Genomic DNA, 144,179 nt, shown 5'->3' with positions numbered 1-144,179 from the left:
TTTAGTAATTCTGTAAGTGTAACCCTTTATTTTCAGACCTCAGAAGTCGGCCCCAACAATGCTCCTGAATTAGAAAGTCAAAGTTGAAAACAACTTTAGATATCCTATCCATTTCTGGAGTTTGACTTGTTCCAAATCCTAAGTTAAAACCCTCCGAGGGGATAGCCATCGTTAAATGACTAGCGAGGCCGACATAAAGACGACAAGCAAGCGCAACATAGGAATCTCACGGTCCAAACCAACAGAAGAGATCGTAGGATATGTTGACACATATCCTTCACCCACTCACTATGAACTACTTCCCCCATTCACTTTGATTTTGACCTCATGACAAACACTTTTTGAAAGAAGCAGTCGAGGTATAGTTGACACGAAGTTTTGCACGGATCTCACGGTGGGAATTTTCTAGGGACGTAAGAATTGAAATCAATATATTGTATATTTTATTTTCCATTGAACAACTTCTCCTCATTCAGCTTGATATTGATTCACGAAACACTTTTCAAATAGAGCAGTCGAGGTATAATCGACATGAAGTACCATATGAACCTCACGATGTGAACATCTTGAGAAGTGAAAATTAAAATCAAAACATCATATTTGATTTTATGGTGAACCACTTCCCCTATTCACCAAAATCTTGATTCATGTAAACACCTTCCGAATGGAGCAGCCGAGGTATAATCGATACAAAGTGAAATATGAATTTCAATCATGAACTCTTAGGGACGTGAGAGCTAAAAATAATCATATCATATATGTTTATTAATCTCCCACTGAAGCGTTCTAGCATATCATATACGTTATTTATTTTCACTGAAGTGTTCTAATAGCATATCATATATGTTATTAAACTCCCACTGAAGTATTCTAAATTTTAAACGAGGTATACATTTCCTTAGGCTTGTTCCGGCTAATTAAACAACCTAAGTCTAGGTATTTATCCAAGTATAACATTTATATTTGGATTTAACTTAAAATGTCTAGGTGATAAACCAGTTTTAAAACCTCAGATCGCTCACGTATTGCTCATAAAATAAGTAAACAACGCTCAATAATTCGACCATAATCCCCAGATAGGAGGTGTTTCGTAAACGGTCAACTTAAATCCCCCCAGCCTTAGACAAGATTATATATGGTTGAGTTTGTAACCCTAGTTTTACAAGTTTAACGACCTATTTTAACTATTAAAACAAGCGGTTAACCTACGTGAGCATGCAGTTGTTCTTTGTTTTGGATTTTAAATGTCTAACCCAATTTTATAACAACTTACAAAATTTTAGATATGCTAAACATCCACAACATACATCAAAGGCATTTAATATTTAATATAACACTTATATTAAATAAAACTAACCCTAAACGTGCATACTATATATTATAACACTTTATAACATACTTTCAATGCATGTAACATATTTCCTATGGTGGGATTTTAAATCTACATGGCATACTTTATGCACATATAAGATTTATTCAATTATAACATACATCAAATGTATAAACAATTAAATTCATACTAATATGGTTTTAGTTTTGACATTTTCAAGCAAACAAAGGCCTAATTACTACAAAATTCAACAAGAATTGGCTCCAAAATGCTTTTGGACTGCTCAAACTGCCCCAAACCGAACCCAAACAGCTTGGACCGAACTAGTATTTATTGAACCAGACCAGCCAAAAACCATTTGAGGCTGAACTGGACAATAACTGAAGAAAACCGGTCGAACCGGCTCAAACTCACTCGCTCGTTCGTCAAACCGAATCAAAACTCGCTGCTCGACAGTTGGCTGGTTCAAACTCGCTGCTCAGTCGATTCAACTCGCTGCTCGATTACTTCAACTTGCTACTCGACGCTCGTTGAAACTTGATCCTCAATGGAATATGAGCAGCATTGCAACGCTCGCTGCCTAGACAGAAGCTCAGCTTCAGTTTTCTGCAACTCGGCCTTCTTCACTTCTTTATTCAATTTCAACTATAATGACTCCAAATAAATTACAAACTCTTGAGTACACATATAAGCTCATCAATCAAGAGCCAATTACAAATTTAACAAAAAAATCAAGGAGAATATAAATGCCAAATCTCAGAAAACCATATCAGTGCATCATTTTCATATATCTCATGAAAAAACACCCACAAGCCAAAATTAAACCAAATTGAATGCTTAAATGATGCTCTGATACCAATTGTTAGAGTTAGAAAACACATAGCGGAAGTAAAACAGATCATTAAATATTCTAATTCATTAATTTTGGCTTTTAAATTAAGCATGCTCATACACTAATAAGAGGGTTTCATAACAACCTTTCAAGAAACATTTGAATCTCGATTCTAGCTGCAAATCTCCTCCAAATCTGCTTGTGAACCACCTCAAGGCCTTCTTTACTATCCTCTCGATGCCTTAGATTGAGTTGTAAAACTCAAAATAAGCTTAGATTAAGGGAATTTGGAGAAGAAGTCACTGCATCACCATGGTAGAAGACCTTTTTCAATTTCAAGTTTTTCCGCAAAAACTTATCAGTTGCATGCCCGAATTCCACTTCAATCTTCTCTATTTATTGCAAGACTATCATGCAAAAAGGATTACTGCATGAATTGTAACTCATGCTTTGGAAATTTTGACTCAAAATAATGGTGGAGAATGTGTGAGCTACTAAGTTGAAAGTGGAGAAATCCCACTTTTGAGATTTTCCATTTTCCATTTTTTCAGTTTTGTTTGATTTTCTCAATTGATTTCCAAAATCAATTTTTAAAAAATGAAATCTTTATTAATTTTACAAAATTAATTCAATAACTAATTTTCTAATAAAATTAATAATAATTAATTAATTAAACAATTTAATTAATTCTAATTAATTCAATATCAAATATTAAATTAATTTAACACTAATTCCACTATCATGAATCCCTATTCATGAATTTAATATTTAAATCATAATTAAACATTAATTGATTCTCCAATTTCATTTAATTCCAAAATTAAACGTGTAATTATATCACATATAATTACTAATTCCCTTAATTCTAATTTGAACGTTTCAAATTAATGTATCACGTTACTCTAAGGCTAATCCATTTGTGAGCTAGTAGGGGGACCTTGTGGACCTACAGATCATGGGCTCCAACAATCCGAGATTAATTGGCTAAACTCTTTACACCAAATTAACCCCCATTCGTTAACTACTAGGTCACTCCACTAAAGCCCAGACTTGCACTCCTCTCACTATAGACATATTTTGTCCAGTCAATATAACCATTATTAGAAAGTTAACCCTTTATAGGTTGTTTGTAATAACGGCTGGGTCAAATAGTTGTTTTACCCCCAAGATTACCTCTTGTTCGTTAAGTCCCATTGATCCTCTAATGAACAATTGGTTTGTGATTCGATCAACAAACCGAGTCCCTCTCGGGCCAATGAGAGGGTGGGACCCCTTGTTCAAGACCCAAAGTCAACACCTAAGGGAATAACCTCTCTACTATCTCTAAAGTGGGTAGGAGTGAATTCCATCTTACATCCTATGTCCCCAGCTATCTACCTGATCTTACCCCTGAAATGGAGGTTTATTGAGTTAGCGTTGTTGAGTCAATCCTTATCTATGCAAATCTAAGGATAATCCTGAATAAACAGAAGTTCATAGTTAGTTAAGGATTAAGGTTAAGTTACCTAGGTCATCGCTTTGAAATAGTCAGTCTTAAACAGTAAACAACGTTATAAAGTAAGAGTGACTTATTTCGTAGTCCGATCTTGTACAAACTCATTGCACAGGAATCCCCCACTCCTCATGTCATGATATATACGAATCAGGATCACTTTGTATGTAGCACTTTACAATTCCTTGTAACAACTACAGAGAGGGCCACATTCAATAGTGTTACCAGAATAAGGCACCTAACCTTATTCATATACTATAGATCATTTTGACTATTTATTTGAACCTGATCCACTTTTACATCTCCACATAAAGTTCAAGTACTCATGTAATAGTCATGGATCTTTTAGTTTATTAGATTTATTTCTAAAATGAAATAAGTCATTCATATATTCTATAACAACTTATTGAATTTTCAGAATAAGTTTTATTGTTTAAAAACCACGAGTTTTACGACATAAAACCCAACATGTAAAACATTTAAGATAATTTCAGTCTTAGAAGGAGCCGAAGTCATTGCTATAGAGAAGGGATTCTCGGTCTTAGAGGGAGTCTAAGACTTCATTCTCAATAAGGATTTCTCCATCTTAGGGAGGACCTAAGATTCGTTAGTGAAGGGAGTTCACTGAGTCACAAGGAAGATAATCAAGCCAAGAGGAGTCTTACATATTATCGGAAGCTGAAGTATTCTACACTAATATTAACACACTTAGGGGGAGCCTAAGTACAATTGAGAGATAGTCTCATATCTAGAGGGAACCTAGGTGACTTGTGAGTTGGGCTCTATGTGAGCCACTATAGTATTTGTTGAATTAAAAATAAGTACTACGTTGTAATTGCTTGACTCTTTAATATTAGTGGATTATCTTTCCTGGGCACTCTGCCCCCGAGACATAGGTGGTTTATCGCCAAACTGGGTTACCAACTTTTGTGTGTCTTTACTTTTTTTCTTGTTGTTAATATTTGGTTGTTACAATGTTTGCAGTGATTTCTGTTTAACATTCGTATTTTGAGTTACAAGTGATCGTGTCGATTTTTCAATTTGTATCAGAGAGGGACACCTTTATCTCAAGTACTTCGACCATGGACGGAATTAAAGAAAGTGGCTCTACACCACTCGTCCCTCTGTTATAGATGGAACAAACTATTCATACTGAAAAGCTCAAATAACTGCCTTTCTGAACGCAATTGATAGCAAAATTTGGAAGGCTACAGTTACTAGTTGGTCTCATCCAACCACCAAACCTAATCATGGAAAGGAAATCTTGAAACCTGAATTGTAGTGGTCTGGAGCTGAAGATGAAGCATCATTAGGGAGTTTTTTAGCATTAAATACCATATTTACTGGTGTTGATCGCAACATAGTCAGATTGACAATATGTGCGTCTCTGCAAAGAAGGTTTAGGATATCTTATCCGTTGCACATGAAGGAACTTCAGAAGTTAAAATGTCTAGGCTACAGTCGTTGAATTTCAAGTTCGAGAATCTTAAAATGCACGATGATGAGTCAAGTACTGAATTTAATGTTTGGTTACTGGACATTACAAATGAGTCGTTTGCTCTGTGAGAGAAAATTTAAAAAGAAAGACTAGTTCGGAAGGTGCTTGCGTCTTTACCTAAAACAAATTGATATGAAAATTACTACTATTGAGGAATCTCAAGACATAACATCTTTGAAAGTGGATGAACTATTTGACTCCTTGCTCACTTTTGAGATGTCTTTAAATGGTAAACCTGAGAAGAAGAACAAGGGAATTACATTGCAAACTTCAGTTGAAGAAGATCATGATGATCATGATAGAAAGTCTGAAGATTCCCTTGTTGAATCTATTTCATTGCTTTTGAAGTGATTCAATCGTGTTCTTCAATGATTTGCAAAGAGGTCTGAGAATTTTAATCCTCAAAGTAATAAACATGGCAGCTCTCTTCCTTCCAAACAATCCAGGAGTCAAGGCAGCAAGAAAAAAGCAGATAAGTAAAATTCTTGTAATATTAAAAAAGAAAATTCCTTCAAATGTAAAGAGTGTGAAGGCTATGATCATTTTCAAACTGAATGTCCTAACTTCCTGAAGAAGCAAAGTAAAAGTTATGTTTTAACCCTATTTGATGATGTGTATGAAGATAGTAGTGACTCAAAAGAGGATGTCAAAGCACTTGTCAGTAACATCTCATCTGACACCTCATCATGTAAGATTTTTGAATATGATGTGTATTTAGAAAATACTAACGACACTGCCAAACAAGTTTCTTTTGATCCTTCTTTTGAAGCTCCCTTTAACAAATGACAAGATGATCTAAAAGTTCTTGTTGCGCAAAAAGAAAGAATTGAGACCTTGATGGCTGACAATGACAAATTTATGTCTATTATTGCAGCTTTGAAGTAAGAACTTACTCAAGTTAGAGCTGAAAAGGATTCGGTTTGTAAAAATTTCAGAATGTTGAACAATGGTACTAAGTCTCTATAGAAAATATTGACAAAGGAAAGATAGATGGTGATAATTCTGGGCTAGGTTTTTTAGAAAGTGAAAGTCAGCGTACTGAACAGTCTCATTTAAAGGGAAGCAAATGAATGAGTTTGTCAGAGTTCATAATCCATAGTCTTATGACTTTATAGGTACATCCTCCAACAATTCAACGTGAGAAGTTAATCGAACTTACAGACCAAGATGGATTTGTCACTTTTGTAGAAGATTGAGCCACAAACGTCCATTTTCCTATTCATTACTGAAAGTATTTCACAAGTCCATAAGCTCAGTCAAGGATCCTCACTTGTCTCGAAATCGATATCAAAGAGAGCCAAAATTAAAAATAGGTTTGGAGAGTGAAGACTGTTAAGAATCAATGCAATGTTGTACTGACATCCCTTAGATCTTCTACAAAAGAAGATTGGTATTTTGATAGTAGAAGTTCTAGACACATGATTAGGGAAAAGTACTACTTGTCTGACCTCAAATCTGTCAGCTCCGAAAGGTCATGTTTGGAGATGGGGCTTCTGGTAGATCATTGGGAAAGGAAAACTTAACTACCCAGGTCTTCCATCTGTGAATGATGTAATGCTTGTTGAAGGGCTCACTACCATCATATTAGCATCAGTCAGCTATGTGATTAAGGTCTGAACGTGAGTTTTACAAAAGACTAGTGTGTTATCAAAGACAATGTTAAAGCTCTTGTTATGATAGTTACGCATTTATCTAATAATTTCTATCTGCAGAATCCTAACAATGCTTCGCAGATTTGTCATCTCTCATGACAAGATGAAGCAAGCATATGGCATAAACCCCTAGGCCACATGAGCATAAAGATGATTCAAAAGGCATTAGCCAAAAATGCTATATCTAGTTTTCCATCTTTACTTTCTTCAACTGGAATTATTTGGTGATTGTCAATTAGGTAAAGAAACTCATATTCCACATAAACAGATATCTCACTCTAGTTCAACACGTATCCTGGAACTTCTCCACCTAGACCTTATGGGTTCTATGCAACCACAAAGTCTAGGAGGTAAATGATATATTTTAGTTGTTGATGACTTCTTCAAATACACTTAGGTACGCTTTCTCCAGGAAAAGTTAGATGCATTTACTGTTTTTCAAGCTATTTGCCTTCAAATACAACATGAGAAATATCTAAATGTGATACGAATTAGGAGTAAACATGGTAGGGAGTTTGAAAATTCTTAATTTGTTGTCTTTTGTAATTCAACTAAGATTTGTCATAAATTTTCTACACCAATCACTCCCTAGCAAAATGGGATTGTGGAAAGGAAAAATCGGACTCTTCAAAAGATGGCTCGAGCAATGTTGCATGCTAAACATTTTCCATTTAACTTTTGGGCAGAAACTCTAAACACAGCATGTCATATTCACAATAGAGTTGTTTTACGGCCAGCTAACTCGAGCAAAATTTATGAAATATAAAAAGGGAGAAAACCATGTTGGGGTTGATGTCCTAATGTCTCGTGTCCTGTAGTTTGTAAACAGTTTGTACGAACGCTTGTATTATTAATATATGATATTTACTTCATATCTTGTATTTTTGCTCGGTTGCTTGTTTTATTTGCTTTACCACAAACCAATAAACATAAAATCCCTGGTTATCTGTATGTGACTCAAGCATGTATGTGGTGACATACAAGTGGATCATATCTTGCGTGATAACCAAAATGCTCTGTATATATGGATATTGGAGGGAAAACCTATCCTGGTAACGCTACGAATGCGGCCCGCTTTGTGGAATGGTCACAAGTGTTGTGACTTATCACAGATAGTTTGATCCTGATCATTCGTGTTGGGGACATACGAGCGAAGGCGTCCTATACAAAGAGTTGTATAAGACATGACCACGAAGTGTTAACGTCTCATTATATAACACCGTTCATGGTAGAGACTTCACTTCACTAGGATGACCATAGGTAACATGACCTCAATCCTGAGTGAGTTGGGAACTCCTACCATTGAAGGCGGTCCTTTGATTTGTATGGGTGCAAGTGGCCAGGTCGCCGATTCAAATTTACCATTTTGGGGTTTCATCTGATTTAGAAGCTGGGAACTCAGCTACACAAGATGGAATTCACTCCTTCCCCAAGGCAGGGGTAAGTAGATAGATAGCTCCCTTAAGGGCTGATTCCGGGGCTTGAACGATGTGGCGCCACACACCTTTTCTTGGCCCGAGAGGTGTTCATATATAGTTGGACTATGTTATATTGTTCATTAGAGGAATCAGTGGTACTTAAGGAGTGAGATGTAACTATATGGGCATAACGATAATTTGGCTCAACTGTACTTACGAGTATCTATGAAGGGTCATCGTACTCATGATTGGTTATATCCGATGAACACATAAATATATCTGTGGTAAGAAGAGTTCAACTGTTGATCTTTAGTGGAATGCCTGACAGTTAACGGATGGTGGATCTCGTGGCTAAAGAGTTTAGTCAGCTATTCACATACCTTTGAAGCTTCAAGCCACAGGTCCATTAGGTTCCCTAGGTACCTTGGATAAAGTCGAGAACCAAAATTTGGATTAATTTGAAATATTCAAATTGACAAGAGGAAGTTCTATTATATATGATATAATTAGACTGGTTAATTATATATGATATAATTAGATAAATGTATGAGATACATTATTTTGGAGGAAATTAGATATAAATATGATTTATATCAAGTAGAGGAGAAAATACTTTAGTAGATATGTGATATCAGACTATAGGTTAAAAATATAATATGATAATATTTATTATTAATTAATTAGTTAATTATATGATAATTAAGCCAATTTTCACGTTTGGGCTTGGGTTAGTGGGCAACGTCGGTTATTGTAACCGATGAGTTAAAATGAAAATGGTTTTCATTTTGATCAGTCGTCCAAAGAATTCTTAAGAGCGCATGCTGGAGAATAGAGAACGATCGCTTAAGAAAAACGAAAGCATATACGATAGTCGCCTCTCCGCCTAAACGATCGTCTACCGTGCGCCTAAACGATCGCACATTATTTCCTACACGATCGGATAGCTTCTCTAAACGATCAAATAGTGTGCCAATTTTACTAAACGATCGTGTACCTTTTCCTAAACAATCGTTCAGTAAATCCTATACGATCATGTAGCTCCTCCTAAATGATAAGTATTTTTTCTATACGATAGCGACTTTTTCCCTCCCACTTGCTTATCACCTACACGATTTGTGTTTCCTCTTTCTTCTACCAAATTCACCAAAGCCCACCCTTTGTGTTTTCACTCCGAGAATACCCGAGGCTCTTTAGTGGTGATGTCGTCCCCGCGGCGATCGTGTTCATGCATTTGTTCATGTTGCTTTTGTTGATGTTGCTGCTGGCCGTTGGTAGATCGTGTGGAGGTTTCCGCTGCGTTGGAGTTCCAAAGTGTGTAGACCATCTTCAACTGGTATGGAACTCTTTCCCTTGATATTTTCTTGTTCTTAGCATGCCGATAATTAAGTTTGTTTGCATAACTGTATGTGTTGAATGTATAATATGTATTTCGGTCACTATGAGATCGGAGCGATCCGAACGTGCTCATGTAACTCTTAGATATTAGATCCTTCAAACCAAATGTTAAATATTTCCATATCTTCAGCAGTACGTGCTACATCTAGGTTGATAGAGAAGCCAGACAAAAATGGGATTGCAAATCAGATGAAGGCATATTTATTGGATATTCCACAAATAGTCGAGCATATCGTGACTACAATAAATGAACTCGTTGTGTGATGGAATCTATTATTGTTGTGATTGATGATATTGCAGATCCATCAAGTTCCTCAACTGTGGAATAAGAAGATTCCAATGTAGTCTCACTTGTCAACATAGATGTCCCTAATATCGCTTCTGACATGTCATTTGACATAAATTCTGAAATCCCCATTGATGATAACGAATCAACTTCTGAAAAGGTTGAAATAAGTAACAAGTAACAAGCATCCATCCAATAGAATTCGTAAAAATCATCCCCCTAGCAACATCATTGGTAATCTTGCAGAAGGCGTGACTATAGGAAGAAAGATAAAAATTGATTATCTAAAGATGATCGTTAATATTTGCTTCACCTCTCCTGTTGAACCAAGAAATGTCAAAAAAGCTCGTGAGAATGAATGTTGGGTTAGTGCTATACAAGAAAAGCTTAAACAATTTGTGAGAAATAATGTCTGGACTCTTGTCCCTCGGCTAGAATCAGTTAATTTTTAACCTATAGTATTTATGAATCTCATTCAAATAAATAATATTTGAATCTTATCCAAATATTTATCTCACATATGTTATATAATTTTAATTATAAATTATATTTATAATTGACTATATATACTATATGTATCTGTTGGGGTTGATGCCCCAAATCTCGTGAGTCCTATAGTTTGTAATTGTAATATACAAACAATTTATTTATTTAATAAAATATGAGATGTTTTATTCGATATTTAATAGCATTAACCTATAGACCAATAAACTAACATCCAAGGTTATCATCTGTAGCTTAAACATGTATGTAGAGACATACAAATAGATCAAGTTTGAGTGATAACCTAAATGGTCTGTAGTAGATGGATAAGGTTGGGTATCTTATCTCATTACGAGTATGGCCCACTTTGTAGATATTTCAATTGTTGCAAAGTGTTACAAATGATCTGATCTTGATCATTCATGTAGAGACATGTAAGTAGGGTATTCTATACAAAGGAGTTTGTATAAGACCGACCACGAAATGACTAGTCTCATTATATAACGCCGTTCATAATAGAGACTTACATTTCGCCAGGATGACCATAAGTGATATTACCTGAATCCTAAGTTAGTTGTAAACTCCTGCCTATGTCAACATAGGCAGGATGACCATAGGTGACATGACCTGAATCCTAAGTTAGTTGTGACATGATCATGTTTGAGTGATAACCCAAATGGTCTGTAGTAGATGGATAAGGTTGAGTACCCTATCTTACTACAAATATCGCCTCCTTTGTAGATGTTACAATTGTTAAAAAGTGCCACAAATGATCTGATCTTGATCATTCATGTAGAGACATGTAAGCGGGGGTATTCAATACAAAGGAGTTTTTATAAGACCGGACCACAAAATCACTAGTCTCATTATATAACGTCGTTCATAATAGAGACTTACATTTCGCCAAGATCACCATAGGTGACATGACCCGAATCCTAAGTTAGTTGTGAACTCCTGCCTATGAAGGCGATCATTTGATTTGTATGGGTGAGAGTGGCCAGATCGCCGACTCAATAAGCCTACCATTTTGGGGATTTGTCTGATTAGGAGTTGGGAACATTATAATATGTGATATAATTAAATTATTTATATATGTGATATAATTAATATAATATATTTAATATATTATAATATAAAGTTTATTTGAGAGGAAATAAATATTTGAATATGATTCAAATATTAATTATATAGATTGGATTCATATAATTAAATTTAGTATAAATGTGATTTACATTAAATACCACAAATGATTGAGAGAATTAAAAAACTATAGCCTATATTATATTTGATACAATATAAAATTATAGGTTATGTGTTATATTTTGATATATCATATAGTTACATACATATAATAAGTTAGTTATTATTATTATTATTATTATTATTATTATTATATATATAATTTAAATTTATTTTAAATTCAAATTCCAAATTAAAGGGAGTAACTCCCCTTAATTCTCTCAATCAACGAAATGGGAGGGGGATTTTGTTTTTTCACGTAGAAGTTTTTCTTTTTCGGTTGTGCCATCTTCTTTTTTACATAGAAGAAAAAACTAAAGAAAGAGAGAAGGCTTCTGTAACTTTTTCTCCCAGAAAAATATTCCGCTCGTTCACAAATTCTCTCCCTCTTCCAAAATTGCAAAGCCCTCTTGCTATTCTCACCTTATCCCAAAGGAGAATACAGAGAATTACCTCTTGGTGGTGGTCATTCTAATTTTTTTGATCGTGATCAATTTGGAGAAGGGAATTTTGTGAAGTTTGTGATCTTCAAAGATATGATTTTTTTCTCCCTCTTTCCTTTTCAATGCATGCGGTAAATTTTAGTATTAATGCATAATTTTTCTGTATGATTTTTGTAAAATTTGTATTTTGTGGAAAATTTGAGAATTTGGTTGATCCCTACTTCCACTACGGAACTTCACAGTTCCTTCAGTATCAATATACATTATATTTTATATTAAGCATATTAATATAATTAATACCTTTAGTTTCCTTGAATAATTTGAACAATTCAAATTATTCCAAAAATAATTATTCCTTATTTTATCTTTAGTGAGCTAGTAAGGGAACCTTATGAACCTATAGATTAGAAACTTCAATGATACAAAATTAATAAATTAAACTATTTAATTAAATTAGTCAATATTCATTAACTGCAAATCACTCCACTAAAGACCCACAATTCCATTCTTCACACTGTAGATATATTTCTATATCCATGAATATAACCAATCGACAGTAAGTCAACCCTTCACAAATTGCTCGTAACTATAGCTGGGTCTAATTACTATTTTACTCTTAGTTACATCTAACTCTTTAAATATCACTGATCCCTCTAATGAACAAACAGTTTATAGTCCAACCATAAACTAATCCCTCTCGGGCTAGTGAGAGGATGAGACCTCACTGTTCAAGACCAGAATCAGCTATTAAGGGAAAAATTCATCTACTTACCCTCAAGATGAGAATAAGTGAATTCTATCATGTGTAGTTATAATCCCAACTCCCTATTCGGACAAATCCCCAAAATGATAGGCTTATTGAGTCGGCAAATCTGGCCATTCTCACCCATACAGATCAAAGGATTGCCCTCATAGGCAAGAGTTCATGACTTACTCAAGATTAAGGTCGAGTTATTTATGGTTATCCTAGTGAAATGTTCGGGGCTATTTTGGGCACTGAGTTAAGATATAATGTCTGGAGTTCATATGTTAGTGTTTGGGGTGCAAAGTTATTTGGTTTGAACTCAGATGTCTGTATTTGAGGTGCCGAGTTGAGTTAATATGTTTAGAGTATCTGGTGCAATTTTTTAAACTCTATATAATCTGCTTTTATGATAACTATTTTTGTCTTAAAACTTTTTTAATCAATAATTCTACCAATCTTTGTGTTGAATAAAATATGGATTGCAATTTTTGTTCTTTTAATTTATAAAGTTTTTCTTTCTTTCTTTTCTTTTCTTTTTTTTTCTTTTTTTTTTTTTTTTTTGGTAGTGAACAACAATTGCCCCACTATATTTCTTGCAGGAATGTAGGTAAATAAAATGAGAAACCAAAGAGAAATCAAAACTTTTGATTCTTAATTTTTATCTAATAATTTCGTCATTATCTTCTTCTTTTTCTTCTTCTTCCTATTGTAGCTCTGTATTTTTACTTTGTTATAATTTTTTTTTATTTAATCTCCCTCATCATCTTAGCAATTAATGGAGTGCCACTACATTTCTTCAATAATTTCACTTTCAGTTCCTCCAAATTTGGAGAATCATCAGATAACAATTTCCAATTTGCCAGAAAATGTTCTAGGAAAAAGTCTACATTTTATGGCTTATTTTTTTTTTGTTATTTGTTGCATATTATTTAACTACATACATAATTTTTCAAATATTATCAATACTCATTTAATATGTGAATTCAATTAAATAAAAATATATTTTAGAAATTTATGTGTATAAATATTATACTTAATATAGACAAAATATTATTGTTTATATAATCAACAACCCTACAACATACTTTAACAGTCATTGGTCTTATAGTAGTCGAAAGTAGTTGTCGAAGTTGATTATTAAAGATGATTTTTGTTGGAGCTTGTAGTTGGAGGTTGTTGTCGAAACCTCAAGTTGGTCACATGAAGGTGCTATTAGAGCTGGTAACCGGAGTTTGTCGTCAGAGGTAGTCTTTGGTGCCCAAAGTTGGTCGTCAAAGTTGGTTGCGTGAAGGTGGTCTTCGAAGTTGATCAACGAAGATGATTTTTGCCGGAGTTTGTAGTCGGAGGTGGTTGTTGAAGCTCAAAGTTGGTCGCATGAAGGTGGTATTGGAACTAGTTGTTGGAGTTTGTAGTCAAAGGTGGTTGTCGGAGCCTATGAAGGTGGTTGTAAGAGTTTGTTGTTGGAGGTGGTTGTTGTAGCCCAAAATTGGTCGTTGTAGTTGGTTGCGTGAAGGTGGTCGTCGGAGTTAGGTCACCGAAGTTGTCATTGGAGGTGGTTGCTGAAGCCCTAAATTGGTCGTCGAAGTTGTCATTAGAGATGCTTATCAGAGCGTGGAGTTGGTTGCTAAAGTGTGGCAGTGATAGTCGTTGACAGTGACCGATGTGTAGAGCCATTGAAAACATTGGGAGAAGAGAGAGTTGGGATGAGCTGGTAAAATATACCAACTTAACACCACTAATATTTAAAGTTGGTGGGCCAAACATTGAGTTCGTATATTATACCAACTCAACTCAACTCATGTTGGTGAGCTAAACATCCCCTTGATCTCTTCAAGTGAAGGCGTTATAAAGAGAGGATAACCATTTTGCGGTCCAATCTTATACATACTCTTTACATAGGATACCTCCACTCACATGTCTCCACATGGACGATTAGGATCACATTGTTTGTTATACTTTAAGAATATTGTAACAATTACAAAGTGGTTCGCATCCGTATTGTCACCAGAATAAGGTACTCAACTTTATCCATATTCAACAGACCATTTAGATAATTACAAAAGCATGACCCATTTGTACATCAACAACATACATGTTTAAGTGACATAAAATAATCTTGGATCTTAGTTTATTGATTTAGGTTAATTCAATCTAAATGTCGAATAAAATAACATCTTATTTTATTAAATAAATAATTTGTGTACAAATAATTTACGAACTACGAAACCCACGAGATTTAGGGCATCAACCCCAACACAAGGAAGTTTAATTGTGTTTTAATTTCAAATTTCCATTTGAATTTGAATTATTAGCAATTGCTTTGTGACATATTTTCTCAAAAAACCGTGGGTTCTTGTCTTGCTCAACCGTCCCTCTTCAAGATTAGTGAGATTTCTTATTATGGGAAGTTCATTCTAATGGTGAGCACCAGACAAGCAACACATACCTCGGACAATAAGATGGTGAGGATAAAATAAAAGGTTAAAAGAAAATTGCATGTTAAGAAGGATGATCCCCCATCAATCACAAACAAATATGGAGTTCAATTTCGAGGATTTCTAGCTTCGCATAAAGAATTTGGGGATCCTCCATCTCTGGCTAAACGAAGTTGTTCTAGTGTCAAACTTACTATTTAGGTGAAAGGGAAGGAAAAGGTTAGTTCCTCAACTCTAACAATGACTGATCTTGTAAGATCCAGGGTAGAAATTTATCCCAATAAAGAAAAATACATTTTGACTTACTCTTCAAGACCCATCCATTAATACATTGTCTTGCCTATAAATCCTAAAGATATTGTCGAATCATCTACTAATGTTCAAACAGAAGTTAGGGTTCCTGAGAGCAGGGTAGTTGCTAATGATAATCCAGCTTCTGTTTCTAGTAATGTTGAGTCAAATTTATTTGAATCCGGTGTGATTGTGGAAGAAAATATCGGTTTTCCTGAATCTACTTTGATAGAAAAAGAAGGTAGTCTTATGGTGGATGAAAACGCCTTAAATGAATTTGTTGATAAAGTAGTCTCTGAAACTATTGTTTCTATATCCACACTTTATATGACTAGTGTTTCTAAAAATGTTGTTGATGATATGAATGTTGAATGATGTGTTCTTAATGAATCTATGCAACCTAGTGCAAAGGGTGTTTATGCTTCTCTTGGGACAATCATTATGACTGAACCAAGAATTCTGAATGATGATCCTGTTGGTGGTACGATGGCTACTAGAAATGACGATAATTTGAATGATGTGGTCTTGTTTGATATTGAACCTGAAACTAGTTAACAGAAATATGAGAAAGCCCCTAACTCTGCAAATGTTTCTGATGAAGATATTGTTGATAATACTCACCTAGCTAAGCTTCACTCAAAGAGAACTGAAGATGTTGAAGGTGATGTTGATGCTTCTCCTGGGACATCATAAAATGTTTCTAAAAAGTCTCCTTCTGAGGAGGATTCCAACTGGGGCTTATGAAACAGCTCTGATAATGAAGACACTGGAAATGTGTTGGAAAACAGAAACAAGCAGCAGAAGAAAATAGGATCATTAAGCATTCTAATTCCATAATTTTGACATTAAAATAAGCATGTTCATAGGGTAATAAGATGGTTTCAAGAAACATATACCTTTAAAGAATTCCTCTTCGATCTAAGCTGCTCCTCACGTATTCTCAGCTCCAAATCTTTAGTAAACCACCAAGAGATCTTCTCTACTATTCTCAGCCTTGAATTTGAGTGGTGGAACTCATAATTGAGCTGAAGTTGTGAAGGAATTGGAGTGGGTTTTTAGGTGAAGAAGAATCCCTGCTGCAGAAACCATTTTCCCGTACATTCCCTTCCATCTTCCTGATTCAGAGAGTTTTATCCTTCCACTTCATACAAGCACTGAAGTGCAGTCCCATTGACACTTCAATAGCATGAGAATAATGGGTTAGGCGCGTTCCTTAAAGAGAAACACCTCCTTACTTCACCTAAATTATGGAAAAATCCACTACTTAAGTTCAAAATTCCAATTTCCATTTTCAATATTTAATTTGAACTAATTCAAAATTAATTAAAATCAAAACTAATATTTCAATTTCTGAAATTGAACTAAAAATGAAAATAATTTTTATTTTTATTAATTAAACAAATTTAATTGATTAAATAGTAATTTGATATAATATATTAAATTAAACACACACCTAATTTTAAATATTATAAACTCTCCAATTTCGTTTAATTTCGATAAATTAAACATTAACTAATTATATCAAATATAATTATACAAATCCTAATTTGAATTTGAACTATGCAAAATCAAACCCTAAATTCAATTGACCATTTCAAATTGAAATTCAATTTAAACACTTCAAATTGATATCATTCCAAATTCATTCAATTTACTAATTCAAGGTGTTCATGATTTATGAGCTTGTAGAGGGACCTTATGGACCTACAGATCATGAGCTCCAACAATTTGAGATTAATTGGCTAAAACATTTTAGACCGAATTAATCAATATTCATTAACTACCGAGTCACACAACTATAGCTCGATAGTTGCACTCTCCTGATTGTAGATATATTTGTGTCCACATGATTTAACCATAATTAGTAAGTCGACCATTCATAGGTTGTTCGTAATAATGGTTGGGTCAAATGTTGTTTTACCCTCAAAATTACATCTTGCTCCTTAAGTTCTACTGATCCTCTAATAAACAATTGGTTTGTGATCCAATCACTAAACTGGATCCCTCTCAAGCCAATGAGAGGGTGCCTTGTAAAAGACCTGAATTCAGCACTTAAGAGAACAACCTTTCTCCTATGCCTCAATTGGGTAGGTGTAAATTCCGTCTTGCACCCTATGTCCTTAGCTATCTACCCGGTCTAACCCCTAAAATGGGAGACTTGTTGAGTCGGCGCTGTGAGCCAACCCTCACCTATGAAAATCTAAGGATAATCCCAAATAAACAGGAGTTCATAGTTAGCTCAGGATTAAGATCGAGTTACCTGGGTCATCTAAGCGAAATAGTCAGTCTTAAATAGTAACAACGTTATAAAGTAAGAGTGACTTATTTCTTGGTCCGGTCTTTCGCAAACTCATTGCATAGGATGCCCCCACTCCTCATGTCAATACATGAACGAATCAGGATCACTTCGTTTGTAACACCTTACAACAAATTGTAACAACTACAGAACAGGCCGCATCCGATAGTATTACCAAAATAAGGCACCCAACCTTATTCATATATTATAGATCATTTAGACTATTTACTCGAACCTGATCCACTCTTATGTCTCCACATAAAGTTCGAGTACTGTCATGGATCTTTTAGTTTATTGGATTTATTTTTAAAACGAAATAAGCAAATCATATATTCAATACAACTTTATTGAATCAAACTTCAATAACAACTTTATTGATTTACGGAATGAGTTTATTGTTTGCAAACCTCGAGTTTTAGGACATAAAACCCAACAAACTTCCACTTGGACTACAACTCCAGTGATAACATGTATATAAATACATTGAGTTTTTTAGTTTTAAAGATAAATACAAAAAACTAGGGCATCACATACCCATGGTTTGCCTTTAGGTATCACACATCCAGAAGGAAATCAGACATGAGGATTTCCATGAGCAACTAAAGGATCGTTCCAAATTTCATTCGATATTGAATATACACAATTACAATACAAGAAATGGAAACTTACAGGTTATGCAACAACTAGAAATTACAGCATGCTGACAGATAATCAAGGGATAGAGTGTCATACCTTTAAACTCTTTCGATCACGAACGCTCGATTAGTCTTCAAGACAAAAATACACGAACGCTTGAACACAACAACTGATACAACACGAGCACAACGAACACGAACTCAATGAACGGCCTCCAAAACTCGAACTCAATCGAGTTGAGTGAGGACACCACCACAATGGTTACCTTGATATTCTCGGTGTGAGAATCCATGAGTTGTGGGCTCTGTATGAACTTGGTTAGAGGAAGAGACTGAAGGGACAACATTGAGCGAGTGGGAGATGAGAAGTGTCTATCGTATAGACAAATACTCAATCGTGTAGAAGATGCAACCTATCATATAGACAATTCCCTACGATCGTTTAACTACGACTAGCAGAGTGAACTATCATATAGTAACACTCCACGATCGTTTAGTCTCTCTATCAGCTATCGTAGTGAAACAATTTCACTTGATAGTCTTTCCGTGAGTTTCTTTCCGAATCAAGTAACTCTAAAAAAAAGGAAAACATGTTTCCTTTTATCTCACGGTTACCATAACCACCAATAACCTTCCACCTATAGTTTTAATATTTCATCACATGAAACATATAAACCATAGTTCTTTTTCTATTTTATGGTACTTAATATAAATCACATTTACATTAATCCTCCACTTGATATATCTCATACATCACACCAATTATATCATATATAATTGAATATCCTCTTGTCAATTTGAACATTTCAAATCAACCCCAAAAACTTATTCTCAACTTGAATCCATTGAGCTACCAAGGGGACCTTATGGACCTGTAGCTTGAAGTTCCAATGGTATGTGAATAAATGACTAAACTCTTTAGTCACGGGATGCACCATCTGTTAGCTGTCAGACACTCCCCTAAAGATCGACAGTTGTACCCTTCTTACTACATATATATTTTGTGTCCATATCAACCAATCAACAGTGCGATAACCCTTCACAAATCGCTCGTAAGTACAGCTGGGCCAATTTACCGTTATGCCCCTATAGTTACATCTAACTCCTTAAGTACCACTGATTCCTCTAATGAAAATAAGTCATAGTTCTACTATGACTGACTCCTCTCTTCCAAAGAGAAGCTGTGACCACTAAGTTTAAGACTCGGAATCAGCCCTTAAATGAGCAATCTATATACTTACCCTTGCTTCAGAAAATGAGTGAATTTCATCTTGTGTAATTGAGTTCCCAGCTCCCAAATCAGACAAATCTTCAAAGGTAGGCTTGTTGAGATGGCAATCTGGCCACTCTCACCCATACTAATCAAAGGACCACCCTCAAAGGCAGGAGTTCCCAAAACACTCAGGATTAAGGTCATGTCACCTATGGTCGTTTAGGTGAGAAGTAAGTCTCAAGTATCAACGGCGTTATATAAAGAGACTAGTCATCTCATGGTCTGGTCTTATACAAACTCTTTGTATAGGACACCCTCACTCGTATGTCTCCACATGAATGGTCAGGATCAACCATCTGTAGTAGTTCACAACACTTGTAAACCTCTACAAAGCAGGCTGTATCCATACTGTCACCAGGATCAGGTATCCCTCCTTAATCCTTGTACTACTGACCTTTTTAGGTTATCATTTAAGGCATAATCCACTTGCATATCTCATATACATGCTTAAGTTTTCATACAATAACCATGGAGCTTTGTTTATTGGATAGGAGTAAATGCAAAATAAAATAACTCTTATTTTATTCATAACAATGTGTACAGTTTACAAACTACAAGACTTTGGGAGAATTCGGACACCAATCCCAACATACCCATCCTTAGGTATCACATACCCATGGGTTTTTCTCCCACTTGCCCTAGGTTCTACAACCCGTAGTCCTAGTCTCACTAGGTGATTCTCAAACACTTTAGTTGAGAAGATCTCTGTAAACATATTAGTATACAGCAGACTTCGATTCAAAATAATATAGGGAATGCATCTTACTTCCACAACTTCTTGTTTCTTGATACTGTCACCAAGACTTGATGACTTAAGTTTCCACTAAACGAAAATGATGGCTAGACTATCATACATTCCTCCTATTACATCGAGGTACCCTCAATGCTTTGAGTAAGATGCATCTGACCTGTCCAAACAACTTTTGTTACAGTGTCAGCTTTAATCAATAACTCTTTATTGATATACACTTTGCTTTTTATGTAAACTAAATAATACATGGTGATCTCCTAAACTTTTCTAAAAAAAAATTAGCATTTTTCAACACAAACATTTGATTTTCTTTTACATGAAAAGTGTACTACTTTTGGATTGCCTACAAATAGACATACCATCTGAATGACATTCCAATAATTAAGGGTTCAACACTAACACATGTGTCGATCTATTGCAAATTTTTGAACTATGTAAACATTTTTTTACATATCATAAACAACTTTTATGAGTTCTCCATATCTCATATGGAGTTTCAGAAACACCTTAAAATGGAATAATGTTTAAAACGATTAAGGAAACTAGGTATAGAGAATTGTCACTAGATTTCATGTTCTATCAAAATAGCCTTGGAAATCTCTAATTCTCTGTTCTCTCTACTTTGATCTAATCAAAGTGGTTTGCTTATTTTACCTAACAAGTTTTAATCATCTTGAACCTTTCAAATGTTCTAAACTTACAACTTAGGTAAATATAATTGTACTTTATAATAACTACTGAAATATTCAAACCCTTTCTTATGCTTTAACATTCACCAGACTATAAAGATTTGAATGTATAAGTTTTTAAGGGTTCTTTGGTTCTTTTAATCATCTTCTCTTCAAGATAAGACACACATAGAGTTAAAGGATTTGCCTTCTAACTTATTTAGATGACTACTTTTAATCGTCTTAATCTCATTAAGACACTATGTGACAATAATCTTAGTTACCAAAGATAAGTACTAAAATACATCTTTTGCCTTATTATTTTTCAGCCGTTTTAAATATCTAAATATTTGAAATGGCCTTGAACTTCGGTTGGTTTTAACATAAGTTTCTTTATAGTTGAATAAATATAAAATATAACTTTTGCTAATGAACATTTCATTTATAACAAAAGATTATATACAGCATGTCCTTTACAAAAGATAAAAAAATGTTTATTACATTAATAAACGTAACCGGATTCATCTTTTGTCAACAACTCCAAAATCTCCCACTGGTCTTTCTGAGATTTTCTCCTATGTTCACAACCTGGAGCATTATCTCATTACAAGCAATCCTCAAGAACTAGTTTCCTTGTTTTGCTTTTTCCGCTTTTTCTCTGCAAGGTATTATGGGCAGCTTCTCTTCCAGTATCTGTCCTCGTTGCAGTAGAAATATTTTTCTTTGTCTGCAGTTTTGGTCTTGCCTTTACGGCTAGTAGAAGTTTTCTTTTTCCCTTTCCTCTTATTCTTCTTCAAAGGAATACTCTTATTCTTAGAAGAAGAAACAACATCAGGCTTTTAAGAGGACGATTCTCTTTTCTCAGCAGCGGCAACATTTACCTCCGCTTCTTGTTCTTTTGTTCTTAAAATGGGTTGAAAAGCCTATAGCTCATTGAGAAGTGTGGTCAAGTTATATTCTATCTTGTTCATTAATGCATTAATGCGAAATTGCAAGAAACTCTTTGGAAGAGACTCTAAAATAAAATTGACATGACTCCTCTCATCTACGAAAGCTCTATTTACCTCTGCCACATTGAAATAGACCATCATGTCTAAGACATATTTTCTAACAGAGGTCCCTTCTTTCATACAACAGTTGTAAACGTATTTGATAGTATCATACCTCAGGGAGAAGGACGGTTGTCCAAACATCCCACGCAGAGACTCCATAATCTCTTTGGAAGTACTCATGCTTTCATGTTTCTTAGCCAAGACATCAGATATGTTGGCAAGAATGTAGACACGGGCTTTCTCATTCACCTTTGTCCATCTATCATATGCATCCCGAACAATTCGATTTGCATTTGAGGTTGGGATGAGAGGACATTCCTTTGTCAAAACGAACTTTAAATCGTCTATCACTAGTATTGTATTCAAACTTGATTTCCATGTAGCATAATTGTCCCCAGTTAATGAATTTGAAGCCAATAATTGTACTAATAAACTAGTCATTCTGAAAATATAAATAAATTATTTGTTAGTGAATTAGTTTTAAATCCATTCATGTTTCAGCAAAGTAATAATGTACCCAAATTTTCATTATTTTTGCAACGATATTATAGTGAGTCAGAATAAGTGCTACTGAGGGGCAGTCAAATACTCATTCACTAATGCAAGACATTCTTGACTAAATACTATCTCCATAATAATTCATATTCTAATAGTCATTTAACTACCATTTTTTTGTCAGAACTTACTAATACTTTAGTAATTCTGTAAGTGTAACCCTCCATTTTCAGACCTCAGAGGTCGGCCCCAATGATGCTACCGAATTGGAAAGTCAAGGTTAGAAAACAACCTAAGAAATCCTATCCATTTCTGGAGTTTGAGTTGTTCTGAATCCTATGTTACAACCCTCGGAGGGGATAGCCGTCGTTAAACAACTAGCAAGGCCAACATAAAGATGACAAGCAGGCACAACATAGGAATCTCATGGTCCAAACAAATGAAAGAGACCACAGGACACGTTGACATATATCCTTCACCCACTTACTATGAACTATTTTCCTCATTCACCTTGATCTTGACCCATACAAACACTTTTCGAATGGAGCAGTCGAGGTATAACTGACACGAAGCATTGTATGGATCTCACGGTATGAACTTTCCAGGGACGTGAGAGTTGAAATCAATATATCATATATTTGATTTTACATTGAACAACTTCTCTTCATGCACCTTGATCTTTATCCCATGCACACACTTTCCGAATGGAGCAGTCGAGGTATAATTGACACGAAGTATTGCACAGATCTCATGGTGTGAACATCTTAGGACATGAGATTTAAAATCAAAACATCACTTTGGATTTTACTATGAACAAATTTTCCTATTCACCTAAACCTTGATTCATGCCAACACTTTCCGAATAGAGCAGTTGAGATATAATCGACACGAAGCGAAACATGAATCTCGATTGTGAACTCTTAGGGATGTGAGAGCTAAAAATAGCATATAGTATATGTTATTAATCTCTCACTGAAGCATTCGAAAAATTCCTACTAAAGTATTCTAATAACATATCATATATGCTATTAAACTCCCACTGAAGTGTCCTAACATTTGTTTGGGTATATCTTTACTTAGGTTTGTTCTGACTAATTAAATAACCTAAGTCTAGGTGTTTATCCAATTATAACGTTTATATTTGGATTATCCTATGATGTTTAGGTGATAAACCAGTTTTAAAACCTCACACCACTCACATATTGCTCATAAATCTGGTTAACAACACTCAATTATTCGACCATAATCCCCAGGTAAGAGGTGTTTCGTAGACCGTCAACTTAAATACCTTCAGCCTAGATAGGATTATATACTGGTTGAGTTTATAACCCAAGTTTTATAAAATAACAACATATTTTAACTATTAAAACAAGTGGTTAACCTACGTGAGTATGCGGCTTATCTTTGTTATGGATTTTAAATGTCTAACCCAATTTTATAACAACTTGTAAAACTTTAGACATGCTAGGTGATAACGGGCAGAAATACACGTTATCATAGTGCTAAGTTATTAAACAATGTTGGATTGCGTTGATGAAAAATGATAAATTGCATCCATTAAGCATAAAATCTATAATATTACAGTCGCGTGCATCAGCGCATTAGAATTATTGATTTTTGTATTTTTTTTTTTTGTTTAGAATATGCGATTAACACATTGTACAGATTGCGATCATAGGAATTCATCGGTCGAGTGCAACTTTACCTCAAGACTTTGCGTTGATCGCGCTCACAAATATTCACCCAAGAAGAATCATCGTAACATGGTGGACGCATCCGAACGAAAGGACAATTAAGATCGATGGGATAGAAAGCTGACAGCAGTCGGGTCCAAATTAAGTTGACAGCCGATAATGGTCAAAAAGTACATCCAGCTTTATCGGTGACAATTATCCGGCGCATCAGTCAGGAATTAAAGTTGTCCCATATGTACAACCAAGAAAGAGAAGCTGCCTTTTACCTTTTGATGCCCTATAAATACCAAGTGCATTCTTCAGAGAATGGGTTAAGCAGTTGATTAGTTCACCATTTTTAGTTCACGCCTCTGTCCATAGTTTTCTTTCACCTTTTTAAGGCGGACGCGAGGAAGAAATTGTGCCGGTAGATCATTCCGGCAAGCTTAGGAGAGCACCGGAAGCTACTAAGACGGAGAGAGGGCCGACTCCTGCGGAAGTGTGAATATCTTTAGTTCAGAATTGAGATTCCAATGTAAAAAGCCTCGGTCAGCAAGGAATTGCTACCAGGCTCTCTACCTTAACTTCCATTAGCATTTTGTACTTAACTTATATATAAGAATGGAATTTCTTTCTCTATATCTATTCACTCTCTGTGATTCAAGCATGAGTAGCAAAATTAGTTGAATGGGTTGAGAAACATTTAGCTAGCACAACGAGGGAATCTTCATTCTTTGTGATTATCTTGTTTATGTATGCTTCATTCGTCTATTAGAGATACTCGGGAGGGTAGTCTAAGGATAGGATCTAGACTTGGGAAGGTCAGGTTAGAATCTAGGTTTGGAAGAATCAGATTAGAACACATAAACGAGAGATAGGTGCTTAGGGATGAACATTATTTATTATCAATGCATTTCATGCATCTTAGCAATAAGATATGATTGTATGCGGTCACCTTGCTTTCATGCATTTTGCATCAACGCATAGGACAAGAGTAGAGACTTAGGAATAAGCTCTATGGACATTTTGCATGCAACACTTGCGTCCTAGATTTAGGAGCATCGCATTTACATTGAAAAATGACTTGCTGTGCATGGTAGTAATATGGTCGCATAGTCTGACGCATTACTTAATAAAGCTAGCTAAAGATCTTCTCAACCCGTTCATCGCATACTCATTGCATCTATCAATGCAACTTTATTTTTCAGATCTACCGCATTTATTTTATTTCTTTTTATCAACACAACAACAAACCAACCACCTTATTTATTTATCTTGTGATTGACCCTGGACTTACCAGGAAACTCAGGGGAATTTACACTTGAATTCCATTGGGGAAACTTGAGTGCACGACGTAACCCATCAACGCATTTCATCCATATTTCCATTCAATAAAATAACGCATCACTAGGCATCCATAACATACATCAAATATCTCATAATATAACACTTATATTAAACATTTGAAACCCTAAACATTCATACTATATATTATAACACGTTATAACATACTTTCAATGCATGTAACATGCTTCCTATGGTGGGATTTTAAATCTACATGGCATACTTTATGCACATACAAGATTTATTTAATTATAACATACATCACATGCATAAATAATTAAATACATACTGATATGGTTTTAGTTTTGGCATTTTCAAGCAAACAAAAGCCTAATTATTATAAAATTCGGCAAAAAACGGCTCCAAAACACTTCTAGATTGCTTAAACCGCCTTGAACTGGACCCAAACCTCTCAAACTGAATCTCCAATGCTCAAAATTGGACTGAACTGGGCAAAAAACCATCGAGTACCATCAAGCATCGAGTATGAGCAAGTATGCCAATGAGCATCGAGTATGTCTTTGAGCATCGAGTATGCCATCGAGCATCGAGTATGAGCATGAAGTATGTCATCGTGCATTGAGCATAACATCGAGCATCAAGTATGCCATCTAGCATCGAGTGTTTTACAAAATACCATCAAGTACCATCAAATATGACATCGAGCACAATCAAGAGCCAATTACAAGAATTACAACATAATTGAAGAAAAAACAATGCCACAACTCAGAAAAACCATATCAGTTCATCATTTTCATACAACTTATAAAAAAACACCCACCAAACCAAAATTAAACCGAATTGAATGCTTAAATGATGCTCTGATACCAATTTTTGGAAAACAAAAACAAGCTGAAGAAGAAAACAGGATCATTAAGCATTCTAATTCCTTAATTTTGACATTAAAATAAGTATGTTCATAGGGTAATAAGATGGTTTCAAGAAACACATACCTTTGAAGAATTCCCCTCCGATACAAGCTGATCCTCACGTATTCTCAGCTCCAAATCTTCAGTGAACCACTAAGAGATCTTCTCTACTATTCTCAGCCTTGAATTTGAGTGGTGGAACTCACAATTGAGTTGAATTTGTGAAGGAATTGGAGTGGGTTTTTAGGTGAAGAAGAATCCCTGCTGCAGAAACCATTTTCCTACAGCATTCCCTTCCATCTTCCTGATTCAGAGAGTTTTATCCTTCCACTTCATCCAAGCACTGAAGTGCAGTCATATTGATACTTCAATTGCATGAAAATAAGGGGCTAGGACCTTAAGGAGAAACACCTCCTTACTCCACCTATATTGTGGAAAAATCCACTTCTTAAGTTCAAAATTCCAATTTCCATTTTCAATGTTTAATTTTAATTAATTCAAAATTAATTAAAATCTAAACTAATATTTCAATTTCTGAGATTGAAATAAAAATGAAAATTAATTTTGATATTTATTAAGTAAACAAATTTAATTAATTAAATAGTAATTTAATATCAAATATTAAATTAATCACACACCTAATTTTAAACATGAATCCTATTCATGTAATTAATATTTAAATCAATATTTAAAAATTATAAACTCTCCAATTTCATTTAATTTTGATAAATTAAACGTTAATTAATTATATAAATATAATTATACAATCCCTAATTTGAATTTGAACTATTCAAATTCAAACCCTAAATTCAATTTGAACACTTCAAATTGATATCATTCCAAATTCATTCAATTTACTAATTCAAGGTATTCATGTTTCATGAGCTAGTAGAGGGACCTTAAGGACCTACAGATCATGAGCTCCAACGATTTGAGAATAATTAACTAAAATTCTTTAGACCGAATTAATAAATATTTGTTAACTACCGAGTCATACCACTATAGCTCGATAGTTGCACTCTCCTCACTGTAGATATATTTGTCTCCACTTGTTTTAACCATAATTAGTAAGTCAACCCTTCATAGGTTGTTCGTAATAACGATTGGGTCAAATGTTGTTCTACCCCCAAAATTACGTCTTGCTCCTTAAGTTCCACTGATCCTCTAATGAACAATTAGTTTGTGATCCAATTACTAAACCGAATCCCTCTCGGGCCAATGAGAAGGTGGGACTCCTTGTTCAAGACCCGGATTCAGCACTTAAGAGAACAACCTTTCTTCTATCCCTTAATTGGGTAGGTGTAAATTCCGTCTTGCACTCTATATCCCCAGCTATCTACCCGGTCTTACCCCTAAAATGGGAGACTTATTGAGTTGGCGTTGTTGAGCCAACCCTCACCTATGCAAATCTAAGGATAATCTCGAATAAACAAGATTTCATAGTTATCTTAGGATTATGATCGAGTTACCTAGGTCATCTAAGCGAAATAGTCAGTCTTAAACAGTAAACAGCGTTATAAAGTAAGAGTGACTTATTTCTTGGTCCGATCTTACTCAAACTCATTGCATAGAACGCCCTCACTCCTCATGTTAATGCATGAACAAATCAGGATCACTTCGTTTGTAGCACTTTACAACAAATTGTAACAACTACAGAGCGGGTCGCATTCGATAGTGTTACAGGAATAAGGCACCCAATCTTATTCATATACTATAGATCATTTAGACTATTTACTCGAACCTGATCCACACTTATGTCTCCACATAAAGTTTAAGTACTCATGTAATAGTCATGGATTTTTTAGTTTATTGGATATATTTCTAAAACGAAATAAGTAATTCATATATTCAATACAACTTTATTGAATTAAACTTCAATAACAACTTTATTGATTTACAGAATGAGTTTATTGTTTGCAAACCACGATTTTTAAGACATAAAATCCAACAAAATGTTCATGTCACTCATGCTACAATAATAAGCAAAGGAAAACAAACTACCAGTTCAAAATGTTTCCCCTGTACCCTTGGATGGAGTTTTTTTCCATATTGAAAAGGTACTGTTTTGTGGAAGTATGTGGTGAAGAGAAACATTATGGATGTAAAGGAGTTGTTGAAGCACACTCAGGAATGTCTTGATCTCATGGAGTTGCTTGTTGTGCAGGTTTAAAAAGGTTTGTGTTGAATTTAGGGCCTTATTATCCCCAACTTATTCGAGAACTTATTTTGAATTTGACCTCAGAATTTGTTGATTCTGCCAGTCCAGATTTCTAGAATGTTCATAATAGATGAGATCTGTTTGTCATATCTTCTGCCTTAATCAACCAGTTACTAAATAGAAATATGCCTGAAAACATGACAGAACAACGTCCATCCTTGAGGAACTTAATTGAGTTAACGGATGGTACCTATTCTTCATGACTTAGAAAGAGACAGTTGCTTACTATCGTGCTAAGAGTGAAGTATGTTATTCTCCATAAGATTGGAATCTCAAACTAGTGTCACTCATCTCATAATTCAAGTCTTTCTATATCTCTTGCTACTTTGATTTACCAAAAGAGGGACTCAAGCTCAATTTAACTATGGAGTGTTTGTTTTGAATTACATAAAGTGCCATATTAGGTTAAAACCCTTTCGTTTACCCATATGTTACCCTCGATTAATCTATGGCCTTTTATTATCTCAGGAAACTGACTTGATTACCTCTACTGAACCTATTTGTTCTCCTTCTAGTCTTTTCTCTATTCATCCCAAGCTCCTGCAAAGTCATCAAATGCCTGACGTTGACACCACAACCATAACTCTACATCTCGATGGCCCCAGCCAAACCTCAATTGAATCTTTGTTTGGCCGTCATATTCTTTACCTGCCATCAAATGAGTCTCGTGACATTGATACCATTATGCAGAAACATCAGGAACATAAGACTAAAATTGATGAAGTGTTGCAAGTGATGCGAGTAGTTTTATCCATAACTAGTGGGGGTTATTCCTCTTAAAGGCAAAATTGATTTTTTTTTTTTTTTTTTTTTTTTAAGCCAGAAAGAAGGAGACAATGGAGGGAGCTGGAGACATAGACCTGGAGGTGTTTGGCTCTAGGTTTGGTAGTCTGGTTGATTGATTATGATTAGGTTGTGTTTGGCTGGTTGAGTGGCTTTGTTTGTTTGTTTTCTGTTATAAAGACTTTTGCACTTTCGATTCTTATTGTTTGATTAGACTTTATTTTTTACAACTCGTTTTGCTGATTGGTCGTTGCATGATTATTCTGCCTTAAAAAATCTCAACCAAAGAGGGAGCTTGTTGGAGATTTTTTTTTATTGGTTCTATATTTTTTTCTAAGGTAGCTTGTGATGATTCTTATTGTTGTCTCAAATGAAGTCTTAACATCTGTCTCAGACAATACTATTTCCTACAGAATATTTTTCTTTTCTAATTTGGAAATTATAGGCGAAATATTTCTCTTTCCTACTTTGGAAGATCTCGGCATATGTTTATTGTTCGATATTTTCCTTATTTATGGCGCAGCTTATTTTGACTAAAGGAATAAAAAATTTTGGAATTTCTTTTCTTAATTGACCACGGTGTTTAAAATGAGAATAATAGCTTTCATTTAGGGCTGCCACATTTAATCATCGTGAGTGAGTGTTTTTATTCTTAGTGGTCGAAGTATGCAACATTGTGTTTTAATCGTTCCTCACTATATTCCGCTATGCAAGTTCATTAACTGATAAGTGTAAAATATTGAAGATCATTTCAGTCTTAGGGGGAGCCTAAGACATTGCTATAGAGAAGGGATTCTCGACCTTAAAGGGAGCCTAAGACTTCATTCTCGAGAAGGATTTCTCCATCTTAGAGAGGACCTAAGATTCGTTAGTGAAGGAGTTAACTGAATCACAAGGAAGACAATCAAGTGGAGAGGAGCCTCACACATTGTCAGAAGTCGAAGTGTTTAATATTAATATTAACACACTTAGAGGGAGCCTAAATACAATTGAAAGGGAATCTCACATCTAGAGCAAGTCTAAGGGACTTGTGAGTTGGGCTCTATGTGAGTCACTGTAGTAGTCGTTCAATTACAGATGAGTATTATGTTGTAATTATTTGACTCTTTAATATTAGTGGATTATCTTTCCTGGGTATTCTGCCCCCTAAACGTAGGTGGTTTATCACTAAAATGGGTTACTAACTCCTATGTGCCTTTACTTGTTTTCCTGTTGTTAGTATTTTGTTGCTACAGTGCTTGTAAGTGCTTTCCATTTAATATTCGTATTTTGAGTGACGAGTCATCCGATCGGTTTTTCAATTGAAGATTGACAATCTTGCCTTAATAGGCAATTGACCTTGTATCCATATATACAACAATTAATTAATGAAATAATCATCTTCTCTGCCTATCTTCCGATTGTTAGTTTTTGTAGTTTACTTATATATATAAACTCTACTATATGTGAGGTTGGGATCAGTCTCAAACTTCAAAATTGATAGTAAAAATTCATGCTAGTTGAGTTATATGTTTGCTTACTAATTGATATCATTTCACCCAATATAAGTTAACAAATAACATCTATCCACATAAAAAGAAACTTGATGTCAATAACATATTATTAAACAAGTCGTAAGCTAAGTCTGAGTTATTGATTGGATGTAATAATAATTTGTCATTTGTCTGAGTATAGTTCAATGGATAAAACATTAACTATCATCTTAAAAAATAATTGTAATTATCCACCTCATAGTTGTTAACCCAAAAGAAGTGGGGGGAATGTTAATAAATATATTATATTTTCATCAATATAATATTTGCCTTTTTTCCTTTAAAAAATGGTTGTTTAAATATTGTACATCTATAAAAATTCATTTTGTCATCATCGACATTATCATCAATATATTTTCACATTTTCATGAATTCAAAAAACAGCACGAGAGTTGAGTCAACTTTTTCAGTATATCGTAAAAAAATCGATGAAACACGAAAAAAAAAAAGTAATAAAATGTCATAATATGAATAATAAACATTATAACTTGTGTTCAAATAACAATCATAGAATATTACTTATTTACTGATTTAAATATTTTTTTTATTTTATGCTTTTATAATTTTGTGTCATCATGACAGAAATCATATCTGGTTGCGAATCCCTTTTCGGCTTGCTAGAGGCGGAAGTAGAGTTATCAAACAAGGGGTTCTCCTTGATGACAACCCCGCCTTGTGGGGACTCCGTCATTTTTCTCAGGATGTTATGCGCGATGAGGGAGCTTTGCTCTTGCTCTTGCATAACTTCCCTTGAGCGACTGTGGGTGACAGGTCCTGTGTAAGAGTTGTTTGTGAAGGAAGCTCTGAATGCAATCTTCTTTGGTGCCATTTGTCTTGTTTAGATGTTGAGATAGAGATGCGAGGTAGAGAGGTCCCATTGGGCGTGCCAATTTGTTTGCACGAGGTTTCCTAAGAAACGTATTTCGTGGAGTTGAACTTAAGTTGGTGTTGGTGTTGGTATTGATTTGATGCTATGTGGTTCGATATCTAGTACTTAATCCTCTGATTCTCTCTCGATTGAATGAATGTGCTTGACTTGAAGAAGAAAAACACCGAACGTTCTTGAAGTAGAAGTTTTGAAAGAGTCTATGTCTTCAAGGATTTTCTGTCTTCTAGTCTTGGGTATCTTTGAATGTAGAATTGCTTACCTCTGCAAATGAGAAGAGCTACTCTATTTATAGGGTTCTCAGGTGGGCTTCATGCATTTGGGTTTAGTTGACCCATGGGTCTGGCTCTTGGGCCCAATTAGTTAGATTTGGGTTTGGTTGATCCATGAGTATGACTCTTGGGCCCAATTAGTTGGATTTTGTTTGATTTGACATCTGGGTCAAATTCAACCTATTTTTGGGTTTAGAGACTTTAATCCAAATAATAATAATATATTAAACTGGACCAAGTTACTTTTATCCAATTCAACGGTCATGATGAAACCGACATCATCGAAATTTGTCTTCAACTTCAATTTGAGACACATGTCAACTCCTAATTGGTCACAAATTTAATATTTTAGAATTTCATCATTAATTTAGTAAACAACGTGACAATTTGTGGTTGGTCCAAAATTTCTCCTTCAACAATGTCATAATATGAATAATAAACATTTTAACTTGTTCAAATAACAATCATAGAATATTACTTATTTACTGATTTAAATATTTTTTTTTTCGATTTGCTTTTATAACTTTTTTAGAAAATATCTATCGTCATTGACATTTTCTTTATATTTTCGTAAAATCGAGGCATCATGATTTTATACCTTTGATGGGATGGGTGATGTAAAGGCATCAAACCTAATCGAGAAAGTTCAAAGTTTTTTATTCAATAAGCGAAAACTTACACACAATACACAAGTGCAAAATCTTAAGCATGCAAAATCCAAGATTAAAAATACATGCAAAAACCAGTTTGAATTTGCACGCAGATTAATCATCTAATTGCCGAAATCAAAATTACTCTTACACAAAATCACACTTCTTGATAATTTCCCTTCTTTTTAGCGAAAAGCCATCCAACCAAAGGAACCAAACTCTTTTTCTTCGACCTTTTAACTGAAGAAGCCGGAGGCGATAACGATGGTTTTTGGGCCAATAATACTTCCTCCTTCTTACTAACGATGATTCGGTCCAATTCAGTAGCAAATTTCACGCTTCTTTTATTCTCCAATATTATACCATTATTATTATTATTATTTGTTTCTTCCCCATTATTATTTTTGCTGCTTTCTTTTTCATTCTCTACGAATTTGAGATCTTCGTCAACCTCGGGATGGATTGTCATGGCTAGTGAAAGCTGATGATGATCGTCGCGGCAGTGCGGTTTTTGGTGTTCTATTGACTTCAGTTTTTCGAGCTCTTGTTTGGTCCGCTCGAGCTCGTCCGTGAGAGATTGAAGGCAGAAGGCTAATACCCCGTTCTCTTCTTTCGCTTTCTCTAGGCTTTCCTTTGTTCCTTCTAGCTCCGCAGTTAAGACACCTACTCTAGTTTGTGATTGTCCTCTTTCTGACATCTGATAAAATAACTAAATTTTACTCTTTTTTTTTAAGAAAGAAATAACTAAATTTTACTAAATCATATGATATGACTGGATTAAATATATAATGTTTAGTGTATGGTATTTTTGTGTTGACGGTTTTTTCGCTCCTAAATTTTCACCTATTTATTAAGAAGTATGTGAATTCTAAGTTATGTACAAGGGTTGATATTGGTTTTCTTTTTTCTTTTTTAATAAGGGGTTCAATTGAAAAACAACAAATTATTAAGGACTAAAGCATATATTTAGCTAATATAACCTTCACAATTTGGATTGTTTCTAATTATAATGAATATATTGATGTCATGCTCGTACACTTGCAAAACTTTATCTCATAAATTTAAGGTTTTTTTCCTTAAATTTTTATGAGAATTAACAATTGATCAACTTTGATTTGTAACGGCTTAGTTTTTTTTTATAATTGGATAATAAACCATATTTTATAATTACATATTGTGTGTGCAGTGTAGTTTTATGTGTCGGCAACTTATCCCCTCATTTTGATGCTAATTTTTATCTTTTTACTTTAGGAACTATTTAATTTTTAAACATTGAGCTTATAAACATATTTTCATCTATAAATTTATTTATTTATTGTGTAATATTTTGAACCACAAAACAAAAATTTTAAAATCAAAATAATAGTATATATATATATATATATATTAGAATCTGATTAAAAAATCAAATGTTTATATTTAAAAAAAAAAAAAAAAAATCTTAGTATGAAATTTAAGAGAAGACAAAGCCTGAATTTAAAAGGAGAAATTAAAATAAAGTTGTTAAGTTATATATTGGTCGGGTATAATTGTATGAATGATGAGTGGGGGAAGAAAGACGAGTTTGAAGTAATAAAAAAGATATATATTACAGAATTCAACTAATTATAATGAATCCAAGTTATACCTTCCTAGTAAAAGTGTAGGAGCTAATTGAGAGCTCTTTTGAAAAACAAGACTAGAGTTGTATATCAATCACTAACAAAGAAAAATGAATCCAAATTATACCACTCTCTTAACTTATTTTTACTCAATTTCAAAGAAAGAAAGAGAACTTACTTTTACCCATAAAAATGACTAACATCAATTATCATCCTTCCTTCCAAAAAATGAAATGAAACTCAACATTTCCATATTGTATATAATTAAAGTACAAAAAAAAAAAAATAATAATAAAAAAATAAAATAAAAAAACTTTCAAGTTTCATTATGATACCAAACAAAATTTTCAAGTTTCATTGTGACATCAAACAAATTTCAGCAATCTAAACTATAACTTATATGGATTGAAATATCATAAAAGTTCAAATTCCCCACCTCCAAAAAATCAGATTAAACAATTAAAAAAAAAAACATAAACACTATTTTTTCTTTTGACAATATGTGGATGAGAGGATTGGACCTTTGTATTCAAAATTAATAATACAAATATTATGTCAATCGAATTATATTCAATTATTTAATTTTCTTAAAAACTAATTCAATGTTTTAATAATAGAATATCGGATGGTCATATAATTTAATTAGTTACCTAACAAAACTAATCTATGAAATATATAGGGAGGTGCAGTCTTTCTCCCCATTTCTCTACCCACAAAAAAAATAATAATAAAAAAATATAAAAAAATAACATTTTCTTAAATATTAAAAAAAAAATTGTTCCATTGCAATTTTTTCATTTATGTTGCAAGGCTGCATAATAATATATAGGTGTGGCCACCCAAATTTTTTCCGTAATAATAAGAGTAGTAGTAAAAAAGAAAAATTATTTCAAATAATAAAACTTTTAAAAATATTTAAAAGATATAACAAACTTTTAAAACTATAATGATAGACGCTCTATCAATGTCTATAAATATCATTGATTGACACTAATAGAACGACTATCATTGATAGTTTTAAAATTTTATGTCATTGATAAACATGAATAAAATCTAGTATCTATCTTGATAATTATAAAATTTTATTATATTTTATAAATATTTTGATTCATTTTTCTATTTTTAAAAATAACCCGAACTATATAATATACATACTTCCTTAATTTTGTTGGCATAAATTTCTCCAACTAGAACTCTCTCTCCAAACAACATGACTGCCTCCTTGACGGACTTGAACGGCGCTCTAGTGTCAATCTCCGCTCTACCCCTCACAATCAGCCGCCCGCCGCCGTCTTCTCCATCCATGATCGCTGCAAGCGCCGCCACTGAAGGCAAACCTCTCCGGGAGGGAAAAATTATCTTAATTATATTATCCGGGTTGGAGAGAATTTGTAAAAAAAATGAGTGTGAAAAGATGGATGGGATAAGTGGGGGTTTTTAAAGGGGTTGGATTGAAGTTTGGAGTACTGGTGGGCTGAAAATGGAGGAGGTTAATGAAATTGATTAGTGAGATGTTCGTTTTGTTTACTTCGCGTCCACTTCACTAGAATTTTGTTGGATTGAAGTTGACAACGGGGTGGTTAACCCATCTTAATTCCGTTAGTTCTAGCGGGTTGTGTCTTAAGATTATGACTGGCCTCCACGCCCACCTTTTCTCGGCCCCACCCACCACGTAATTTTTCTTTTTTTTGTTTTAATTTTCGAAAAAAATACACCTTCATCCTGAATTTTAAGTTTAGTCTTGTATTTAATCTTAATATTTTAAAATGTTAATTATATTTTTAGAATTTTGAGTTTTGAATTTAATTTTTGTTTAGTTGATAAGTTTCAAAATATATTCTATATTTTTATTCTTAAGTTTTAATAATTATTTCTGTATTTAATTTTAATTTTCAATTAACTAATTTAAAATGATTATGATGCGAACAATTTAATAGGGATGAAAATTAATGACTAATTTAATTATTTTAAATTAGTAAATAAACTTTAAAATTAATTATAGAATATGAGTATTCAATGAAATATCATAGTTGAAAGAGTAAATCTTGAAGTCCTATAGTCCAAATTGAAACGGAGTAAAAATGTAATGATTTGAAACAAGTACCAAATATAAATTAAATTCAGGATTCAATAAAAAAAAAATAACATTTTGAAACCGAATGAATGAAAATTAAACCCAATTTTTTAGGTCAATAATTAAATGTATCACAACATTTTTATAGAATTGCAAATTTAACGAAATCTATCAGTGATAGATTTGCTATTAGTGATCGGCTCTAGATACTGGATTTAAACATTGCTAGATTTGTAAATTTTTTGTATTGTGCTATATATGCCAATACTTTGTACATATATTCGCAATTGACCCTATATTAAAAGGGCTAAGAGGAAAAAAATTGATTTACTTTTTTGCGCGTTTTATTCGAGTTATATAAATCCACCCATGTTCAAGCTTCTAATTCTCATAAATTTCATTAAATTTAAAATAAGAGGATAATCAAATTGAAAAAAAAAATTAACGTTTCTTATTACAAAACTAAAAATATAAAAAATATTTTTACATAATTTTTTTAATCAAAAACCTCATTTTATTCAACCACTTGGACAACAAAAAGAGTTTACATCCAATACTATAGAGCAAAACCAAGAAAAATATTAGGAAAATGTTCCTCCCAAACACCCCTATGATCTATTCTTTATTGATTTGGCTACAATAACAGCTAGATTATTACACCTTTGAGGAGCAAAGAGGAATTTAATATACTCAAAATCCCTAATGAACATCAAAATTTTATCAATACAATTGTTGATTTCTCCATCCGCTTCCAGTTTTCCATGATCAAATCAATGATTTGAAGATAATCAGATTTAAATATGATTTGAGGAATACAAAAAGACAAAATCCATCTTAGTCCTTCTCTTATCCCAGTTAGGGGGTGTTTGGCATTAGGGGGTTTGGCATTTGAAGCCAAACCCATGTGTTGCTTGGAATAAAATTCTCGGGAATAAGAGATAAAACTCATGGGTTTGGAATATATTTTTAATGAATGTTGTAGGTCTAGAAAAAATTTTCCTTCAACTTCTACACTTAAAGATTCACAAATAGCGAAATTCAAGGATAATTTCTCTTGATTTATTGTATATTCACATAGAGGTAGGGATGCCACTTTTACACACTAACCCTCATTTAGAGCAAAAGAATAAAGAAGAATAAATGAAAAGAAAAATACAGATGGCACAATCCTAACGGGAGAAAGGGAATAAAATTAAAACAAATTCATAACCGATTATGGTTTTGGCCTAGCTCTCTGGTGAATATTTTTATATCCCTTGTGGCACACTTGATGTGGATTCTTTGTGAGCTGGCAGCATTTGACTCTTTTGACGTGCTCCAGGTTGGCATTGTTTATCTCCCTAATATCCCCCCTCAAACTAGAGGGCAGTTCAAGAACTCCAAGTTTGGATTGAAGGCAGTAGAATTGAGTGTGATTCAACAATTTTGTTAGACACTCCACTATTTGATTGCCCGTGGGAACATATCGTACTTCTGCTACTCCTTTAATAACTTGATCTCGAACGAAGTGGACATTAATTTCAATATGTTTCGTTCAGACATGAAAAACTAGATTGGCAGCAAGTGCCCCGACACTTATGTTATCACACTAGATGATGAGTCTCACGGCAGATTTCTGTTGGGTTTTAGCAAAATATTAGAAATTCAGTTTGTCCCACATCGGTTAAATTGAAGAATGGGGATGAGCTCCAAGCCTATAAAAAGAGCCTATGCATTTAGTTTCAAGTCGTCCCAATTAGAAACACTTTAAGCTTGGGTGTGCTTGCTCTAGTTAAATTCTCTTTATGTATTCTCTAGTTTGAGAGTGGGAAAAGGGTGTGAGTAGTATAAAAGCTTTGAGAGAGTGCTCTTGTAATTGGGATCGGGAGAGAGAATTGTTTTGTGTGATTGTAATAAATTTTCACATAGTGGATTTCTTTCTGATGGGTCGTGGTTTTTCTCCAAATTGGGAGTTCTCCTCATAAATTCTTGTGTTTCCAATTTTATTGCTTTCTTTTAATTTCTTTGTTATTTTTCTGCTTATTCATGCAGTGAAAGTGGGGGGGTTTTCCCAACAAGTGGTATCAGAGCGTCAGATTCGTAGTTTCTTGAATGTCTTAGTATGCTCTATGGTTGCAGCTTTATCTGACCTTCCACATTATAAAATAATTCTTGAAACAGGCTGAGGTGTTTGTGAATAGTGTAAGTTGTTCATTATTTATTGTTTTGCTAGGAAAAGAAGCAGATATGTCAAAATTTATGAGTTTAGTAAAGATTGATGTGAAGAAATTTGATGGAATGATCAACTTCGGCTTGTGGAAAGTGCAAGTCAATGATGTGCTGATAGAAGCTGGGTTACATAAGGCCTTGGACGGAAGACCAAGCTCTGGAGCTTCTAAAGAGTTAAGCAGTGATGGTGGTCAAGGAGAGTCCAACGGTGATTCCAGTAAAGGTTCTAAGACATCCAGCATGAGCGATGAAGATTGGGAGGAGATGGATTTGAGAGCTTCAAGTGCAATCAGGCTAAAAATATTCTTACAAATGTGCATGGAATTACAAAAGCCAAAGAGCTTTGGGAGAAGCTAGAAGTAACGTATCAAGCAAAAAACATCTCAAATCGTTTGTGCCTGAAGGATCAGTTTCACACCTTGCGAATGGTGGAAGGTACAAAAATATCAGATCACCTGGCTATTCTCAATGGCATTGTTTCTGAGATGGAGGCGATGAGAGTGAAGATAGAAAATTAAGATAAGGCACCCCAACTCCTCTGGTCACTTCCTCCTTCTCATGAATACATGAAACCAATTTTAATGTACGAGAAGAAAACTTTAGTTAGCGTTTGTTGAGTTTGCTAGTAAACTTTTGTTTGAGGAAAGAAGACTGAATAGTGAAAGGCGTACTTCACAAGAGGATTCAGTACTAGTAGCCAACAAGTGGATGAAGAAGAAATAGTTCATGCATAAAAAGGATTGTAGGGAATGTGAACAGTCTGGACACATGAAAAAGGATTGTCCTAACAGAGCAAGTTCATCAAAAAGCTCTGAGTCAGATACTAATGTTGTCTCCATCATCACGGAAGATGACAATCTCTTCCATTGAAGCAAGGCAATATTTATCCTCGTGCTGTATCTGTTTTACCATGATAGAGGATGTGATGTTAGCGGTTCCAAAAGTTTTCACATGAGCATTGACTTGGCGGATATGCAAGGTGTGTGGTGGAAGTTATATTGATGTTTGAAGGATTTTCAGGTATTCCATGTGATCTACTTTTTATGGTGGAGTAGGTTATAATTCCATGATATGAGAATTATGGTTGTCAGTGAAAACAATGGATGTTCCATAAGCTGTAGATTCTTCAAATATCTTACTAAGGTGGAATTTGTTTGGTTTTGGAAAAATATTAGAAGTGTAGTTTGTCCCATATCGGTAAAATTGAAGAATGAGGATGGGCTTCAAGCCTATAAATGGAGCCTATACCTCTAGTTTCAAGTCATCCCAGTTAGAAACACTTTAAGCTTAGGTGTGTTAACTCTAGTTAAATTCTCTTTATGTATTTTCTAGTTTGATAATGGGAAAGGGGTGTAAGTAGTATAAAAGTTTTGAGAGAGTGCTCTTGTAATTGGGATCGGGAGAGAGAATTGTTTTGTGCGATTGTAACAATTTTTCACATAGTGGATTTCTTTTTTATGGGTCGTGGTTTTTCTTCAAGTTGGGAGTTCTCCATGTAAATTCTTATGTTTCCAGTTTTATTGCTTTCTTTGAATTTCTCAGTTATTTTTCTACTTATTCGTGGGCGGTTTTTCTCAATACGTGGTATCAGAGTGTTAGGTTCATAGTTTCTTGAATGCCTTAGTATGCTCTGTGGTTGCAACTTTTTCTGACCTTCCACATTAGAAAATAATTCTTGAAACAGGCTGAAGTGTTTATGAATAGTGTGAGTTGTTCACTATATGTTGTTTTGCTAGGAAAAGAAGTAGATCTGTCAAACTTCATGAGTTCGATAATGTTTAATGTGGAGAAATTTGATGGAAGGATCAACTTCGACTTGTGGCAAGTGCAAGTCAAAGATGTGCTAATAAAAACTGGGTTACACAAGACCTTGAAGGGAAGACCAAGCTTTGGTGCTTCTAAAGAGTTAAATGGTGATGGTGGTCCAGGAGAGTCCAGCGGTGGTTCTAGTAAAGTTTCTAAGACATTCAGCATGAGCGATGAAGATTGGGAGGAGATGGATTTGAGAGCTGCAAGTGCAATCAGGCTAAACTTGGCTAAGAATGTTCTTGCAAATGTGCATGGAATTACAACAGCTAAAGAGCTTTGGGAGAAGCTTGAAGCAATGTATCAAGTAAAAAGCATTTCAAATCGGTTGTGCCTGAAAGAGAAGTTTCACACCTTGCGAATGGTGGAAGGTACAAAAATATCAGATCATCTGGCTGTTCTTAATGGCATTGTTTTTTAGCTGGAGGTGATGAGAATGAAGATCGATGATGAAGATAAATCAGTCCAACTCATCTGGTCACTTTCTCTTTCTTATGAATACATGAAACCAATCTTTATATATGTGAAGGAAACTTTAGTGTTTGCTGAGGTTGCTAGTAAACTTATGTCTAAGGAAAGAAGACTGAATAGTGACAGACATACTTCACAAGAGGATTCAGTACTGGTAGCCAACAAGTGGATGAAGAAGAAAAAGTTCATGCATAAAAATGTTTGTTGGGAATGTGGACAGTTTGGACACATGAAAAAGGTTTGTCATAACAGAGCAGTTTCCTAAAAAAAACTCTGAGTCGGATGCTAATGTTGTCTTTGTCATCACGGAAGATGACAATCTCTTCCATTGAAGCAAAGTAATATTCATCCTTGTGGTATATCTGCTTTACCATTATAGAGAATGTGATGTTATCAGTTCCACAAGTTTGCACGCGGGCATTGACTTAGCGGATATGCAAGGTGTGTAGTGGAAGTTATGTCGATGTTTGAAGGACTTCCAGGTGAACAAAGTAGGTGGAAGTTGCATCATAAATATCAGTAAGGTTTATCGACATGTAACGGATAAGGAAAATCTTGGGATGTGGTATTCCATGTGATCTACTTTTTATGGTAGAGTAGGTTATAATTCCATGATATGAGAATTATGGTTGTCAGTGAAGATATTGGATGTTTCAGAAGCTGCAGATTTTTCAAATATCTCGCGAAGGTGGAATTTGTTGGGTTTTGGCAAAATATTAAAAGTGCAGTTTATCCCACATCGGTTAAATTGGAGAATGGGGATGGGCTCCAAGCCATAAAAGGAGCCTATGCCTCTAGTTTCAAGTCGTCCCAGTTAGAAATACTTTAAGCTTGCCTCTGCTAACTCTAGTTAAATTCTTTTTTTGTATTTTCTAGTTTGATAGTGGGAAAAGAGTGTGAGTAGTATAAAAGCTTTGAGAGAGTGCTCTTTTTGTTGGGATCCGGAGAGAGAATTGTTCTGTGTGATTGTAACAAATTTTCACATAGTGGATTTCTTTATGATAGGCCATGGTTTTTCTCCAAGGTTGGGGTTCTCCACGTAAATTCTTGTGTTTCCCGTTTTAATGCTCTACGGTAAAAGTGGGAGGTTTTTCCCAACAATTTCAACCCATTTCACCAAGTAACTATTGAATCCACATGATTTCTGAGGTAGCATGGGCAAGAGCTCTATATTCTGACTCTGTACTGGCTTTTTGTTTCTTGGAGGACCACGATACTAAGTTATTACCCCCAAATGCACAATAGGAAGAAACCGATTTCTTGTCGTCGATGTTGGAGGCCCAATCTACATCTGAATAGACAGAGACATGTAAGTCTGAACTGGGTTGAAATAGACTTCTAAAATTGTTAGTGTCACTTACATAGCGAAGAACATGTTTCGTAGCTTGCCAATGAATGTCAGTCGGGTGTTGTAGAAACCGACTGAATTGATTGATGACATAGGCAATATCAAGGCATATGTGGTTAAGATCCTGCAATTCCCCAATTATACTTTGATAGATGAATGGATCATTGAGTGGTTCACCTTCTGATTTTGAGAATCGTCTGCCTTGAACACAGGAAGAGGTTGTGGGTTTCGCATCAATCCTATTCACTTTGAATAGAAGGTCATACACATATTTAGACTGATTAACCAGAAACCCAGAGGCAAGGTAATGCACTTGGAAGCCTAAGAAGTAGTGAAGCCTTCCTAAATCCTTTAGAGTAAAGTGGTTGTCGAGAGCTATGACTAACCGATTGATTAAGTTGAGACCAATGTTCGTTATTATGACATCATACACATATACAAGTAGGAAGGTTACCAACGTGCTGAAGCGAAATATGAAGAGGGATGTACCTGACCTGGAATGAGTGAAACCCCGATTTATTAAAGCCATTCGTAAAGTGTTGTTCCAAGCCCGTGGAGCTTGTTTTAGTCTGTAGATTGTGATAATGGGCAGAAATGCACAATATTACAGTGCAAAGTTATAAAACAATGCAGGATTGCGATGATAAAAATATACAACATTGCGTCCAAAAGCATTAAGTTCACAACATTGCGATCGCATGCATCCATGGCATTAAAACAGTTAACTTATGTATTTTTGTGCAGAAAATGCGTTGATGCAAGGCGGAAATGCGATCCAAAGAAATTAACGTCCAAGCGCATTAAGAGATTGCGTTAACGCAAGGTTATGCGATCATTTGCGCTCGCAAATATCTGCTCAAGAAGGTTGCCGCATAGAGCCGGCGCATCATGGTGGGCGCATTTAAGTGAAAAGCGTAATAAGTCATGATGGGACAGAAAACTGAAGACGGTCGATTTCGAATTAATTTGACCAGACGTTAACGACCTACTGTAGTAAGTACATTCAACTTTTTGGTGACAAATATTCGGCGCATCAGACTGAGAATTAATGTCATCCCATTAGTGCAATCATAAGAGAGAAGAAGCCTTTCACCCCGAAGCTCTATATATACTGAAAGCCACCTTCAATGAAGGAGTTCGTTCAGTTCGATAATTTTCTCCATAGATTGAAGTAGACTTATTCATAGTTTTATTATACTTAGAAGGCGGAACGAAAGAAGGGAAGAGACGCCAGAAGATCGCTCTAATCAGCTCAAGAGAGAACTCAGGAGGCGTGGAAAAATAGAGAGAGGGCCGACTCTTGCGAGAGCAAGATTATCTTTTTAGCGGAGTAGAGAAGAACGGTGTAAAAGCCTTGGGGAGCAAGAAATTGCTACCAGGCTCTTTATTCTTATTTCACATTATCATTCTGTATTTCGATTATATATCTATAAAATGGAACTTGCTTATCTAAATTTGTTCACTCTCTTTAAAGCACGCATGAGTAGCTAAATCTATCGAATGGGTTGAGAAGTACTTAGCTAACATGACCTAGGATCTTCATTGCATGCGATCATCTTGTCATATGTTGTGCCCAACACCCTTTAGAGCTACTCGAGAGATAGTCTAAGGAAAGAACCTAAGACTTGAGAGAGCTAGGCTAGAATCTAGACTCGAGAGAGCAAGATTTGATCTGCATAAGCAAGAGATAGAGAATTAGAGATAAGCTTTGTTTGTCAACATGCATCGCATTCACCCTAGAGATAGGTTATGGTATTATGCAGTCGCCTTGTATGTGTGTGTGTCCATCATCATCACATAGACAAGAATAGAGACTTATGTGTAAGTCCTATAGACATCATCGCATATATCACATGCGTTCTAAAACTAGAAGCCGTAGCATTTGCGTTGAGAGATGATTTGCTATTGTATGCGTGTAGCATGATCGCAATACGAGGAAGTGTTAGCTAAACCCCTTCTCAACCCGTTCCCTTGCATATTCATCGCATCTTCCATATTATTAACTCTTTTCTCAACTCCGCCGCATACATTTTATACTGTACACAACAAACCAACCAACTCTTTGATTTATTGTTACTGCAAAGTGTTCTAAAAATTACTACCGCATATTGTTTTCCTTAGTCCTTGAGTTTGACCCTGGGCTTACCAAACAACTCAGTAGGGTTTATACTTGGATCTTACTGAGAAAATTTTCATGCTTAATGCATTTTCCACCAACACATTACACTCCATTATTTCCGCATAAAATAACGCATCAAGTTTTTGGCGTCGTTGTCGGGGACTTCAGCAAGACATTATGCTAACGGTAATTTTCTGATTTTCTTTGTAGCTTTCAATCTCTGGCGAATTACGACCCTGAGATTGAAATAACATTCTGACAAAGATTGAGAGATAGCCGCCAACAACAACAATAAGAGAAAGATAACATGGCGGAACAACTTGAAAATGGAACACCAAATGAAAATAATGTCATGGCGAATCCCATCCTATTGGCGACCGAGCGCAATAGGCCCATTCGGGACTATGCGTCGCCCAACCTCTACGATTTCTCCCCAAGAATCATGAGGCTGGCTCTTGACGGATCGAGATTCAAAATGAAGCCGATGATGCTGCAGATGATCCAAACTGTCGGACAGTTTGGTGGAAGGCGTGGCGAGGACCCGCATGCCCACCTCCAGAGTTTCATAGAGATCTGCAACACTTTTGTGTTCCCTAATATCTCCACCGAGGAAGTTCAACTAACTTTATTTCCATTTTCGTTGTGTGACCAGGCACAAAAATGGGCTTATTCTCTCGAACTGGGTGAGATTACCTCATAGGAACAATAGTAGAGAAGTTTATGAAGAAATACTTCCCTTCAATAGAGAATGCCAGAAGAAGGAAGTTGGTAACCAATTTCGAATAGGATATTGAAGAATCGCTCAGCAATGCTTGGGCGAGGTTTAAGAGGCTGGTAAGAGATTGCCTGCATAATGGTTACCAGACTGCTTATAGATGGAGATTTTTTATCATGGATTAAACCCTGTTTTGCAGACCGCTGCCAATGCAGCAGCAGCTAGAGGTCTGCTGGATAAAACTTATGATGAGGCCAAGAATATCCTTGATTGCATTTCTAAAAACCATGAAGATTGGAGAGAAAGTGATCAAAGATTAAGAATCAAGGACAGTGACGCGAACAATGGTGCTATCGCATCCCTTCAGAGTCAAATGACTGCAATGATGAACTTGATACAAGGAATCACAATCAATAGCCCAACAACGCATAGTGGGCAAGTGAACGCAATCAACCAGACGACTACAAGGTGTGCTACTTGCGGTGAAGGACACGCAATGGAGGAATGCCCGCAAAACCCATAGTCAATTTATTTTGTGAAGAATAATCCGTTTTCCAGCACGTATAACCCTGGGTGGAGAAACCATCCAAATTTCGCTTGGAAAAATCAACAGCAAAATTTTCAATCAGTGGTGCAAAAAGAAGGGCCACCCGGATTTTTCCCGCGAACCAACGGTCAACCGAATAATCAAGCCAGCAGTTCGCAGGTGCCGAAATCTTCCACTTTGGAAAGTTTGTTGAAGCAATATATTGAAAAGAACGAAACAGTGCTTCAAAACCAAGCGACGTCTATCCGTAACCTGGAAATACATATAGGCCAGATTGCGGGCGAACACAAGAACAGATGCAAAAAGCCCTGTCGAGTTCAACGGAACTCCCACGCAACCTAGTGGGTACGGGTAAAGAGCAATGTTAAGTTGTGACGTTACGTAGTGGAAAGACTGTGGCGGGGGAGAAGAAGAAGCCTAGTCGGACTGCTCCAATTGCGCTGGAACCAGAGATTGCGTTGACTCGAGAAGAGACTGAAGAAAAAGAGGTGATAGAACCTGAGATTGCATCCACCTCGGAGCCAAAGGAATAGGGGACCGTAAGAATACAGCTGCCACCATTCCCACAGAGACTCAGAAAGAAGAAAAATGATGAGGTACAGTATCAACGCTTCATGAATATGTTAAAACAATTGCATGTTAATATTCCATTCACTGAAGCAATTAAGGAGATGCCCGCATATGCAAAGTTTCTAAAGGATATGGTGACAAAGAAGAGAGGCACTGGTAAGTTCGCCACAGTGGCTTTGACGCAGAGTTCAAAATCTATAATCCCACCAAAAATGCGCGATCCTGGGAGTTTCACTATACCTTGCTCCATTGGAGGATTATACATCGGGCAAGCGCTGTGCAATCTCGAGGCCAGCATTAATTTGATGCCCCTGTCAATTTTCAAGCAGCTGAATATGGGACAACTTGCGCCCACGACGGTGACTCTCCAATTAGCGGATAGATCTCTTGTATATCCAGAAGGAAGGTGAAAGATGTGCTGGTTATAATCGACAAATTTATATTTCCCGTAGACTTCATCATCCTAGACTACGAAGCCGACAAGGATGTGCCCGTCATCCTGAGGCGACCATTTTTATCAACCAGTCGTGCCCAGATTGATGTGCATAAAGAAGAGATCACCTTGAACGTGAATGGACAGAAGCTCAGGTTTGACATTATCCGAGCCATGAAATATCCTAATGAAGAAGACCTTAATGAATTCGATAATGAACAAAGTATGAATGACGAAGAGAAGCCTGATGATGAAAATAAAAATGAGGATGCGAGCACATTCATTGTAGCATGCAATGCGATCACAGAAAAAACAACCAAAGAAGATGAGGTGATCGCATCCCAAGAAGTTAAGCCGGCAGTGAATGAAGAAAGAAAAACAACAAAACCGTCCTTAAAATAACCACCAACAATAGAGCTGAAGACCCTTCCTAACCACCTGAAGTATGCATTTCTAGGGCAGAATGAAAAGCTACCGGTAATCATTTCCCCTGCGCTTAATGAAGACCAAGAAAATGCGTTGTTGAGCATTTTGAGAAAATATGTAAAAGCAATTGGCTGGACGCTCGCAAACATTAGAGGAATCAGCCCCGCATACCAAGAAAATGCACGTTATTACAGCGCAAAGTTATAAAACAATGCAGGATTGCGATGATAAAAATATACAACATTGTGTCCAAAAGTATTAAGTTCACAACATTGCGATCGCATGTGTCCATCGCATTAAAACAGCTAACTTATGTATTTTTGTGCAGAAAATGCGTTGACGCAAGGAGGAAATGTGATCCAAAGAAATTAACGTCCGAGCACATTAAGAGATTGCGTTAACGCAAGGCTATGCGATCATTTATGCTCGCGAATATCTGCTCAAGAAGGTTACCGCATAGACCCGACGCATCATGGTGGGCGCATCTGGGTGAAAAGCATAATAAATCACGATGGGACAGAAAGCTGATGTTGTTCAATTCGAATTAAGTTGACAAGTCGTTAACGACCTACTGTAGCAAGTACACTCAACTTTTCGGTGACAAATATTTGGCGCATCAGACAGAGAATTAATGCCATCCCATCAGTGCAATCATAAGAGAGAAGAAGCCTTTGACCCTGAAGCTCTATAAATACCAAGGCCACCTTTAGTGAAGGAGTTTGTTCAATTTGATAATTTTCTCCATAGATTGAAGTAGCCTTGTTCATAGTTTTCTTATACTTAGAAGGCGGAGCGAGAGAAGAGAATAGACGTCGGAAGATCGCCCTGCTCAGCTCGAGAGAGAACCCAGGAGGCGTGGAAAAAAAGAGAAAGGGCCAACTCTTGCGAGAGCAAGATTATCTTTTGAGCATAGTAGAGAAGTGATGGAACACGAGACATACGCAGCGAAAAAAGGATCTAATTACACTCTAATTACTTTTAATTTAAAGGAAAAAAAACCTGCAATTGAAGGAAAAAACAGTAAATTAAAAATTACCTTTGAAGCTCCCAAAAACCGTTTTTTCTCACTGAATCTCGATCCGAACTCTTCCGGACCACGACTTGAGTTGGCCTACTATCCTCTGGACTCAGAATCGGGTTGTGGGACCCAATGAATGAAGAACCCGAGAGAGAGAAAGAGATGGAAAAGAAGATGGAATTTTGGGTTGGGTTTGGGTTGAAAATTTTTCTCCAAAATTGTGATTTTTCCAGCCCAAATTTTAAAACTAAAATTGGAAAAATGGCCAAAAGTTTTTAATCTAAATTTAAAGCCCATATTTATAGAAAAAAAGCCATGCAAAAATTGCAAGAAACCAATTCATAAAAACCCAACATCTAGAATCCACTATCTAAGTGGGCTTAATGTCTCCACTATAAGCCAACACCTAGCCTACTATTTTGTTAGTGGAATTATCCAACAAAAGTTTGGATTTGCCTACTAACTTTAGTCAAAGGGCAAAATAGTCATTTTGTCAAAGTCAAACTATGACCAAAAAGTCAACATTTTGACTTTTTATGATTTTTTCCGTGTTGACTAATTTTAACCTCCCGAGCATGAATCTGCATTCATTTTCTCAAAATTCAAATCACATTTGAATATAAGGTCGATCAAAGTTTGACTTTTCAAAGTCAAAAGTCAACTCGTTGACTTTTTACATCTTTGACCATTTTCATTATTTTCGAGCTTTCGAATATGAACGTATTGATATTCTTGTATTTAAATCATATTTAAATATTAAAGTTGTATCTCTAAACTGAAAAACCGACCACTATATCACATATACCTGTCAGTTTCTCTGTCTTCACCTAATTCGAACAATTCCATATGAGCTAGTAGGGGAACCTAATGAACCTATAGATCATGGGCTCCAATGATCCAAGATTAGCTGGCTAAACATTTTAGACGGAGCTAATCAACATTCGTTAACTAACGGGTCATTCCACTATAGTCCCGTAGTTGCATTCCTCTCACTATAGATATATTTGTGTCCATTTGATATAACCATGATTAGTAAACTAATCCTTCACAGGTTGTTCGTAATCTCGGCTGGGTCATAAAAATCGTTTTACCCGCAAGACTACATTTTGTTCCTTAAGTTCCACCGATCCTCTAATGAACAATTGGTTTAAGGTCCAACCTATAAACTGAACCCCTCTCAAGTCAAGGAGAGGGTGGGGCCCCTTGTTGAAGACCTGGATTCAATACTAAAGGGAACAACCTATCTACTATCCTTATAACGGGTAGGAGTGAATTCTGTCTTGCACCCTATGTTTCTAGCTATCCACCTGATCTTACCCCTGAAATGGAAGGCTTATTGGGCCAGCAATAATGAGTTGCCCTCACCTATGCAAATCTAAGGATAATTCCGAGTGAACAGGAGTTCATAGTTAGCTCAGGATTAAGATTAAGTTACCTAGGTCATCAATTAACGAAATAGTCAGCTTTATACATAAAACAACATTTAAAACGTAAAAAGTGACTATTTCATGGTTCAGTCTTAAGTAAACTCTTTATATAGGATGCTCCCACTTTCATGTCTTCACATGAACGATTTAGGATCACATCGTTTGTACTAACTACAAAATGGGCCGCATCCAGAATAAGGCACCCAACCTTATTCATATACTATAGACCCTTTTGGCTACATATTTGAATTTGATCCACATTTATGTCACTACATAAAGTTCAAATTACATTAAATAGCCTTAGGACCTTAGTTTATTGGATTCAAGATTACAATTTCAATAACAATTTAATCGAAAATCAAAATAGAATATGTTTATTAATTTACAAACTACAAGTTTTAGGTTATAAAATCCAACAAGAAGAACAGTGTAAAAGCCTTGGGAAGCAAGAAATTGCTACCAGGCTCTTTATTCTTATTCCGCATTATCATTTTGTATTTCGATTATATATCTATAAAATGGAACTTGCTTATCTACATTTGTTCACTCTCTTTAAAGCACGCATGAGTAGCTAAATCTATCGAATGGGTTGAGAAGTACTTAGCTAACATGACCTAGGATCTTCATTGCATGCGATCATCTTGTCATATGTTGTGCCCAACACCCTTTAGAGCTACTCGAGAGAGAGTCTAAGGAAAGAACCTAAGACTTGAGAGAGCTAGGCTAGAATCTAGACTCGAGAGAGCAAGATTTGATCTGCATAAGCAAGAGATAGAGACTTAGAAATAAGCTTTGTTTGTCAACATGCATCGCATGCACCCTAGAGATAGGTTATGGTATTATGCAGTCGCCTTATATGTGTGTGTGTCCATCATCATCGCATAGACAAGAATAGAGACTTATGTGTAAGTCCTATAGACATCATCGCATATATCACATGCGTTCTAAAACTAGAAGCCGTAGCATTTGCGTCGAGAGATGATTTGTTATTGTATGCATGTAGCATGATCGCATAATGCAATCCGAGGAAGTGTTAGCTAAACCCCTTCTCAACCCGTTCCCTTGCATATTCATCGCATCTTCCATATTATTAACTCTTTTCTCAACTCTGCCACATACATTTTATACTGTACACAACAAACCAACCAACTCTTTGATTTATTGTCGCAAAGTGATCTAAAAATTACTACCGCATATTGTTTTCCTTAGTCCCTGAGTTCGACCCTGGGATTAACAGGCAACTCAGTAGGGTTTATACTTGGATCTTACTGAGAAAACTTGCATGCTCGACGCATTTTCCACCAACGCATTCCACTCCATTATTTCATCGCATAAAATAACGCATCAGATTGCCTTCTCCAATTTGCAAACATAGTCTGGATGCTTGTGATCAACATACCCTAGAGGTTGATTCATGTAAACTTCCTCCATAAGTTTGCCATTCAAGAACGCATTTGCAACACTAAGAATGACCGGAATCGTGGATGGCTTGGCCATGGGACTAAATGTGTCAAAGAAATCCACCCCTAGGTGTTAATGAAATCCTTTTGCTACAAGTAGGGCTTTGTATCTCAGTATCGATCCATCCACATTACGCTTAAGATGAAATATCCATTTATTCCCAACAATATTGAAGGGGGGAAAGAGAGGCACCAAACTCCATGTTCGGTTGGACATCGAGGTAGAGTATTCTGAATTCATAGCTTCCTTCCACTGTGGTGTCGCAAGGGCATCTTGGACTCTTGTAGGTTCTGTTAGGGATCAATAGGTCTTTACTTGAGAAATCCGGGCTTTGGGCTTAAACTATACTGGTTTTGCATCTGGTGATCATGGGGTGAGATGGTAAGATTGGTGGAGGCGATGATGTGGAAAGAGTGGTTGTAAACATCGAAGAGAAGGACAATATGTTGTCTTGAGAATTCCCAAAAGAAGGTGGCCTTTCTGTTGGATGTGGGCTAAGATTAAATTGATTTTCCATATTGTGTTCACACATGGTAGGGTCGAGGTGAATATGGGTAATCATAGGGTTCTGGGCTGGGCTATGTAGTGGATTTTGTGTTCAATATGGTGTTGGACTGGGGATTGAGGTTTGGGTTGATCTACGAGTGGAAGTTCGTGTTGGACTATCAGTTGGATCATAGGTCACAGTTAGAGTTTAGATGGAGGGTTCGTTTGGGTTAAGTGGTGGATTTGGGTAAGGAATGTTGTTAATGACGTTTGGAAGTTTAGATTGTTTTTGTCTATTAAGTTGGTGCCTGGGGTTTCAATGGTTTAACTGAATAAACCAGATGCAAAGGGAAATTCATTCTCATTGAATTTGACATGTCGATTTGTGTAAATTTGTCTAGAGGGGCTTAGGCACCAATATCCTTTGTGAAGGGAGTTAGGTCTAATATATACACATTTTTCTGAATGAAATTGGAAATTTTGACTTTGATACGGTCGAAGATACGAAAAACATGACACCCAAACACCCTGAGATTTATAAAATCAAGTTTAGTGCTAAACATTAGCTGAATAGGTGATTTACCTCGTAAAACCAATGTAGGTAGTCCGTTAAATAAGTATGCGGCCACTGAAAATGCATCCCACCAAAAGGATAACAGCATAGAGGCTTGGGCCAAGAGAGTGAGCCCAATCTTAACTAAGTGTGTATGTTTTCGTTCAACCCGTCTGTTTTGTGCAGAAGTGTAGGGACATGATTTTCTAGATATTATTCCCATTGATTCACATATCCGATGAACCTTGTCGTATTCTTCTCCATTATCAGATTGAAGGGCTTTAACCATTGCATTGAACTTTGTTTTAACTAGTGATTAAAGGTAGAAAATGTATCACTTTTCTGTTTGAGAGGATATATCCATAGGCAATGACTATAATCATCCAAGAATGATATATAATATCTATAACCGTTTGTTGAAGTTATCGGAGCTGAACTCCATACATCGGTATCAACTAACTAAAATTTTCTAATTGCACGTGAATTAGAGTGAAGAAATGGTAGGGCATGTGTCTTGCCTAACTAACACGAACCACAAAAATCATATTCTTCATTAGATTTGGAAGGCAATTTACAATATTTAATAATGTATTCTAACGTATTTGACGACAGATAACCTAATCGTCTATAAGATGATTCGACTATGTTAATCCTGATTCCTAATAGAAAAAATGCAGTAGAGTGGTTATTTTTGTATAGGGCCAAACCATCATCTCGAACACCATTCTTCAGTACTTCAACTCCCTTCAATCAATAGAGGCCCTTGTCAAGTTCCCTTCTCAGCAATGTGTTGCTCATAGCCTTGTCTTTTATAAAATAGTAATCATTATGAAACTCAATAAAAATAGCATTATCTTGAGCTAATTTAGACATGATAAGTAAATTTTTTGCTATAGCAGACACAAATAGAACATCATTAAGCACAAATTCATTCTTTCCATCATATAAATAGGCTTTTCCAGTGTGAGTATATGTAATTTTTCACAATTGCCAACAACAACTAATTTTGTACCTCCATACTCAGTTGGGTTGTTGATATTCTTGTAATCAGCCATGAAATGATTAGTAGCCCCATTGTCTGCATACCAGTTAGGATCTCTTATAGTTTCAGGAATGGCCAATAAGGGGTTAGAAGCTTGTGAGCCAGTGAACACAGTAGGATTGTTGTTGTTATTGGACCCAAAAGAGTTGTTGTTGCCTCTGCCTTACCCTGTGTTCTGAGAAAATTCTTTATCAAATCGATGATAGAAAATCAAAGTTGCATGACCATACTTCCCACAGACTTAACAGATTGGTCTATTGTTACTGCCACGTCCCCTTCCACGTCCTTGACCACCACCTTGTCCATTATTGTTGAAGAAGTTGTTGTTGTAACCATTCCTTCTCTGGCCACTTCCCTATTGTCGACTTGTATTAGAACCGGTCTATGGTTTTCCTCCATTGGAGTTTCGACTAAACACTGCATTAACTAAAGGATTTTGTGCAAAATTTTGGTGTACTTTAATAGAGTTCTAATGCTCTAGATGTTTCTCTTAGGAAAGAAGCTCAGACTACATATCAAGCCAAGAAATATTTGATTTACCCAGTATCCCTACCACAACAGGGTCGTATTCTTCATCAAGTTCAAGCAATACTTGAGAGATTAGCGTTCTAGTTGTCACAGAACTCCCAGCCTATGCCAAATTATCATAATGTAACTTCATTAGTTTTAGATACTCACTCATCTTGGAATTACCTTTCCGTGTTTGCTGGAAAACTTGTTGAAGATAATCTTCTTTAGCTTTTGATTGAACACCAAATAACTCTTGAATAGCTTCCCATAATTCCTTTGTACTCTTGAATCCCGTTACTTGGACCACAACATCGAGTGCCACAAAATTTTATAACAAGCTCAACAGAAACTGATTTATTACATTCCACGCTTCATATTGGGGATTCAAACTTCTTTCGACCAACGGGCTTACACTGTCATTACTAACCACTTGAGAGCTAGACGTTCCCCCAGGGGTATCACTTACCAGTTTCGATTTATCAATAGTAGACTTAAGGAACGTGGGAGGACACAACTTCTTTCCAGAGAGGTGACCTTCGAGTCTATAACTTCGAAGGATGGGTAGGGCTAACGTCTTCCATATCATAAAATTGCCTCGCTTGAGCTTTGTGATGGTGAGTTGATTTAGTAGTTGATTCAGCGATGGGGTACTGAACTTTGTTACCTCTGTGGTAGATTAAATTCCGGCGAATGTGGCGTTAGCCATAAGAAGCTATGATACCAACTTAAAGATTCACAGAGAGTGAAACACAGAGATAATTTCTCTTGATTTCTTGTATATTCATAAAGAGGCAGGGATGCCCATTTATACACACTAGCCCTCTTTTAGGGCAAAAGAATAAAGGAGAATAAATGAAAAGAAACATACAGATGGCACAATCCTAAAGAGGGAAATGGAACAAAATCAAAACAATTCATAACCGATTATGGTTTTGGCTCAGCTTTGTGGTGGATATTTTCCTATCTCTTGTGGCACACTTGATGTGGACTCTTTGTGAGTTGGCAGCATTTGACTCTTTGACGTGCTTCAGCTTGGCATTGTCTATCTCCTTAATATCTACCTCTTAGCAATGGTCATCGATGACCATTGGCAATAAACGTTGGCCGACTTCATGATTAACCATCTACAATTGATCGTCTTGACTGTCGACGACCGATCACATTGATCGTCATCGTCAACGAATGAGCATTTAATAGTCAACAATTGATCGTTGTGATCGTTAACAACTTACTGTAGTGACGATCATTGACCAAATGCCATATTTGGCGAATGATTGTCATGATGCTAGTGACCAACCAATCATCTTAATCGTCAGTGACTGTTGATCGCCTTTATCGTTAGTGGGCGATTCCACCGGCACTTGACCATTGTGATCATAGCAACCGATTGTCGTGACTATTAATGACTGATCGTAATAATGGTCAACAACCAAACATCATGATCCTCGATGATCAACCGACTGACTTGACCGTCAATAATCGACCGATCATCATGCCATTGTTAAATGATAGTAGTGATGGTCACTAGGGTTTTGTTTTTGTGTTTTCTCCTCTTTCTTTTTCTTCCTCTCTCTCCCTTTTTTACTCATTTTCACGACTCGAGAACAAGAAATTGATTTTTTCATCTAGGGGCTCTAAATACTAAAGTGTTGCATCGATGGTGATGCTCATGAGTCATCAAATTCTCTTCACCAACCATTGCATATGTACCATCCTAAGTGATGGTCATCGATAATTTTTTTTATTCCTTCTTTCACCACTTTTTCCTTCAGTTTCTAATTTTCTTCTCCTTCTACAATTTTCTGGAAAAAAAAAGCTGACTGATGGATAAAGAATATTATTACATGCAAACCTCAAATGTGAAATTCATTTCATGACTACACGAAAAAAAAGAAGAAGATAATTTAAGAATTTCAAGTAAAACTATCTTTGTTATAAACGAGTTATGATACTAAATTTCAAAATTTATCAAAAGATAAATTTGTTAAAAGCAGATAAATTAGAAATTTAAAATCAAACTGAACTTGCTATAAAACTTAATTTCAAAACCTCATTGCTTTTTTATACTCAAAACTATTTTTTATATAAAAATAACTAAATCATTGTCATTCATGTATTCTTGTCATAGAAATTAATAAACCCAAATTAACTCATTTAAGATTACAAAAGATAAACTAATATAAATTTCATTTTAAAATGAACAAATTATAATTTTCTTTCAAAATTATCACAAAAATTGATGCAAAATACACTAAATGTTATACAGTTCACAAAACAACCATTAAAAAATAAGAGAAAAAATCAAATTAATTACCCAAATCTATGTTTGCACCCCAAACATAGGCCTTTGTAATTCCTATGCTTCAAAACCCCCTCAAATAAGTCCCCATATATTTGATTCCCATGCTTTTAATTCTTAACCTATGTCCCAAATGTCTCTTAAAGTTTTAGCCACAAAAAGAAAATAATTGAATTATCCCAATTAAAAAAAAAATTCCTCGTGAAAAACATAAATAAATAATACACACGACCACTTTAATCGAAAAACATAAATTGAAGGAAATGACAAAATCGATGGGTGCCTTTTTATTTTTTGTAAAAAAAACATAAATAATAAATTTTTTAGTAAAAGTGTGTCGCGCATATGACATATATTTTTAATCCCCAAATTGACCCTGGTATGTTGATTAACAACTTTTTTTTAGTATTGTGTAATTGTTATACCGTGGATAATTCTCGATAAAAATACAGTGTAAATGAGATCGTTGGTTATGAGATTTCAACCTAACAGATTAAAGAGATAAATATGTCGGATTTTTCTCACATTTTTTTAAATTTGAATTGGCGGTTACATATATGTTTTGATTTTGATTTAACCACTTTTCGAAAATATTCAGAATTAATTAATCTTTAATTGTTTATCATCATTTTTATTTTATTTTATAATATATCTTTAGATTTACATTTTTTAATTTTTTATTATTTTAAATTCATATTAAACGGTATTTATCATGATTATGATTTTACTTCATATTTTATACATATTATCATATAACAAACTATATAATTCATTTAAAGTTTTATCATTTTTTGTATTTTTTTAATCATCTTTTATTAATTATCATCTTATTATATTATTTTAATATTATGTATATACTCTCCATTTTATCAATATCCGAAGAGAAGTCTATATTTTATACAAACAAGTAACTATCCATTGTTTCAATCTTTTTATTTTTGCTATGACTTTACGACGAGTAAGGATTATTTTTTACGATAAATGGAATGAAAGTTCACAATATCACGATTATCGTGTTATTGAGACATATTCCATTAGATCATTCATTTCAACAATTTGTTGATTGCATCCAAGGTAAGCTTTTTTCGTCTTCCAATCTATCAGTGTCTCGTTTGACAATTTAATGGTATGGTTCCAACAATTCAAATCTTCTTCAAATTGTTGAAGATAAGGATGTTTTACGGCTTATGTTAGTCTTAATGAATTTCCCCATAATGATTTATGTGTAGTTGTTGACACCGTATTGTCTGATACTTCTGGAAATACAGTGTATTTGAATGGCGAGTTAGTAGGAATAGAGCATTCCGTCCAACAGTTAGATCGGAATACTAAAATAATTGATTTTGCAGCTTTTGAATCCTATCAATCTGAAATTTCCATTAAAGAAGGTTTACTTTTTAGGAGCAAATATGTATTGAAAAAAGTTATTTATTTGCTTGCTCTTAATAATAGTTTTGAACTTATTATGTTTAGATCAAACGTACGTCATTTGATATTTGATGTAAGGATTTGCTTGTGGTCAGTATCTACGTGCATCTGTGTATGAGAAAAGTGGGGTGTGGATGGTCCATAAATTAAAAAATATGCACCAATGTGTTGTCGACATTGTTAAAGATGATCATAGGCAAGCAACATCTTAGATTGTTGTTGAGTGTAGAAAGTCTTTTTTTTAGAATGAAAGACAAGGTTTCATGTCGTCTATGTGATGTTATTAGCTATAAGAAAAGGCATCACGATGTGAATGTAAGTTACGACAAGACTTGGAGAGGTTGTGAAGTTGCTTCAACTTTTATTAGGGGGCATTTGGCATGTAATAAAAGCATTAAGTTGAGTTGAGTTGAGTTGGTAATTATTGTCTGTGTTTGTGGTGCAGGGTTGAATTGAAATTATAATTGTTGCCTGTATTAGGGGTGCTGAGGTGAGTTGAGTTGAGTCATAAATTATGTGTATAGGGTATAGAGTTGAGTTGAATTGAGTTAAGGTATCTGATGCAGTTTTTCGAAATTGATTTTGTCTGGGTTTTTTTTTTCTTATTGTTGATTTTAATTTTCAACTTCTCTATAAAGTATTCATATACTAAACTTATTTTTCATAATTTTTCTAAGACAAAAACATAACAAATTCCTACAAAGTAAACATATATCGAATACAAATCTTGAATTCAATTTTTTAACACTTAATTATCATAAATATTTTTCTCTTACTCTTTACCTTCAATTTTTAACCTTCTAAAAAAAATCATTTTCCAAATTCATTTTTATATGCATTTTCTAAAATATCATCAATATTTTAAATTTTCATATCCAACAACTCGTCCACAATCCATCTTTTTCCTCCTCACACCTCCCACAGTTATCCATGTCTCTCTTCAACCACTGAATAAATCCTCCAAATCGAATCCATTTTCTTCATCCTCGATCACTGTTCTTCATTTTCTCTATAATCACCACTGATTGGATTCATGTTCTTATTCTCTTGCCCCTTTGAACTAACTCTTCCTTTGGTTAGCCATTGATTCATTGCCATGGATTGTATGCATCTAACAAAACAATATACATAAGGAACAACGAAGTTCCGTAGAACAACCAAAGAATTTGAAACTTTCTATTAGAAAACTGGGATCAAAGATTAGTTATACAGTAGGAAAAACAAAAGTATACAGGATTTAATTTTAAGTCAGGGAAAGATTAGTTACACAAACTTCAGAAAAAAAATGCAAAACACCGATTATATTCTAATAGAGAAAAATCCAAACCTATTAAACTTCTATAATCTAAAGCTTCAAAAAGTCTTATATATATAGTAGAAAAAAAAGTTTATCATAGAAAAAGAAGAAAAAATAGCTTATAAATCAAAGCCCTCACCAAAACCAGCATCATAGGCCGCCACATCACCGGTATTCAAAATCACATCGTCAATCAACAAACCACCGAGGAGTCTAACTCTAGATCCCTTTGTCGTCTTTTAGCTACCAGAGTCTTCTTCTTCAACTTCTTGCAAGGATTTCTAGAGATCGAAACGACGATATATACATGCATTGTCAATAAGAGATTAACGTTCTTTATGCCCTTGACCCTCTTGATATTCGTATCTAAAGTTCTCCAGTCCATGGATGAAGAATCAGAAGAATAAAAATTCGAATTGATTCAAAGGAAATCAAAAACAAACAAAAGTTGAAGAGAACCATGAGTTTTGAAAATGAAGGATTCGCTGGAGAAATGGGATGAAGGAGGAAACGAAGAAAAGAGAAGGTGAGAGAAACATACACAAGAGGAGTAAATGAAGCGAATAATTAGGAAAATTGACACAAATAACTGAAGAATCTCATACCGAGAGTTCCATGAGCGGGTTTAGATCGCTCCGATTTTACAATGATCAGAACATAAACGATATACATTCCATATTAACAGTTACGCATATTAAACTCATCAACAACATACTCAAAATACGATAAAACATAGGGAAAAGAGGTTCATACCAAAGGAAGACGGTCTTCGTATATGTGAATCCACAGCAGCAGAAAACTTCCCACCGATCTACCAGCACCCAGCGAGTCTATCGACTGTTACTGCACGATCCGAACGTACACGAACAAGGCCTTAGGGACACCACTACAAGAGAAACCTGGGTATCCTCGACGTCAAAAACCCAAAAAGTGGGATCTGGTGAGTTTGGTAGAGGACGAAGGAAAAGACTTCGTGTAGACCATAAGCACGCGCGAGAAGAACTCTGCTATCGTATAGCGGAGACGCTTATCGTATAGTAGAACTACACGATCGTTTAGGAAAAACAGAACGATCATTTAGGAAAGAGGTATACGATCGTTTAGAGAACACGTGAACTAGACGATCGTTTAGACGAATGAGCTTCTATCGTATAGGCTCTCGCGATCGCTATTTCACGGATTCTTTTTAGGGCGCGGGCGATCAAATGCATGAATGAATTATATCTTCAAAATGAAAACAATTTTCAAACTTTAACCCGCCGGTTACCTTAACCTTCGCGACCCCATCTTCCTACGTTCAAACATAAATTAATTGGTTAATTATTAAATAATTAATCAATTGATTTAATTAATAAATATAATCATATTATATTTATATCCTATATTTTGATATCATATATGTACTATAGTATTTTTCCTCTACTTGATATAAATCATATTTATATCTAATTTCCTCCAAAATAATGTATCTCATTAATTTAGCCAATTATATAATATATAATTAACCAGTCCAATTATATCATATATAATTGAACTTCCTCTTCCAATTTTGAACATTTCAAATTAATCTTAACACTGGTTCTCAACTTTATCAAAGCTACCTAGGTGACTAATGGATTTGTGGCTCGAAGCTCCAACGGTATGTGAATAGCTGACTAAACTCTTTAGCCACGAGATTCATCATCCGTTAATTGTCAGTGATTCCACTAAAGACCAACAGCTGAACTCTTCTTACCACAGATATATTTCTGTGTCCATTGGATATAACCAATCATGAGTACGATGACCCTTCACAGATGCTCGTAAGTACAATTGGGCCAATTTACCGTTTTGCCCTTGTAGTTACATCTCACTCCTTAAGTACCACTGATTCCTCTAATGAATAATACAACATAGTCCAATTATGTGTGAATACCTCTCGGGCCAAGAAAAGGTGTGTGGCACCACATCGTTCAAGCCCCGGATCAGCCCTTAAGGGAGTCATCTATCTACTTACCCATGCCTCGGGGAAGGAGTGAATTCCATCTTGTGTAGTTGAGTTCCCAGCTCCCAAATTAGACGAATCCCCAAAATGGTAGGTTTGAATCGGCGACTTGGCCACTCGAACCCATACAAATCAAAGGATCGCCCTCAATAGCAAGAGTTCCCAACTCACTCAGGATTGAGGTCATGTTACCTATGGTCATCATAGTGAAGTGAAGTCTTTGTCATGAACGATGTTATATAACGAGACATTAACACTTCATGGTCAGGTCTTATACAAACTCTTTGTATAGGATGCCCCCGCTCGCATGTCCCCAACACGAATGATCAGGATCAGACCATCTGTGGCAAGTCACAACACTTGTGACCATTCCACAAAGCGAACCGCGTTCGTAGCATTACCAGGATAAGTTTTCCCTCCTATATCCATATACTACAGACCATTTTGGTTATCACTCAAGACATGATCCACTTGTATATCACCATATATATGCTTGAGTCACATACAGATAACCAGAGATTTTACATTTATTGGTTTGTGGTAAAGCAAAGAAAATAAATAACCAAGCAAAACAACAAGATATGAAGTAAATATCATATATTAACAATCACAGGTGTTAGTATATACTGTTTACAAACTACAGGACACGAGACTTTAGGGCATCAACCCCAACAATAACGAGGTGGAAAAATGGGTGGGTTTAATAACCACCGTTTTTAATTAATGGTAAACCAAACGTTGGGTGGATTTTTTTTTACCCACACAACCCAACCCAACTTGGGGGCCAAACACCCCCTTAGGGGTACTCCAATGTCCTCCTGTGCTATTTTGTCAGCATTCTCAAGTGCATTTATTGAAGAAAAAAAATCCAGGTACTTGGGGTTTTTTTTTTATTTTAAATATAGTGCAATTTATTTGATCTACGTTTTAAGTTGCCAAGATATTCACTTTTAACTTTATTCTTTCTAGGAACATATACAGGAAAAAAATGATGATCAAGGTAGTTTTAAGTACTTTTTTTATGGCTCTCATTGCTTCTTTAGATGTATGGAATTACTATTTACCTATAATGTTAGTCAATGGCGCGTCTATGAAGAGCAAACACTTCGTTACGTTATTGTGTGCTCGCCCTCTTGATGTAATTCTCAAATTGTCCCTTTTTCATCTGTCGTTATTGATTAAGAGAACGATCGATCATGGTCTTGATTTTTCTGTAATCTTAAAGTTGCGTTTGGAGAACCTAATGACCTTGTTATCGTGTCTGATGCTCATGAGAATATAACCATTGGCTTTAGTTTTGTGTATAATTCAGCTAAGCACGACTTATATGCATTCCATTTGTATAAGAATCTAAAAAAGAACCACGAGTCAAGTCTGATTGAGGATTCTTTCCATAGTTGTGCCATAGCATATACACCTTTAGACTTTGAGCATTACATGAGAAAGCTGGATGATCTTTCTCCATCTATTTGGCATGAGTTAGAGGAGGTTGGCAAATCGAAGTGGGCGGTATTTTTTTTTTTCGAAGAAAAAGATATTCATTGATGACAACCAACACATCTGAAAGCATGAATTCATGGTTGAAAGAAGCACAAGAATACCTGTTATTGGTTTTTTAGAATCGATTCGTAGTTTGATTCAAAAATGGTTTTATGAGCATTGTACTCATTGGAGTTTCCAACGTATAGAACTTTCTACATATGCTGAGAATATGATTCGAGTAGCATTGAAAGAGAGTCGTAAAATGAATGTAAGTTTTGTTTTCTTTTTGAAAAAGTATATTTATCATTATTAAGTGTCTAATTTGTAACTTTCATTCATTGTTATATGTTGCTAGAAACAACACATTAATCAGCATGAATTTGGAGTTCATTACGGGAAGGAATAATTTATTGTCAATCTTCTAAACCATACTTGTTCGTGTCAACGATGGGACCTAGATTTAATCCTGTGCTCCCATGCATGCATTGCATTGTCTACTAGGAAGCTTCATCTGTATATGTACACTCATGCTTTCTACCATATTTCAAATTTGGTTATCTTATATAGCAAGATAACATGTCATTGGTAATGTCAAACAATTTACAGATATGCACCAAGTTGGCGATGATCCACTTCTTCCTCCTGAGGTCAAACGTCCTACTGGGAGGCCTAAGAAAAAGAGAATTACTTCTTATTTAGAAAAGAAAGTTAGAGTTTGTCGTAGTAGGTGTGGTGGGAGAGGTCATAATTGTAGGGTTTGCAAGGAACCTTTACGACGTTGAGTCCCACATTAGTAGTTCTTATATAGCTTAATTTTGTTTTTGACTATTTTTTTTAATATTAGTGAAAGTGTTCTTCATTTTTTTTTTTTTGTCGTCTATCATAATGTTCTTTTTATATATATATATCTATACTCAATTCAATTATTTTTACATAATTTCATTGTTTATCATGTTGGACTGCATGTGCTACATTATAGAATTACATTGTATTACATTATATATGTACATATTGGAAAATATATGCAATTATTAATTTTAGTACATGACAAATTTTTAAAATTTTTAATACTGTGTCAAATTATAACTATAATCAATACATATATTTCTTAGTGAGTTCCATGTTTATAAGGTTGAACTGCATGTGTTTTTGTATAGAATTACTCTGTATTTGTTGATATTGGACAATATATGGAATTATTCATTTTGGAATATCATAAACCGTTTAAATGTTCAAAATGTTATTTTTTGAATATTCATATACCTCTCATGCAATTCATAGACATATATGTCTAATTTATGGTATAGGTTTAATATATAGAGGATGTGAGATTTATGTATTTCAATTTTCTCAGATTAAAATTTAGGTGACATTGATGTTAGTATACCGTATAACAACAATGAGTGTACATCGACCTAAAAGTCAAATACGTTGTATATTAAATATTCAGTTGTCACACGTTAGAAGTACAATGTGTTTGATCTTAATATACCTTATAACGGGGATCTTCTTGAAGAAAATTAGACATGAAGATTTCCATGAGCAATGGAATGATTGTTCCAAATTCCATTTGAAATTGAACATAAACAATTACAATCAATAAATAGAAACTAACAGGTCATGCAACAACTAGAAATTACAACATGCTTACACAGAGAGTCAAGGGATAGAGTATGCATACCTTTGAAGACTCATTCTTTAAAATCCCTCTATCACTCCAATGCGTCCAAGAACAACACCTCAGCCCTCGAACACAACGACCGGAACAACGACACAATCAACAGCAACCACACGAACAATGCAAACACACAACAACCACGAACCCAACGAATGGCCTCCAGAACCACGATATCAATCAAGTTGAGTGAGAACACCACCACAATGGTTACCTTGGTATTCTCGATGTGAGAATCCAGGAGTTGTGGGCTCTGTATGATCTTGGTTAGAGGAAGAGACTGAAAGAACAACAATCGTGTAGACGATTGAGCAAGTGGGAGATGACACAGTCTATCGTATACATGAATGCTCAATCGTGTAGAAGATGGCAGCCTATCGTATAGACAATGCCACACGATCGTTTAGTTATGACTAGCTGAAAGAACTATCGTATAGTTTTAGTCCACGATCGTTTAGTCTCTCTACTAACTATTGCTCAGTGAAACAATTTCACTTGATAGCTTTCACCGTGAGTTTCTTTCTGAATCAAGTAACTTTCCAAAATGAGGAAAAATGTTTTTCCTTTTATCTCACGGTTACCATAAACCACCAATAACCTCCCACTTAATTGATTATTAGATAAAAAGAGACAATTATCTAATAATTAATATTATTATAAATATATATGATAACCAATTTACTATATTATATTTATTACATATAGTTTTAATATTTCATCTTATGAAACATATAAACCATAGTTCTTTTTCTATTTTATAGTACTTAATGTAAATCATATTTACATTAATCCTCCACTTGATGTATCTCATATATTATACCAATTATATCATATATAATTGAATTTCCTCTTGTCAATTTGAACATTTCAAATCAACCCCAAGAATTGATTCTCAACTTGAATCCATTGAGCTATCAAAGGGACCTTATGGACCTGTAGCTTGAAGCTCCAACGGTACATGAATAACTGACTAAACTCTTTAGTCATGGGATTCACCATCCATTAACTATCGGGCACTCCACTAAAGACCGACAATTGCACTCTCCTTACTATACAGATATATTTTGTGTCAATATCAACTAATCAACAGTGTGATAACCCTTCACGTATCGCTCTTAAGTATAGTTGGGCCAAGTTACCATTTTGCCCTTGTAGTTATATCTAACTTTTTAAGTACTATTGGTTCCTCTAATGAACATAAGTCATAGTCCTACTATCACTGAGTCCTCTCTTCCAAAGAGAAGTTGTGGCCACTATGTTCAAGACCCGGAATCAGCCCTTAAGGGAGCAATCTATCTACTTACCTCTGCTTCGGGGAATAAGTGAATTTCATCTTGTGTAACTGAGTTTCCAGCTCCCCAATCAGACAAATCCTCAAAAAGATAGGCTTGTTGAGTTGGCAATCAACTACTCTTACCCATACTAATCAAAGGACCGCCCTCAAAAGTAAGAGTTCCCAAAACACTCGGGATTAAGGTCATGTCACCTATGGTCGTTTAGGTGAGATGTAAGTCTTGAGTATCAACTATTGGGATTGGTGTTCTAATTCTCCCGGAGTCTCGTTGTTTTGTAAAGATACACATTGTTCAATGAATAAAATAAGTGTTATTTAATTCTGGCATTTACTCATATCCAATAAACAAAGCTCCTTGATTATCTTATGTGAACTTAAGCATGTATATGTGATATACAAGTGGATCATGCCTTAAGTGATAACCTAAATCGGTCTGTAGTACAAGGATTAAGGTGGGATACCTGATCCTGGTGACACTACGGATACGGCCCGCTTTGTAGAGGTTTGCAAGTGTTGTAAACTACTACAAATGGTAGATCTTGACCATTCATGTGGTGACGTAGTGTGGGGGTGTCCTATACAAATAGTTTGTATAAGACTTGGACCACGAGATGACTAGACTCTATATATAACGTCATTGATACTAGAGACTTGCATCTCACTTAAACGACCATAGGTGACACGACCTCAATCCTGAGTGTTTTGGGAACTCCTGCTTTTGAGGGCAGTCCTTTGATTAGTATGAGTGAGAGTCGCCAAATTGCCAACTCAACATGCCTACCTTTAGGGGACTTGTCTGATCTGGGAGCAGGGAACTCAATCCACAAGATGGAATTCACTCTTTTCTCGAAGCAGGGATAAGTAGAGAGATTGCTCCCTTAAGGGCTGATTCCGGGGCTTGAACATAATGGCCAAGGTTCTCTTTGGAAGAGAAGACTCAGTCATAGTAGGACTATGACTTATATTCATTAGAGGAATCAGTGGTACTTAAGGGGACAAATGTAACTACAGGGGCATAAAGGTTATTAGCCTAGCTGAACTTACGAGCAATCTGTGAAGGGTTGTCGCACTGTTGTTTGGTTAAGATGGACACATAATATATCTGTGGTAAGAAGAGTTCAGCTATCGGTCTTAGTGGAGTGCCTGGCAGTTAACGGATGATGGATCCCATGACTAAAGAGTTTAGTCAGTTATTCACGTACCGTTGGAGCTTCGAGCTACAGGTCCATGAGGTCTCCTTGGTAGCTCAATGGATTCAATCGAGGATCAGTTCTTGGTGTTGATTTGAAATGTTCAAATTGACAAGAGGTATTTTTATTATATATGATATAGTCGGTTTGATGTATGAGATACATCTAGTGGATGATTGATGTAAATGAGATTTACATTAAGTGCCATGGAATAGAAAAAGAACTATGGTTTATATGTTTCATGAGATGAAATATTAAAACTATAGGTTATAAATATAGTATGATAAGTTGGTTATCATTTATGTTTATAATAATATTAATTATTGATAATTAATTATTTGTCTTTTAAATAACCAAAGTAGTGAGTGGTTATTGGATCATGGTAACCGTGAGTTTAAAAGGAAAATGGTTTTCCTATTTTGAACAAGAAGTTTTTACAAACATTGGAAAAAAAGTTTTGAGTTTTCTCTCCGCGAAAAAGAAACTCACGAAATCGTCAAGTAAATTCAGATTTACTAAACAATGGCTGGGCGAGCTAAACGATCGTGCAAAGTAGAGCTAAACGATCGTGCAATAGTTACTAAACGATGGTATAGTTTTACTAGACGATCGTTGGCCCAAGGTAAATGATCGTGTAATGTTTGTAGGCGACAGACCAAGCTAAACGATAGACTAAACGATCACATAGCTTTTGCTAGACGATCGTATAGCTTTATCTAAACGATTGGGCATCGACCTATACGATAGGTCTCCGACATCTCCCACTTGCCCAGTCGTGTACGCGATCATTGTTTCTTCCTTCGCCTGCCTCATATCAAGTCCGAACAGAGCCCACCCTCTGGATTCTCACACCGAGAATACCAAGGTCGACTTGTTGGTGGTGTCAAACTAAACTCAACACCGTCGAGGTTTTCTAGAGGCCGTTCGTTGTTGCGGAGGAGTTCGTGGCCGAGGAAATCGTTGAGGACGAGCGCGAAGTGTTCATGCTGTGTTGCGGTCGTGTAGATCGAGCGCTCGTGGTTGTTGTTGTTCGATCAGAGTCGCGCAATGAAGCGTGGAGACGCATCCTCATATGTGTGTAGAGTTTGATCTCTGTTCATTTGAGTTTATTCATGTTGTAATTTCTCTATATGAATTGTATAACCGTTTGTATTGAAGTCGACTGTGAACATTGTTCATTCATGATTGTAATTTGGAATAGTCTTGTTCCGCTGCTCATGGAAATCTTAGATCTGATTTCCTTCATCAACGATGTTATATAAAGAGACTATTCATCTCGTGATTTGGTCTTATACAAACTCTTTGTATAAGACACCTCCGCTCGCATGTCTCCATACGAATGGTCAAGATCAACCATCTGTAGTAGTTCACAACACTTGTAAACCTCTACAAAGCCGGTCGTATCCGTAGTGTCACCAAGATAAGGTATCTCTCCATTAATCTTTATACTACAGTCTTTTTAGGTTATCACTTAAGGCATGATTCACTTGTATATCTCATATACATGCTTAAGTTTACATACAACAACCATGGAGTTTTGTTTATTGGATATGAGTAAATGCAAAATAAAATAACTCTTATTTTATTCATAATAATGTGTATAATGTTTACAGACTACGAAACTCCGGGAGAATTGGGACACCAATCCCAACACCCATCAAATTTAAACATTCAATATTTCCAAAACATTAAAAAAACATTCACACTTCAGGTCAGGAATAAACCCAAAATAGAAATATCAACCACTCCTCCAACTATTATATCGACTATTACTTTTTGGACTTCCACGTTTGACAATTGCTCTTCCAGCCATTGTATCATTTGTGCCTTGTTGTATATATGGTTTCAGTTTATTAGTTTGCATAATTATTCCGGTTAGAGATTAGAAACATACCTTGTCCTCACTGTTGACGACTATTGGTTATTTGTTTGCTTGTTTTTTTTTCCAGTAATTTCAACAGCCTTCATTCACTCACTGACTCTCATTCTTACTTTAGTTTTTTTCTCATAACTTTTATCCTTCTTCAAATACATTTAAATGGTTGATTATTTTTAAACTTATTATTTAAATAACATTGATAAACAAGTAAAATTGTGTTTCTATTTTCTAATCCTAAAATTATAGGTAAATACACGTAAAACAATTTTATTCGATTTTCCTAAATATTATTTTAAAACACATTATTTTATTTAAGAAAATAATCACATAAATATTGGATTATTTGAAGATCGATCTATGCTCAACGCTTACCTCTTACTTTGAATGTGAGAAATATTGTATAAGATAAGATTACGGTGCATAAAGGGAAAGGAAGACTGTGAAAGGGTTTAGGCTTCTTTAGCTCTGAGAAAGGCTGTGAGAGTGTCAATTTTGTGGAAGTGTTTATATATATGTGAAGCTCGTAAGATCGAAGTCTGTCGTTGACAAGACCGCCGGACGAACGCAAGGCAACGTGAATTGTACGCTTACGCTGTGCGAACTGAAGCTAACGAACCCAAGGTAATGTGAACTGCTATACTTGAACGCAAGACTAAACGCAAGTATGCCAGAACGAGAGGCTACAACTACAACAAATATACGATTGAAGTTTATCTTGTCGTTTTCTCTACTCAAGTGAGGCTTGTAAAAACCCCATTTTCATTTAAAAGATCTGTTTTATTTTATGATTATTTTCTTTTAATTCATTCCTTGTTTAGTGTGATGATAATTAATTGTAAGTGGGATAAGATATTTGTCAATGTATTATGCAACGTGAAATTTATTTGATTAGGGTGTATATGTTGTTTTTGAAATGATTTTGAATCCATCTAAATTTCTATTTTTAAACGTTATTGATATGAGGTTAATTGGGGAGAATTTTGAATTTATACTTATTATTTTCAATTATTTAATTTTTTTTTGCTATTTTAATAATTTTAAAAATTATTTACCATTTTTACAAATTAAATTTTAGATTTTGCTACCTATCTTGTCAACCCGAGTTAATTTAGGGTTTAGCAAAATTTTAGTCTGACAGCATGAACATGAGCACCACCACCTGCTCTACGGATGGGCCAATTTTAGCTAATGGGCCGAGTAGCCCAGTCGGGTCCAGCCCAATCACAAGACTACGAGGAGCGGGTCTCTCTTCCACGTGAAAATTCATTCAGCCATTCGGGAGCGGGAGGGATCGAAGTCTAGTCTACCCGGGAAACAGAAATTCGACTGAAAATTGTAGCCAATTTTGCAGAACAAGATCACTGAACCCTAAGCACCGGAGCGGGAATTGAATTCACTACACAATTCTCGCACTGAAGTCGCTTGATTCCCTCATTTTTTGTTCTACTAGACTATACTAGTCAATGAAGGCGTTTCAAAGCCTGGTACGAGTATGAAGAAGAAGAAGAAGCTGCCGGAACTGCCTAACGCTCTGAATATATAGTCGTTTAACTTTCTACAATCACCTAGCTCTTTCTCTTTGCATTCAGCGTTACTTCAAGGACGCCATGAGTCCCATTCAGAACTTCGAGCAACATTCTCGCCACCTCGTCGAGCCTGAACTTTGTACTCTCTCTTTCTCTCTATCTCTCTGTTCGTGCCCGAACATTTATGCTTTTGCTGCGTCAAGTTCTGAGAAACTAGGTTATTTGAGTTGAAAGTTGTAGTTATTCATCTACTTTATTATGATCTTCCATTTCGAAGTTCGCTTAAATTAAGCTATGGTGTATGCAATGTTCTTAATTTGTACTTCCCCCCCTTTCACTCCTAAGATCGCAGTTTCTGTATTATTGTCACGTTTTCCTTTTGTTTCTCAACGATCAGATTGAGCTATACTTAGTTTCACCTCTACGTTACTTTTTTATTCTGAATTATGTGCCGCGAGCAGGTATTCAGACGAGGCTTCAGATGGCAACAGAGGTTCGAGATAGCTTGGAGATTGCTCACACTCCTGAGTACTTAAATTTTCTGAAATGCTACTTTCGCGCGTTCTCTGTAATCCTACTTAAAATTACAAAGCCTCAATTCACTGACAGTCATGAGCATAAGCTTCGGAACATCGTGGTGGAGATCCTTAATCGGCTTCCACACAGTGAAGTTTTAAGGCCCTTCGTGCAGGACCTGTTGAAGGTTGCCATGCAAGTGCTTACCACAGATAACGAGGAGAACGGCTTAATTTGTATCCGCATAATCTTCGACCTGCTCAGAAATTTTAGACCGACCCTAGAAAATGAAGTGCAGCCATTCCTGGACTTCGTGTGCAAAATTTACCAGAACTTTAAGTTGACTGTAAGCCATTTTTTTGAAAATACGGCTGCTGTTGTTGAAGATACCAAGCCCATGGATGTATCCACCTCATCGGACCAGTCACTGACTTCCGGATGCACGGGGACTGTGCAGCTCAATCCCAGTACCCGCTCATTTAAGATAGTAACGGAGAGTCCACTGGTCGTCATGTTTCTTTTCCAGCTGTATAGTCGGCTTGTCCAAACAAATATCCCTCTCTTGTTGCCTTTGATGGTTTCTGCTATTTCTGTTCCAGGACCTGAAAAGGTTCCTCCCTCTTTGAAGACTCATTTCATTGAACTGAAGGGTGCGCAGGTTAAGGTATGCTGTATGTGGATACTCGTTGTATATATATAATTTTATAGGTTTAAATTTTGGTGAGGAAGGGCGAGACATGATTCCTCCTTGAATGCCTGTAACAACTTTTCTCTTTATTCTCATAGGCTTTACACCCAACCGTCCTTAAATTAGTTGCAATCATAGGACACAACTAAATTTTAGTATGATCCTCTTGTATGTTCGTTACGATTGATTTAGAGAGTCTTCTTTTCTTTCAGTTTTTCCGTTATATTATTCACACAGTTGAATGATATTTCTCTGCTTTGCATGCATATTTGTGTATGCCATGTTAGTAACATCCTCAGGCACTCTTTATGGGTCTGAGGGGGGGAGTATCTCCTCGTTGGCTTTTTTGAGCCCGAGTCGAAATCATCAGGGCCTTTCGTCCTTATGAAGCTTGACAACAATGGATATTACATGTTTTTGATGACTAGATAAAGCGATAAGCATGCTACTGTTAGGGATTCACTCTGTATTGATATTGCATAAAATAATTTTCATTGAGTTGTCTGTCTGTCTTTTACTATGAGCTAAGCTATGAATGCAATTAGTCAATCAGGCAGAATAGAGACCTCTAACCACAGTAGAATCAGGCTGTACATTAACCACAGCAGTCAATCAGGAAGTAAAGTAAGAATGTACTTATTTTATGCCTTTGTGATTGCAGACGGTTTCTTTTTTAACATATCTATTGAGGAGTTCTGCTGATTATATCAGGCCACATGAAGAAAGTATTTGTAAGAGTATTGTGAATTTGCTGGTCACATGTTCAGATTCTGTGTCAATACGGAAGGCGAGAACTTTTGTCCTTTAGTATCCTGGGTTACTTTGCGAACTTAGTCAGTTGGTTGAAAGGAAAATCAGAGAACTAAGCTTAATGTTGATCAATGCAGGAATTATTGGTAGCCCTGAAACATGTTCTTGGAACAGAGTATAAGAGAGGCTTATTTCCACTGATTGATACACTGTTGGAAGAGAAGTAATGTATTTGACCTATGTACATCCCACTGCCGAGCTTTGCTGTTATTTATACTGATACTTTGTTGTCTTATCATTCCACTTTTTCAGGGTACTAGTTGGAACTGGTCGGGCATGCTATGAGACATTAAGACCATTAGCTTATAGTTTACTAGCAGAAATTGTGCATCATGTCAGAGGGGATCTTTCCCTGTCTCAGGTATTTCCATTTGTGCAACTTTTAGTCCTAATGGATGAATGTCTTAAGTTGTCCTACTTGTTTATTTAGTGCTCCTAAAATTTTCTGGCGTTCCTGGAAGTCTACATTAGGATGACAATGCCTATGCACAAGAATTTTCTTGACAGTCTTGACAGTCTTGTCCTGAACCGAAGTTTGAAAACAAGGACATTTATCTTTCTGTTATTTATATTCTTTCCCACTGTATTTTTTTTTTAACAAGAGATAAAACCTTTCATTGATGAAATCAAAAGAGGGACTAATGTTCAATAGATTTAAAACTCGCAAAGGAGAGAGAAATGTAAACAAAGGACAAATCATCAAGTAAAACATAATTGTAGCATAATTTTCTTTTTGGAAGACTTGCAGTTTTCTGTGCCACTCGTTTAAAGGTTGGAATTGGAAAACATAGCTCTTCCCATGGAAGTTTAGAAGTTGCTAAGTTTTTAGTTTAATTTTCTACAGAGCAAAGGATAGATATAGGTCACATTTGTTAAAGCTTCTTTGAGGATTGGCCAGAAGGAGTTGCTTTGGGTTTTCAAAGTCCAATGGGCTTCTGGGAGAAAAATTTGTTCATTTGTTTTCGAGGCTGCTTTTCAACGTTTTCAACTAATATTTGTTTCCATCTATCTTGTTCCCTTCTTGGATTTTCGGGGCCGTCAAATTCTCTTCTGAAGTGAGGTTATAATATGTGTTTAGCATTACTTTTCACATTTTAAATCGAATATTTTGTATCTTTATAATTTACAATGTAAATTGTTCTCTCTCTCTCTCTCTCTCTCTCTTTATGATCTTGTTGTCCCATGTCAACTCAGTTTCTGCAGCACATTGTTATGTTCTATCATCTGATAAATGCTGTGTGATGGCTGCAGCTATCACGGATTATCTACTTGTTCTCAAGCAACATGCATGATGCCTCACTATCACTTAGCATTCATACTACTTGTGCACGGTTGATGCTGAACTTGGTACCTTTACCAACTGTTTTACTTCCAATGTTATGAACCTCTTCCTATTTTCCATTCTTTGGCATGCTTGAATGAAATGAATTTTGGATATAGGTGGAGCCAATCTTTGAGAAGGGTGTTGACCAAACGTCTATGGATGAATCACGAATTCTCTTGGTCTGACATAATCATATGTTTGTTGATTGCATTCTCAATTAGCAAAACTCAATCAGTAAATTCTATGTTTAACATGACAATCGTTGCTTCTATAGGGGCGTATTTTGGACGCTTTTGTTGGGAAATTTAGTACATTCAAGCACACCATTCCTCAGGTACCACATTTGCCTTATATACATACTTCCCCCAACCTGAAAAGCTAAGAATATTTGTTACTCTGCAATTTTTGTTTGAAATATTCTTATTGAGTTTTCCCCCCTCATCTTTACAGTTGTTGGAGGAAGGTGAGGAAGGAAAAGATCGTGCAAACTTGAGGTCCAAGCTTGAGCTCCCTGTGCAGGTTGGTTCTACGCACTAACTTTTTTTCTGTATTTTCTTTTCTTGAATATTCATGGTCATGCTTGTTTTGAGCTCATCTCTATTTTGTAGTATTATTACTGGAGAATGCTCATATTTTTTTATTTTTCCCTTGAGAAAGTAGGGACTTAGTCCTACATAAAATGAAAGTCAATACATACGTATCCTTTTAATAGACTGGTCGATGGAATAGAAGCAGGAGCTGAAAAAGGATATATCTTGATCACTTCTTATGAATCACAATTTAAGCTTATTTTCATGAATCCATTCATTTCTTTCTCTTGAAGTTCCTAAATAATTGTCATATTGGCTCAACTCAAAGGTCCTTGTGTTTCTTTGTAGGGCCTGTTGCATTTACACATTTTTTTTTTGGGTAAGAAACGGAGCTTTCATTGAGAAAAATGAAAAAAAAAAAAATGTACAAGGGCATACAAAAAATAAGTAAAAAAGGCCCATCCATTACCTACAACTAAGGATTCCAATTCAAAAGTATCAAACCAATATCATAATTACAAAAAGGCAAGGTAATAGTTGCCCTTATGGATGCATTAAACCTAACAGCCTCCAGGCCTCCTCCCATGATCTCTCCTCCTCTTTATACATTCTGGGATAAACTAAAAATATTGCAGCTCTAAGATATTAATAAGACTAAATCTTAGTAAATTATTGATTTATGTCCATTATGCAAATAATTAATTAATGCAAATCATAGTCAATGGACTAGATCTTAGCAAATTATTGATTTATTAAAAAAAAAAACCATTAGTAAATCAGTGATTTATGTTTAAAAATGCCATTAAGTGATTGCGTGCATGCTCCTTTGTTATTAGGTTTATTATTGATATACCATATCAATCACAGTGATATTTCACTTTGCTTTCTGTCCATGTTTGTTTGCTTGATATTTTCTTTTAGGTCTATTCCTGATATACCATACCAACGGATTAAAAATTGTATATTAGTGGTATTTTAACTTCAGTTTTCTATCCGTGATTGAGAAGAAGACTGTGTAAAACAGGAATAATGAAAAAGTGAATAAACTACTTTAAAATTTGCTTTATTTGCAAAATCATTAGTGTATCCTATATAAGCAAATATGACATTAATTTGCCTAACCCTTCTTTTTAGGCCTATCAGTTCCTTAATAAACAAATACGTTAAGTGCACCATTGAAGCTTTTTTTTTTTTTTTTTTTGAAATGGAAACAAAACTTTTCATTTATATAATGGAAAACGTCTAATACTCAAAGTACAAGTAACAGAAGAACAAATATACAACGAACCAAAGATTTCTAGGATCAGCAGGTGCACCCGGTTATCTCAACTAGGTTGACACAACCTTAGCACCCTCATCATATCCTTATACAAAAGAATTCCACTTGATAAAACCAAAGAGTAGATGATAAAACAAAAGAGTACATGATTACATAGAAGAGACAAAAGTGTTCCAATTAAGACAAATGTCTTGAATAGAGTAATCCGAATAAAACTTTGATGGGGAACTCCAAGAAGAAGCTAGTAAGCGAGTAGATCCAAGATGATCTGTCCAATCCAAAGTTTTATCATGAAATACTCTCAAATTACGTTCAAACCAAATTTCTAAAATTAGGGCTTTAACTGCATTAGACCAAAGAATTTGAGCTTTAGAAGAGAGGGCCAACTAAAATTTGATGCATGTTTTCCTTAGTAGACTTCCCAAAAACCCAAGATAAATTGAATAAGGAAAGTTTTTTCCACCAGCATTTGGTTGTATATGAACATTCAAACAAAATATGCTGTAAGTTTTCTTCATTTGCTAGACAGCAAATGAAGCTGAAAAGCAGTATTTTTGTTTTAACAATCAATCAAATCATTGTTATGGGGATTGTGGCTAGAACAATCGAACATGTGGACCAGTGGAATGATGGAAGAGAATAATGAAATGAAATAAGGAGCGTGAGAGATAAATGAATGAAAATGACATGGAAGAACTCAGATTCCATATTATCATAATGTGATTGAGTTGAACCAAGTACTACTGTTGGTTTTGGGTAGGGTCTGACTGGTTGTTTTGTGAGAATAGTTGAGGTGTGTACAAGCTGGCTTGAATACTCACCATTACTAAAAACCAAGTAGTAGAATCACATTCAAACAAACTAGAGAGTGGGAGAGACAAGGGTAGTAACTAAATTTCTAGAATTTTCTGGGTGTATTCTTGCCAAGAAGATCTCTAATTACTAATCCCTCCCTCCCTCCCTCCTCTTTCCCCTCTTGATAAGAAATAGAAAACCTTTCATTCCAAAAGATCATGAAGAACAGCATAATGGGCCAATAGGCAAGAAGTCCCTTCTACAAAATTCCCCAGAAAAAGACAAACTTCCAATCTAAATTAACAAGAAAGGAGAAAGGTGGAGTAATCACAAAAGATCTTGTAAGCCTTGCTCAAATGTGATCTTAGCCCATCTTATACTTCTCATACAATTAAATAGTAAGATTTTGCATCTTAACCACCCTTCATCAAGAGGAGGGAGGGAGGGAAGGAGGGGGGGGGGGGGGGTGGGTGGGTAAGAGAAGAATTTCATTCAACAGCTTTCTGTGACTTCTGAAGATTTAAGGAGTTCATGGTTTGGTTTTCAGCCTAAGAGGTCATGTTTGTTATCTTCTTGTTTGTAGTGAAAAATGTTTCAATACATCTTCCCAAAAAATGTAAATTGTATTACGGTTATTAGTGTTAAGTTCATTGGTTAGAAGTGCAGAGAGAAAGTTGTATTCTAATACCCTAATAAATGTCAATTATCTATATAAATGGTTTTGGTTAGATTACTGAGTTAACTTTTATTGTCTACAAACTTTTGGAAATATTATTAGGTTTTAGGATTTACACAGTGCAACATGTTCTTGATTGATATTCCAATATGTCCTTATCTATCCAGTATTCTGCTGTATATTATTGGACCCATTATCTACCATATTCTTGCAGGCAGTTTTAAATTTGCAGGTCCCTGTGGAACATTCTAAGGAAGTCAATGACTGTAAGCATTTGATTAAGACGTTAATCATGGGTAATAATTTCTCTTTTGCAATCATTTTGTTTGAATTAGTATTTGGAATCAGTATGCTGAGAGCTTCTGATTTCTGTGTTCCAAACGTAGCACATTTCCAAAGGATTCTCTTTCTTTTCAAGTGCTGTTATTGGTTGTATTTGCTATTTTTTTATTTCTTCGTTTCTTTGTAATTTGAACATGAATCTCTTTTTATTTTATCAATGAAAAGCCTTATTTCCTTTTCGAAAAATGGTAGCATAGGTAGCATATTTTCTTCACCTGTCATGTTATGCATATTCTCTTATTTGGACCAATTTTTTTGTTGGGCTTTGTTTCTGTTAGGAATGAAGACTATCATTTGGAGTATCACTCATGCACATTTACCCCGATCTCAGGTGTTTCATTAATACTAAATATGATGGTTTCAGTTTGGCTATGTTTTGGTTATGTAATTAATCTGTTGATTTATGGTTAAGGTTTCTCCATCTCAAAATGGAACACATCCACAGATGCTTGTTAACCCATCATCGAATTTGGCAACACCTCAAGCATTCAAAGGGATGAGAGAGGACGAGGTATTATACAATTGATGATTGTTAATGTGTGTGTCTGTGGGTGTTATTTTGTTGGTGTGATTAAAATCTAATCGTAACTTTGGTCTGCATAGGTGTGTAAAGCCTCTGGTGTTCTGAAAAGTGGTGTTCATTGCTTAACACTTTTCAAGGAAAAGGATGAAGAAGTAGAAATGCTTCATCTGTTCTCCCAGATACTTACTGTTATGGAACCTCGAGATCTGATGGATATGTTTTCGTTGTGTATGCCCGAACTTTTCGACTGTATGATCTCCAACGCGCAGCTGGTCCATCTGTTTTCAACATTTTTGCAAACACCTAAAGTATATAGGCCTTTTGCGGATGTTTTGGTTAATTTTCTTGTCAGCAGTAAACTTGATGTTTTGAAGCACCCAGATTCACCAGGAGCAAAATTGGTCTTGCATCTCTTTCGTTTTGTATTTGGTGCTGTTTCTAAAGCACCCTCAGATTTCGAGCGTATTTTACAGCCTCATGTGACTGTCATAATGGAAGTTTGCGTAAAAAGTGCTACTGAAGTTGAAAGACCTCTTGGGTACATGCAGCTTCTTCGTGTGATGTTTCGGGCATTAGCTGGGTGTAAATTTGAGCTTTTACTACGTGATCTGATTTCTTTGCTACAACCTTGCCTTAATATGTTACTGACCATGCTTGATGGTCCAACTGGGGAAGATATGAGGGATCTGTTATTGGAATTATGCCTCACATTGCCTGCACGCTTAAGCTCATTATTGCCTCACCTTCCCCGTTTAATGAAGCCTCTAGTTTTATGTCTTAAAGGAAGTGATGAGTTAGTTGGTCTGGGTTTACGAACCCTTGAGTTCTGGGTTGATAGTTTAAACCCTGATTTCCTAGAACCTAGTATGGCTAACGTGATGTCTGAAGTGATTTTAGCCTTATGGTCTCATTTGAGGCCACCGCCTTATCCTTGGGGTGCAAAAGCATTACAAGTTCTTGGAAAGTTAGGTGGTCGTAATAGACGCTTTCTCAAGGAGCCACTTGCACTAGAATGCAAGGAGAATCCAGAACATGGGCTTCGTTTGATTCTTACCTTTGAGCCCTCTACTCCCTTTTTGGTGCCACTGGATAGATGCATAAATCTTGCTGTATCTGCTGTAATGAATAAAACTGGTGGTGTTGATTCTTTCTACAGAAAACAAGCTTTGAAATTTCTTCGCGTCTGCTTGTCTTCTCAGCTTAATTTGCCTGGAATTGTGGCTGATGATGGCTATACACCCAGACAATTATCAACTTTGCTCATCTCTTCTGTTGATTCCTCTTGGCGGAGATCTGAGACTCCTGAGGCAAAGGTTAGCTTCCATTACACTGTTGCTTCTATACTGTCTAACATGGTGTTCTTTTGTCTTTTGACGCAAAGCATTTTTGTATCTGAGAACTATATCTTAAATATATAAATACGTTATCAATGTGGCAAAGAACCAATACTCTGTGCTAATTTGCATTGACATTTTTGTCTCATTGTATTTTGAGCATTAGTGATGTAAGAAGAGCGGGGTTAATTGGGTAATGTTGTAGACTAATTCCCTTTTTACCCCACTTGTAAAAAAACTCGATAGGAGTCCTCCCCCTTGTATTAAACAATTATTATCACTTCAATAAAAAATGCACAAGATTGATTCTTGGAAGATTATTCTTTGAGACTCTTTAGGCTATATCAATTTGGTATTAGAGCCACTGCCTGGGCCAAAGTTGACTGCCGCTGGTGAAAGATTGGAAACTCTTGGCGACAACATTCACAAGAGGGAGCTTTGAGTATTGTGCTCGTTGCTAAACAATCCACATATATTTGGGGGGACCTTTTAAAATTCAAGTCAAGAAAGAAGAAAATTAAAGAATCATTAAGAATGAATTTTTCCAACCCAAGAAGAACGTTCAAGACTTGAAATTATTCATTTGGTTGTGAAACACGACCAAGAATGGTCGATTCCTATTCGAGAAAATCAAAGAATCGGTTCTATAACTATTATGAGATGGACACATACTTAAGAACCCAACAAAAATGACTATTTCGATCCTATAGCATTGGAAAATGCAAAGAGCAAACTCCAATATTCGTGGATACTCCTCTTTCCCTTCCCTGACCATATCTCCGATGACCATTTCTCCTTTCTCCTTTCCCCTCTTCACCTATCCTGTCTATAGTTTTGGCGAACCTCTCTCTTCTCCGTCCTACTTTCCTTCCCCGACTGTTGCTCCAGTGATAATCTCTCATCTCCGATCAGCAATCACCCACCTTGCTATTTTCATCATCTTTTCACCCATACATTCGGAACTACAAAGTCATGGAAACACCTTTTGAAATCAAAAGCTACAGCATAATCAACAGACACTTCTACATGTGGTCTGTACATTCAAGCTATTCAATTGTAGACTTGGAAAGAGGTCAGATAGTAATGGTATCTTCCCAGACAATGGAATGGCTTGTGGAAAGCCTAAATATGATGCTCAAAGAACCGTTGAAAGATTTTTATTCAGAAAAACAGAACTGACTGTGGTATATCTCGACTTGCTAAATTCTGAGCTAAAGGGGACTGGTTTGTTGAATATGCCTTCTGGCCTTCCTCAGGTGGTAGAAGAAACATTCATATTCCAGCCGGGAGAAACAAACAAGGCTGGTACTCCTTTTCAACACTCAAGAAAACTATGATGCTCTATACTCTAAATCCTCAACTTAACAAAGAAGACCTTGATGAAATTCCAAGAAACAGAGTTCCTACAAGCTCATTTGCAGATGCAGTACGATCAGATAAACCAATAAAGTTGAAGGAAATCAAGGTACATTCCAATTCCTCATCCATTTGGGTCAAAAAGGAGAAAGAAATGTTGAACATGGATTTTAATTCCCTGCTCGTGGTAACAAAATGAATGGAATTTTACTCATGGAGGAAAGTTAAATCCACCCTTGAAGATTATTTTCAAGCATCTGTTTCAATTAATCCCTATTTAGCAGACAACGCATTGATTAAGGTCAACAAGGAAATTGATTCCGATTTTTTAAATGGGAAGTGGTTTGAATATGGTAAATTTCATCTCAAATTAGAACACTGGTCCAGAATGGACCACAACCTGCCAGAAGTTATTTAATGTTATGGGGGGTGGATTTACATCAAGAACTTACCCTTGCCGTTTTGGAAAAAATTAGTCTTTGAAGCTATTGGTCATCAATTGGGTGGTTTAATGGAAATTTCTTAACAAACATTAAATTTTTTGGACTGCACCTCAGCTCTAATTAAAATTCAAAACAATTTATGTGGTTTCATCTCAGCAACCCTATCTATTGAAGATTCAAACTTGGGGAAATTCTTAGTCCATTTTGAAGGCAAGGATTCTCTGGTTGATCAGAGCAAACTTCTTCCCAATAAAAGTATCTTTCTGGAAAGTGACTTTTCAAATACCCTAGATATTTTTCGAATTAAAGCCACCATGGTAGATGAAGGATTCTCGGTGGAAATGTTTGACAGCAAAGCATCAGATGCAATTGAAGCTGAAGAGTTGCATATAGTCATAAACAAGTCTTTTTTCTAGCGAAATTTCATTGGAAAAAGGAATTGGCGGCTTGGTTTCAGAAAAAAACAATACATATCTCGGATATTGGAAAGGTTGCTATAATTAAAGCATTTATTCCCCCATCCACCCTCTCTCTCCTGAGTTTATGAGGAAAGAAGGACAGACATCACTAGACAAAGGAAAAGAGTCTATTCACTCACCCTCTTCTTTTACCAAGGAATGCAATTTTCAAGAAGGAAGTTCAAGGGACATACTTATTCGGCAAACAATTGAAGCAGACTCGGAAATTGAACAGTCACATCCTCATTCAAGTCTGACTCAAGCTCCTTCCTCAAAATCACAAGTACCAAGCTTTTATATGGAAGTGGAAGAACCAGATATCATTCATTCACCCTTAAAACCCGGTTATTAGAAGAGTAAATCCTCAGTTGATTCATTGCTAAATCACTCAACAAATCTGGAATTTTTGGAAGATATTTGTGTTCAATCTTTGGTTCCTCTAAGCGCCCCCCCCCCCAAAAAAAAAAAGACATTCTTCACCAATAATTACTAGCTCAAATTTCAACATTCCAGGATCAGAAGTCTACTTTGTCCATGGAACATTCTCCCAAGCTTACAAGAAGCAAACAACCCATGTTTCAGCCCAAGATTCAGATGATGAATCAATCAATGAGACAAATATCAGTGTAAGTAGTGAAAAACTCGATCAAGATTCCTTAGAAACAACAGTTGAAGAAGAAGGCTCACCTGATCATTTGTGGGAAGCTTATAGAGCTCTCTTCCTTCAACAACATTCCCCATTAAGAGCTACACAAGTTTCTCCTTCTTGAATTCCCTCTCACTTTTCCTCTTTAGTCATTGCGGGTGGCCTTCATGTGTAGGAAATTGCGCCCCCAAGGGAGGTGCCTCAAGCATGAAGATTATATCCTGGAACACCAGGGGTCTCAATGACAAATCCAAACAGATAGCCTTGAAGCACTTCTTCAAAATCAACATCTAAACTTAGTAATGATTCAAGAAACCAAATGTCTGGAGATTGATCAACAGTTAATAAAAGCGATTTGGAGCTCAAATGGAATAGGATGGATCTTGGTGGGAGCTTTTGGCAAATTTGGTGGGTTGCTACTCATGTGGGATGAAAGTAAAATCACTCCTTTGGAATTCCTCAAAGGAGGCTATTCACTTTTAATTAAATTCACAACTATTTGCAAGAATATTTGTTGGGTGACCAATGTCTATGGAGCTGCAGATTACAGAGAGAGAAGATTCCTTTGGCCAGAACTCACTTCCCTATCTTACTATTGTGTTGAACCATGGTGTTTAGGAGGAGACTTCAACATCACTAGATGGGTTCAAGAGGTTTCCTATTGGAAGAGTTACAAGAGGAATGAAGAAATTTGACAAGTTTATAGAAGGGACAGGGCTGCTAGAAATTCTCCTTTCCAATGGCAAATTCACTTGGTCACTAGGTGGAAACTCCAATTCCCATTCTCTTATTGGTAGATTTTGAATTACTAAGGAATGGGATGAACTATTTGATAATTCCAGAGTTAGCAGGAAAGAAAGAATCTTCTTGGACTATTTTCCTCTAATGCTAGAAGCCAGAACTTTCAATTGGGGTTCCTCTCCCTTTCGTTTTGCAACAACTAGGTTGTCCATTGTAGATTGTTCGGAGGCCATTACACATTCCTTAGAAGCTGACCAATCTAGTGGCTGGGTTGGATTCAAAATAAGTTTAAAGTCGTGAAATTTGAAAGAGGTTCTTAAGGCTTGGTTTGCTAATTTTGAAAAGGAAAGGAAGCGTAAGGAGAAAGATTTGCTTTCTGAGTTAGATTTTTTTGACTCGAAGGTTGAAAGAGAAGCTTTGCACCATTTGAGCTAGATATACGTCTTGCTATCAAAGGGGTTCTGATGAATTTGTATTTTCTTGAAGAAAGAAACCTAATTCAAAAAAGTAAATTGGATTGGCTGAAGCTGGGAGATGAGAATACCAACTTTTTTCACAGATTTTTTTCAGCAAAGAGAAGAAGGAACCTGATTACAAAAATTTTATCAAACAGCGGGGAAGTCATACATTCCTTTCGAGATATAGAGTCAGAAATTTTGAGTTTTTTCTCTTCCTTATACCCTAGAATATTTGGCCGTTTTTCCTTCAAAAATCAGATTGAAGCAAGCTTCAGCAGCCCAGAATGCAATTTTAATTGCTCCTTTTAATGATGAGGAAATTAAACATGCCTTAACCGTCCTTGGAAAAAACAAGGCCCCCGGTCCTGATGGATATACAGTTGAATTTTTCCTTAAATATTGGTCTAGTTTTTAGAATGACTTCCGGAAAATGTTTGAGGAATTTCACAAAAATGGGAAGATAAATGCTTGCAACAAGGAAAATTTTATTTACCTCATCCCAAAGAAGGAAGAATCACTTTATGTTAAAGATTTTAGGCCAATAAGCCTAACCACATCCTCTGACAAAATTCTAACCAAAGTCTTTGCTGAGAGAATGAAAAAGGTAATGCTCAGCATTATATCAAACACATAGAGTGCTTTCATTGGGAGAAGACAAATACTATACCCGGTCCTCATTGCCAACGAAGCTGTAGAGGAACATCGAGCAAAGAAGAAGAAGGGTGGGATCCTAAAGCTAGATTTAGAGAAGGCATTTGATCGTGGGATTGGTCATTTCTTGAAAAAATCCATGCTCTAATGGGATTTCATGCAAAATGGGTTGCATAAATAACCCAAAGTTCTCAGTCTCTATTAATGGAAGACCAAGAGGCCCCATTCTTGATACAAGGGGAATTCGCCAAGGGGACCCCTTTATCACCCTTTCTTATTCATCATAGTAAGTGAAGTTCTTAATGCTCTTATTGATAGAACACATGATAGTGGTTTGTTTGAAGGCTTTTTGGTAGGAAAAGACAAGGTTCACTTGTCAATTTTGCAATTTGCGGATGACCCACTATTATTTTGCAAATATGATGAAAACATGCTGGACAAACTTATTCAAACAATTGGTTTCTTTGAATGGTGTTCGGGGCAAAAGGTAAACTAGGATAAATCTGCTTCGTATGGAGTCAACATTGATGAAGATACACTGATTTCAACCTCCACAAGACTCAATTGCAAAGCTGGAAACTACCTTTTACTTACTTAGGATTACCCCTTGGTGGATATTTGAAACAAAAGTCTCTTTGGCAGCCAATTGTGGACAAGATCCACATGAAGCTTGATCGTTGGAAGAGGTACAACCTATCTAGAGGGGGAGGATTAACCTTATGTAATGCTGTCTTGGCAAATTTTCCAACCTATTACATATCCATTTTCCAAATGCCTTGCTCCATAATTTCTGAAATTGAGAGGATAATGAACAATTTTTTCTGGGAAGGTCAGAAGGGTAGCAAAATAAATCATTTGGTTAAATGGGAGAAAGTCTCTAAAGCCTTGGATGATGGTGGCCTCGGAATTGGTAACCTACAGAATAGGAACTTAGCATTATTGTTGAAATGGAATTGGCGCTTTCTAAAAGAACACAACTCATTATGGAGCAAAGTTGTAAAAAGCATTCATGGAGTGGACCCTCATTTTTGGCACAGCTTGGGGAAACATGGCTCGAGTCTAAGGAGCCCTTGGATTAGCATATCCAAGACATGGATCAAGTTTGATTTGTTTGCAACTTTCAAATCGGGAAATGGAACCGACATTTACTTTTGGCTTGACCCATGGTGCCCCAACATTGCTTTCAAAGAAAGCTTCCCTCATTTCTACCGTGTTGCTACAATGCCTAAAGGTAACATTAGTGAACATTGGGACCCGGAAATTTGCTTTTGGAATCTGTTAATTCGTAGTCCTCTAAAGGATGATGAATTCTCAGAATTCCAGCAATTAATGGGCTGTCTGGAAGGCAAAAAATCAACCCAAAGGGTTGATACAAGGGTGTGGTCATTGAATTCGTCGGGGGGATTTTAAGTAAAATCCTTATCAAAGCACTTGAACTCATCTTCCCCTTTGGAAAAAGAGCTTTTTCAGGCCCTCTGGAAGTCTAAAAGCCCAAGAAAAATCAACATTCTGGTTTGGGCTTTAATTTTTGGATCTCTTAATTGCTCTGAAGTGTTGCAACACAAACTTCAATCTCATTATCTTTCACCCACCATCTGACATTTATGCCTAGCAAGTAGGGAAGACTTACAACATGTGTTTTTTTTTTTTTATTGTCCTTATTCAAGAAAATGCTGGAGGAATCTCTTTTCATATTTCAATCTACATTGGGTATTTGGACCGAACATTCACAGTAATGTTTCCCATATTTTGACTGGACTGATCTTGTCTTCTAAGATACAAATTCTTTGGTCAAATGTGGTTAAAGCTTTAGTTTCAGAATTATGGTTTGTACGAAACTAAAGAGTATTCCGCAACAAGGCTACCAAATGGTCAGACGGATTTGGATCAGCCCGCCTATTAGCTTCCTTTTGGTGCTCTCAATCTAAGTTTTTTTTGCTGATTATTCTATCCAAGACATTTGCTTCAACTGGAATGCTTTTATATCTTCTTTGTAAATATTAATAGTCCCTGATTTTGTTTGATAGTTTCATCTTGTAAATGGATATGATGATGGTGCTATGGGGGTGTCAACCTACATGAGATGTCCTGGTGCACTTACTGATCCATTGAGCTCCTAATTATTATTATTTCGAGCTTTGTATTTTGAGCAATAGTTTCTTTTCGTTATATCAATGAAAAGTTTATTTCTGTTTAAAAAAAATATATTCATGGAAAATTGCCCAAACTAACCCAAAACCCAAAAAATTCTATGTAATTGATCTCTTTTTTAGAAACATGTCTTTTGACCTATTGAACCCACTTTACCCTTAGGTTTAAATGAATCACTTCTCACTTCTTTTTGGGTTTCTTCTCATCTTACCAAAACATCATATGATGTAAGAAGAATAGGGGTTAATTGGGTAATTAGACAATATTCTATGTTAATTTCCCTTTTTACTCCCACTTGTAATAAAACTCTATAAATAGGAGCCTTCCCCTCTTGTATGAAACACTTTATCATTCTAATAAAAGATCCACAATCTTGATTATTGGGTAGAATTCTCCTTTTATCTCCTTTAGGAAACACGATCAAGAAAGGTTGATTCAAGAACATCAATGGATGAGTCCTATACCCACGACGAGATTGAAACATGTCCAAAAATCCAACAAAATGACTACTTTGATCTCGTAGCATTGGAGGAAATAAAGAAAACAACAAAAGAAATTCAACGTTCATTGGGGAAAATGACTCAACATATTGGTCGACTATCAATTCATTTGCAAGAGTTCAATAACGGATTGATTTTATATACCGAAGAAAAAACAAAGGAATCACAGTTGGAAAATTTTCAAATAGAAAATTTTGAAGATAAAATCGAAGAAAAACAAGAATTTGAAGATGTTGATTTGGAAATAGTTGTAAGTGAAGAAGAAAAATCCAACGAAGAAGATGGAAAAGAAGTATCGAACACCGAGCAAGAATTGAACAAGAACAGCGGAAATGGATCATCAAACTGTCGAAGAACTTGATCCAAATGATAAAGAAGACACGATTCTTGTACGAGTCTCTTTGGAAGGTGGTTTTTTAGTGATTGGTCATTTGAGTATGGTTTTCAATGATCTTGAAGGAAACTTTTTTTTTTTTTTTTTTTTGGGGTTTATGGCCGATGGAGAAATTCATCTGTTGATGGCAATATTGGATTTTTTGTCTCGAATTTATTACTCTGATCATAAAATTTTTGTTCAAAATGTAGGTTGGTTTGGTCATACTCCGTTGAATAAGTTTATTTCATCCCTTGTTTGCCTCATAATTTTTTTCTTTTTAAAACTCGAGGACGAGTTTTCTTTTTGGAGGGGTAGAATGATGTAAGAAGAATAGGGGTTAATTGGGTAATTAGGTAATATTCTATGTTAATTTCTCCTTTTACTCCACTTGTAATAGAACTCTATAAATAGGAGCCTTCCTCTTTTGTATGAAACACAATATCATTCTAATAAAAGATCCACAATCTTGATTTTTGGAGGATTACTCCCCGAGGCTACTTAGGCTACATCGTCACATACCAAAAATGATCCAAGTTTAAACTTTGTAAAGCCATTTAAAACTAAAGATGCTTTAACATTTTGCTCAATTTGTAAGCATGATTAGAAAGAACGAAAAAAAAAATGTATGAAAATGAGTGGTCATTTAGCTAAAACGGAGTTGTATCAACGAAGATATGACCAACACAAAATTATCGTTTGCACAGGGAAGGTGCGATCGCTGACCTTGGGTGTACAATTTCTAAGTTCTCACTTTACAATTTTGTTTAGGTCATATATTCGTCGATACAACTTCGTTTTAGCTAAATGATCGCTCGTTTCATACGTTTTTTTGTGTTCTTTACATCCATTATTGTAAAAATTGCAAAATCTAACAAAATATTGAATATAAATGACCTTACAACATTTAAACTTAGATAAATTGCAAGGAGAGAACTCAGCCATCACGAACTCGAGGTCAGTGATCGTGCAAATGAGAATTTAACATGATTGGTTGCCGTTTTGGTAATTTCAACCAGAGATAAGGTTAGTAGAAGGCCAAAAGGGTTTTTTTTTCCCTTCTTTTCATTATTACAGGGAGATTTGATAAGACTACTATACAAAGAGTAAATCTACCACCACGAGATCCAAGTAAAACACTTTCGTTTATCCTTTTATTTTTTGAAAAGGAAACAAACCTCTTCATTGAATTAATGTAATGAGACTAATAAAGAGTAAGTCTACCACCACAAGAAGGCCAAAAGAATTGCGTTTTTAAAATCTAGGTCAGATTTCATTTGCACCCCCTATTTTGGGCTATCAATACAAAAATCCTCAAGAAAAACTCATCCTGCTCCAGGCTTAATTTCTAAAGATGTGTTTTTTGAACAAGAAACTAAGCTTTTCTTTTCTTTTTTTTTGGAAACTGAAACGAACTTTTCCCTCATATAATAAAAAGAGCAATAGCTCAAAGTACAAAGAAACATACAATGAGACATCTATATCAAAACGGATCAGTAGGCACACTGGGCCATTTTAACTAGGTTGACACAACCTTTAGTACCTTCAACATATCCACACCAATTAACATCCTAATCAAATAATAGATTTCTTTGACTAATACATCATAAGATTTAATGCGTTCAGATGCTAGTAAACTGGAGATAAAAACATTCCAATTTAAGTGCATGTATTGGATGGAGTAATCTTTGAAGTGTTTGGATTATGAGCACCATGAGGAAGCAAGAAGCCGTGCTGGCCGAAATCTGTTATCCAATCTAAGGCTTTGTTTTAGAAGACTCTTTGGTTGCGTTCGAACCAAAGTTCTGATAGCATAGCTTTAATTGCATTTGACTAGTATTTGAGTTTGGATGATAATGAGGGGTCTCTCAACACTAGGGAAACATTATCACAAAATGAATGGCCAAAGACCCATACCACATTAAAGTACGGAAAAAATTTCTACTAGCAATTTCTAGAGAAGGGACAGTAAAAAACAAGTGTTGAAGATCTTGACTGCTTGCTAAACAAAAGGGACAGCTTGTTGGGGATAAGTAGTGGTCCTGGAACTTTTGCTGGAGAATAGCCCAGCAGTTGAGGGATTTCCATAGAGCTTTGAACAGATTCTTTCCCAGTGGAGCTAAAGTGTTCAGGTATTTTGATAGAGATTTAACAATGTACCCAGATGAGACTAATGAACAGAGCCTATGATCTAAACTTTTCATTGAATAAATAAAAAGAGACTAATGTCCAAAGATGCAAACTCCATTACGGAGGGAAAAAGAACCAAAGGGAACAAAAGAACAACCATTATAGAGACCCGCTAAAGAACAAAAAGTAGTAGAGAAACTCATACAATGAATAAACATTGAAAGAAGAAAACAAAGAAAATTGCACAACACAAAAAGGAGGATCTTAGAAAATTGAGCCAAAGACAACCCCAAAGAATAAAAAAACTCCTGAACAAAGGTGAAAAGAAATAACTGGGGAAACACTGAAAGAACACCAAGGAGAAATGCAGAACCGAGCCCAAAATCATCAAGAGAGAACCTTTGAACCCAAACCTCAAGAAAACCGACAAGAGGAATTGCACGCATCTCAAGATCACAAGTTTCAATAAGAGATGGCAATTTGCCATGCACTGATGCTCTCTTTTTAAGCTCTTTGGGATTTTTCCATCCAAGATATTTATCTGAACTGGGGGCGTTTGTTTTTTCAGCTTAGCTTATTTTTATGTCTTATGTCTTAGAATGTTGTTCTTGATAATATGTTTGTCTCATGTTTTACTTTGGAGCATTATTTTCTTTTCATTAATTCAATGAAAAGTTAGGTTTCCTTTTAAAAATAAAATTTTCAATGCACTGATGAATGGGGAGGTTGAGGGATCACATTTTCACTTTCTTGAAATAATGACACTAATGATACCTGAGTTTTCCATTGAAGCATGCAAAAAATTTGGTGATTTGATGAATAAATCATCAATAGGCAATGAACAACTATGTTGAGACGACTTTCTAATACAAAGAATGTCGAACGGATTTGAAAGGTCTTTTAGATCCATATCCATAGTACTCTTATAGAACATTAAGATAAAGGATAATCAATGAAAGCAATATCCCCAAATCAAATGAAAGAATCTCCCTTTTAGGATCAACGATTTCAATTGGAGTAGTGGTGAAACCACAAAGGTTCTTATGAATTTCAATATAAACGGGAAAAGAGTTATGGATCCTCTTAACCATTGCATTTTTGCTGTGTAGATTGGTGATGGTACGCAAGTGCATGCATCAAGTGATAGTATGGTTAAACGGTCTTGAGGGACTGAGTATCGTCCTCAGGATCAAACATTATAAATTTGTTTAGCTATTTTAGAATCGTGTCAATTTTATCTAAGGAATGGAAATTAAGTGATTGATTTGAATTTTTAAATTAAAAGTAAAGTAAGAAAACAAAGGTTGAACTTCAATGGATAAAAGCTTTCTAGGGTGTCGATTTCATTAATTACTTCATTAAATCATTCATTAAATCATGCAAAGGTTCTACAAAATCTTGTGATATTGAGATTTTTAAATCTAGAATCTTAGCTCCAGTTTATTATTTTTCAACAATAAACATCTTCTACAAATTTACTTGATTACTAATTTTTTGAAACCAAAATAAGAAGCATGACATTAAGCAAAGTCATGAGCAACTTTTATTATCAACCTAACTAATTTCATGAGAGATTCATAATGATTCAATACTATAAGTTCAATTAAACATGCGATCTATCTAATTGAATATTCAACCTAACATGCATCGATGGCCAATCAACACAATATTGATAAACATTCAATTGCAAAATTTCCGTAAAATAACTATGCATCAATTTTAAATCCATAAGAAAATCCATCAACACCCTAGAACTAAAGAGTTTAGTCGCTGATGGTTGATAAATACATACTTCCATACAATTTGACAAGCTAAAAATATAAAGAGAATGAAAGGAATGAAGAACTACTATCGAAGTGTTATGTCGTCGTTGGAATCCTTTAAACACACCTTGGTTTTCACCTCGGGATCTCGAACAACCTCTAAAATAATTTCTCACACTCTCTATTCTCTTTTGTAGCACAAACTCACTTTTAGGGCCCTGAATTTCGTGATTGGAGGTTGCTGAAAAGCCCTAATATTTATAGAGAATTTTCCAAAACTGTTAAAATTTTCCAAAAATAACTCTAGCACTGCGGCGCTCCCTGTGCGTGGCCCTCAGCAGACTTCCTTTAGTTGCACTACCGTGTGGCACTTCTCCTAGTGCTGTAGCGCTCTTGGACAGCCCTGCAGCACTGTGCGCGACGCTGCGCAGACCTCGATTATATGACCTTTTGTGAATCGCGTCGTGCCATGGTGCTTCCCCTTTTTTCATTCTATGAATGTTGCTGAGGTGCACGCCGTAGAGCGTTGCAGCGTTGCCATGTTTTTGGATAACTTGTCATTTTCTCTCTTTCTCTTGGGGGTTTGGTTCTTTTGACTCCCGAATCACGTTTTCTTGCTAAATTCCTGAAAAACACTAGCAAACAACTTCAAATCTAACAAAAAGGCCTCTAAATAAGAGGGAAAGAAAGCACTTTTCAAGTGCTTTTCAATTGGGGAGTGCTTTGTAGTACTTCAAAGTTTTTACGGGACTTTAGGAGTAGTTTTCCTTGTGACAATATGATCTTAGCTGAAGCATTAGTCTCAAGCTTAGAAGTTGTTGTCTATTTTGGTTATATAGCTGTTTTCAAGGGAGATCTGGATAGAAAGAAATAGCAAAGTTTTTTTTTTATGGAGAAGAGAGAGACAGTCAAGTGAAATTTGAGATTGGTTGTGGTTTTATGTCTGCAATTGGCTGTCGCTAAAGAACTTTGTGACTTTCTTTTCTATCTTGGTCAGTAGGAGAGTTTTTCTTATTCCCCTAGTCTTCTTATTGTTGAGGTCTCTGATGGTCATACATTCTCCCTTCTTTAGTACAGATGTGTGTTTTAATTGCATGCTTATGGACATCTACTGATCCTACCCGTTATCACATTTGAAATACAAATGGTGTATGGTTTTAATTTTTGTATATTTCTGGTTATTTATATGTTCATTATGATTGTTAATATTGATGTTGTTTTTCTTCGCCATTCATATTTTTTTTCTTTCGTTTTGTCACGTTAATTGTTCTACCTAGACGGGAATGTATTCCTATAGCCCATTACGCTAATGTCTGCCACTTCTCTAATTAGAAGGATTTTTTTGCAGGCTGATTTGGGCGTGAAGACAAAAACCCAACTTATGGCTGAAAAATCTGTTTTCAAGCTTTTATTGATGACCATTATTGCTGCTGGTTCAGAGGAGGATCTCCATGAACCGAAGGATGATTTTGTGCTTAATGTATGTCGCCATTTTGCTATACTATTCCATATTGATTCTTCTCTAAATAATCCTCCAGTTGCATCTGCGTCACTTGGGAGTACTTTGCTTCCCTCAAATGTTAATGCCAATTCCAGATTAAAAAGCAGTGCCTGTTGTAACCTCAAAGAGTTAGATCCTCTCATTTTTTTGGATGCATTGGTTGAGGTGCTGGCAGATGAAAACAGGCTCCATGCAAAAGCTGCTTTGAATGCTCTAAATTTGTTCTCTGAAATGCTTCTTTTCCTTTGTCGTGGAAAACAAACTGATGTAATGATGACAAGAGGGCCCGGCACACCAATGAGTGTTTCCAGTCCCATGAGCCCTGTATATTCGCCACCTCCAAGTGTCCGTATTCCAGTTTTTGAGCAATTTTTGCCACGGCTTTTGCATTGTTGTTATGGCTGTACTTGGCAAGCCCAAATGGGTGGTGTTATGGGACTTGGTGCTTTAGTTGGGAAGGTTACTGTTGAAACTCTTTGCCATTTTCAAGTAAAAATTGTACGAGGTCTGGTATATGTTCTGAAAAGGCTACCTGTTTATGCTAGTAAGGAGCAAGAGGAGACTAGCCAAGTACTTAATCATGTTCTTCGTGTTGTGAATAATGTTGATGAAGCAAACAGTGAGCCACGCAGACAAAGCTTTCAAGGGGTAGTAGATGTCCTTGCTTCTGAGTTGTTTAATCCCAATTCATCAACTATTGTGAGAAAGAATGTACAGTCGTGCTTAGCTCTTTTGGCCAGTAGGACTGGTAGTGAGGTGTCTGAGTTGCTTGAACCGCTGTATCAACCTTTGCTCCAGCCTCTCTTATTGCGACCACTTCGGTTGAAGACTATCGATCAACAGGTCTTGAATTGCTGCTTGTTATTTAAGTAGTTTACTTTGTTTCTATGTTAACTTGCTCTGATCTACAGGTTGGAACTGTTACAGCCTTGAATTTCTGCTTGGCACTAAGGCCGCCTCTTTTGAAGTTGACTCAGGAGTTGGTTAACTTTCTGCAAGAAGCTTTGCAAATAGCTGAGGCAGATGAAACTGTATGGGTTGTAAAGTTTATGAACCCAAAAATAGCCACATCATTGAACAAGCTCCGAACAGCTTGCATTGAGTTATTATGTACCACCATGGCATGGGCAGATTTTAAAACTCCCAATCATTCTGAATTGCGTGCAAAGATTATCTCAATGTTTTTCAAGTCATTGACATGTCGGACTCCAGAAGTAGTTGCTGTTGCGAAGGAGGGGTTAAGACAGGTTGCCTTTCACTTGTTTTATTGTCAATATGTTCTGTTTTCTGTTATCATTAGAACGTCTAAGTACGTTCGTTAAATACAAGTGAAGTCTAATCTCAATGCTTAAGCAAGAATCCACTTATTCATATCTAGCCTAATGGTGATATGCACAGGGTGAAATAATTTTTTATTTATTTTGCTGAATATGATCAGAAGCAACTGTGGTTATTTGTTTTTGGTTAAATTATACAACATATTTCTGAACTTTGGGGGTAGGTTTCACTTATAATATATTCCTAGAATGTTTCATTTTAACTTTTAAACTTTGAAATTATTTCAAAAAGTACCATTGGGAATTTTTCCTCAATGACTCATTGCAAAAATTGAGGTTTAAATAGCATCATTTACTACTCAATTTCAACTTAGTTTGAAGATTAGATTTTTGTTGCCATTCATTTTAACTCAAAAGATAATGTTGACATGATTTATTACATCATTCCGAAAGTTAATTTTTCACACATGAGCTATCACTTCAATTTACATGAATGATATTGTAGATGATGTTATATATGTGTTCCAATTTTTACACATCAGCTGGCTTGCCAATTTTCATTCATCATCTCAATAAAAGAAATTTTCTGGGTATTTCTTGGAACACTTTGATAGTTGAAGGGTTAAAAGGGAATTTCTAAAAGTTCAAGGGTATTTTATTTAATTTAACCATTATTTTTTTGAAAATTATTTTAATTTATTATAAATTTAAATTTTAATGCATTGTTGGGTTAAATTGCAATCTTAGGAGCTTAATTGCAGTATATACAAGTTGGTGGCATAGACGGTCATTGATATTAAAAAAAAAAAAAAAATGAATAGGTGAAGGGAAGTTAGGAATACAATAGAGTTTTTAGTTAGACCTTATGAAGTGTTATATTTTATGGGCTGTTTTGGAGAGTGTCTGTATATGTATCGTTTTAGGATTTACTCCTTGTTTCTGTATAGGTGATTAATCAGCAAAGGATGCCCAAAGATCTGCTACAAGGTAGTCTTAGACCTATTCTGGTGAACCTGGCACACACCAAAAATCTTAGCATGCCTCTTCTTCAAGGTCTTGCTCGCCTTCTTGAACTTTTGGCCAGTTGGTTTAACGTTACGTTGGGAGGCAAACTGTTAGAACATCTCAAGAAATGGTTGGAGCCTGAAAAACTTGCACAAAGTCAGAAAGCATGGAAGGCAGGTGAAGAACCAAAAATTGCAGCAGGTAAACTTTTTAGGAAAGATGCCTTATACATATTGAATAGATGGTAAAATTGATACCTCAATATTTTGAAAGGGAAAATAGAAGTCCAGGAACCAACCAATAAATTGCACAAGAATCAACCAACAAAATAAAAATGCTCAAATCCATCTAGAATAGTACCCAAACTCAGACGCAAAATCAAACCGATAAAAGGTACCCAAACTTTATATCAAAATGTTCAACCTCACCTAAGAAGCATCTAATGGAATTAAAAAATTAAGATCTATGGAAATTCCCTCGTCTAGCCTCGAGAGGGGCCAAAAGTTAGGTACAAATCTTCAAAAGAAAAGAGAAGAAAATCTTGGAAAACATGAAAATTCAACTAATGGAAGGATTTATTTTACCACTCATATAGTTCACAATTTGATTCGATAAAATTAGAACTTTATGGTCAAAATTGAACTAAGGCAAGTTCAAGGGCAAAACCTGAATTTCCCCATAGTTCTTTCTTGTGTCTTATGGAGTTACTTAAATACTTACTCCCCCTAGCGTAGGTCGCTGATTAACTAATGTTAGTGTTTTCTCCTTCCAGCTATCATTGAACTTTTTCATCTGCTTCCCATGGCTGCATCCAAGTTTCTTGACGAACTAGTAACATTGACTATTGATTTGGAAGGAGCTCTTCCCCCAGGACAAGTGTATAGTGAAGTCAACAGTCCTTACCGTGTTCCACTAATTAAATTTTTGAACCGATATGCACCGCTTGCTGTTGATTACTTCCTTGATCGACTTAGTGAACCAAAATACTTCAGACGGTAAGTTTGTGGATGTTGGGTTGTGTGTGGAGTTCCTCTCAAATGACAATCATAGAAAGCCTTACTCAAAACACAATATTGTTTCACCATTGTTTGTTCTGATTTTAGTTATGCTCGCAGGTTTATGTATATTATCCGATCAGATGCTGGCCAGCCTCTGAGAGAAGAACTTGCAAAATCACCACAAAAGATACTTGCTAGTGCCTTTCCAGAATTTGTACCTAAATCTGAAGCTGCTTTAACTCCAGGTTCATCAACCCCACCTGCTCCTTTATCAGGTGATGAAGGCCTTGTAACTCCTTCTGATGTCTCCGATCCACCATCTGCACCTTCAAGTGTGGTTTCCGATGCTTATTTTCGTGGTCTTGCACTTGTTAAAACTTTGGTCAAATTGATGCCTGGTTGGCTACAGAGCAATCGTGTAGTTTTTGATACTCTGGTACTTGTTTGGAAGTCACCTGCTAGAATAGCTCGATTGCGCAATGAGCAAGAGCTAAACCTAGTGCAAGTAAGATTATTAACTCTAAATGGCTGATGAATGTCTGAATTTATGGAAGAAATTAATGCCTACCTGTTTTCATTATTTTTACTTTTCTGAAATGTAACTTTTAGGCTGTGGATACATATCTTAATTGTTGGCTTAGAATGATTTATTACACTTCCATGTGGGATTGTTTGCTACTAACCTTATTTTCTTTCATTTACATCTTAAAGATCTCTCCGACTGTTAAGATATTGATTGCGTGTAGCCCATGTGTCACTATTTGTTTTAAAAATACACTGTAAACATTTTAACTCTTTTGGTCCATGGAATGCACAAAGTTCACGCATTAGTCGAGTTGTAAGTAGTGTCATTAGCAATATTTTTCCCAGTGTTTAGATGGACATACTTCAGAAATATAGACTGTTCAATTTGATATTTTATTTTTCTGTTCTGGAACCTTTATTCTTGATTAAGTCTCCAAAGAGTAGTCTCTATTTCTTCATGTTCCTCTTCCATTTCTTCTTCTATTTAGAATTTGTTCCATCAATGTCTAATGTATGATTTTTTTCTACTTTTTTCCTGCTTGAGTCGGTTGATAGGAAGATGCTTCATCAATTATTAAATGAGACCCACAATTTATATTTGATGTTTCTCTACAGCTGATTTTCTTAAATGTTGGAACATTATAATGTAGGTGAAAGAAAGCAAGTGGCTAGTAAAATGCTTCCTCAATTATCTGCGACATGAAAAAGCCGAAGTGAATGTGCTCTTTGACATACTTTCCATCTTTTTGTTTCACACTCGAATTGATTATACTTTTCTGAAGGAGTTTTATATCATCGAGGTAATATACTTCTCATTCTCTTTGTGAAGATTACTATTCTGTCTCCCACTGCATGCAATGATTGTTCTATCTCTTAGGTTGCTGAAGGATATCCACCGAACATGAAGAAAGCCCTCCTCTTACATTTTCTAAACCTGTTTCAATCCAAACAACTTGGTCATGATCATTTGGTGGTTGTAATGCAAATGCTAATTCTTCCTATGCTTGCTCATGCCTTCCAAAATGGGCAAAGTTGGGAGGTTGTAGATCAAGCCATAATTAAAACAATTGTCGACAAACTTCTTGATCCTCCAGAAGAGGTAATTTTACAATATATTGTTGTTTTATTTTCCCTTTAGTTTTCCCACTCATCTTAACTTCCTTTCTAGGTGACTGCTGAGTACGATGAGCCCTTGAGAATAGAACTTTTACAGCTGGCAACCTTACTTCTCAAGTATCTTCAGAGTGACCTGGTTCATCACAGGAAAGAACTAATCAAGTTTGGTTGGAACCATCTAAAAAGGGAAGATAGTGCCAGTAAGCAGTGGGCATTTGTGAATGTCTGCCATTTCTTGGAGGCCTATCAAGCACCTGAAAAAATTATCCTCCAGGTATTGCATTATAGATTGTAGAGATGGTTTTTGATACATCTTTTGCACAAATTATACCACTGTTATATGTAGGAAACTTCCTTTAAAGTTATCAGGGAAATCTCAAATAAACAAGGAAAGATAACAGTTTTTATATGAAGGAAAACGTATTGAGAAAAACTACCTTGTTTATCCTTCTGTTTCAGAAGTTACAATTTAGCTCTTCTGAGTTTAGGAAATAGTTCAACTGGGGCCGCTGTCTCACTAGCTACAGTATTGGGAGTTAAATTTTGCAATTTTTTATGCGGAACTGGTGAAGAGTTTATTCTAAATTACATATTATGGCTGATGTGGCATTTGGAAAGAATAGCTATTCTTCCCTCCCCTTCTCTTTCTTTCCTCTCAGACTCTGCAATCAAGTGTATTTCATCGTCCCCTTGAGCTGCGTACATGTTGAGGAAGTAAGCTTGAACTTTAGTTCTTCGTACTTGGTTAAGAAGAGCCTTAGTTGGAAGAGACTATTTGAAAGCTGGGCAGTGTAAATCAGAGTGGCGATCCTGGAATGCTATTAGAATATTATTAGAGTATTAAAGATATTTTAGTAATTAGCTGGCGATGTTATGGGTTATAAATAGAAGAACGAGGAAAGGTATTTGGTTAGAGGTTATAAATAGAAGAACGAGAAAAGGTAGCAGTTATAGAATTGTTCAGATGGTTTTAAGCTTGAGTTAGTATACTCAAGAAAGAGGAGATTCTAAGTACCTTGGATACTTGGGTTACTTGTAACTCTCATCTTTTATATTGTACTTCATTGTGGTTCTGTTTTGTATTCTATCAGAACCCCTCCTCAACCTTGTCTTTAATGATATCTTGGTCTAATGCAACATTTTCTATACTATTAAATAACCCTTTGCTGTATTGGTAATTGCCTGATTATTATATCATATTCCAGTCAGTCATTGATATTTTAAATTAGTATTTTACCCAACCACAGGCAAACACCAATTCCATGTGTACGCAAAACTTAAGGCCATGTAGTGGCAGCCTTGGACTTCAGTGACACATCACAAGTAGCTTTCAACGCACAATTCAAAGTCAGGAGCGGATAGTCATAAAAAACCTTTCAATAACCTCTCCCATAACCTTTGAGTATGGTAACTGTGATTGCACCAATGACAAATAGCAGGAGTGCAACAAAAAACCAAAAAATCAATAAATGAAACCGATCCAAACTGATCCACTGGTTTGGTTTGGTTTGGTTTTTTTTTTTTTTTGTATAAAACTAGACATCTTGGTTTGTATGTGGAGAAAACCAATCAAAACCGACCCAAATCGAGGGTATATATAATCTTAAAAATAAACTCTAATGTTAGGTATCTTTTAGTATTTTAATTGATTAGAAAAGTGCCGAGGAAAAAATGTCCAACTTCAATATATGAAAAATGAAAGACCCAATTTTAATTTAAAAAAAAGCAAAATGGACCAATTCAAAAAAAGTGGAAAAAAATAAAAATTTGGAAGAAAAAAGAAAAATGCCAAAAACCAAATGATAATAAACCGAACCAAATAAAAACCAATCCGTTGGTTGTGTTCTTTATTGGACATCAGTTTGGATGTTTTATAAAATGGATTGGTTTAGTTTGGTTCTTTGGTGGCCCAAAAATCAACAAAACCAAGCTGACGACTACTAACAAATAGAATAAGATTCCTCTAATAAGAGTGGTTACAAAAACCATGACTTTTATGGGTGTCATAGTCTTGAATATCCAAATCTCTACTTTGCTAAGGAGTCATTTGGAACATTGCTTTATGGATGGAAAGATTTGATTGAAACCTCCTTAAGTGAACTGCTCCTAACCATTACGCAGAATGTTATCAACTAATGCAATAAGATTGACTCATTATTCAGTTTCTATGTCATTTAAGGCCCTTTCTACATATTTTTGAAAAATCATGTGACATATAATTTATAACCACTAATTGATGGAAAAACTATACAATAAGATTGATGACATGTTTTACATAACCAAAACTAAGGCTGACAAATGTAGCCAAAAGGTATTGCTTTGCTATCCGTTGGGTCTTGGCTTGAGAGGAATAACAAATTGTTCAAGGATGTGGAGAGGATTTGGGAGGAGGATTGGTTGGTTGCCTAGTTTAGTGCCTCTGATTGGGCATTGGTCTCTATAGAGTTTTATAATTTTGTTCGGTTTTATAATTCTTTTTTTCTAATAAGAAGCGGAACTTTTCATTAATGAAATGAAAAGAGACTCATGTTTAAAAGATACAAACTCTCCCATGGAGAGAAGAAACCATGGAAGAATATAAGCAAAACCAAATGAGGCATAGTAAGATTTGATAGAGCATGCCAAGAAGAGGCCAATGATTTGATACGCAAGTGCACACGCCAAATTATAATATAGTTAAAACGGTCTTAGCCGAGTATCGTTCTCAGAGATACTCATAGATCGTTGCAATTTTATTTAGGGGACCGACTTGTGATGAAAATAAAGTAAACTAAACTTAGAAAGCAATAAAGTGATCTAGTATGGAGATTTTCAAAACAAAATAAAATAAAATAAAACCCTCTTGTTAAAGCAAGATTTTAAACCATTTTTTTTTATGAGAAATATATAATCATAATTTCATTGATAATATGAAATTACAAAAGGGCAAAAGTGCTGGGTAGGATTACATAATGCTATTACATTGTGGATCCAATGATGAAGAAGACTCTGGTACAGGGCATGGAACTGGAGGAGGTTGTCGTCGAGTATAGACCTTAACGATGGGAGGAAAAGTAGATGTAGCCACAGGTAGAGATGAATCAGGAAGAGGATCGGAAGGAGAAATAATTGTGTAGACAAGGAAATCATTCTCTAATTCCTTATGCTCTCCCTGACTCTTATTCAAAGAGAGACGGTGATGGAAAAAAATGGGGTATGTTCAAAAAACGTGATATCAGGAGAGACTAAATATTTATTTAGACTAGGACAATAACACCGATACCCCTTTTATAACCAAGGAAAATACATTTTAAGGACTTTGGATCTAGCTTGGTATGCCGAGGCCGAACATCCCGAACAAAGCAGGTACAACTAAATATTTTGGGTGGAGTGGGAAACAAATGTTGCTTGGGGCATAAAGTACGGAAAGGTATCTCAACTTTAAGAATGGAAGAGGGCATGCGATTTATTAAGAAACAAGTTGTGGAAACAGCATCAGCCCAAAAGGATTTTGGAACATGCATCTGAAACATTAAAGCTCTGGCTGTCTCAAGGAGATGACGATTCTTTCGTTCTGCAACCCCATTTTGAGATGGAGTATCAACACAAGAAGATTGATGAAGAATGCCATGGGCATCTAAATAAGACTTGAGTGTATGAGAGAAATATTCTTTAGCATCATCACTCCGTAGGATTTTAAGAGTACCACTAAACTGAGTTTGAATTTCAGCATGGAAGTTACGAAAATGAGAAAGTAACTCAAAACAACTTTTCATTAAATATAACAACGTAACACGTGAATAGTCATCGACAAATGTAACAAAATACCTAAACCCTCCTTTGGACTCAACAGGACATGGACCCCAAACATCAGAATGAACTAATTCATAAGGAGCACTAGCTCGTTTATTGACTCGAGGATACGAACTCAAACGATGAAATTTAGCAAACTGACATGACTCACAATCTAAAGAAGACAAATGTTGAAGTTGTGGACGAAGACTCTTCAACACAGAGATAGACGGATGACCCAAAACGATAATGCTCTTCAAAGGGAGACGACACGTTAGAGCATGTGATGGCCGTAGGTGTTTGTGGTTCAAAGATGTAAAGACTTCCAAATTCCCGCCCTTTACCAATAGTTTGTTTCGTTGTAAGATCCTGAAATAAGCAATAACCAGGAAAAAAGGAGACACAACAATGAAGATCACGATTGAGTTTACTGACTTAAATCAAATTAAACGAGAAATTTGGTAAATTTAAAACTGATGACAAAGAAATTGATTCAGTGAGATGGACAGTTCCTGATCCTAAAACAAGAGTGGAGGTTCCATCAGCTATAGTGACATTAGGTGAAGAGGTAGATGTACAAAGGTTAGAGAATAAACTAGGGTTACCTGTCATATGGTCTGTAGCACCAGAGTCAATGACCTATTTTGACGTGGAGGAAAGAAGGCATTTAGAAATGTTACCTGTCCCTGCGATGGTCGTAATGGGAGTAGAAGATGATGCCCTCAATGACTCTTGATACTGTTGAAATTTAGCAAACTCTGCAAAAATCGTAATTGACTTGTCAAGATTATCAGGAGTAGAGGCGACATGTGCAGAGGGTGATGGCATCCTCTGACCCTTATTCAACAATCTTCTGCATTCACATTTCGTATGGCCAAGTTTATGACAATAATAGCAAACACCACCTCCTGGATTTGATCTCCATGAATAGTAGTTGGATCCATTCAACTTGTGTTCAGTTACTTTTGACACAATAGGAACAATCTCAGACATTACTGGTTTCTTATCAGCCATTACCTCAAAAAATAGACACCGGACAGCAGAGAATCAAACCCTAATTTACCGAAGAGATGTCTTTACAAGTAGTGAGTATATCTATATATCCCAAACAAACACACCACCAAGAAGAACCAACAACATTGAGGAAACCCACAGAAGACGGACGAAAAACGACGGCGCACGCGCCTACACGTGCCGGCGCGTGGACGGACGACAAGATGGAATAGTCGGCGCGTGAGCCTCACGCGCTGGTCAGATGGAAACCGGACTTTAGGGTTTTGTAGATCGGCGGCTGGGCTCCTCGTTGTACTGGGTGGTATTGAAAAAAAACAGCTTTTTTTTTTTTCTTTTCCGGCTGCGGCGGCTAAAGACGACGAACGAATCGAAGACGGCGACTGTGAGCAAAAGTGTAAACTCACCTCTCCACAAAACCCTAGACGTATCACAAACGGGTTCTAAATTCTCAAACCCTAAGGTTCACAAAACCCTAAGTTTGTTTAGAGAGCTCTGATACCATGTAAAACTCTTAGGTTTGAGAAAGAGTCAGAATGCTCTATTCATTCACCAAAGATATGAATATATACAAGTGTACAACGCATGGAAAAGGAAAATAGCACAAAATATTTACAAGAATGGAAAACCCTAACTATAGAATTATAACACTTAGTAAGTTGCAAATTTGGTATCGTCGAAGTACTACATGGTTTGACTCCTAGTTCACCTGTCTCAGACAACAAATCAAATACGTATTTCTGTTGGGACAGGTAAATACCTTTCTTGTTTCTCATTACTTCAATACCCAAGAAATACTTCAATGGTCCCAAATCTTTGGTATGAAATTGACCTCGGAGAAAAGTTTTGAGAGAAGATGTTCCTGATACATCATTTCCAATGATAACGATATCATCAACATATAGAACAAGCAAAGTAATACCATTGTCAGATCGTCGATGGAATACAGAATGATCGGACGTACTTTTCTCATACCAAATCATTTGAGTGCTTGATTAAACTTACCAAACCATGCACGAGGATTTTGTTTCAGTGCATACAAAGATTTTCGAAAGCAACACACCTTATCATTCTCCCCTTGAGCAACAAACCCAGATGGTTGCTCCATATAGACTTTCTCTTGAAGATCACCGTTAAAAGATAGAAAATAGTGAATACTAAGTTTACGTGGAAAACCCTAGAACAGGGAGAAAAAACCACGATATAGAGTCTCTTTTTATTATTTTAACATAAAATAAAAGTTACAAGAGAAGCTATATTTATAGTCTCTAGCAAGCCCTAATACAAAAAAAAGGAAATAAACCTAGGGTAAAGTAAAATACTAAAATACCCTTGGTGCTATAAACTATCAACAAAATCCCTTGTTTCTAACACTCCCGCTCAAGTTGGGGCATAGATGTCAATCAGACCCAACTTGCTAACACATGATTTAAAACTTTGCCTGAGTAACCCTTTAGTGATGACATCAGCAATTTGTTGAATAGATGGAATATACGAAATACAAATACTGCCATTGTCTAGTTTCTCTTTTATAACGTATCTATCAATCTCCACATGTTTCATTCTATCATGTTGTATAGGATTATTACCTATGCTTATAGCCGCTTTATTATCACAATAGAGCTTCATAGATAAAACACTATCTTGGTGAAGATCAGATAGAACTTTCGACTAGATTTCTTCACTCCCAAACTCACAGCTCCGTATTCATCTTCAACACTGCTTCTAGCAACAACACTTTGCTTCTTACTTCTCCAAGTAACTAGGTTAGCCCACACAAAAGTACAGTATCCAGAGATAGATTTTTTTGTCAATAATTGATCCTGCCCAATCAGAGTAGGTATAAGCCTCAATGCATGTCCTTTCAGTTTTCCTGAACATCATACCTTTACCTGAAGAGCTTTTCAAATATCTCACTATCCGATTCACAGCTTCCATATGTTCTTTGTAGGGTGCCTACATAAACTGACAACATAGGAAATATTTGGTCTAGTGTGAGATAAGTAAATCAACTTTCCCACTAGACGCTGATACCTCTCTTTATCAACAGGAACTTTGTCAACAGAATCTCCTAGTTTTGCATTGAATTCAATAGGAGTGTCAGCAGGTCTACATCCAGTCATATCTGTTTCTTTTAACAGGTCAAGTATGGATTTCTATTGTTAGACAGAGATCCCTTCCCTTGATCTTGCCATCTCCATTTCAAGGAAATACTTTAGATTTCCTAGATCTTTAATCTCAAACTCATCAGCCATTTTCTTTTTTAGCTTGGTGATCTTAGCAGTATCATCTCCTGACAAGACAATATCATCTGCGTACACAATTAGAACATCAATTTTCCCAGATACTGACCTTTTTGTAAACATGTGATCAGAGTGTCCCTGAGTGGAACCTTGGGACTTAACAAAGGTAGTAAACCTGTCGAACCATGCTCCCGGAGATTGTTTCAAACCATACAAAGACTTCTTGAGTTTACAAACCTGGTGATCAAATTGAGCTTCAAAACCTGGGGAGGGCTCATATAAACCTCTTCTTCTAATTCACCATTCAAACGCATTTTTTACATCAAGTTGATGGAGAGGCCAATCTTTATTAACTGCAACAAAAAAAAGGACCCGACCCATGTTTAACTTCACTACAGGGGAGAAAGTCTCTGAATAATCTATTCCATAAGTTTGAATAAACCCTTTTGGTACAAGTCTGGCCTTGTACCTATCTAGAGTTCCATCTGATTTATACTTTATAGTGAACATCCACTTGCACCCAATTGTTTTATGCCCTTTAGGAAGAGCTACAAGGTCTCATGTATTATTCTTTTCAAGAACTCTCTTTCTTCCATGACGACAGTCTTCCACTCAGGAATTTTCATAGTCGTATGCATATTTTTCGGTATTGTTGCTGTATCAAGACTGGCAGTGAACGCCCTGAATCCAGAAGACAGATTACTGTAAGACAGAAAGCTATGCATGGGGTACTTGGTGCCTTTTCTCAGTGCAATGGGCATGTCAAAAGAGATATCATAATCCCTTGGTTTATCTGAATTCTCATATGTAATGAGATTTTGATTACATTTTTCAGCCTGAGGAAGAGTTTCACCCTCTTGTTTATTCTCTGGAACTAACATATTAGTCCTGTCATTCTCAGCTAAATCAACAATATCATCCTCAATACACAGATTAGTATTATTAGGGCCAAGAGTACCTTGAGCTTGTATTGGTTCAGATTCATGGACCGGATCCGGCGGAGTAGTAGGGGATACCATTTCCTTTTTGAGATTCTTCCTGTAGTAAGTTATCCAAGGGACTTGTTTAGTGGATAGAACGGTATCATGGCCACTCAGAATGGGTTCAGGAAGGTCAGTAGGGAATGAAGATGGGGTTGAAGATGTGGACCAGTTAGTCTTTTCACTAGTACACTCTCCCCTTGAAGATGACTAACGGGGAAGAAAGGTTTATCCTCAAGGAACGTTACATCCATGGAGATGAAGTATTTTTGGAAAGAAGGGTGGAAGCATTTATAACCTCGCTGGTGAAGGGGATACCCAACAAAGACACATTTTTTAGCATGAGGGGTAAACTTAGTTTGGTTAGAGTTATGACTATGGACAAGCAGTACACCTAAAAACCCGGAGAAGGACATCATGAATAAGCCGCGTGGTAGGGTATGACTCCTTGAGGCATTCAAGAGAGGTTTGGAGTTGGAGGACACGAGAAGACATTTGATTAATAAGATGAGCTGCAGTTAGAACTGCATCCCCCCATAAATAAGATGAAAGTGAAGTAGACAGCATGAGAGACCGTGCAACCTCGAGGAGGTGACAAATTTTCCTTTTAGCCACTCCATTCTGTTGAGGGGTATTGACACACGAGCTTTGAAGGACAATTCCTTTAGAGGGTAGAAAATCACGAAGGGTATGATTAAGGAACTCACGACCATTATCACTACGAAGAATAACAATTTTGTTGTTGAATTGAGTCTTAACAGTAGTGTAAAATTGTTGAAATATCGATGAAACCTCAGATTTATCAGTGAAGAGAAAAACCCATGTAAGACAGGTGTGATCTTCAATAAAGGTCACAAACCAACGTTTCCTCGACGAGGTGGTAATACTCGAGGGATCCCAAACATCACTATGGATAAGGATGAAGGGTTGAGAAAGTTTGTAAGGTTGAGATGGAAATGTGACCCTATGCTGTTTTGCACGAATGCACACATCACAAGGTAGAGTAGAGACATCGACTTTATTGAATAAATGAGGAAATAAATATTTCATATATTGAAAATTTGGGTGTCCAAGGCGAAAATGCCACAACATACAATCTTTCTCTGAAGTTGAAAAAGAAGAAGACAACAAACTAGTTCTATAACAGTTCCTAGAGGAAGCATTATCACAAGGAAATAGAGTTTCCTATTGTGCTGGGTAGTGCCAATCGTCTTTCCCGAGCTCAAGTTCTGAAAGAAACATTATTTGGTGAGAAGGCGACCTGACAATTCAGATCTTTAGTTGTCTTACTAATAGATAGTAAATTGTAAGATATTTTGGGTACATGCAACACATTCTGTAAAGTCAAACCATCAAAAGTAGAAATATGACCCTTGCCCGCAATAGGAGCAAAGGACCCATCTGCAATTCAAATCTTACCATTACCAACACTCAGAAGATATGATTTCTTACCATTTATGCTGATGAGATTTAAGGATTGAGAGATATCTGATTGAGCAATGACCCCAAGGGAAAAGACACTAGGGTCACTTTGGCAATTCACCTGAGGTTGTGATTGGGAAGCACTCGTAGATTCACTCATAAGAGCCCGACCAGGATTGGGCTTGTCATTTGGAGGACGTCTTCTACCATTCGGTGGTCTGCACTGATCTTTCGTATGCCAGGGTTTCTTGCAATGTTCACACACTGGGATTTGTTTCCCATTTTGCTTGTCACTATCAGAATCAGATAATTTTGCAGTGAAAGCAGCAGAATTAGCAGTAGATACAGTCGTGATGTTCATAGCATTGACTTTGTCTTCCTTTAGACGAACCTCAGAGCACACTTCTATAAGAGAAGGTATAGGTCTTTGTTTCAGTATACGTCCGTGCACTACATCGAACTTGGAGTTTAAACCAGCTAGGAAATCATAAACACGATCGACTTCTTCAATCTTGGAATGCTGGACACTCCACAAGGACGATCCAAGATAATTTCACGACAATGGTCCATCTCTTGCCATATTAGGGACAATTTGTTAAAGTATGAAGTGACATCCATCGCTCCTGTTTGCACGTCCCTTTTAGGGGGATCAAGTACCCTCGGCTCGAGACGCGTTCGTTGACAAAACCGTCGTAGGAATGGAGACCTTTCCCTCTCCCTATCGGTCAAGCTGCTTTGTCTCGAGCTTTGCTTTTTCATTTGCTGTGAAATTTCATTCCTTAGACTGATTTGTATGAGAGAACAAATCCAGCAGCGATGCGTTTGAATGAAAGTTTTTTTTTCTTTAGACCCGCTCCTTTTCTTCGTGAGCCTATTTATGCAGAGTGTAAATATGAGATGCATTCTGCCTCTTAGAATATAATTTCTGAATTGCATCCCAGATATCTCGAGCAATTGCAACATACAACGGTTTTCCTATCTGAGGTTCCATACTATTGATCAGCTGTGATCGAAGCAGGGAATCTTCTCCTTTCCAAATGCTCTCCTGAGGATCCCCTGGCCTAGGTCTTGTTATCTCATCAGTTAGATACCCAAACTTGTGATGCCCCCCAAGAGCCATTTTAATGGACTGAGACCAGGAGAAATAATTCTGACCATTCAACTTTTCTTCTGCAATTAACTTTGAGGAATTTCCCATAGATCCAAACAAATAGTTTGTAGTAGTTAAAACATGGAAAAAGGTTATCGGATTCTCTGGATACATGGGTAGATCGGAAGGAATGTTGGAATTCACTATACTGGAATTTAAGTTTGTGGAAGCACCTAGGGGTGCCTCAAGAGCAGCGATTTGTTGCTGAAAACTTACCTAAAGATTAGCCAACTGTTGTCGAACCATTACCAGAGATAAACCAATCGACCCTTGATGTTTATAACTAGGCGACACATGATGAGGAAGGCCCGATGGCTGTAGGTAGGTTGCTTGCGGCTGGAAGGGAAAGGAGCCGGGGATTCCCGATAGCTGTGAGGGGCTTGTTGCCGTGACAGGGGATTTACCTATGTGGTAGGCGGACGATTCACCAATCTCGGCTTCAAGGTGTATGTTTCGGCTTCTGGCAGCAAGGTTGGAGGGATAGATAGAGACGAAACTTGGTAACAAGGGAGGAATGCCGACGGCATTGTGAAAAAGGGCGGCAACGCTAGGATTTCCATCAAAGGGTTGTGGCGGTGCTAGAGTTGGACGGATATGCAAGGATTGAAGATACCGATCAATGGTGATTTGGACGGTAGTAGCAGCGGCAATGGCGGTAGTAGCGGCGGTGGTCGAAGGCCCCATCGACAGTTGTGGTGGAAGTGGGGCTGGTGCAGAACTAAGGTTATTTTGCACTGGTTGGTTTTCGCTGATGGTGGCTAGGGTTTCGTCATCATGCTCTAATACCATGTTAAAAGATAAAAAATAGAGAACACTAAGTTTACGTGGAAAACCCTAGAATAGGGAGAAAAAATCACGATAAAGAGTCACTTTTTATTATTTTAACATAAAATGAGAGTTACAAGGGAAGCTATATTTATAGGCTCTAGCAAGCCCTAATACAAAAAAAGAAAATAAACCTAGGGTAAAGTAAAATACTAAAATACCCTTGGGGCTATAAACTATCAACAAAGCCCCTTATTTTTAACAATCTCCATGAAAAAAAGCATTCTTAATGTCAAGTTGATGCAAAAGCTAATTGTGAGTAGCAACCATTGATATAAATAGTCGAATGGAAGTTAATTTGGCAATCGGAGAAAATGTATCAGAATAATCAGTCCCATAGATTTGGACATAACCTTTGGCAACAAGACGCGCTTTCAACCGAGCCATTGTTCCATTGGGATTGACCTTTATAGAAAACACTCATTTACACTCAATAGTCTTTTTTCCAGCCGAATGCAAAACGAGATCCCAAGTACTATTATCATCCAAAGTAGCCATCTCCTCAATCATTGTACTATGCCACTCTGGATGAGATAAAGCTTCATGAACAGAGTTAGAGATAGAGATGGAATCAAGAGATGTAATAAAGGAATAAGTGGGAGAAGACAATTGGTTATACGAAACAAACAAAGAAATGGAGTAAGTACAAGTGTGTTTATCGTTTTGAAGGGTAATGTGAAGATCATCACTTGGTCCCGGATCAAATATCGAAGAAGCCAGTGGTGGAGGACATGGGTCTGAAGGTGTTTGTGGAGGATGCTTGGAGTAGACTCGAGTAACCGGAGGGTCAGAAGTAAGAGGCATAGAGGAAGGTGGAGGAGAGGATAATGTAGAAGAGGTAATCTCATAGAGAAAAAGATGATCATCCCCCTCTAACATGGACTCGACGGTGATGGACAATAACAACGATAACCCTTTTGAACATGCGAATAGCCTAAGAAAATGCATTTCAAAGATTTTGGATCTAATTTGGTACGATTTGGTCGAATATCCCGAACAAAACAAACACAACCAAAGATCTTAGGGACAATAGGAAACAAAGATTTCATAGGAAATAGAGTACGATAGGGAATCTTTCCATTGTGGACAGAGAGACATTTTATTAATCAAGAAGCAAACAATGGACATAACATCAACCCAAAATTGCTTTGGAACATGCATCTGAAAGGATAAGGCGCGAGCTGTTTCCAAGAGGTCTGTTATTTCTTTCAACAACTCCATTTTGAGATGGAGTCTCTGCGCAAGAGGATTGATGAATGATGCCATGACCACATAAGTAAGATCTGAGTACATGAGAGAAATATTCACCAACATTATCAGTTTGCAAGGTTTTGATGAGACGTTAAATTGATTTCAAATCTCAACATGAAAAGCACAAAAATGAGACAATAACTCAGAACGATCTTTCATTAAATATAACCAAGTCACATGAGAATAATCATCAACAAAAGTAACAAAGTAACAAAAACCAGTTTAGGACATGACTGGACAAGGACCCCAAATATTAGAATGCTCAAAAGGAACCAGTTTATGAACTCTAGGACTAGAACTAAGACGATGAAATTTTGAAAACTGACACAAATCACAATTCAAAGACGACAAGGAACAAAATTCTGGATAAAGTTTCTTCAACACGAACAACGATGGATGACCCAAACGATAATGAACTTCAAACGGGGATGTAACTCCAGAGCAAGCTACAACTTTCGGTATCTGATGGTAAAAAATGTAAAGGCCCACCGACTCATGTCTTCTATCAATAATCTTCTTCGTCATACAATCTTGAAACAAGCAATAATGAGGAAAAAAAAACGAAATAAAACAGTTAAGGTCACGAGTAAGCTGGCTAATAGAAATTAAATTAAAAGGCAATTGAGGCAAATGTAATACAGAGGACAAAGAAAGTGATGGAGTGAGAGAAATGGTGTCGGATCCAAGAATAGTGGAGGTTGATTCATTTGCCAAAGTGATAGACGGAGATGAGACAGGGGATAGAGGCATAGAAAATAAGTTAGGAGACAGGGGATAGAGGCATAGAAAATAAGTTAGAATTACCTGTCATATGAGCGGTGGCACTAGAGTCTATGACCCATTTGGTAAATGAAGAAAGAAGACATTTCGTATTACCTGTCTCGACAATCGTGGCAATAGGATTTGATGAAGAAGATGCCTGCAAGGTTTCCTAGAATATTTGAAATTTAGCAAAGTCGTCAGTAGAGATGGTAACAGACTTCTTAGCCATATCATTGGTGGAAGCTATCTGAGCATGTTTAGATCGTTGAGTCCTATACAACAACTTTCGACAACGATTTCCTGAGAATTTAATCTTCGATTATCAAAACTAGGCTTCTGAAATTGTTAGTCATCCCTGAAGTACCTTGGGAGTTATTATTATTCTTACTCATAAGAGCATTGTTGGGTTGAGAAACAGGTAAACCGGATTGGGAACTCTCAATACGAAGAATACGAGTGAAGGTTTTTTCTAATGACAAAATTTCAGAATGAGAAAAAATCTGTGTTTTAGCCATTCCAAACTCAGGTAAAATTCCATTAAAAAAATATCATAACAGCTATCTTTTCTCGCTGAGCTTGTTCAGCCTTAACATCGAGGCTAAATAGCAGTAGTAAAGCAAGTTCGACAACTGTCTTTGTAAGTCTCATTAAGTAACTTGTAATAGATTTTGCTTTCTGTTCAGCTCGAAAGAATTGCATACAGATATCAAACATTTGATGAACGTGTTCTTTTCCAGAGTATTGAAATTCTAAGAATTCTAAGAGTTCTTAACGATCTACCAAACCAACAATCTCACTTTCGATAGAATTCTTAATCTGAAGATAAAGTTGCGTGTCATCGTGAAACCAAGCTTTTTTTTTTAATCATCTTTTGGTGGCTCCTCAATCACATGATCATCCATATCTATACTAAGCAAATAAAATTGAATTGTCAGACGCCAATCATAGTAATTCGATCCATTTAACTTATGTTCAATTATCTTCGATGCTAGGGAAATTACATTAGATACTACCATATGCTTTACTTCATCCATTATGAGCTAATAAACAGTGTGTAGATCTCACGAGCGGAAAGAGCAAATCATAATTGAAATAAAAGATGACCCAAAGAACAAAGCAATAACAAATCCTAAGCACAAAAGGGTATTTTTCCAAATAACTCACAACGGAGTAGATTTCAATGGAACCAAATGAACAGAACAATAAAAAAAGATGAGCCAAGAAGAACCCAACTGACGGAATGTGGAGAGGTTGTTCCCGGCACGTGAACCTCACACGTGACCGTTCTTGGCAACTGATGACGGCAAGCTAGAGGGGACAGTGACGACGCTTCTCCTGGATGGGTGGTATAGACAAAGGGTCACTCAAACTTGATGAATCAACTCAAACCCTAACCTTGTGAGAAGCGTAAACCCTAACGTAGCTGTCAAATGAATATTCTAACCCTAGACTGCTCTGATACTACATTCTCAATAGTTTTAGAGAGAAATAGTGATCTTATTATTTAAACAACATATATATATATATATATGTATAGGTGTTGAAATTAGGGTTTTGCGTTCTAGGTGCAATTTTGTCTTTTTCATTGTACCCAGGGTTTCCCTGTTCTCTATTTAAGCTGTTGGTCTACAGTATTCCATTGTATCAGTTTTCTAATAATAATCCCTTTATCTTGTGGTTTTTTCCCTAATTAGGGTTTTCCACGTAAATCCTTGGTGTGCTATTTTCTTTTTCCTACTCTTTTTTCATCATGGTATCTGAGCATTGAGACGAAACCCTGGCCACCATTGAGGAAAATCCAATAGGAGAATACCAAACTAATAACCTAGATATAACCAAATATTATCCAAAAAGCCATTGACAGGTACTTCCAAACCCTACTTCCCCACTTCCGTGAAGACCAGCCGCTGCCGCCCTACCCACTGTCGGCCATCTCCTTCGCAGACCCAACAACCAATCGCTAGACCCAGCAATCGGCGACCAGCGAACCAGTCGCTACCCACCCGATCCAGTCGTGCACAGATGAAGACAACAGCGAACCAGTCGATCCATACCCGGTTCGGATGCACGCAGACGAGGTCGACCAGCGGCCGGCCACTCGAATCTGATCCAACAGATCTTAGACGGTGTCGATCGATGCCTTGGAGCCCATATCTGATATACCCACCGGCGACAGGACCAGATCTGTGATGCCCAGCACCGATTTTCGTTCGTTGGAGCCCCGATTTGCTATCCCCACTGCCGACCGGTCCAGAACCATGATGCCCAGCGCCGATCAGTCAAGTTTCCGTCCGTTGGGTGTGCTGTCGGCCTTCTCCTCTCAGATCGGTGCCTCATCTCAACCTATGTCGCACCAAAGGACAGATGGGAGAACTATGGGTATTTTCCAGCCGGGTATGAGCAACCGAACAGGGCAGTTTTCGCCGATCACGGATGAGTTTGGAGGGGGTGAGTCTTCGTCATACCACCAGGACCAAGGAAATATAAACAAGATCAGGTTACCCAGTTGCAGTTGCAGATCAATCGACAGACCGAGATGTTTCAGAGCTTGCTGCTATTTGAGAAGCCCTGGGATCGACGTCCAAGATCCAACCATACCCTGGGAACTCGGTAACTTTGTTCCCTACTTACCCCTAAAATTTATGTTCTAGAACTATAGGCAATTCTTCTAGAATTATTATAGGAGAAAAGTTGAATGGTGATAATTACTTCTCTTGGTCTCAATCTATTAAAATGGCCCTGGAGGGCCGTCATAAATTTGGATATCTAACAGGTAAAATACCAAAACCAAGGATCGGTGATCCTCAAGAGTGAATGTGGAAAGGAGAGGATTCTTTGTTGAGGTCAATTTTGATTGGAAGTATGGAACCTCAGGTTGGGAAACCTTTATTGTATGCAGCTACAGCCTGTGATATTTGGGAGGTAGCCCAGAAACTCTGCTCCAGGAGACAGAATGCCTCACAGTTATATACTCTACGTAAGTAGGTCCATGAATACAAACAGGGAACGATGGACATTACTGTTTACTTTAACAAGCTATCTCTGTTGTGGCAAGAGATGGATTTGTGCTGTGAGATGATTTGGAACTGTCCGTGTGGAGGAGTGTTACATTATCAGTCTGAAGAAACGGATCGTGTATGACTTTCTTGCAGGACTCAATTCTAAATTTGATACAGTGCGCAGTCGTATATTGGGGACCAGACCTATACCGTCCCTAATGGAAGTCTGTTCTAAAGTTCGCCTGGAGGAAGATAGGTTGAGGGCCATGAACAGGACACTTGTAACACCAACAAATTCCGCTGCTTTCAAAACATCAGGCCCTGTACAAGATAAACAGAACAGTAAGCTGCCCCTAGTGTGCGAACATTGCAAAAAACCTTGGCACACTAAAGATCAGTGCTGGAAACTCCACGGCCGACCGCCTAATGGTAAGAAACAACAGCCAAGTCGGGCTCTCGTAGGTGAATCTGTTACTGAAGATACTCAGAGTCAGAACCAGGAAACTACTCAGAACACTACTACAGTGGGTGTAAGTACAATTGCCCATATAGGTACTTTTCAATCTTTTGGTCTTGTGAGTATAACTGGTAATAAACCGTGGATATTAGACTCAGGAGCCACAAATCACCTCACTGGTTCTTCTGATCAATTTTTATCTTATCAACCTGGTGTTGGAAATGAAAGAATCAGAATAGCAAATGGGTCCTTTGCTCTTGTTGCTGGAAAAGGACGGGTGTCACCCTTTGCCGGCTTAATACTCCAAGATGTGTTGCATGTGCCAAAAGTGTCTTACAATATGTTATCTATTAGTAAACTAACAAGAGATTTGAAGTGTCGTGTTAGTTTCTCACCTGATGATGTTGTTTTTCAAGATCTGACCTCGGGGAGGATGATTGGCACTGCCCGGCATGATAGGGGACTCTATTTCCTTACTGAAGAGGCTTCCTTTAGGCTATGTGATAGGACTAGTTTGTTTTCTTCTCATTTTTCCATTTATGAAACTGATTATATGTTGTGGCATTATCGTCTTGGCCATCCTAATTTCTAGTATATGAACTATTTGTTTTCTCATCTTTTTCGCAATATTAATATTTCTAAATTGAAATGTGACGTGTGTGTCCAGGCAAAACAACCTTGTGTTACTTTCTCTTCTTAGCCCTATAAGCCCTCTAAACCGTTTACTCTATTCCATAGCGATGTCTGGGGTCCTTCACCAGTCACTACCATAACTGGGAAGCGTTGGTTTGTAACCTTTATTGACGATCATACTCGTCTAACTTGGGTTTTCCTTCTGACAGATAAATCAGAAGTCACTTCAGTTTTCCAACAATTTTACAATTCCATAGAAACCCAGTTCAACGCTAGAATCACTATTCTCAGGAGTGATAATGGTCGAGAATACCTTAGTAACACCTTACGAGAATTCCTTATCTCCAAAGGTGTTGTCCATCAGAGTTCCTGTGCGTACACTCCTCAACAAAATGGAGTGGCCGAACGGAAAAACCGTCACTTGGTCGAAGTTGCCCGCTCTCTTATGTTGTCAACCTCTCTTCCCTCTTATTTGTGGGGTGCTATCTTGACAGCAGCCCATCTAATAAACCGCATGCCATCCCGGGTCCTAAAATTCCAAACCCTATCAGATTTCTTCAAAGAGTCTTACCCCAACTCCAAACTTCTTTCTGATGTACCCCTTCGTGTCTTTGGCTCTGTGGTGTTCGTCCATACACATGGACCTAATCGTACCATGTTTACCCCTCAGGCACAGAAATGCGTTTTTGTAGGGTACCCTCTACATCAGCCTTACCTGAACCTGAACCCATCCTTGATGTCAGTGTCAGTACCAACGCACCTATCCTCCCAACTGAACAAGTCCCTTGGATCACATACTATAGAAAGAATCTTAGGAAGGAAATAGCGCCACCTGTTATCTCTCTAACTCCAGTTCATGAGTCTGAACAGAGATCAGTTCCAGGTACTATTAGTCCTATTCCTGATCATGATAATAAATGTGATAACACTGATGCTTGTGTTGAAAATGTTGAGAGCAAAAGCAGGGAAGATAATGCCAGCAGGGATGTGATTGAGGTTGATGATGGTGCAGAGACAGATGAGTGTGTGACTTTTGAGGACATGGTAGAACTTGGAAAAGAAGCTTCTCTTGTTCCCGCTGGAAAAAATGTTGAGAGTGGGAAAATAATAGAACTGGAGGGAGAATGCAGTATGTCAGAAGAAAATAAAGATAGAGATGAATCCCTTGATCTTTCGATTGTCCTAAGGAAAGGTACGAGATCATGTAATAAATATTCGTTGCAAAGTTACTTGTCCTATAGTAATTTATCTCTTGAGTTCAAGGCCCTCACTACAAGCCTAGACACAATGGTGGTACCAAACAGTATACACACAGCATTGGAAAGTCTTGAATGGAGAGCAGCAGTTATGGAAGAAATGAAAGCTCTCGAGAAAAATCATACGTGGGATCAAGTCAATCTTCCAAATGGTCATAAAGCAGTCGGATGTAAATGAGTATTCACAATAAAGTATAAGCCCGATGGAACTGTTGACAGATACAAAGCCAGATTAGTGGCTAGGGGTTTTACTGAGACGTTTGGGGTTGATTATTCAAAGACCTTTTCGCCAGTTGCAAAGCTAAATACTGTTTGGGTCCTCCTTTCTATTGCAATTAATAAGGATTGGCCCCTTCACCAGCTTGATGTGAAGAATGCTTTTCTTAATGGAGAACTGGAGGAAGAAGTCTATATGAGTCTCCCCAGGATTTGAGAAACAGTTTGATCACCGAGTTTGTAGATTGAGAAAGTCCTTATATGGGCTAAAACAGTCACCAAGGACTTGGTTTGGCAGATTTACTATGTTTGTAAAGTCTCAAGGATATAAACAGGGTCATTTTGATCATACTCTGTTTACTAAAAGGTCTGTATCTGGAAAAATCGCAGTTTTGATTGTTTATGTTGATGACATTGTTATTTCAGGTGATGATACCTCAGAGATTGACCGATTGAAGGCAAAGATGGCTGAGGAATTCGAGATCAAGGTCCTTGGAAAACTAAGATACTTCCTCGGAATGGAAGTAGCTCGATCAAGAGAAGGAATTTCAGTTTCCCAACAGAAGTATACTCTGGACCTGCTCAAGGAAACAGGTATGACGGGGTGCAAACCAGTTGATACTCCTATAGAAGCCAATGCAAAGTTATGTAATATGAGTAAAGGTGTTCCAGTGAGCAAAGAAAGATATCAGCGACTTGTTGGGAAATTAATATATCTGTCTCATACTAGACCCAACATCTCTTACGCAGTAAGTATGGTAAGTCAGTTCATGCAGTCACCATACGAAGAACACATGAGGGTAGTAGAGTGCATTTTGAGATATCTGAAAACTTCTCCAGGGAAAGGCTTGATGTTCAGGAAAACTGAAAAACGTTGTATCGAAGCTTACACCGATGCTGATTGGGCAGGATTTGTAGTAGACAGAAAATTAACATCAGGATACTGTACCTTTGTGTGGGGCAATCTTGTTACATGGAGAAGTAAAAAACAAGGTGTTGTTGCCAGAAGCAGTGCTGAGGCAGAATACAGGACCATGAGTTTGGGAATCTGTGAAGAGATTTGGCTTGAAAAGGTCTTGAAAGACCTTGATCAAGAGCATACCAGTCCAATGAAACTCTACTGTGATAATAAAGCAGCCATAAGCATAGCAAACAACCCTGTTCAACATGACAGAACAAAGCATGTGGAGATTGATGACCGACACTTTATCAAGGAAAGACTCGATAGTGGCAACATTTGTGTTCCTTATATTCCCTCCAATCAACAAATTGCAGATGTCCTAACAGAGGGGCTTTCCAGACAGTTGTTTGACGCATGTGTAAGCAAGTTGGGACTTATTGACATCTACGCCCCAACTTGAGGGGGAGTGTTGAAATTAGGGTTTTGCGCTCTAAGGGCAATTTTGTCTTTTTCATTGTATCCTGGGGTTTCCCTGTTCTCTATTTAAGCTGTTGGTCTACTGTATTCCATTGTATCAGTTTTCTAATAATAATCCCTTTATTCCGTGGTTTTTTCCTTAATTAGGGTTTTCCACGTAAATCCTTGGTGTGCTATTTTCTTTTTCCTACTCTTTTTTCATCAATAGGCAACTAAGAAACCCTAATCTAGGAGATATAAAGTTACAATAAAGGATAACTAATCATAATTAAACTACAAATACCTATTATAACATAAAGAATGTAACCTTTTTAGGTAGGGGACCTTTCCAGATGTTTCTGTAAAGTGCTGCATTTTGAAGATCCCGGTAGAAGCAAGATGGTGGGTGAAGGAGCTGGTAGTAAATTTGCCAGACTTGTCAAGGTTCCATTTCCAAGTATAACCAATTGTGGGCCTATCTGCGGACTGCAGTAACGGGATAAAATTGCCCACTCGAGAATCTCAGCTTCATTGAGAATACATCTCACTCTAAGGTTCCAAGACTCACTTTTTCGATTCTAGCATTGAGCTATGGATGCCTTCTTTTGAGAGGTGAGAGCAAAAAGCCTAGGAAAAGCATTTTTAATGGGGGAAGTTCCCACCCAGTTGTCCATCCAAAATGATGTAGATTCACCATTGCCAATGACTTTGACAGTATTCTTTTGTATAATCCTAGCCTGTTTAATAATGTTAGACCAAGGGCCTTTTGATAGTTTGATGGTGCGTTGTTGTGGAAGAAAGGGGGATCCATAATTTGCATCAATAAGGCGTCTCCAGAGGGCCTCCATTATCTCCAAATCCGCTTTGCCAATAGGCTGTGGTTCTTTTGTTTAATGTCTGTCAGACCATTGGCCCCCTCCATGATAGAAAGCTGTACTTTTTGCCATTTTATAGAATGCATACCTTTTTTTCCCTTGTGACCGCTCCACAGAAAGTTTGTATATAGTTTCTCAACGTGGGCAGCAGCCTTGGATGAAACCTTGAAGAGTGAGAGGTAGTATGTGGGAAGATTATTTAATATGGCTTGGATCAATGTGAGACAACCACCCTAGAGATATTGATACCACACCAGTTTTTTCAGTCGCCTCTCAATCTTCTCAATTATGGGATCCCAAAATGAAGTTGTAAATGACTTACCATGGAGGGCAAGCCTGAGGTATGAAGCTGGCCAAGTGCCAGCCTTGCAACCAAAAGCTCCAGCCAAAGATTGGACCATGCTACTGTCTATGTTTATACCGAAGAACTCAGATTTGGAGTGATTAGTGCCCAACCCAAAAGCCGTTTTAAAGGACTGAATGATCTCAAATAATCTATTGAACTTTTCAACGTTTGGTGAAGAGAAGAAGGTTGTGTTGTCTGCAAATTGTAAGTGGTTTATTGTAAGGCTCGAGTTACGGATGCTAGAACCATCAATGATGTTTGTGTTGATCCCCTTAAGGAGCATCCTACCAAGGCAATCCACCAACAAGGTGAATGAAAAAGGAGAAAGTGGGTCCTCTTGCTTTAGACCACGATTGGCTTGAAATTTGCCCTTAGGTCTTCCATTGGAGAAGTTTGTTGTAGAGATACACCCGAGCATCCTACCAAGGCAATCCACCAACAAGGTGAATGAAAAAGGAGAAAGTGGGTCCTCTTGCTTTAGACCACGATTGGCTTGAAATTTGCCCTTAGGTCTTCCATTGGAGAAGTTTGTTGTAGAGATACACCCGAGCATCCTACCAAGGCAATCCACCAACAAGGTGAATGAAAAAGGAGAAAGTGGGTCCTCTTGCTTTAGACCACGATTGGCTTGAAATTTGCCCTTAGGTCTTCCATTTATAATAATGGAGAAGTTTGTTGTAGAGATACACCCCTTTATCCATCTTCTCCATGTGTTGCCTAAACCTTTTGCAGCCAATATGTTATCCATAAATTCTCAGTCCACTACATCAATGCTTTCTCAATATCGAGCTTTATCACAACACCTTTCTTTTTGACACTTGAATAGTAGTCAATCATCTCATTGGCAACTAGGGAAGCACCAATGATCTATTGATCTGCCTCAAATGCAAATTAGTTCATGGAGACAGTATGTGGTAACACTTTCTTATGCTTTTCAGATAGCACTCGAGCAATGACATTGTATAGGCATCTAGTAAGACTGATAGGTCTATAATCTCCAACCGATTGGCATTGATCTTCTTTGGAATCAAACAAATATAAGTCCCATTCAGAGTGGTCAGATTTGTGTTGACAACGCCCTTCTCAAAAAAGTCTTGGAACATCCTTTAATATCGGGTTTCAGGATGTTCTAATGCTTTTTAAAGAATTTAGAGGTGTATCTGCGAAACCATGAAAATGTTCAAATGTTGATCAAGTATTCAAAAGCATTAAGAACAGTCATGCTAGAAAGAATAATGTAAATCGACATTCAAGATCCACAAAAGTGTTTAGTAATAAACCAAAGAATTCATCTCACCCTAGAACAGTGAAAGATCAGCCTAACATGGCTTCCACAGGTAGAACCTAAGAAGCACGGATATGGATACGAGACACAGATACGATACGACACCGACACAACGACACGCCATTTTTAAAAATTTAGGACATGGACACGACAATGACACATTTATTAGAATATATGTTTTCAAAAATATATATCATTTTTAAACCATAAGGAAATTCAAAGTCAGTGAGTTTGTTCATTTCTATGCTTAAAAAATTAGTTTGATGTGTTTTACTCTCATTTTTTCTTATTTTTGTCATACATGTGTTAACTTAGTATATGTAAGAAGTGTTTGATGCATGTCTATCAAATGTTGGTCCTATTTTGAATTTGTACAACTAGTGTCTAACACATGTATTGCAATTACAAGTGTCCGATATGTGTTCAACAAGCGTCGAAGTGTCCAAGTGTCAAGACACATATCGGACACGGACACGCTGGCCAAACTAAAGTGTCCATGCTTCTTAATAGAACAAACATTAGAATGCGAAGTTATAAAGAACAAAGATACAAAAGGGAAAGAAGGCATTATTCGGGTTCCAATCAACTTCGGCACCAAGGACCCTTCGAAATGTGCTCAGAACTCTCTCTCTCTAGGCCCCAAAAACTCCAAAACCCGATACCATGGCCGGCAGGAAGCCCTAGATTAAATAACCAAAATTTTTCTAAAATACAATTTCTTTCCAAAAATAGACGGGTCACGATGCTCTCTTACTGTGCTACAGTGCCGTAGTGGTTTTTCCACTGAGCCTTTGTTCTTCTAATGCGGCGCTGCAATGCCACCCCATAGCCCCACCCAAATCTGTGCTCTCAGGTCGGGGCACCGCGCCTAGCGTCGTGGAGCATTGGGGCACCCTTTTTGGGCTATTTGGCCTTCTTTTCTTCCCTACTTTGGAGTTTTGGCCCCTTCTTAACTTTATTGGGCAGAATTGGTCCCTTTTTACTTTCTTGAACTCCAAATCTTGTTCTTTTGCTCAAACCTTGAAAAATACTACCAAACGACATCAAATCTAACAATATTAAGCATAAACAACTCAAAATAAAAGACAAATAAAAGCACTTTTCAGGTGCTTTTGAGCCAACAAACAAATCGAGCTGAACCAAACTTTGAATGTAATTTAGCCAAAAACCCAAGAACCACAAAAGAAAATTGAAAGGACTGTTGGATTGCCAAAATGCCGAGAGGACGAAGAAGAAGAAGCCAACAACAATGAAAAACTGAGACTAAGATGCATGGATACAATACGACACAGACACGGCTACACATCATTTTTTAAAAACCTACGACATAGTACGACAAAGACACGTTTATTAAAATATACATTTTTGGAATATTAGAAAATATATATCATTGTTATACCAAAAGAAAATTAAAAAATGAATTGGTTGATTCATTTATATGTTTAAAAAATTTAGTTTATTGTATTTCACACTCAATATTATTGTCATATACATATCATTTTCGTCTACTCAACAAGTGTTCTATCGATGTCTTTGCACTAGCAAGTGTCTGATACGTGTTCAACAAGTGTAAAGTGTCCAAGTATCCAACATGTGTTCGACATGGACACACTAGAATAAACAAATAAAAATCCATTTGTTGGGAACAAAAATTTTGCCAACAGCAACAACAAAAACGAGTCAACCACTCCCAAAGTCCATAAAAACATGATAAATGTAGCATCAAGATTAAATCTTAACTTGAGGAGACAAAGGAGGAATTTCTTTCATTTGTAATCCACATACCTTTACTAAAGATGAGAACTTTGGAGGAACTGAGTTGGTCTTTGCAATTGGTGATAAAGATTGATGATCTTTAATTGAATGATCTTGGATGTCAACCGAGGATATATTTTCAAAATCATTTGCAAAAGAATCAGTAGCATGAAGATCTTCAATTTGTGTTTACTCTAAATATGTTTCTGTCTCTACGCTGCCAAATTAATTTCAGATTCACCTTTAAAAGCAATATCATTCACATGAAAAGGGAGGAAAATTTTCTTAGGAGGAGAAGAACTAATAACACCTTTAATTAATTTCAGATTTACCTTCAGAATCATTATGGTTAGGATTTATTGTTATGGATTTATTATTATGGATTGGAGCCTCTTTTGTATAGTTAGTTGGCTTCTTGTGTCGGCTGCTTGTTTTAATCCCTGTGGACCTTTTGTTTTGTGTTGTTTCCATTCTTCTCAATGAATAAACTCTATTAATTTGATGATACTTGTTCTATTTTTGTTTTCATAAAGGCCTTTTGTGCTTTAATTTGAACCCTGTTGGGTAAATGGATGATCAATGGGTGATTGTACTGCTGTTGAAGTCGCCACAATGACGTCCATTTTTGTGCCTGTGACTAGTGGATGTCAGAATACAAAGTCCAGATCTACAATTATATTATGGGATTGTTCTTGTTCGAAGTATCCTAACTCTGATATGGATTTGCAGGTTTTTGTAGCACTTCTTAGAACTTGTCAACCAGAAAATAAAATGTTGGTCAAGCAGGCCCTTGATATACTAATGCCAGCCCTTCCACGAAGATTGCCTCTTGGCGACTCTCGGATGCCAATTTGGATTAGATATACCAAGAAAATACTAGTTGAGGAGGGCCACTCAATTCCTAATTTGATTCATATTTTCCAACTCATTGTGCGACATTCAGATCTCTTCTACAGTTGTAGAGCTCAATTTGTTCCACAGATGGTGAATTCTCTCAGTCGTCTAGGTTTGCCATATAATACTACAGCAGAAAATAGGAGACTTGCAATTGATCTTGCCGGGTTGGTGGTTGGTTGGGAACGACAAAGACAAAATGAAATGAAGCATGTAACTGAAAGTGATGTCCCTAGCCACAGCAATGATGGATTAACTTCATGTCCTCCTGGCGCTGATCCCAAGCGTTTGGTTGATGGTTCTACATTCCCTGAAGATTCAACCAAGCGAGTCAAGGTTGAACCTGGTCTTCAATCTCTCTGTGTCATGTCTCCTGGTGGTGCATCATCAATGCCAAATATAGAGACCCCTGGGTCAACAACACAACCTGATGAAGAATTTAAACCAAACGCTGCAATGGAGGAAATGATTATAAATTTTCTAATAAGGGTAAGCACACATAATTTTGTTCTTTCATGTATCATTAATTCACCAGTGCTGCTTCAATTATTGTCATTGTAACTTTGTAGTTCCCTTGCCTCAGTTCTTCTTTTCATAAAGTAATGTTCAGTTCAGTTAATAGTGGTAGACCCATTTTCATTGTCTGGTCTTCAAGCTATTGGCTATTTAATTCGCTATAATACTTTATGTAGGTAAAAGATGTCAATGAACTGAAACTAGAACAATATCATTTGCCGAGTATTATGGAAATGCCATCTTTGTAGTGCATGATCTTGTTTTGAATTGATCATCTTTGGATATCTTTATTAGGTTTTTTAACAGTTATACCTTTTATGGATAAAGGTTGCATTGGTGATAGAGCCTAAGGACAAGGAGGCAACTGCAATGTATAAGCAAGCATTAGAGCTTCTCTCACAGGCTCTGGAGGTGTGGCCAAATGCTAATGTGAAATTCAATTATCTGGAGAAGTTGCTCAGTAGCATCCAGCCATCTCAGTCCAAGGACCCTTCCACTGCTCTTGCACAGGGCTTGGATGTAATGAACAAAGTCTTAGAGAAGCAGCCACATCTGTTTGTCAGAAATAATATCAATCAGATATCTCAAGTATGTTGCTGAGCCCTTTATTGTCCCAATAACGTAGCATTTACTTTAATTAAATTAAGATCACGTCTCTTATCTTCTTGGACAGATTCTAGAACCATGTTTTAAGCACAAGATGTTAGATGCTGGAAAATCATTATGTTCCCTGTTAAGAATGGTATTTGTGGCTTATCCTTTGGAAGGGGTCACAACACCACCAGATGTGAAGTTGCTGTATCAGAAAGTTGACGAACTAATAAAAAATCACATTAATAATCTAACTGCCCCTCAAACATCTTCTGAGGATAACACTGCTTCTTCCATTAGCTTTGTCCTGCTTGTAATTAAAACTTTGACGGAGGTGCAGAAGAACCTAATTGATCCGTATAACCTAGGTCGTATTCTTCAGCGGCTAGCACGAGATATGGGATCGTCAGCAGGTTCTCATTTGAGACAAGTATGAAAGCATCACTTTTTCATTCTCTATTAAGATACACTACTTGTCCTTTACAGCGTTTTAATCTTTCCACACCAAGAATACCTGATCTTACATTGATTATGTTTTCTTCATGCGTGAGGTTGCCTCATTTGGACCATTAAATTGGGTGTCTATTGGTTTTCCCTTTTTTTGTGCTATTGAAAATTACAAACAATTAATGTTCTGGTACTGAATAGATCTTATCCCGTGCATTTGTCACTTTTTTCACTAATTCAATAAGAGAAAAGAATATTTTTTTTTGCCTGCTGTGTTTTGGTCTTTATACAGTATGCTCTCATTCAAAATATGGTTTATTTTTCTTTGCCATTTTCGAGGTTGCAGAAGCATGGTTGAAGGGTCATTAAATTTTCTTGGGATATTTTCTGTTTATATTATAAATTGAAGTCGTAGGGAGAAATAAAAGATGGCCTACGTAATTTCTTCAGGGGGAATGTTGTCCAGTCTTATATTTACAACTCACTTGACACATTACCTCCTGGACCTCAACCTGAGGTTTATGTAGAAAGACTCTTTTGGATGAAGCGGGTCTATTTACTTTAGGCAATTAAGATAATGGTACAAAATAAATAAAGGTTATACAAAAATAAATCTCTTGCATTAGGGAGAAAAAAGGAGAGAGAGAAAAAGATTCTATCTTGTAGAAGTCAGAATTTTATTGCTATAACCGTCAGGTATCTCTTCATTAACTCACTCACTATTTGTTTGCTGTAAATTTTGTTTTCTACATAACGTATTCCTTTATAATTTATTGGTTGGAGAGCCCTTCTTTTGGCTTGGGTTCTCCTAGTCATTATTCCTATACTTGTAGTTTTTGTGAAATATGGATATTTCTTTTGAAAATTTAAAAATACGTTGAGCTTATGATTTTGATGTTATTTGGTACATCTTGAATTATCTTTCTACCTATAGTGTAAACTACATTTCTATTATATACTCATGATTAACATCAAGCGTTACATTGAAAAGTTTATCTTCATCATCATCAGGGTCAAAGGATGGATCCCGATTCAGCAGTAACTTCTTCTCGTCAAAGTGCTGATGTCGGAACAGTCATCTCCAATTTGAAATCTGTTTTGAAACTCATTAATGAAAGAGTCATGCTTGTTCCTGAGTGCAAGCGTTCTGTAACTCAAATCATGAATTCGCTGTTGTCAGAAAAAGGCACTGATGCCAGTGTGCTGCTCTGCATACTTGATGTGATAAAGGGGTGGATTGAGGATGACTTCAGTAAAATGGGCCCTTCTGTCTCATCCAGTTCTTTTCTTGCTCCTAAGGAAATTGTCTCTTTTCTTCAGAAGCTATCACAAGTGGATAAGCAAAACTTCTCTTCCAGTGCTGCAGAAGAGTGGGATGGAAAATATCTACAGCTCCTTTATGAAATTTGTGCTGATTCAAATAAGTGAGTGCTAAATTTTCTTTTTAAACTTTCCTGCGCTCGGATGAAGTTATAACAATATAATTTTTTTTCTATCTAGATATCCCATGGCTCTGCGTCAAGAAGTATTTCAGAAGGTTGAACGTCAGTTCATGCTGGGTCTGAGGGCAAGAGATCCTGAAATTAGGAAAAAATTCTTCACACTATATCATGAATCTCTTGGGAAAACATTGTTTATAAGGCTCCAATACATCATCCAGGTGCAGGACTGGGAAGCTTTAAGTGATGTATTCTGGCTCAAACAGGGCCTTGATCTCCTTTTGGCAGTGTTAGTTGAGGATAAGCCTATAACCCTTGCCCCGAACTCTGCAAGGTTACCACCTCTTCTTGTATCTGGTCATGTTGCAGATTCCTCTGTGGTGCAGCACCCGGTTATTGATGCTCAAGAGGGTATTGAGGATGCCCCTTTAACATTTGATTCCCTTGTTCTTAAGCATTCACAATTTTTAAATCGGATGAGTAAACTTCAGGTAATTGAATGTCTTGCTCATTGGGAACTAATTATTATTCTATCACTTGTTCTTGTCTCTGGTTATCCATAAAAAATATTACCATTCACTGGTTACTATTGTTGTTTAACTGATACTGCAGTTGTTGGTTTGAAGAATTTTGGTAGACTAGTCTTTTCCAATGTAGAGGAGTTTAACACGTTTTACTCTGTAGGTGGCTGATCTTATTATTCCATTGAGAGAATTGGCCCATACTGATGCAAATGTTGCGTATCATCTATGGGTGTTGGTCTTCCCTATTGTCTGGGTAACATTGCACAAGGAAGAGCAGGTGGCACTGGCCAAACCAATGATTGGCCTCTTGTCAAAGGATTATCACAAGAGACAGCAAGCAAGCAGACCGAATGTTGTGCAGGCACTTCTAGAAGGGCTCCAGCTGAGTCATCCTCAGCCTCGGATGCCTAGTGAGCTCATTAAATATATTGGCAAGACTTACAACGCATGGCATATAGCACTGGCTCTTCTGGAAAGTCATGTTATGTTGTTCATGAATGAGACAAAATGTGCCGAGTCTCTAGCTGAGCTATACCGCTTACTCAATGAGGAAGATATGAGGTGTGGACTGTGGAAGAGGAAGGCAAACACAGCAGAAACTAAAGCTGGACTTTCATTAGTTCAGCATGGTTACTGGCAGCGTGCTCAAAGCCTTTTTTATCAATCAATGGTTAAAGCAACCCAAGGTACATATAATAACACTGTACCGAAGGCTGAGATGTGTCTTTGGGAAGAACAATGGCTTTGCTGTGCTAGTCAACTTAGTCAATGGGACGCTTTGGCGGATTTTGGGAAGAGCATTGAAAATTACGAAATACTGCTTGACAGTCTATGGAAAGTGCCTGATTGGACATACATGAAAGAGCATGTTATACCAAAAGCTCAAGTTGAAGAAACACCAAAACTTCGTTTAATTCAAGCATATTTTTCTCTTCATGATAGGAGCACAAATGGTGTAGCAGATGCTGAAAATATAGTGGGAAAAGGAGTTGATCTTGCTTTAGAACAGTGGTGGCAATTACCTGAAATGTCGGTTCATGCCAGGATTCCACTTTTGCAACAATTCCAGCAACTAGTTGAAGTGCAGGAATCGTCTAGAATTCTTGTTGACATAGCCAATGGAAACAAACATTCAGGAAGTTCTGTTGTTGGTGTACATTCAAATCTCTATGCAGATCTAAAGGATATCCTTGAGACTTGGAGACTGCGAATTCCGAATGAATGGGATAGTATGACTGTTTGGTGTGATTTACTGCAGTGGAGGAACGAAATGTATAATGCTGTAATCGATGCATTTAAGGATTTTGGCAACACAAATTCCCAACTCCATCACCTTGGTTTTCGTGACAAAGCATGGAATGTCAATAAGCTTGCTCATGTTGCTCGTAAGCAAGGACTTTATGACGTTTGTGTAGCAATACTTGATAAGATGTATGGTCATCTAACCATGGAAGTGCAGGTATTTTGAAGTGTTTCCTACTTCGTAAGAGCTTTGAGAAAAATTCGTATTGGTTTACAATCTATGGTTTATTGAATATTTGAGATGTTTATATCATATATCTTAGGACTTCTAAACTGTTCTTGAAGTGTTTGCATAGCACCTTAGTAGTATTAGTGATCATCTGATAAAAAGTACGCATATCACCTACAGATTGGTTTTTTGATTAGTTGTTAGTGTAACCTTACATATCAATTGATCACACACCAAACTAGTTGTTCAAAATCCTAGGTGGCTGTGGATAATATCAATTTTTTAATATGGTGGAAGATGCATTAATTGCGTTTCTTCATCCATATTATTTTATTGCTTGTATGGGGAATGAAACAGTAGGATGTGGAGTCTCATTGGTCCACTGTTGTATGGTTGTAGGAGGCTTTTGTGAAGATAAGAGAACAGGCAAAGGCTTACTTGGAGATGAAGGGAGAACTCACCAGTGGCCTGAATCTGATCAACAGCACTAATTTAGAGTATTTTCCCGTGAAACACAAAGCAGAAATTTTTCGTCTCAAGGGAGATTTCCAGCTGAAGTTAAGTGATTCAGAAGGTGCTAATCAATCATACTCCAATGCAATAACTCTTTTCAAGAATTTGCCCAAGGGATGGATAAGCTGGGGGAACTATTGTGACATGGTATTTTTTTTCTGTCGTCTTCATCTATTTCAGCTTTTAAGATGTAATCTTAACTGAGGTGGGTATAATTCCCTTTCAGGCTTACAAAGAATCCCACGACGAGACTTGGTTGGAATATGCAGTTAGCTGCTTTCTTCAAGGCATTAAATTTGGCATTTCCAACTCAAGAAACCATCTAGCTCGTGTATTATATCTTCTCAGCTTTGACACCCCCAATGAGCCTGTGGGCCGAGCATTTGACAAGTTTTTGGATCAAATACCACATTGGGTTTGGCTGTCATGGATTCCTCAACTCTTACTTTCCTTGCAAAGGACGGAAGCACCTCACTGTAAACTTGTTCTCCTGAAAATTGCGAATGTTTATCCTCAGGTGAATCTTTTATATTTTTTAATAATATTTCCCTCTACACTTATTTTTTATTAACTGAAAATTACCTATAAAATTTCAGGCATTGTATTACTGGCTTCGTACTTATTTGCTTGAAAGGCGGGATGTTGCAAATAAGTCTGAGCTGGGAAGGATGGCAATGGCTCAACAAAGAATGCAGCAAAATGCCACTTCGGCTGGTTCTCTTGGTCTGGCCGATGGAGGTTCTAGAGCAGGTCATGGTGGCAGTACTACCCCTACTGATAACCAAGGTCACCAAGGCAGTCAATCAGGTAGTGGAATTGGATCTCATGATGGTGGTAATGCTCACAGCCAAGAGCCTGAAAGGACCACAGGAGCGGACAGCAGCACACATGCTGGAAATGATCAATCTCTCCCGCAACCTTCTTCAAATGTAAATGAAGGTACTCAAAATGCATTAAGACGCAGTGCTGCCTTGGGCTTAGTGGGTTCTGCTGCTAGTGCATTTGATGCTGCAAAGGATATAATGGAGGCTCTTAGAAGCAAGCACACTAATTTGGCCAGCGAACTTGAGGTAACGGTCATTTCTTTATAATTTCCTTATTAGCGTCCGCCGCTTTCCTCACAGTCAGGGTGATAATTATAGCGAACTTGAGGTAACGGTCATTTCTTTATAATTTCCTTATTAGCGTCCACCGCTTTCCTCACAGTCAGGGTGATAATTATGGTGTTTAACATTTGTTTGTTTAATACTTAAAATAATTGCGCTTCTTTATTCCTCCTGTTGTGATGAATTTATGAATACCGTGGCAAGTAACATCTGTTTCATATTCTTCCATTAAAGAATTCTCACTCTAGGTACCTTTTTAATGCATTTCTATATGTTCTTATCTATGCTTTACTTTTCTTTGAGTGAATGAGAGGACGTGTTCTGAACTCTATTTGGTAAATTACTGTGGATGACACAAGCTTTTATTTTTTTATTATTCTTTTATTAAAAAAAATTGTGAGGGAAGGGGTGATGTGTCAAGTGGATAAGGAATTTTTATCGTGAAGGATAAGGAATACTGGCTTCTCCCTTTATCCAAAGATGTTGCAAAAAGGTTTTCTTTAAAATGGATTTTTTTTTTTTTTTCATGAGTTCCTCAGACTCTAGTTTGGTCTTTTTTTTCCTTTTATTTTCATGAATTCCTCATATTTTAGACTCTAGTCTGGTTTGTGCTATTCAACAAGTGAACTAGTAGGCTGTAAGTGAGGACGAAAGGATAGCATCAGAGTTCTTATGCTGGAAGTTTGACTTTGTATAGTGTTAAAATTACCTATACCTATATTTATTTTTACTTGGCCCTAGTGGATTATGATTCATAAATGAACATTTCCTTCCGCAGATTCTACTCACAGAAATTGGTTCAAGGTTTGTTACTCTGCCTGAGGAGAGACTTCTCGCCGTGGTGAATGCATTGCTTCATCGTTGCTACAAGTATCCCACTGCCACAACAGCTGAGGTTCCTCAATCACTGAAAAAGGAGCTCTCTGGAGTTTGCAAGGCTTGCTTCTCAGTTGATGCCGTTAATAAGCATGTTGATTTTGTGAGGGAGTACAAGCAAGATTTTGAGCGTGATCTCGATCCAGAGAGCACTTCCACTTTTCCCGCAACTCTGTCAGAATTGACTGAGAGACTGAAACACTGGAAAAATGTTCTTCAGGGAAATGTTGAGGACAGGTTTCCTGCAGTCTTGAAATTAGAAGAAGAAAGCCGGGTGTTGCGTGACTTCCATGTAGTTGATGTGGAGGTACCAGGACAATACTTTACCGATCAGGTATATTGAACAGGCCCTTAAATATTTTAATCAGTGTTAACTCTAAGTTATACTAGAAGGCAGTAGCTGATATGGTTTTATGCGAGAAACACAAATTAAATGCAAGTTATTATTATTATTAGTAGTATTAGTATTAGTATTAGTATTAGTATTATATATATGTGTGTGTGAACTTTTTTTGTGAAGTGCCAGTAGGAAAACATTAATAAATTTCTTATACATAAAAGCCATAAAAACCATACTATTATGAATAGAGAGATAATACTAAAGGTCGTATGTTTGAATCTTTCCGTGAGCTTAATAAGGAAAATATTTGATGTCTCTAGAATCTGGGCTTTGTGGCAGAGCCTAACCTTTTCAAAGAAAAGGAAAAAAAACTGAGAATAGAATTTTGAGGTAGTTTTTAGTCTAGAGTGTTTAAATATCAACGGACTTGGCAATATATGTTCTTTTTTTACAAATTTTGAAATAAAATAACCACATAGGCATGCTTCTTGGACGAGGCACACCTCAAATGTTAAAAAAAGTGAGTCTGCGATGGTGCTAGTTGCTTGGGTCCGTCAATATATCAATTAACGGTTTTCTCCCACGAGAGCAATTCTAGTAAGTGGTATTTTATGGTGTAAGCCGCACCTAGGGGCATCTATCAGAATGAAACGGTTCTTTAACTTATAAAGAAATTCTAGTGAGATGTATTTATGTTGTATGGTTGTGAGTTTTAAATGTTTTGTTTTGTCCTTGGCTATTTATATTTAGTAATAGTTTTTCAGAGAAAAAAAAAAGGTCGATTGAACCATTCTAAGTAGAAGGAAGAATTCTACCATTGTAGCTGCTGGCAACTAATTTCTGTTAGTGCATAACAAGCTTATATAAATATGATCAGGAAATTGCACCTGACCATACCGTTAAGTTAGATAGAGTTGGAGCAGACATTCCAATTGTCCGAAGACATGGCAGTAGTTTCCGACGCTTGACTTTAATTGGTTCAGATGGTTCACAACGTCATTTTATAGTCCAAACGTCCTTGACCCCTAATGCTAGAAGTGACGAGCGCATATTGCAGCTCTTTCGAGTTATGAATCAAATGTTCGATAAGCACAAGGAATCAAGGCGCCGCCACTTGTGTATTCACACTCCAATCATAATTCCTGTTTGGTCTCAGGTTAGAATCCATTTTCTGTGGATTTGATTAACTTAAATGCCATGCATCATCCGACTGAATGGCTGCATTCAAATTTTTAACTTCAGATTTTTAAATTTTTTTTTTTTCTGACCATGGTCGTTGTATGTTTAGGTCCGCATGGTGGAAGATGACTTGATGTATAGCACTTTTCTTGAGGTGTATGAAAATCACTGTGCAAGAAACGACCAAGAGGCAGATCTTCCAATTACATATTTCAAAGAGCAATTGAATCAAGCCATATCTGGCCAAATCTTGCCAGAAGCGGTTGTAGATCTTCGCCTTCAAGCTTTTGGTGATATAACAAGAAACCTTGTAAACGAGGGCATATTTTCACAGTACATGTATAAGACATTACTCAGTGGAAACCACATGTGGGCTTTTAAAAAGCAGTTTGCCATCCAATTAGCCCTTTCAAGTTTTATGTCTTACATGCTACAGATTGGAGGAAGGTCACCAAACAAGATTTATTTTGCCAAGAACACGGGGAAAATTTTCCAAACAGATTTTCATCCTGCATATGATGCAAATGGTATGATCGAGTTCAATGAACCAGTGCCTTTCAGGTTAACCAGGAATATGCAAGCCTTCTTCTCAAATTTTGGAGTGGAAGGGTTAATTGTTTCTGCCATGTGTTCTGCTGCTCAGGCAGTTGTTTCACCAAAGGTAGGTCTTGGAAATTCTTTTCTTATAAGCTCTGCTGTATGATCGTTGGCAACATGTAACTTACAAATCTTGGTTTTCAAAATCTCAGCAAAATCAGCATTTATGGCATCAACTTGCAATGTTCTTCCGTGATGAGTTACTGTCATGGTCCTGGCGAAGACCCCTCGGTATGCCTTTAGCATCCATTGCAGCTGGTGGTATGAACCCTGCTGACTTCAAGCAGAAGGTCACTACCAATGTTGATCTCGTCATTGGCCGGATTAATGGAATAGCACCACAATATTTCTCGGAGGAAGTAAGCCTTCTAACCTCGATCCTGTACTATTGCTGTATGGCTCTTCTTATTTAAGAGTAAAATTAGCGTTCCACTAATCATTTGAATGTGTATAGTCAAAATCACATAGCATTATGCTTTCTTTCCTTTAATTTTAAGTCGGTGGGTTGCCTATATTTACTTCGTTTATATACAGTTCTGTCAGTCTGATATTACTTTTTATCATTTACGAGTAATATGTCTGAGTCTGGGAATTTATAGAAAGTCATCAATATAGTTCATCATAATACATTTTTTGTGTTTTTTACTATCTGCAATTTCTGCTTGACCTTCCATACTTTCACCAGGAGGAGAATGCCATGGACCCGCCTCAGTCGGTACAAAGGGGTGTGTCAGAGCTGGTTGATGCTGCCTTACAGCCGAAGAATCTGTGCATGATGGACCCAACATGGCATCCCTGGTTTTGATTAAGGTACTATCCACAACTAGGAAACAGGAGGGAAAGGATACAAATTTTGTAGATGATTACTATTGTTGATAACATATTATTGTTGTGCATAGCTAATTATGAGTCCTTGACGACTCCTCTCGACCCCTTGATATTGTAGATGATTACTATTGTTGATAGGCAAAATGTATTTACAATTGCCAATCTTGTTTCCCATGTGTATATAAAGGGGTAAGGTTTTTGTATATCTGTGGGTCATATGATGTCTCAATTCTCATCGATCCAACACCAAATATCACTTTGTTCGTAGTCACAGAGAACAGTGCATCACCGACGCCTTAAGGGGCATGGAAATACTAAAAAAATATCAGTTGTTTCCAGTGATAAAAAGATGTATGTTTAACCACAATCAGAATTTTTAGAATTATTAGTTTGTTCTAATTCACACGGCTGACGCTATAGAATTACTGATTTGTCATGCAAAGAGAGTTTAAGTACTTGTTATAATATGGGTATTCCCCCCACCCACCTCCAAAAAAAAAGGTCAAATGAAAGTATTTCAAGTGCTTTTTCCTTTTTAGATTTTTCAAGCCACTCTCAACTCTTAATTATGGAAAAGTTTAAGAACTTATGGAAGATAAGAATCACTTTCTAAAGTTTTAGCTAAACATTACATCTTTTATTTTTCTTCTTAAAAAGAATTTTCAGATATTTATAAGAGACGGGAAAATCTAAATTTCAAATTTTGGTTGAAGTTATTCTAGACATTGATCCTTTCATTTTATGGTTTTGGAAGTTGACTTATTTTATAATAATGTATCTAAGAATGATTATTCCTACCATCATCGTTCCATGTATAATGCTAAATATAGTATAATTGTCATATTAATAGTTGTATTGACCATTGCTCTTCGTGAATGAGTTCTTAGGCATCAGTTTATTATAGCTCTTTTGAATATTTTCTGGGTTCTGCATTTCGTATGAGAACTGATGACAACCTTTTGCTTGTTTTTTAGTAATGTATGGTCGGTTTCTTATTATACTGTCTGTAGCAATAGATCTGGAAAGGATGGAATAATCAGAAAACAGGACAATGGCAAAGCAAATTCTGCAGTTTCTTATACGAGTCTTGTCATATGATTTAAGATGTTTGAAGAATTAAGAATGTAATCAGGATTATTGGGAATCAAATGAGTATTAGCAAGCATGAGTAATCGAAGATGGAATGGATATGAGATTGTGAAGTGTGAAAACAATGAGAAAGAGGATTGGATTAAAAATTATCGGAAGAAATGACTTTGAATTATCTGTGCAATACGACTTTGAATGTTTGTTTTTAAATTTGTGTCAGCACATCAATAACGTTATGCACTTTAACCTCTCTTCCAATCTGTAGCATTAATATTGCACAGATGATCCAATTTTAGGAATGCTGGACAAAGAAAAAAAAGGAACATATAAAGTAATTTGAGAAAATACAAATGGAGTTTATGATCCCACGTATTAAGAGATGATTGGTTGTCTCTTCAATTATTATCTTTTAATTGAAGTCAAAAGAAAAGTGCTAAAGGACACACACTGGGCCACTCTTTTCATTCTGGGCCCAATGTATTTGCAGCCCTACACCCACTGTCAAAGCTCGTGGCTCAACAATTGCATTCTCGTTATTTTTAAAATTTTAAAACTACAAATCTGATTTTTGAAAATCTATTTTTAAGTGTTACAAACTTGACTAAATTTTTTGTTCAAAAGAAAAAAAAATACTTAAAAAAACTATAGATATATTGTGTAATGCTTGATTTATTTATTTGTGAGAACAATAATTTAACAATTCAATTCTTACCTTAAAAACTTTTTGCACGTTTAGTACATTCTTGCGCCAAGTAATATAAAAATTTGGACAAATTTTCTGCCTTACTTTACAATGTGTATCGACGTGGGACAATTTTTCGATTACCTACTCCCTTTTATTCACACTATGATTTTGACTCTGAAAATAATTTTTTAAATTTGAGGGACTTGGATATATTTATTTATTTATTTGTGAATGTCTAGACCAACTTATGCGTAGCTCTACTAACTTTTCGAGACAATTCGTATGATCCTATAACATGAGTGTCAAGAAAACTCATAGAATATTTAATTTTAGGTAAGTGACCACCATCGAACACACCTTCACATCATTTTTTAGAGAAGGTTGATACGATAAATAAAAAATATATAATTTTATAACCTTTTTTTTATCCATGTTGGCCTCACCTTTAATGAACATTTCTAATACTACACGATCTCTCTTTTTATTCACGGTAGGATAATTCTTTCGATGTTGGTAACCTCCACATTATTATTACTTTTTTTAAAATAAAATAAAATAAAAGATGCATACATCACCTGTAATAAGTGAAATGAGTATTATATATGCTATCAGAGAACCTACAATTTTCTTCTCAATGTGTACTAATTTTTGCCGTTTCTGAATTGAATTGTTCGTGACATATGTCAAAAATGTTCGTGATGCATTACCTCTTAAAATTAGTACACATATGTCAAAAATGTGTACTAATTTTTGACATATGCATAATGTCACAACACGCAGAAAAAGGCCTATGCATATGTCATTCTTTTAAGAGGTAATGCATTATGCATATGTCAACCCTAGACATGCATCACGAAATGTTCGTGATGTCCATGACAGGTGGAAAAAGGCCAATGATAAAATCTGAATCTACATTTTGGCAAGCTTTACTGAAGCCTTAGCTAAAAAACAGGAGACCATGGTCACAACACGCGAGATCATGGAGTCATTGCATGAGATGTTCGGGCCATCGTCCACACATTTCAAGCATCACGCTCTTAAGTACATCTTCAACGTCAGGATGAATGAGGGATCATCTGTTAGGGAGCATGTCCTTAATACGATGGTCCACTTCAACGTGCCTATCTTAGACGAGTCCAACCAGGTAAACTTTATTCTGGAGACTCTTCTAAAGAGTTTTCTGTAGTTCTGCAGCAATGCTGTCATGAACAAAATTGAATACAACCTTATCACCCTTCTCAATGAGCTGTAGACTCATGAGTCCTTGATGAAAGTCAAATAACAACATGGGGAGGCAAATGTTGCTAGTTCCTCGAAAAATTTCTACAAGGTTCAACCTCTGGGACTAAATTTGCGCCTTCTTCCTTAGGCTCTAAAAAATGGAAGAAGAAGAAATATGGTAAGGGGAATAAAGCTAGCCCACACGTTGCTACCCAAAAAGAGGAAAAAGGACAAAATTGCAAAGAGAACCTGTTTTCATTGTAGCCAGGATGGGTACCGGAAAAGAAACTACCCAAAGTACTTGGTCAAGAAAGAAAAAAAGGCAAAAGAAGGTAAATATGATTTACTAGTTATAAATACTTGTTTAGTAGAAAATGACAATTATGCTTGAATACTTGATTCAGAGATACTAACCACGTTTGTTCTTCATTATAGGAAACTATTTTCTGGCAGTAGCTACAGGTTGGAGACATAACTCTATAGGTTGGGACAGGGCATGTCGTCACGATGGATGCAGTAGGGAGCTTGAAGTTTTTTTATTCAAAATATATCGTTCGAAAATGTTTATGTTGTTCTAATTTCAAGAGAAATTTGATTTCTTTATCTTGTTTATTTGAACATTCTTATAATATATCTTTTATTTGCGATAAAATGTTTATCTAAAAAATGCTATTAATATTTATTCAGCAATAAATAAAAACAACTTATATGTGTTAAGACCATTAGCATAAAAAAATGCTTCATAATGTTGAAATGTTCAACACTTCAGCTACACAAAATAAACTACTAAAAGTTTCTCCAAAAGAAAATGCTCATCTTTGGCATCTAAGACTAAGTCACATAAACCTCAATAAAATTGAGAGGTTGGTCAAGAATAGACTTTTAAAGAAGTTAAAAGAAAATTCTTTACCTGCATGTGAATCTTGTCTAGAAGGCAAAATGACAAAACGACATTTTATTGGAAAAGGTTATAGAGCCAAAGAATCTTTGGAACTTGTACATTCAGATCTTTGTGGTCCGATGAATGTTAAAGCAAGAGGAGGATATGAATACTTCATCAAATTTATAGATGATTATTCTAGATACGGGTATGTCTACCTAATGCAACATAAGTATGAGACACTTGAAAAGTTCAAGGAATAGAAATCTGAATTGAGAATTTATTAGGTAAACAGATAGAAACACTTCAATCTGTTCGAAGAATCCGTTTCTAGGACTTTCAGGGATTTAAAATAGAAAAATTTTAAACCTAGGTTCATTTTACATAGTTCTTATGAAAAAAAATTTATAAAAAGCTCAAAATTGTGAAAATTACTCCTTTTTTAAGAACAAGCAACCCATTGAGTGTGTCATCAAGTTTTCATTGAAAGGAAACGACAAACAGAGTAAACAAAAATATCAAGCATTCATTATGAATTTTTTTTTTTCAGATTTTCAATCAAATTATCAAATCACACAAAGCATGTTTCGCCCACCCCCAACTTAAAAGCTATGCGTTGTCCTCAATGTATAGTCAGGTTTTAACTCATACTAAGGACAAAAAGAAAAAGGGGCAAGAGGAAATAGAAAAACTTCCCTGGATTTTTTGGCACAAGCATGAACATTTGAAATCATTCCTTCAAGAGCCAGAATTGTGATACTCCTAAGAAGAAAAGTAAATGAAGTCAGCCTCTCTTTAATTAAAATGAAAATAAAAGAAACAAAAGAAAAGAAAGAAAAGAAACGAAAAGAAATTCAAACTCCTGATTGCCTCTAGGTAACGCAACATTTAACGTCTTTTGCTCTACACCTAGTGATACGGGCTCAAATGATAGAAGGTGGAGTCAACATGAATCTTGAACAAACAACGTTGACTTCTCCTTCATTGAAAATTTTAAGGTAGTGCCCCTTCACTTTGAACTCCTTCCTCGTTTTTGGACTCCTAATCTCCAATGCACCATAAGAAAACAAGTTAATAACCTTAAAGGGACCAAGCCATTTAGATTTTAGTTTATCGGGCATAAGTGATAGCCTTGGATTGAAGAGCAACACTTTTTGTCCAACTCGAAATTCCTTCCTTGAGAGACCCTTATCATGTATTAATTTTGACTTTTCCTTGTACATTCTTGAGTTCTCATACGCTTCTAATCTGTAGTTCCTCCAATTCCTATAGTTTCAATAATCTCTCCTCACCAGCTTGAGCTAAGTTCATATTACATTGCTTAACAGCCCAATATGCTCTATGCTCAATTTCGACCGATAGATGACACGCCTTGCCATAGATAAGCTTAAAGGGCATTGTTCTAATAGAAGTTTTAAATGCAGTCCGGTAGGCCCAAAGAGCATCATCAAGGCGTGTGTTCCAATCTTTTCTAGTTGGATTGACAGTCTTTTACAGGATACATTCGACCTCACAATTTGATATTCTAGCTTGTCCATTTGTTTGAAGGTGACACGGAGCGCCAACCGGATGGTGAACTCCATACTTCCTCATAAGTGCCTTGATGGTCCGATTGCAAAAATGAGTATCCTATCACTAATTATAGCTCGAGGTATGACAAACCTAGAAAAGATGTTAGCTCTTAAGAAACCTGAAACCACAGCAGTATTGTTAGTCCAAGTGGGGATTGCCTCAACTTACTTCGAAACATAATCAACTGCCAAAAGAATATATAAGAAGCCATGGAAAGGGGTCGATAAAATCCATACCCCACACATAAAAAAATTCACACACCAAGATAGAATTTAATGGCATCTCATTCCTCCTAGACAAAGTTCCTAATCTCTTAAATCTTTCATAAGACTTACAGAATGCAAAACAGTCAGCGAACAGAGAATTCCAAATCAATCCACTATCCAAAACTTTCCTAGCAGTTCTCCTAGGACTAAAATGCCCATCACAGGCCATCTCATTACAAAATGGAAACACAGACTTAAACTCCTCATCTGGGACACACCTTTTAATGATATGGTCAGAAAAAATCTTCCAAAGGTATGATGGATCACAAACAAAATACTTTGAATCACTCCTTAATTTGGCCTTCCTAGAACTAGGCATGTCGTAAGGGAACTTACCAGTAACCAGGAAATTTACCATGTCAGCATACCATGGAGTGGGTGTGGCAATCTGGAATAAGAACTCATTTGGAAAATCCTCAAGTACAAGCACAGGGTCCTCTTCTTATACTATCCTGCTCAAATGGTCAGCTACCAAGTTTCCTGCTCCCTTCCTGTCCTTGATAATCAAATTGAATTTCTGAAGGAGGAGCATCTAACGAAGAAGACAAGGCTTTGACTCCTTCTTGGTCATCAGGTACCTGAGAGTAGATTAATCAATAAAGATAGTAACAGGAAAACCAAGAATGTAAGAATGGAATTTATCTAAAGTATAAACAATAGCCATAAATTCTTTCTCAGTCGTGGTGTAATTAATTTGGGTAGGATTCAGGGTCCTTGATGTAAAACATATAACGTGACTCTTCTTGTCGACCTTTTGTCCTAGTACCGCTCCCACTGCTAAATTGCTAGCATCACACATGATCTCGAACGATATGTCCCATCTTGGAGGTTGCAAAATCAGGGTGGTGGTCAACTTCTCCTTCAAAGTGTCAAAGGCCTCCTGACACTTCCTGTCGAAATCACATGGAACATCCTTCTAAAGCAATGTTGATATCGGTAGTAGCAACTTCAAAAAATACTTGATGAAACGCCTGTAGAAACTTGTGCTACCAAGGAAAGAACGAATCTCCTTAACACATGTAGGATAGGGGAGGTTAGCAATAACATCTATCTTAACGTTGTATACCTCAATTCCCTTTTCAGAAACTAGATGTCCTAAAACAATCCCATGAGAAGCCATAAAATGACACTTTTCATAATTCAATACAAGGTTAGCCTCAATGCATCGTCTCAATATTAAGCTAAGATTATGCAAGAAATCCTCAAAAGACTCCCTGTAAACCGTAAAATCATCCATAAACACCTCAATGCACTTTTCTATAAAATCGAAAAATATACTCATCATACACCTTTGGAACGTACCTGGGGCGTTGTAAAGCCTAAATGGCATCCTCTTGGAGGCATACATATCGTAAGTGCAAGTGAATGTGGTCTTTTCCTAGTCTTCTTGGGCGATGGGGATTTGGTAGAATCCAGAGAAGCCATCAAGAAAATAGAAAAATGGTTTTCCATTGAGTCGTTCCACCATTTGATCCAGAAAAGGTATAAGGAAATGATCTTGCTTGGTTACCTCATTGAGCTTTCGAAAATTTATGTACATCCTCCACCTGTTTTGTACACACATTGGCACCATCTCACCCTTGTTGTTCTCCACAATTGTCATGTCGGTCTTTTTAGGGACAACATGGATAGGACTTACCTATTTGCTGTCAGGGACTGGGTAAATGATTCTGGCCTCATTTAGCTTGATAATTTCCTTGAGAACGACATCTTTCAATTTGGGGTTGAGCTTTCTAAGGGGTTGGACTATGGGCTTGACTCCTTCCTCTAGACTTATCCTATGCATGCATAGTGTAACATCCCGAATTTAAGAAAAATTTAAGTTAATTATCTAAAATTATTGAGTTTAAATTTCCCTTTCATTTGGAAAATTGGGGTTAAATTGAAATAATTGAAAAACTTTTATTGGTTAAATTGAATTTAATTGATTAGATATTCGAATTGATTATCTTGAAAATATTGAATTTTGCTTCTCTTTGATTTTGGATTTTAGGGCCAACTTAAAAAAAAAATTAAAAGAGATAATTAATTTCATGTGGTTTTGAATTGATTTAAATATTTGGAAGAATTTAATTTGTATCAAATTGATGGATCTTATGCCCTTTAATTTTGGTTTTTGAAGCCTAAATTAAGATAATTTGAAAAGTTAATTGATTTCTAAATTTAATAGAATTTTGGAGATTTTGGAGATATTGTGATAAAATATTTTATTTATATTTTCAAATTTTGGAAAAAAATAAAAAATTGAGATTTTTTCGAAATTAAATGAGAGTGAAAAGAGGTAAAAAAAATTGGGGAGAAAGCAATTCGGTTTTTCAGCGACAGCTTCCACAAAATTGTTGATGCCAGAATTTGAACCGTTGGATCGTGCTAAAATTTGGTCAGTCTGTTTGAGACATATAGAGTTTCATTTTGAACGGTTTGATCGTTGTTTGAAGCTCTGGTTTGTTCGTAATCGCTGCTGAATAAAATCTGTAAATTAGAAATTCTCCTTCTCTCCCACTCTCGCAAACCCTCCTCATGCGAGACCCTCACTACCAGTCGCTAGCCTAAACAATTTATGCCGTCCAACAGCAACACACACTGCTTATCTATGGCAGCCACAAGTCGACGCGTCGTCGGTCGCCATTGCCCCGATCTTTGCCGGATTTTGAGGAAAACCTTGGGTAAGACTTATTTTTCCTTATAATGTGGGAGGTGAAGTTCACCCCTTTGATTTTTGGTTAAATTAGTAACCTCTCTTTGGTTTGAAACTTAAATTCAAGGTTTGGAAGTTTTGAGACATTGACCATCAAGCTAGATACCATTTTGTTTTGCAAAAAATTGGTGAAGATCAGTAAGTTTTGTAAGTTGTTGGATGAATTCTTTTGGATTGAGAGTAATAGTAGGAAAAATAAGTTATTGATTTTGGATTTAATTCATGACCAGATTGGCTAATTAAATCGAGTATTGGAATTTATCTTGGACCAAGCCACAACAGGTTGATTCAAGTATGCTAAAGAAGTTTTAAGGAGATTTTGTTTTGCGTTTTTTACCAAGTTGAGGTAAGTAATCTTACTATTGGAACTGCCCTAGTGCCCGACAATGATAATTATAATTTATTAAGGATTATTAGTTAGTATGATATTTATATCTACCTTCATTAACTGATGTTTGAAATGACTAGAGTCAGGAATTGAAAAATATGATTTACTGAGGATATATTGATAGTTTGATGTTTATGTATGTCTTGCTGATATGAGAGTTTAAAAGGCTAGTTGCGCATAGAGATGTTTGAATACTAGTATGATTTGAGTATATTATTTTTATTGGAGATCCTGTTGAATCTGAGGAGGATGAGATGCATACATATGTTATAAAGCTATGATGAAGAAATTTATATGTATATTGTAGAATCATGATGATGAGATGTATATGTATGTTATAGAACCATGTTGAGATTGTGATGTCGAGATTGTGATAGTGATTTTACTGATTAGTTAGAATGCCCACCAGTTTTTGTTTCCTTCGAAATTCACCAGTTTGTGTTTCCTTCAGGATTCAACAGTTTGTGTTTCCTTCAGGATTCACCAGTTTTTGTTTCCTTCGGGATTCACCAGATATTGTGTTTCCTTCGAGATTCACCAGTTTGTGTTTCCTTCGGGACTCACCAGATATTGTGTTTCCTTCGGGATTCACCAGTTTGTGTTTCCTTCGGGATTCACTAGATATTGCGTTTCCTTCGGGATTCATCAGATATTATGTTTCCTTCCGGATTCACTAGATATTGTGTTTCCTTCGGGATTCATCAGATTGTGTTTCCTTCGGGATTCACCAGAGGTAATGGGCATATTTAGCTACAGTAGGATAGAACTCAGTTTTTCATGTATGCATGTGTCCCATGAGGACTAGGACAGTTTATATGTTCCAACAGAGGTAGGCATCTAGAGGACATAGATGTCTAACCTGACCCCAGTAGTGGGGTTACTTACTGAGTATTTTATACTCGTTCTTTCTCATGTTGTTGTTTCAAGTAAGGGTAGAGATGCACCGACGATGGACAAGCGAAATTCGTGATCGAGTCACTGGGACTAGTTTTATGCTTCCGCTCATGAGATTTCTTTTCATGTTTTTCTTAACTTTCAGTTTTGATGTTTGAAACTTACTATTAAGAATCGTTTTCAGACTTATTTATAATCATTTATGATTTATGGGTACCCTATTGTTGTTTTTAATATTTGAATTTAATGAAAGTCTTTTGCACTTACCTTATTTATTTAGCATTTATTTCACCATAAAAGAGTGTCGTTTTAAGTTCCATGCATGCATGTATTTAGTAACGACCTAACTTAAGTCCTAGGGGGTCGGGTCGTTACACAAAGAGAAAGGCTTACTCTCTTAAGATCATCTAGAGTCCACCCAATGGCCTCCTTGTAAGTTTTCAGAGTTTCAACTAGGGATTCCTATTGGGCAGGTGTCAACTCCTTGGAGATTATGACTGGAAGGGTGTTCCCTTCTCCCAGGTACACATATTTCAGATGGCTATAGAGAGCCTTCAGCTCAATCCCTTGTACTTGCAAATCAAGAATATCGAAGTCAGAAGAAGGTTCCTCTAATTTGCTAACATTAACAACAGGAAGAGATAAATCATATGAATCGTACGAATCCAGATCAATGCATGGAGCAACCAACATGTCAAAATTTTCATCATCATGTAACACAATTTCATCTATAACATCATGCGCCTCAATCAAACATAAGGACAGATATTCTTTAGGGAATTTCATGGCATCAAATATGTTAAAAGAAACAACTTCCCATCAAATTCTACAAATAGACAACCCTTATTTACATCTATTTTTGTCTAGGCAGTTTTCATGAAGGGTTTACCTAACAGAATTGTAGAAGATGAAGGCGTAGAAATTTCATCCATTTTTAATATATAGAAATCAACTTGGAAAATCAATTTCTTAACTTGCAACAATACATCCTCAACGATCCCAAAGGGTTGGATATAAGATCTATTAGCTAGTTGGATGTATATAGTAGCTTTTTTGTAAATCACTCAATTTCAAATCCTCATAAACATGGAAGAGCATGACATTAATAGAGGCTTCTAGATCTAACATGACATGACGGATGACTCTATTACTAATAATGCAGGGCAAAGTGAACATACCTGGATCTTGCTAGCCTACTAGGAAATTGAGCGTTAGGAATATAAGGTTTAAAAGAAGTGAAGAAAGAGTACTTACCTTGAGAGTAGATGGTTATGCTTCAGATTTACCCTCATTGTTCTTAACTTCTTTGTTGGGCTTACCAGGTGGAGTTGTCTGATGGAAGCTCCTTACCACTTCTTAGTGTGATGGCACTAACGTTGGCGTGGTCTGGTTGTACAGGCAGCTTCGCTGAATCCTTGTTTTCTATTCGACTCACTGCAACAACTAACTGTGTGATCTGAGTCCCTAGATTAGCCATGCTTACCCTAGTTTCTTATTGATAGGCCTTTATGTCCTGGGATAGCTAGAAAGAGTCTTTTTGCAGCTGTTGAATTTCCTATTGAAATTTAAGGGAATTATCATCCAAAGTTTTGACAATGTCTTCGAAAGACATACCTGAGGAAGATGACGATGGTTGATTGGAATGATTAGAACTGTCATAGCCTTGTCCTTGGCCTCGACCTCCCCATTTGAGATTAGGGTGATCACGTCAGCCTAGATTGATACTGGGCCATGAGGGTCGTACTTCCTCTGGTAACCCCCAACTGCATTGACTTGTGCTTGAGGACATGCTTCAGAGGCATGTCCTGGTATTCCGCAGGCTCCACAAGCCTTGACTTGAGCGACTCCTCCTTGGGC

General features: G+C 36.4%; 3 protein-coding genes across 3 annotated transcripts; 1 reads left to right on the top strand and 2 right to left on the bottom strand.

Moving 5' to 3' along the window:
• Nucleotides 1-22,001: 22,001 nt before the first annotated feature.
• Nucleotides 22,002-22,655, bottom strand: LOC120073466 (uncharacterized). The gene is made up of 2 exons (XM_090311869.1): nt 22,227-22,655; nt 22,002-22,085 (listed from the first exon to the last, which is right to left on the bottom strand). Exons 1-2 carry the CDS (start codon nt 22,653-22,655, stop codon nt 22,002-22,004), a joined length of 513 nt encoding a protein of 170 aa, XP_090167995.1.
• Nucleotides 22,656-32,919: 10,264 nt separating this feature from the next.
• LOC120074360 (WEB family protein (DUF827)) lies at nt 32,920-35,965 on the bottom strand. The gene is made up of 2 exons (XM_039027456.2): nt 35,693-35,965; nt 32,920-33,633 (listed from the first exon to the last, which is right to left on the bottom strand). The coding sequence occupies exons 1-2, from the start codon at nt 35,840-35,842 to the stop codon at nt 33,094-33,096; spliced, it is 690 nt and encodes a 229-aa protein (XP_038883384.1). The 5' UTR covers nt 35,843-35,965; the 3' UTR covers nt 32,920-33,093.
• A 33,573-nt stretch (nt 35,966-69,538) lies between these two features.
• On the top strand, nt 69,539-132,832 carry LOC120073351 (uncharacterized). Its single transcript, XM_039026145.2, has 35 exons — nt 69,539-69,944; nt 70,267-70,985; nt 71,671-71,796; nt 71,897-71,982; nt 72,072-72,180; nt 73,071-73,166; nt 73,260-73,322; nt 73,418-73,477; nt 73,594-73,662; nt 76,638-76,719; nt 77,044-77,096; nt 77,178-77,276; nt 77,369-78,601; nt 91,641-92,636; nt 92,705-93,040; nt 94,018-94,276; nt 94,848-95,070; nt 95,191-95,578; nt 96,249-96,398; nt 96,476-96,697; nt 96,767-96,988; nt 122,038-122,691; nt 123,046-123,306; nt 123,392-123,739; nt 124,768-125,180; nt 125,257-125,686; nt 125,880-127,178; nt 127,590-127,850; nt 127,930-128,220; nt 128,300-128,773; nt 129,588-130,019; nt 130,903-131,181; nt 131,314-131,865; nt 131,954-132,160; nt 132,487-132,832. The coding sequence occupies exons 1-35, from the start codon at nt 69,887-69,889 to the stop codon at nt 132,604-132,606; spliced, it is 11,670 nt and encodes a 3,889-aa protein (XP_038882073.1). The 5' UTR covers nt 69,539-69,886; the 3' UTR covers nt 132,607-132,832.
• The last annotated feature ends 11,347 nt before the right edge of the window (nt 132,833-144,179 follow it).

Source organism: Benincasa hispida, chromosome 3 (assembly GCF_027475165.1).
Source record: "Benincasa hispida cultivar pf3 chromosome 3, pf3_genome.v1.1, whole genome shotgun sequence".
NCBI lineage: Eukaryota > Viridiplantae > Streptophyta > Magnoliopsida > Cucurbitales > Cucurbitaceae > Benincasa > Benincasa hispida.
This window is presented reverse-complemented; position numbering and strand designations above follow the sequence as displayed.

Excerpts from the sequence above, each read along its gene's own strand:
- LOC120073466 (XM_090311869.1), bottom strand. The coding sequence starts at position 22,655 with ATGACTAGTTTATTAGTACAATTATTGGCTTCAAATTCATTAACTGGG. Across the intron at positions 22,086-22,226 it reads TCTATTTCAATGTGGCAGAG|GCTTTTCAACCCATTTTAAG; the intron begins GTAAATAGAGCT and ends AATGAGCTATAG.
- LOC120074360 (XM_039027456.2), bottom strand. The coding sequence starts at position 35,842 with ATGGATGGAGAAGACGGCGGCGGGCGGCTGATTGTGAGGGGTAGAGCG. Across the intron at positions 33,634-35,692 it reads ATGCCAACAAAATTAAGGAA|ATGTCAGAAAGAGGACAATC; the intron begins GTATGTATATTA and ends TTATTTTATCAG.
- LOC120073351 (XM_039026145.2), top strand. The coding sequence starts at position 69,887 with ATGAGTCCCATTCAGAACTTCGAGCAACATTCTCGCCACCTCGTCGAG. Across the intron at positions 127,851-127,929 it reads GGGGGAACTATTGTGACATG|GCTTACAAAGAATCCCACGA; the intron begins GTATTTTTTTTC and ends ATTCCCTTTCAG. Across the intron at positions 130,020-130,902 it reads GACAATACTTTACCGATCAG|GAAATTGCACCTGACCATAC; the intron begins GTATATTGAACA and ends AAATATGATCAG.